At 45.7% G+C, this 124,855-nt stretch overlaps 5 protein-coding genes across 5 annotated transcripts; 3 read left to right on the forward strand and 2 right to left on the reverse strand.

The window, feature by feature from the left end:
• Window positions 1-10,905: 10,905 nt before the first annotated feature.
• znf706 (zinc finger protein 706) lies at window positions 10,906-24,841 on the forward strand. The gene is made up of 3 exons (XM_084192571.1): window positions 10,906-11,008; window positions 23,367-23,515; window positions 24,236-24,841. Exons 2-3 carry the CDS (start codon window positions 23,381-23,383, stop codon window positions 24,335-24,337), a joined length of 237 nt encoding a protein of 78 aa, XP_084048697.1. The 5' UTR covers window positions 10,906-11,008; window positions 23,367-23,380; the 3' UTR covers window positions 24,338-24,841.
• A 36,531-nt stretch (window positions 24,842-61,372) lies between these two features.
• Window positions 61,373-87,879, reverse strand: spag1a (sperm associated antigen 1a; the record flags this gene model as incomplete). Its single annotated transcript, XM_084192570.1, has 8 exons — window positions 61,373-63,789; window positions 64,101-64,238; window positions 75,475-75,601; window positions 76,893-77,034; window positions 78,142-78,278; window positions 78,465-78,617; window positions 79,799-79,898; window positions 87,540-87,879. 8 exons carry the CDS (start codon window positions 87,877-87,879, stop codon window positions 63,784-63,786), a joined length of 1,143 nt encoding a protein of 380 aa, XP_084048696.1. The 3' UTR covers window positions 61,373-63,783.
• Window positions 87,880-95,747: 7,868 nt separating this feature from the next.
• polr2k (RNA polymerase II, I and III subunit K) lies at window positions 95,748-99,262 on the reverse strand. Its single transcript, XM_084192568.1, has 4 exons — window positions 99,187-99,262; window positions 98,549-98,617; window positions 96,886-96,978; window positions 95,748-96,008 (listed from the first exon to the last, which is right to left on the reverse strand). Exons 2-4 carry the CDS (start codon window positions 98,607-98,609, stop codon window positions 95,986-95,988), a joined length of 177 nt encoding a protein of 58 aa, XP_084048694.1. The 5' UTR covers window positions 98,610-98,617; window positions 99,187-99,262; the 3' UTR covers window positions 95,748-95,985.
• LOC311117635 (uncharacterized protein) lies at window positions 97,050-98,534 on the forward strand (the record flags this gene model as incomplete). Its single annotated transcript, XM_084192569.1, has 4 exons — window positions 97,050-97,054; window positions 97,152-97,159; window positions 97,224-97,741; window positions 97,775-98,534. The coding sequence occupies 4 exons, from the start codon at window positions 97,050-97,052 to the stop codon at window positions 98,387-98,389; spliced, it is 1,146 nt and encodes a 381-aa protein (XP_084048695.1). The 3' UTR covers window positions 98,390-98,534.
• An 8,504-nt stretch (window positions 99,263-107,766) lies between the features above and the next one.
• Window positions 107,767-121,476, forward strand: stk3 (serine/threonine kinase 3; the record flags this gene model as incomplete). Its single annotated transcript, XM_084192574.1, has 9 exons — window positions 107,767-107,964; window positions 108,781-108,861; window positions 109,192-109,320; window positions 110,743-110,857; window positions 111,094-111,258; window positions 113,250-113,417; window positions 118,197-118,334; window positions 118,802-118,921; window positions 121,275-121,476. Coding segments are annotated over exons 1-9 (1,141 nt in total), but the record flags the coding sequence as incomplete, so codon positions are not given.
• Between the last annotated feature and the right edge of the window lie 3,379 nt (window positions 121,477-124,855).

Here is a 124,855-nt window from a genome sequence, read left to right on the forward strand (position 1 = left end):
CATGCCCTTTGGCGAACATCAAACGTGTTTGCTTATTTTTTTCTTAAGCAATGGCTTTTTTCTGGCCACTCTTCCGTAAAGCCCAGCTCTGTGGAGTGTACAGCTTAAAGTGGTCCAATGGACAGATACTCCATTCTCCGCTGTGGAGCTTTGCAGCTCCTTCAGGGTTATCTGTGGTCTCTTTGTTGCCTCTCTGATTAACGCCCTCCTTGCCTGGTCCGTGAGTTTTGGTGGGCGGCCCTCTCTTGGTAGGTTTGTTGTGGTGCCATATTCTTTCCATTTTTAAATAATGGATTTAATGGTGCTCCGTGGGATGTTAAAAGTTTCGGATATTTTTTTATAACCCAACCCTGATCTGTACTTCTCCACAACTTTGTCCCTGATCTGTTTGGAGAGCTCCTTGGTCTTCATGGTGCCGCTTGCTTGGTGGTGCCCCTTGCTTAGTGGTGTTGCAGACTCTGGAGCCTTTCAGAACAGGTGTATATATACTGAGATCACGTGACAGATCATGTGACACTTAGATTGCACACAGGTGGACTTTATTTAACTAATTATGTGACTTCTGAAGGTAATTGGTTACACCAGATCTTATTTAGGGGCTTCATAGCAAAGGGGGTGAATACATATGCACTCATCACTTTTCCATTATAATTGTTTTTGTTATTTTTTTCATTTCACTTCACCAATTTGGACTATTTTGTGTATGTCCATTACATGAAATCCAAATAAAAATCCATTTAAATTACAGATTGTAATGCAACAAAATAGGAAAAACACCAAGGGGGATGAATAATTTTGCAAGGCACTGTACATTAAGTTTATGCAAACAGTCAATATTTGCAGTGTTGACCCTTCTTTTTCAAGACCTCTGCAATCCGCCCTGGCATGCTGTCAATTAACTTCTGGGCCACATCCTGAATGATGGCAGACCATTCTTGCATAATCAATGCTTGGAGTTTGTCAGAATTTGTGGGTTTCTGTTTGTCCACCCGTCTCTTGAGGATTGACCACACGTTCTCAATGGGATTAAGGTCTGGGGAGTTTCCTGGCCATGGACCCAAAATGTCGATGTTTTGTTCCCCGAGCCACTTAGTTAACACTTTTGCCTTATGGCAAGGTGCTCCATCATGCTGGAAAAGGCATTATTCGTCACCAAACTGTTCTTGGATGGTTGGGAGAAGTTGCTCTCTGAGGATGTGTTGGTACCATTCTACATTCATGGCTGTGTTCTTAGGCAATATTGTGAGTGAGCCCACTCCCTTGGCTGAGAAGCAACCCCAAACATGAATGGTCTTAGGATGCTTTACTGTTGGCATGACACAGGACTGATGGTAGCGCTCACCTTGTCTTCTCCGGACAAGCTTTTTTCCAGATGCCCCAAACAATCGGAAAGGGGATTCATCAGAGAAAATGACTTTACCCCAGTCCTCAGCAGTCCAATCCCTTTACCTTTTGCCAAATATCAGTCTGTCCCTGATGTTTTTCCTGGAGAGAAGTGGCTTCCTCGCTGCCCTTCTTGACACCAGGCCATCCTCCAAAAGTCTTCCCCTCACTGTGCGTGCAGATGCACTCACACCTGCCTGCTGCCATTCCTGAGCAAGCTCTGCACTGGTGGTGCCCCGATTCCGCAGCTGAATCAACTTTAGGAGACGGTCCTGGCGCTTGCTGGACTTTCTTGGGCGCCTTGAAGCCTTCTTCACAACAATTTACCCTCTCTCCTTGAAGTTCTTGATGATCCGATAAATGGTTGATTTAGGTGCAATCTTACTAGCAGCAATATCCTTGCCTGTGAAGCCCTTTTTGTGCAAAGCAATGATGACGGCACGTGTTTCATTTTTACATTTACAGTCATTTAAAAGACGCTCTTATCCAGAGTGACTTACAGTTAGTGAGTGCATACATTTTCATACTGGCCCCCCGTGGGAAACGAACCCACAACCCTGGCGTTGCAAGCGCCATGCTCTACCAACTGAGCTACAGGGGACTACAGGTACCTTGCAGGTAACCATGGTTAACAGAGGAAGAACAATGATTTCAAGCACCACCCTTCTTTTAAAACTTCCAGTCTGTTATTCTAACTCAATCAGCATGACAGAGTGATCTCCAGCCTTGTCCTTATCAACACTCTCACCTGTGTTAACAAGAGAATCACTCACATGATGTCAGCTGGTCCTTTTGTGGCAGGGCTGAAATGCAGTGGAAATGTTTTTGGGGGATTAAGTTCATTTTCATAGCAAAGAGGGACTTTGCAATTAATTGCAATTCATCTGATCACTCTTCGTAACATTCTGGAGTATATGCAAATTGCTATCATAAAACCTGAGGCAGCAGACTTTGTGAAAATTATTATTTGTGTCATTCTCAAAACTTTTGACCACGACTGTACACACAATACCCCATAACGACAAAGCAAAAACTGTTTTTTAGAAATGTGTGCAAATTTATAAAAATAAAAAAACTGAAATATTACATTTACATAAGTATTCAGACCCTTTACTCAGTACTTTGTTGAAGCAACTTTGGTAGCGATTACAGGCTCAAGTCTTCTTGGGTATGACGCTACAAGCTTGGCACACATGTATTTTCTGAGTTTCTCCCATTCTTCTCTGCAGATCCTTTCAAGCTCGGTCAGGTTGGATGGGGAGCATTGCTGCACAGCTATTTTCATGTCTCTCCAGAGATGTTAGATCAGGTTCAAGTCCGGGCTCTGGCTGGGCCACTCAAAGACATTCAGAGACTTGTCCCAAAGCCACTCCTGTGTTAAGCTCCCTCACGACGCCAGGACAGCGGAGTCACTCACCACCTTCCGGAGACATTTGAAACCCCACCTCTTTAAGGATTACCTGGGATAGGATAAAGTAATCCTTCTACCCCCAAAAAATTGTGAAGTGGTTTTCCCACTGGCTATAGGGTGAATGCACCAATTTGTGAGTCGCTCTGGACTAGAGCGTCTGCTAAATGACGTAAATGTGCCCTTGAGCAAGGCACTTAACCCTAATTGCTCCTGTAAGTCGCTCTGGATAAGAGCGTCTGCTAAATGACTAAAATGTAAATGTAAATGTTATCTTGGCTGTGTGCTTAGGGTCGTTGTCCTGTTGGAAGATGAACCTTCACCCCAGTCTGAGGTCCTGAGTGCTCTGGAGCAGGTTTTCATCAAGGATCTCTCTGTGCTTTGCTCCGTTCATCTTTGCCTCGATCCTGACCAGTCTCCCAGTCCCTGCTGCTGAAAAACATCCCCACAGCATGATGCTGCCACCACCATGCTTCACCATAGGGATGTGACGCTTGGCATTCAGGCCAAAGAGTTCAATCTTGGTTTCATCAGACCAGAGAATCTTCTTTCTCATGGTCTGAGAGTCTTTAGGTGCCTTTTGGCAAACTCCAAGCGGGCTGTCATGTGCTTTTTGATGAGGAGTGACTTCCGTCTGGCCACTCTACCATAAAGGCCAGATTGGTGGAGTGCTGCAGAGATTTTTGTCCTTCTGGAAGGTTCTCCCATCTCCACAGAGGAACTCTAGAGCTCTGTCAGATTGACCATCGGGTTCTTGGTCACCTCACTGACCAAGGCCCTTCTCCACCGATTGCTCAGTTTGGCCGGGCGGCCAGCTCTAGGAAGAGTCTTGGTGGTTCCAAACTTCTTCCATTTGAGAATGATGGAGGCCATTGTGTTCTTGGGGAGCTTCAATGCAGCAGAAATTTTTTGGTAACCTTTCCCAGATCTGTGCCTCGACACAATCCTGTCTCGGAGCTCTACGGACAATTCCTTCAACCTAATGGCTTGGTTTTTGCTCTGACATGCACTGTCAACTGTGGGACCTTATATAGACTGATGTGTGCCTTTCCAAATCATGTCCAATCAATTGAATTTACCACAGGTGGACTCCAATCATGTTGTAGAAACATCTCAAGGATGATCAATGGAAACAGGATGCACCTGAGCTCAATTTCGAGTCTCATAGCAAAGGGCCTGAATACTTATGTAAATAAGGTATTTCTGTTTTTATTTGTAATACATTTGCAAAAATAAAATAAAAAACTGTTTTCACTTTGTCGTTCTGGGGTATTGTGTCATTATGGGGTATTGTGTCATTATGGGGTATTGTGTCATTATGGGGTATTGGGTCATTATGGGGTATTGGGTCATTATGGGGTATTGGGTCATTATGGGGTATTGGGTCATTATGGGGTATTGGGTCATTATGGGGTATTGGGTCATTATGGGGTATTGGGTCGTTATGGGGTATTGGGTCGTTATGGGGTATTGGGTCATTATGGGGTATTGGGTCATTATGGGGTATTGGGTCATTATGGGGTATTGTGTCATTATGGGGTATTGTGTCGTTATGGGGTATTGGGTCGTTATGGGGTATTGGGTCATTATGGGGTATTGGGTCATTATGGGGTATTGGGTCATTATGGGGTATTGGGTCATTATGGGGTATTGGGTCATTATGGGGTATTGGGTCATTATGGGGTATTGTGTGTAGATTGGTGAGACTTTTATTTTATTTTATCAATTTTAGAATAAGGCTGTAACGTAACAAAATGTGGAAAAAGTCAAGGGGTCTGAATACTTTCCGAAGGCACTGTATCTAATTATAGACAAGATGACTAACAAATAGCCTACCAAAACGTCAAAAATTAAAAGCAGAAACATATCTAAATCAGGCAACAAAAAAATCCTGCACCCCCTGTCAGAAATTGTTCTGCCGTCTCTGACTGTAGCCTATAGCGCATTTTCTATATTTGCGGGCTGGGGTTGGGTGCGGGCCTCAGATTTTCACTTTATACATTTATGTCATTTAGCAGACGCTCTTATCCAGAGCGACTTACAGGAGCAATTAGGGTTAAGTGCCTTGCTTAAGGGCACATCGACAGATTTTTCACCTAGTCGGCTCGGGGATTAGAACCAGCGACCTTTCGGTTACTGGCACAACGCTCTTACCCACTAAGCTACCTGCCGCCCGCAACCACCGACTATCACATATAGTCGGTGGTTGCGGGTGTTGGTGAACAAACAGCTGACGCGCGAACCACTACTACCTACCTCAAGAACCATGCAGATGATTGTGGCTATCCTGCCCCCTAGTGGTTAGTTAGTGGTAAATACCATTTGTAACAGCCAGGGGAGAAAGACTGCCTCCACGCATTGAAGATTTCTATTTGAAGGCCGACCGCGGTACTGCAGGCATTGTTTCCGGAAAACCGTATCCCCCATTCTAGTAAATAGGGAAATGGCGGTCTTCGTGGTCAATATTCATGGATATACTATATATCTCTTTTTTTATCGAACACAATCATGGTACCAATAATTGCTTTTCATTCACCTGATGTATGTCCTTGAACCAATTACTGTAAATTCACACACAGATTAAGTTAAAAGGATAATTTAGTTGTTAATGGCAGCCTGCAGTACCGTGGTTGGCCTTCAATTTGAGATACTCAATGAGAGGGGGCAGCACTGAGCTAGCCTGCAACGTCACTTCCTGGAGTAGCTCAAACTGCGCATGCGATGTTTCCAAAACCTCCTCCATGTAGCAAGATGGTGACATGTTGAAATGAAGCTTCCTGATCTTCAAATGCGCCACTGATTATGTTCATAGGAAACAATGGGGTGACATCATCGATGGCTTCCTCACTTTTTTATTTTATTTTTATTTTTACAGTCTATGGCAATAGCATTCAGTTATTATAGATCAGTGATGTAAAACACTGATGTCTATGATACAGACTGATTGCGCTTTTTACACCTTTTTACTGGTGTTCTCTGAGTGCTCACTGGCTAATGGGCCTATGCAAGTTTCCATGCAGAAGGCAAAACTCCACAATGGTCTGCCTGCCTGTTAGGTATTTGGTGTGTCACAGAGCAAGGTAAACTTCCCAATCACCTAGTTTTTGAAAATGGTGTTGTCATATAATTGATGTTATCATTTTCTTAATTGGATTATCTGAATATGGAAGTGATAAAAAATACTTCACATCGGATAAGAGGATGTTATAGGTCTAACTGTAAGTCTCTGGATTGCCTCTCTAACCTGGTGGTCCCTGCACGCACCACCCACGTGGAGTTCCAGGTCTCAGGCAGCCTCTGGAACTGCCGTTCTGCGGCCAACAAGGCAGAGTTCATCTCAGCCTATGCTACCCTCCAGTCCCTCGACTTCTTGGCGCTGACGGAAACATGGATTACCACAGAAAACACTGCTACTCCTACTGCTCTCTCCTCATCTGATCATGTGTTCTCACATACCCCGAGAGCATCTGGTCAGCACGGCGGTGGCACAGGAATCCTCATCTCTCCCAAGTGGACATTCTCTCTTTTTCCCCTGACCCATCTGTCTATCTCCTCATTTGAATCTGTCTCCGCATCACGTGCTCTCACCACTGGTGTCCCCCAGGGCTCAGTTCTAGGCCCTCTCCTATTCTCTCTATACACCAAGTCACTTGGCTCTGTCATATCCTCACATGGTCTCTCCTATCATTGCTACGCAGACGACACACAATTCATTTTCTCCTTTCCCCCTTCTGATAACCAGGTGGCAAATCGCATCTCTGCATGTCTGGCAGACATATCAGTATGGATGACGGATCACCACCTCAAGCTGAATCTCGGCAAGACGGAGCTGCTCTTCCTCCCGGGGAAGGACTGCCTGCTCCATGATCTCACCATCACGGTTGACAACTCCATTGTGTCCTCCTCGCAGAGTGCAAAGAACTTTGGCATGACCCTGGACAACACCCTGTCGTTCTCCGCTAACATCAAAGCGGTGACCCGATCCTGCAGGTTCATGCTCTACAACATTCGCAGAGTACAACCCTACCTTACACAGAAAGCGGCACAGGTCCTAATCCAGGCACTTGTCATCTCCCGTCTGGATTACTGCAACTCGGTGTTGGCTGGGCTCCCTGCCTGTGCCATTAAACCCCTACAACTTATCCAGAATGCCGCAGCCCGTCTGGTGTTCGACCTTTCCAAGTTCTCTCATGTCACCTCGCTCCTCCGCACACTCCACTGGCTTCCAGTTGAGGCTCGCATCTACTACAAGACCATGGTGCTTGCCTACGGAGCTGTGAGGGGAACGGCACCTCCTTACCTTCAGGCTCTGATCAGACCCTACACCCAAACGAGGGCACTACGTTCATCCACCTCTGGCCTGCTAGCTCCCCTACCTCTACGGAAGCACAGTTCCCGCTCAGCCCAGTCAAAGCTATTTGCTGCTCTGGCACCCCAATGGTGGAACAAGCTCCCCCACGACGCCAGGACAGCGGAGTCACTGACCACCTTCCGGAGACACTTGAAACCCCACCTCTTTAAGGATTACCTGGAATAGTATAAAGTAATCCTTCTACCCCCCCCCCCGCCTACCTCCCCCACCCGCCATTAAAATAAATACATAAAAATAAATAAATAAACATTTAAAAAGTGGTTGTCCCACTGGCTATCATAAGGTGAATGCACCAATTTGTAAGTCGCTCTGGATAAGAGCGTCTGCTAAATGATGTAAATGTAAATCCTGGAAAAGAGCAGCCTCCTAAATTCTAATCTAATGCCTCAAGGTCGGTTTGAGTACAGCTCTCTCTGCTCTCTCCTGCCAGCCTTGGAGTACAGCTCTCTCTGCTCTCTCCTGCCAGCCTTGGATTACAGCTCTCTCTGCTCTCTCCTGCCAGCCTGGGAGTACAGCTCTCTCTGCTCTCTCCTGCCAGCCTTGGATTACATCTCTCTCTGCTCTCTCCTGCCAGCCTTGGATTACAGCTCTCTCTGCTCTCTCCTGCCAGCCTTGGATTACAGCTCTCTCTGCTCTCTCCTGCCAGCATTGGATTACAGCTCTCTCTGCTCTCTCCTGACAGCCTGGGAGTACAGCTCTCTCTGCTCTCTCCTGCCAGCCTTGGATTACAGCTCTCTCTGCTCTCTCCTGCCAGCCTTGGATTACAGCTCTCTCTGCTCTCTCCTGCCAGCCTTGGATGACAGCTCTCTCTGCTCTCTCCTGCCAGCCTTGGATTACAGCTCTCTCTGCTCTCTCCTGCCAGCCTTGGATTACAGCTCTCTCTGCTCTCTCCTGCCAGCCTTGGATTACAGCTCTCTCTGCTCTCTCCTGCCAGCCTGGGAGTACAGCTCTCTCTGCTCTCTCCTGCCAGCCTGGGAGTACAGCTCTCTCTGCTCTCTCCTGCCAGCCTTGGATTACAGCTCTCTCTGCTCTCTCCTGCCAGCCTTGGAGTACAGCTCTCTCTGCTCTCTCCTGCCAGCCTTGGATTACAGCTCTCTCTGCTCTCTCCTGCCAGCCTGGGAGTACAGCTCTCTCTGCTCTCTCCTGCCAGCCTTGGAGTACAGCTCTCTCTGCTCTCTCCTGCCAGCCTTGGATTACAGCTCTCTCTGCTCTCTCCTGCCAGCCTGGGAGTACAGCTCTCTCTGCTCTCTCCTGCCAGCCTTGGATTACAGCTCTCTCTGCTCTCTCCTGCCAGCCTTGGATTACAGCTCTCTCTGCTCTCTCCTGCCAGCCTTGGATTACAGCTCTCTCTGCTCTCTCCTGCCAGCCTTGGATTACAGCTCTCTCTGCTCTCTCCTGCCAGCCTTGGATTACAGCTCTCTCCTGCCAGCCTTGGATTACAGCTCTCTCTGCTCTCTCCTGCCAGCCTTGGATTACAGCTCTCTCTGCTCTCTCCTGCCAGCCTTGGATTACAGCTCTCTCTGCTCTCTCCTGCCAGCCTTGGATTACAGCTGTGTCATACACCAACTTGTGCACATAGTGCTTTGGAGTAGGCCTCAAAGACACTAAAGATCAATATTAGTGTTGACACAATAATCATAGTAGGCCACTTATGCTTATTCTAATGTTAGATGGAAAAATATTAAAAATAAAACTATTAATCTATCCCTCCCAAAAATATTTGACGATATCTTCAAATGCAATGTGCAAACCTCACCAGAGAAAGGCAGTGTTGATTCAGTCAGTGATTCATTTGCCACAAAGAGTAATGCGTCAAATATGTTGGCTAGCCAGCTAGCTAGACAAAAACTGAGATTGGAATGACAAGATGTCGGGTACGCCCAAATGATTGTCGGACTTGGAGATGGAGTCAGGGGAACCCATGGAGGTTGGGAAAAAGTGGAACACATTAAGAGTAAATATGGACTGCTGAAGAAGGAAATTGAACATGATGAGAGTGAGTATGAATTAACAGCAGTGGCAGGTGCAGTGAAGACCGCCGAGTTTGAGCCTCGTTCTGATGATGATGAATATATTTTTTGGCCCAGTGGGAGTGAGATTTTTGGAGAGAATTGATCCTTGCCTTCTGGCTGATCCATATGTGGTGTCAGGTTGGGTGGACAAGAGGTTGGGAAGGTTGGGTCAGTGAAAGTCGAATTGTGTTGATTTTTTACGTTTCTGCCGTCCAGAGTGAGCGTGCACTCCGTACCACACAACTGAGGACAACAACTGTGACTTACTTTCCTCTCCGGAGCAGGGCGCCATTGAAAATAGTTATAACTGGAGTGGTGTTAAGTGTTGAGGGCCAACTGAATTTGAAGATTCCCGGTGTCTGTGACGCCCACTGTTTGGTGCGACGCATACCCGGTAGAGAGCGTGGTGAAACAGAGAAGACACTGTCTGTACCACTGAGTTTTGATGCAGAGTTTTTACCAGATAAAGTTAAGATGTGTCAGTTATCCCGTGACAGCTTTTGTCCCGAACCCATTACAGTGTTTTAGGTGTCAAGCTTATAGTCATGTGGCAACAGTGTGTAGGAGGGAGATTCCTAGATTTGAGAAGTGTGAAGGAGGACATGAGACAAAGGAATGTGTAGTATTGTTAGAAAAAGTTGTGTGTGTAAACTGTAGGGGTACCCATGGTGCTGGAGATCAGAGGTGTCCAGTGAGAGAAAGTCAGGTTGAGGTTGCCAGGATCAAAGTAGTACAGAAGGTGTCGTATGCTGAGGCAGTGGAGAGAGTAGTAGAGGAAGATGGGTCCAGGGTGAGGATCCTAAGAGGATCCCTGTGAGTAGGCCAAGGGGATCCCTGTGAGTAGGCCGAGGGGATCCCTGTGAGTAGGCCGAGGTCAATAGAGAGTGATGGGAATAACATGTCAAATCAAATCAAATTTTATTGGTCACATGCGCCGAATACAACAGGTGCAGACATTACAGTGAAATGCTTACTTACAGCCCTTAACCAACAGTGCATTTATTTTAAACAAAAAAAGTAAGAATAAAACAACAACAAAAAAAGTGTTGAGAAAAAAAGAGCAGAAGTAAAATAAAGTGACAGTAGGTAGGCTATATATACAGTAAAATAAAGTGACAGTAGGGAGGCTATATATACAGGGGGGTACCGTTGCAGAGTCAATGTGCGGGGGCACCGGCTAGTTGAGGTAGTTGAGGTAATATGTACATGTGGGTAGAGTTAAAGTGACTATGCATAAATACTTAACAGAGTAGCAGCAGCGTAAAAAGGATGGGGTGGGGGGGCAGTGCAAATAGTCCGGGTAGCCATGATTAGCTGTTCAGGAGTCTTATGGCTTGGGGGTAGAAGCTGTTGAGAAGTCTTTTGGACCTAGATTTGGCACTCCGGTACCGCTTGCCGTGCGGTAGCTTCAGTAAGGTTGGTTTTTTGGCGTTCATGGCCATGGTTGTCAACTGTACCGCAGGAATGGAAGGTAAATCAGAGGATAGATGTTGTGGTGGCAGCTGCAGAGAAGTACTTGGGTGTATGAGATTTTCCTGCAGAAGAGTTACAAGGTGTTTGAACAATAGTGTCCCGTCCTCCCATGCTGCTGGCCTTGTGTAGGATCAGCTAGGGCCAAAGTAGTGGAATAGTGATGAGGTGGTAGGGCAATTTTTTCAATAGCAGGCTGATACACAGCCAATACAGTAGGTGGCGGCATGCAGCTATAACATTTGTTTGTGGACCGCCATAATACCAAAGAAGAAGAAGTAGCTAGCTAGGCTAACTACATCAGCGGTGCTGTGTCACATTTTCGTGAAGCGTTGCCATCCACACTTTTTTGCCAAGACTGAGGTAATGTATAGTATCTTGCTAGTAGCTACATTTATTTGACTATTCTTGTTTTCTTATGATTTATTTAGGGTAATCTAGCATTGGCGTACCTTATCGTATGTAACGGTATGCCTTTATCAACTACAAACCGGAACGTTGCTAGCTAGCCAGTCTGCCATATGGTCAGCTGGAAGCTAGCATGTTTGCTAACAACAGAGCTAGCTAGCATACGACCAACCGCCGTTCAGTCAAAGATAACGTTACTGATAACGTTCTCTCACTGTGGTTTAGTTTTGTGAATCGTCACAGTGCGGTGTATTTGTGGAATCACCCATATCTAGCTAGATAATGTTTATCGGTTAGCTAGCTAACGAACGTTAACTAGCCAAGTTAGTCTGGTTATGTCCGAACTAGCTCTGGTCCGTCGTACAACGACGAGTTGCCTCTGCGCTTTCCGAGTTTGTTTAATGACTGGATATTCAATATACTTTCGTAACTGACAAAAGTACAGATGTTACTTGACAACGTTGTTTTCACTGTGTGCGAAGGGTGTCGTTTCTCCAAAAAAAACTGCTGGATTAGCGTTGTCCACGCGCATGCGTCGAATCGTCCCCACGACCAGTTGTCGTCGACCAATGGACCAGAGCTATATGAATACTCTTTAGCTAGCTAACCACTTAGCTATTTATAGTGGCATTCCATGTAGATATCCTCCTGGATCAGACCGTAACCTAGCTAACTACTCATACTTGTTGTAGCTACTGTGGATGAGTTGACAATGTACACCTGAGCTAACGTTAACAGATCAAGCTCCGGCATATGGTTCCATCAATACATCATTCATATCGCCCTGGCCATATTATGAAATGCAAATTAGGCACTTAATTAGCAAATTAGGCAGTACAGAATACATAATTACAGTAATTTAAGTCCAATACTGTAAGGTAGGGTGGTCATATTAAGACCAATACTGTAAGGTAGGGTGGTCATATTATTTAGATCAATAATACTGTAGGGTGGTCATATTATTTAGATCAATAATACTGTAAGGTAGGGTGGTCATATTATTTAGATCAATAATACTGTAAGGTAGGGTGGTCATTATTTTATTATTTGACAGTTTAGTCATTTAGCAGACGCTCTTATCCAGAGCGACTTAGTTAGTGAGTGCATACATTTTTCATACTGGCCCCCCGTGGGAATCGAACCCACAACCCTGGCGTTAGAAGTGCCATGCTCTACCAACTGAGCTACACGGGGCAATTTTTTATCTAACCTTTATTTAACTAGGCAAGTCAGTTAAGAACAAATTCTTATTTACAATGACGGCCTACACCATATTAAGACAGCTTTATACAGAAGAGTTTGAAACACATTATGAAATTAGAATACAACTTTTTATGCTACTTCAGGAATTATCAACTAGATTCAGCCGCTGACCTTTTTTTTAATTTTTTTCTTTTTTTTCTTGAGCGGATAGTCGGGGGCGGGAACGTAATAACAAATCATTAGTAGATATCAAATTCATCAAGAAGCCAAACGAATAAAATAACATTTCACAAAAACAATCATTTCAAACCTTGCTTACATTTGTATACGGTCACGTGTCTCTCTGTGTGGGAACACTTCGGAACAGATTATTTTGTCCAACAAGGAAAATCATAATTAAAGTAAATATATTTTTTTAAATGCTCAGAACTTAAAGTAAATATATTTTTTTAAATGCTCAGAACTTGGGGGGCCGCCAGTTGGGGAACACTGTTTTTCAAATTCCTTATATTAAGCAAACCAGATGGCACCATTTTCTGTTTTTTTTAATGTATTGATAGCCAGGGGCACACCAACATCATTTACAAATGAAGCACGTGAGTGCTAAGTGCGTGAAAGTGCGTGAATTTGACTATTTTCCTGTCCTGCTAAGTACTTTTAGGTGTCAAGGAAAATGTATGGAGTAAAAAGTACATTATTTTCTTTAGGAATGTAGTGAAGTAAAAGTAGTCAAAAAATATAAATACAAAGGTAAAATACAGATACTTTAGTTTTTTGGGGTATTTTTACTTAAGTACTTTACACCACTGGGAACTTAATAACCCCCCCCCCCCCCCCACACCCCACACACACACACACTCACACGCACCCACCAACACACACCCCCACCAACACACACACACACACACTCTCACACGCACCCACCAACACACACACAGCACCCCCTACCAACACACACACACAGCACCCCCTACCAACACACAGCACCCCCTACCAACACACACACAGCACCCCCTCACCAACACACACACAGCACCCCCTACCAACACACACACAGCACCCCCTACCAACACACACACACAGCACCCCCCACCAACACACACAGCACCCCCTACCAACACACACACACAGCACCCCCCACCAACACACACAGCACCCCCTACCAACACACACACAGCACCCCCTACCAACACACACACAGCACCCCCTCACCAACACACACACAGCACCCCCTACCAACACACACACAGCACCCCCTACCAACACACACAGCACCCCCTACCAACACACACACAGCACCCCCTACCAACACACACAGCACCCCCCCACCAACACACACACACAGCACCCCCTACCAACACACACACAGCTCCCCCTACCAACCTACACAGCACCCCCTCACCAACACACACACAGCACCCCCTACCAACACACACACAGCACCCCCCACCAACACACACAGCACCCCCTACCAACACACACAGCACCCCCTACCAACACACACAGCACCCCCTACCAACACACACACAGCACCCCCCACCAACACACACACAGCACCCCCCACCAACACACACAGCACCCCCTACCAACACACACAGCACCCCCTACCAACACACACAGCACCCCCCACCAACACACACAGCACCCCCTACCAACACACACAGCACCCCCCACCAACACACACACAGCACCCCCTACCAACACACACACAGCACCCCCTACCAACACACACACAGCACCCCCTCACCAACACACACACAGCACCCCCTACCAACACACACACAGCACCCCCTACCAACACACACAGCACCCCCTACCAACACACACACAGCACCCCCTACCAACACACACACAGCACCCCCTCACCAACACACACACAGCACCCCCTACCAACACACACACAGCACCCCCTACCAACACACACACAGCACCCCCTACCAACACACACACAGCACCCCCTACCAACACACACACAGCACCCCCTACCAACACACACACAGCACCCCCTACCAACACACACACAGCACCCCCTACCAACACACACACAGCACCCCCTCACCAACACACACACAGCACCCCCTACCAACACACACACAGCACCCCCTACCAACACACACACAGCACCCCCTACCAACACACACACAGCACCCCCTACCAACACACACACAGCACCCCCTACCAACACACACACAGCACCCCCTACCAACACACACACACAGCACCCCCCACCAACACACACACAGCACCCCCTCACCAACACACACACACAGCACCCCCCACCAACACACACAGCACCCCTTACCAACACACACAGCACCCCCCCACCAAGCTCATGCCTTTCAAGCAACTTTTTTTCAAATCATCATTATAGTCGCATCATGCAGCCTTACAATGTATAAAAAATCTAAACATATAGTCCGTTTGTAGAACTACTAAAGTTACATGAATAACTAACTAATAAATTAAGCATATAGGAGGACCTGTTTCTTTGTTAACCGCTCAACACAGAATAGCCGCATATGTGCACTCCCTCAAATCGTTTGGAGAAAATATCCTTTCTATTTTATTCAGCTTTGTTCAATCGTATTCTTCATACTATAAAATAATGCCATGGAATTCTAAGCTAATCTTGTCTGCTAAATGAACTAGTGTAGCCCACAGCCATATGGCATAGCCAGATCAGGACCTAACATAAGGACAACTCAGAGTATGCTATTCTGTTCTTCTGAAATAGACTACATTTTCTTCATATCATGTTTCTTTAGACCTGTCTAAAATAAATAATGGATTTATTGTGACGGTGTAGGCTATATTACATGGATTAATTAGACTTTATAAAATGCAGATGTTCCAAAGGTCTGCATCAGTGGCTTGTAGGCTGTGTGTGGAAGCCAGGAGATGCTAAATGTGTTTATGTTAATTAACGGTCAATTACCGTGAGACTGACCGTTATTTGCTTGACAATCACCGGCTGACAAAATGTTGTGACCGTCACAGCCCTAGTGACCACCATTTGCCTTATGCAGCGCGACACATCTTCTTCGCGTAGAGTTGATCAGGTGTTGATTGTGGCCTGTGGAATGTTGTCCCACTCCTCTTCAATGGCTGTGAGAAGTTGCTGGATATTGGCGGGAACTGGAACATGCTGTCGTACATGTTGATCCAGAGCATCCCAAACATGCTCAATGGGTTACATGTCTGGTGAGTATGCAGGCCATGGAAGAACTGGGACATTTTCAGCTTCCAGGAATTGTGTACAGAGCCTTGCGACATGGGCCCGTACATTATCATGCTGAAACATGAGGTGATGGCGGCGGATAAATGGCATGACAATGGGCCTCAGGATCTCATCACGGTATCTCTGTGCATTCAAATTTCCATTGCTAAAATGCAATTGTGTTCATTGTCCGTATTTTATGCCTGCCCATACCATAACCCCACCGCCACCATTGGGCAAACTGCTCGCCCACACGACGCCATACCTGGTCCAGTTGAAACCGGGATTCTTCCGTGAAGAGCACATTTCTCCAGTATGCCAGTGGCCATCAAATGTGAGCATTTGCCCACTGAAGTCGGTTACGACGCCGAACTGCAGTCAGGTCAAGACCCTGGTGAGGACAACGAGCACGCAGATGAGCTTCCCTGAGACGGTTTCTGACAGTTTGTGCAGAAATGCTTTGGTTGTGCAAACCCACAGTTTCATCAGCTGTCTGGGTGACTGGTCTCAGACGATCCCACAGGTGAAGAAGTCGGATGTGGAGGTCCTGGGCTGGCATGGTTACATGCGGTTGTGAGGCCGGTTTGACGTACTGCCAAATTCTCTAAAACGACGTTGGAGGCGGCTTTGGTAGAGAAATGAACATTCAGTTCTCTTGCAAGAGCTCTGGTGACCGTCCCATCCGGTGCAGTGTTGTTAGGGTTAAATGTGCAACAATGGCCCACCATTTTATAGACACCGCCCCTTTCTGCCTGCAACATATCTAGAGCCAACCTATTTTCCCAAGTCGTGAGTGAGGTGGCGGATAATTGTTCAGAGATCCCCTTTACTGCATCCCTAGTCTGGCCAATAAATCGTTGTTGGTCGTAATAGATATAATTAATCCACATTTTTGTTTGTCACCCACCAAAAGAACGTTGCAGTAAACCATTCCCCTACTTGTTTCATAGCTTTGTATTCATCCTGTACCCCCCTTGGTATCCCAATCGCATTCATCTAAATAGGGCTATTCTCCTTCTTGTCAAAACTCCTCCTACGTCTGTTTAACCCTTTCCTTGGTTCCTGGTGACTAATTCTAACTAGCTGAACCAGTAGAACCGGGGTGCACGTACCTAGTCACCCTTTTGGTATTCTCTGCCTTTACTGGCACACGCCCACCACACATCGGTTACAGGGGCTGTAAGGTTCAGACTTCTCTCCTGTGCTTTCCGAACCTAAATCACATTACTACTATCTCCAATTGATAATTGGTGATGTCTTTGTTTCTCTTTACCCCCCCATCTGGATGTCCAGTCCCGCCCGGTCTCATATCCCCATCCCCAAGTATGTTTAAGCACTTGAGTGTAGGAACAATCCGCCGTGGGGGGCGAACACAAATATAATGGGATTTTTATAATCCCAAATTGCTTGTTGACATGTACCCCACCCATTGGCTACGTCCCTAACCCTTATTTTGAATCCTACAGTCTGCCCTTCTCTGACTTCTATTTTGTAGGCCACTCGTCCTTGACGGTCAGTATGTCGGGTCGCTTCTCTTCTCTTTGACTTCTTAACAATGGTAAGGGCATAGCACAATTGGTGGTTGATCTTGACATATCAGGACCATTGCCGAGACTCTGATGCAACTCAGGTTACCCATATTCCCCAAAACCGCCAACCCTCTCCTGCCCTTAGTCTTTCTGCTTGGTATCACCCCATACTCACACCCTAAGAACACACTACAGTGGTGATAGTTCGGGGTAGGAGATCTTCGTTAACAGAGGTGATCCCCAGACCCTTTTGGTCAAGTTCTTCTCTCTAACTCTGCGTGTTTTCAGTGGTGCTTGTATGTGTTCCTACCTTTTTGCAGTGGGTAACGTGGACCCAGGTTGCTCTTTCTGCTATTCTAATGGCAAAGGCGGTGACCAATATAACCTGATAGGGCCCTTCCCAACAGGCCTGCTTCCAGTCTTTCTTCTTTAGGGACTGGATCCACACCAGTCACCTGGTTGGATAGAGTGGGTCACCTTCTCCTTTAGTTCACCTGTGGGGCACAAAACCTTTGACATACAGGTGTGGTTAATAAACAACCTTCTCATGTGTTCTGCTAGGGTGCTCTCAGTTTCTATCTCTGCCTGCTCTGGTCCTCTGGTCATTCTGTATGGTCTACCAAATACTTTCTCAAATGGCAATAACCCTTTATCTGGAGTTTTCCTGATCGTCATTAATACTATCGGTAGACATTGTACCCCATTTCTTCCTGCTCTCCTGTGTGTTTTCCTTAACCCCTCTCTAATCATACCGTTCACATTAGTATTTTCTTTCTAGACCGTATCCAAATAAAACAATTTTTAAGTATTTAGTCCTCTCCTCCGTCTAGTTATCTTTAATCCTACCATCTACCATCATCCCCCCTGTTGACACCTGGCTCTGCCCATGTGTCAGTATTACCACCTACCTAAACAATCACTTAGGTAATATTGGTAAATTATCCTTATGCCATATCCCTTCTTTTGAGACTGCCCCTTGCTTCTTTATTGCTCCTCCCACTTCCTTTGTCTATGATGGGGGCTAAATTCAACTTTCATTCAGTTCAGAATCAATAGTAATACCATCAATCAATCCCTTATCTTGTAAAAACACTCATGTTTAGTTTAAACTCTGTTCTACCCCGGCTCTCCCGGGCTTGACCTAAAGACTGATGGTTGGACATGACAGGTCCATACTTAAATCTTTCAAACCTAAACCCCCCCCCCCCCCCCCCTTCTCCTGGAAGAGAGATTGTACATTTTGTTAACATTAAATTACAATCAGTAATCCAAAAATATTAATTACACCCCAAAACATGATGCATATATACCCTGTCCTATCTCACATCAATAATGGTTTGTTTTAATCTAATTCCACATAACTACTCCAGAAGAAGATGACAAACAATCTCTCAAAAGATGAAAACCACTCAAATGTCTGAGTTTACAATGATTATTTTAAATTGATTACCCTTCAGACTTCATCCTCTGTAATTATCACAGTGATTATTCAACCCCTAAATCTGCTCCTTTTGATCCCGTATCAAATGATCCTGGTATCGTTACTAGATCAATCAAATCAAATCAAATCAAATTTTATTGGTCACATGCGCCGAATACAACAGGTGCAGACATTACAGTGAAATGCTTACTTACAGCCCTTAACCAACAGTGCATTTATTTTAAACAAAAAAGTAAGAATAAAACAACAACAAAAAAAGTGTTGAGAAAAAAAGAGCAGAAGTAAAATAAAGTGACAGTAGGGAGGCTATATATACAGTAAAATAAAGTGACAGTAGGGAGGCTATATATACAGGGGGGTACCGTTGCAGAGTCAATGTGCGGGGGCACCGGCTAGTTGAGGTAGTTGAGGTAATATGTACATGTGGGTAGAGTTAAAGTGACTATGCATAAATACTTAACAGAGTAGCAGCAGCGTAAAAAGGATGGGGTGGGGGGGCAGTGCAAATAGTCCGGGTAGCCATGATTAGCTGTTCAGGAGTCTTATGGCTTGGGGGTAGAAGCTGTTGAGAAGTCTTTTGGACCTAGACTTGGCACTCCGGTACCGCTTGCCGTGCGGTAGCAGAGAGAACAGTCTATGACTAGGGTGGCTGGAGTCTTTGACAATTTTGAGGGCCTTCCTCTGACACATAGGAAATATCTGTTTCCCCTGATATTGTTCCTGTCACCCCTCTAAATGTCATATTTTATCCATTCGCACTATAATCAATTACTCAGTGTAAGGAAGCCGTGATATTTTATCCCAGGCATCTATTTTAAAAATGCTTTGTTACGTTGTCTCCTACTCTCCCCTTAACATAATGCTATAGGAGACTTCCATCAATCCTGGAAGACACTATATAATACCACGTTTCATTAAGTTCACTACACCTTCTAATATAAACCTATAACACCTTTCTATTAATTTAAACATCGCAACCTGTTGCATTGTTTTAAAATATAAACCTATTGTTTAATAACTTCATACTTACAAAAAATGTTGATTTAATCCATCATCCTAATAGTTCCCTATATCCCATTGTTCAACGTACCATAAACAGATTAGTTTTTCAGCATAACCCCATTAACTTACTTACTTTGTAAACCCTCTACAATATCTATTATTCTCTATCGCTAACTTTCCATATAACAGTACTTTAACGGATGACAAATTATTGTAAAGTTATAGTCAAAACTAACAAAACATCTATTCACCGATATGCAACTTTAATTACTATGTTATACTATCCGCTATGTGTTGGTAAGACAATTCCTTTCACGTAATGTTATCAATTCATCTAGTAATCTAGGTCAATAGCATCAATGCAAAATATTTGCTTTCTGTCCCTTCCTGGACTCGAACCAAGGATCCTCTACACATATCGACAACATTTACCATCGAAACACCATTACCCATCGCTCCACAAAATCCGCTCTTCTTGCAAAGCACACCAAACAACCATGTCGCACAGCAAGCCACGTCACTACTCCAAACGTCACTAGCTCGCAACCCCAACTAGCCAGTCCTTTCATCCCAAACACTCAACCCCCTATTTACATTTGACATTTGAGTCATTTAGCAGACGCTCTTATCCAGAGCGACTTCCAGTTAGTGAGTGTATACATTTTTCATACCCTATGACTTCTTCTCCACAGTCACCATTGAATATCCCTAACAGCGCTCTCACGTTCCAGCCAACCCCAATGGCTAACATCCGCAGACAAAAACATGGAACCTCTTCTGCGTTCTGCCTTTACCTCTATCGTAGGGTTCAAAAACTAACATAACAACAACAATCATCCTAAATTGCTGTAGTCACGTCATGTTTGGTTCAGTTTATTTATTACGATAGTATGTCCATTATACTTCTCTATTCTCAGTAGTTTTTCAACTCTCACCTCATTCGGCAACACAAACGATCTACCCCCCCCCCCCCCCCCCCCCCCCATCACCAAACCAAATACTCAGTAGTATCCGGTCATGCAACCCATACCAGCATACTAACCCTAACCCCCAGCATACTAACCCTAACCCATACCAGCATACTAACCCTAACCCCCAGCATACTAACCCTAACCCCCAGCATACTAACCCTAACCCATACCAGCATACTAACCCTAACCCATACCAGCATACTAACCCTAACCCCCAGCATACTAACCCTAACCCCCAGCATACTAACCCTAACCCATACCAGCATCCTAACCCATACCAGCATACTAACCCTAACCCATACCAGCATACTAACCCTAACCCATACCAGCATACTAACCCTAACCCCCAGCATACTAACCCTAACCCCCAGCATACTAACCCTAACCCCCAGCATACTAACCCTAACCCATACCAGCAGTTGAATTACACTCATAAATACAGATTTCACTCTATGCCATTTACATTTACGTCATTTAGCAGACGCTCTTATCCAGAGCGACTTACAAATAGGTGCATTCACCCTATAGCCAGTGGGATAACCACTTTACAATATCTTTTTTTTTTTTTTTTTTTTTTAGGGGGGGGGGGGTAGAAGGATTACTTTATCCTATCCCAGGTATTCCTTAAAGAGGTGGGGTCTCATTTGAAATGCCAAATGATAATAACCCATAATAGTTCAATGGAACACTATATTGGCTTTGTACTATATTATACGTCTATAATCACATGACTTATGGTCCGATTATTCATTAAACCTTATCACATGATCCAACAACGGTACAAACTTAGAAAACCCATATTAAGTACATTCCCACCCATGACGTACGTCTACGTTTGGGTGAGCAAGTTAATACATATATAACGATAGAAACTTATATGTACTCACGTCAAATAATCCCTTCGTGGTGTTTTTAACCAATTCTTAATTGACCTAAATCACGTCACCTTTCCTATTCTGCCTCCTGTCTTGGTAGCCTCCCTCTCTCTTCTCTTCTTCTCTTCTCTCCCAATGTGGCCGTCAAATCCTTCCTCTCGTCACCTTTCCTATTCTGCCTCCTGTCTTGGTAGCCTCCCTCTCTCTTCTCTTCTTCTCTTCTCTCCCAATGTGGCCGTCAAATCCTTCCTCTCGTCACCTTTCCTATTCTGCCTCCTGTCTTGGTAGCCTCCCTCTCTCTTCTCTTCTTCTCTTCTCTCCCAATGTGGCGGTCAAATCCTTCCTCTCGTCACCTTTCCTATTCTGCATCCTGTCTTGGTAGCCTCCCTCTCTCTTCTCTTCTTCTCTTCTCTCCCAATGTGGCTGTCAAATCCTTCCTCTCGTCACCTTTCCTATTCTGCCTCCTGTCTTGGTAGCCTCCCTCTCTCTTCTCTTCTTCTCTTCTCTCCCAATGTGGCCGTCAAATCCTTCCTCTCGTCACCTTTCCTATTCTGCCTCCTGTCTTGGTAGCCTCCCTCTCTCTTCTCTTCTTCTCTTCTCTCCCAATGTGGCCGTCAAATCCTTCCTCTCGTCACCTTTCCTATTCTGCCTCCTGTCTTGGTAGCCTCCCTCTCTCTTCTCTTCTCTCCCAATGTGGCCGTCAAATCCTTCCTCTCGTCACCTTTCCTATTCTGCCTCCTGTATTGGTAGCCTCCCTCTCTCTTCTTCTTCTCTCCCAATGTGGCCGTCAAATCCTTCCTCTCCCTTCTGTTCTTTTCTTGCTCAGTCTCTAAGTTTTCTGTTTTCTGACTAGATATAACCTTTCTGCTATTCTCTGTGTATTTTATACCTCCCTTTACTACATTGCTCTGACGTGATGGATAGTTATTATAATTATTCCACTTTTATCCACTCTTTAATAATCAATTTCATCATTTTTTTATATATCTCTATCAACTAACCCATTCGTATTTCTGATTCTTTATTGCCACAAGTTAATCTAGTTCCAACCGGACCAACGTTAGCTACCTCGACCCTTCCCCCTCAGGTCATAAAATCCTCCCAGAATCTCACACTATTCTATGACAAGCAGTGTTTTTTACAAACCCCAAGATATCATTATATCAACCGATTATTCTCAAAATTTTTGATTAATTAATTCCCACGACTTTCATATCACATTCACACAACGCTATTTCCCAACACACAATCAATATTAGTGCCCAAATTCTGAATGTTAATTCTATCAACATTTGACCTTTACCTATGGTTACTTTTACCATAATTCCCTAAATGTACCGAAATACAATATATTGACGTCATATGATCAACCCCGTACACGTGACCTTTTTCTCAAATCAGGATACCCCTATAACTATCTCATACATTAAAGAGTTCTTCTTTCTATTGAGTCTTATTGATAATTCTAGAACATCTCATACGTGCAGGTATTTACCCTCTACGGTTTAATCTCGATAATTCTAGAAAATCTCATACCTTCAGAATTCTTCCTCTTACACATTAGTGTCTATAGTACCAAGTATCCCTTATAGTTTCTGTTGGTAATGGCCTCAACTACCATGAATCATTTCGGACCCACTTTCTCAACGGATCTCACCCGGTGCTGTTTTCCATTTATCCAGAATACTGGCGCATGGTTTTCTCTAAATAAACGTCTAAAAACGGTGTACCTGATGAATCCCCTTCGGATTATCAGCGGATCACTACCCTCACTACAGCAGAAAACATTTCTATTGCAATGTCCAGATATCAATTCCCCCCAAAACCCATGAATAAAAATTACTGACCTTATTCTTGCAGTAAAACTGCACATAGTTGGCAATAGATAGCGCAGCTGGGGTCTCCTTTCCCCCCAGCTGGGGTCTCCTTTCAGCGCAGCTGGGGTCTCCTTTCCCCCCAGCTGGGGTCTCCTTGCCCCCCGCAGCCAAATTGAACGCTCTGTACCATATTGTGAAGTTTTATTGATGATAACCTATTCAGTAACACTCACCCAGCCTGTTGGCTTGTACCTCCAGCTCTAGGACCAGACATGGCACGTGGTCATCAAAAAGTCCAGTCTCAGCAGAAGAATGCCAAGAAGCAAGCCGAGGCCAAGAAGGCCAAAGGACATGACCAGAAGACGGCCGCCAAGGCAGCTTTAGTGCACACCTGCGGTGTCTGCCTGGTGAGTTCCTTATTAAAGAAAAGTGGTTGCTTTTCAATCGGGGACTATGAACCATTTGAAGTTGGGTTGCAGGATCAAGGGGTCGTATTCATTAGTGCTCCCCGTAACAAAACGTAGTACTGTTTTTCAATAGAAAACGTTTTCAGTCCGTTTTCTTCCGTTTGGTGTCTAGTGAATATGACCCTGGTGATCAACAGTAGGCCAGGGAGTGCAGCTGCTCTGTGGTAGCTCTGCTGCTGCTCTGTGGTAGCTCTGCTGCTGCTCTGTGGTAGCTCTGCTGCTGCTCTGTGGTAGCTCTGCTGCTGCTCTGTGGTAGCTCTGCTGCTGCTCTGTGGTAGCTCTGCTGCTGCTCTGTGGTAGCTCTGCTGCTGCTCTGTGGTAGCTCTGCTGCTGCTCTGTGGTAGCTCTGCTGCTGCTCTGTGGTAGCTCTGCTGCTGCTCTGTGGTAGCTCTGCTGCTGCTCTGTGGTAGCTCTGCTGCTGCTCTGTGGTAGCTCTGCTGCTGCTCTGTGGTAGCTCTGTTCAAACAGTTTCCTAAATACAGCAGCTATTGTTTTCCAACCAGATTTCTCAATCATGCTTCATTTGTTATGGTTTGTTACTTAACACAATTGTTGTGGTGGTATTTCACCCTTTTTTCTGTTAAAATAGCAACATAATCCTATGAAATAAATTGAATGCAAATGATTGACGACCCTGTCCTGTGCATTGCCTCTACACAGTCACAGATGCCGGACCCCAAAACCTTCAAGCAGCATTTTGAGAGTAAACACCCCAAGTCCCCCATGCCCCCAGAGCTGGTCGATGTAGACTCTGGCATCTGAACCGGACTCCCACTGAAGATCCCAGCTATGGTCCTTGTTTAAGGCAAACTGTCAATGCAGAAAACAAACCTCTCTCTCTCTCTCATCCACACCTTCATACAGAAAACAAACCCCTCTCATTAAATACCTAATGTCTCTTTGTTGGTCTCTTTCATCCTAGTTTTCAGTTTGTCCCTGTGGAAACCTAGAAATGTATTTTAGTTTATAAATCAATGTTGGGTAGAATCGAGCAGATTTACAATCCCAGTTGTGAAAGATTGAGATTGTAGATAATCCCTAATCTGGTGTTCTTTAGGTTTGTTACATTCTTCTCTTCTATCTCTAATCGATGCTTTGTTTTTGGCTGATCAAACCGATAATTCTTGACAGCGAAGTTCCAAGCTGAAACATGTTGTGACTTGTTTTCTAATTAACATCAAACTCCTCAACATAATTTGTACGCTTGGAAAACGCATTCATGCCCCAATGATGTAATATAACATTCAATAAAGTTGGCTTTGTTTATTATCTGCTTCATCCTGTGGCGGAGCTCTATTATGGAAACTGTTCTGTAACTTTCTCTTGGTCAAACACAATCTGGGTTTGTTTTCTCCACTAGGTGGCGTCATGTTCAGTTTAACATTCAGTATACCAGTACAGGACTGTTGGCTCTTTTGATGATGAAAAAGAAGCAGATTTAATTTACGGTCCATGTAGACATTTACTGGAAAGAATACTGACCCATACATACATGAACATACTGGGCCTTAATGCTGTTCTGTCTTGTATGTCCTTCCAGGCATCTAACTTCAGTTGCTCTAGTACATGATTTCAGTTAGAGTGCTGAGAATCAGTTTCCCACCATTCATTTGACATTAATCAGACAGGGCTTTTATTAGAGTAGAAGGATACTAGTCAGGGCTTTTATTAGAGTAGAAGATTACTAGACAGGGCTTTTATTAGCGTAGAAGGATACTAGACAGGGCTTTTATTAGTGTAGAACATTACTAGACAGGGCTTTTATTAGCGTAGAAGGATACTAGACAGGGCTTTTATTAGAGTAGAAGGATACTAGTCAGGGCTTTTATTAGAGTAGAAGATTACTAGACAGGGCTTTTATTAGCGTAGAAGGATACTAGACAGGGCTTTTATTAGTGTAGAACATTACTAGACAGGGCTTTTATTAGAGTAGAAGATTACTAGACAGGGCTTTTATTAGTGTAGAAGGATACTAGACAGGGCTTTTATTAGCGTAGAAGGATACTAGACAGGGCTTTTATTAGCGTAGAAGGATACTAGACAGGGCTTTTATTAGCGTAGAAGGATACTAGACAGGGCTTTTATTAGCGTAGAAGGATACTAGACAGGGCTTTTATTAGCGTAGAAGGATACTAGACAGGGCTTTTATTAGCGTAGAAGGATACTAGACAGGGCTTTTATTAGCGTAGAAGGATACTAGACAGGGCTTTTATTAGCGTAGAAGGATACTAGACAGGGCTTTATTAGCGTAGAAGGATACTAGACAGGGCTTTTATTAGCGTAGAAGGATACTAGACAGGGCTTTTATTAGCGTAGAAGGATACTAGACAGGGCTTTTATTAGCGTAGAAGGATACTAGACAGGGCTTTTATTAGCGTAGAAGGATACTAGACAGGGCTTTTATTAGCGTAGAAGGATACTAGACAGGGCTTTTATTAGCGTAGAAGGATACTAGACAGGGCTTTTATTAGCGTAGAAGGATACTAGACAGGGCTTTTATTAGCGTAGAAGGATACTAGACAGGACTTTTATTAGCGTAGAAGGATACTAGAGATGGGTTTTATTAAGAGTATACTGTACAAAAATATAAATGCAACATTCAACAATTTCAAAGATTTTACTGAGTTAAAGTTCATATGAGGAAATCAGTCAATTGAAATATATTAATTAGGCCCTAATCTATGGATTTCACATGACTGGGAATACAGATATGCATCTGGCTGGTCTGTTCCTCTTGTATCCTCTCCTGGTAACAAGCTGGCTGGTCTGTTCCTCTTGTATCCTCTCCAGGTAACAAGCTGGCTGGTCTGTTCCTCTTGTATCCTCTCCTGGTAACAAGCTGGCTGGTCTGTTCCTCTTGTATCCTCTCCTGGTAACAAGCTGGCTGGTCTGTTCCTCTTGTATCCTCTCCAGGTAACAAGCTGGCTGGTCTGTTCCTCTTGTATCCTCTCCTGGTAACAAGCTGGCTGGTCTGTTCCTCTTGTATCCTCTCCTGGTAACAAGCTGGCTGGTCTGTTCCTCTTGTATCCTCTCCAGGTAACAAGCTGGCTGGTCTGTTCCTCTTGTATCCTCTCCTGGTAACAAGCTGGCTGGTCTGTTCCTCTTGTATCCTCTCCTGGTAACAAGCTGGCTGGTCTGTTCCTCTTGTATCCTCTCCTGGTAACAAGCTGGCTGGTCTGTTCCTCTTGTATCCTCTCCTGGTAACAAGCTGGCTGGTCTGTTCCTCTTGTATCCTCTCCTGGTAACAAGCTGGCTGGTCTGTTCCTCTTGTATCCTCTCCTGGTAACAAGCTGGCTGGTCTGTTCCTCTTGTATCCTCTCCTGGTAACAAGCTGGCTGGTCTGTTCCCCAGGGGATGACTCGGACCAGTGGAATTGTTGAGTTTGTCTGTCTCCTCTCCTCTGTCACAATCCTTCCCACTGCTTCTGTCTCCTCTCCTCTGTCACAAACCTTCCCACTGCTTCTGTCTCCTCCTCTGTCACAATCCTTCCCACTGCTTCTGTCTCCTCCTCTGTCACAATCCTTCCCACTGCTTCTGTCTCCTCCTCTGTCACAATCCTTCCCACTGCTTCTGTTTCCTCCTCTGTCACAATCCTTCCCACTGCTTCTGTCTCCTCCTCTGTCACAATCCTTCCCACTGCTTCTGTCTCCTCCTCTGTCACAATCCTTCCCACTGCTTCTGTCTCCTCCTCTGTCACAATCCTTCCCACTGCTTCTGTCTCCTCCTCTGTCACAATCCTTCCCACTGCTTCTGTCTCCTCCTCTGTCACAATCCTTCCCACTGCTTCTGTCTCCTCCTCTGTCACAATCCTTCCCACTGCTTCTGTCTCCTCTGTCACAATCCTTCCCACTGCTTCTGTCTCCTCCTCTGTCACAAACCTTCCCACTCCCTCCTTCCTTCCTGCCAGCCATTCACTTAACGCTTCCTCCTTTAAACCTTGTACATTAATAACGAAATAAGCTCATTCACAGAAAATGAGACAATGTGAGACTGCACAAACACGTACACACACACACACACAGTGCACACACACACACAGTGCCTTCAGAAAGTATTCGCACCCCATGACTTTTTCCAGGTTTTGTTGTTAGCCTGAATTTAAAATTGATTAAACTGAGATTGTGTCACGGGCCTACACACAATACCCTTAATGTCAAAGGGAATTATGTTCTTAGACATTTTTACAAATTAATTAAAAATGAAAAGCTGAAATGTCTTGAGTCAAGTATTCATATTCAAGCCCTTTGTTATGGCAAGCTAAATAAGTTCAGGAGTAAACATGTGCATAAGTTGCATGGACTCACTCTGTGTGCAATAATAGTGTTTTACATGATTTTTGTATGACTACCTCATCTTTTTTTATGACTAACTCATCTCTGTACCCAACACATACAGTACAATTATACTGTATATAAGGTCCCTCAGTCGAGCAGTGAATTTCAAACACAGATTCAACCACAAAGACCAGGGAGATTTTCCAATGCCTTGCAAAGAAGGGCACCTATTGGTAAAAATCCCAAATAAAGCAGACATTGAATATCCCTTTGAGCAGGGCCAGTCCTGGCTGTTCTGCCACCCTAGGTAAGACAAAACAATTGCTGCCCCTACAAGAATAGTTCCAGTAAGCAAAGTTAAGTTGAAAAGACGTCTAAAATACGTATTTTTCCAGACGTTGAAGGTATTCAAATTAGGTTCTGAGTGAAAGGTGAAAATACGTATTTTCCGGACGTTGAAAATACGTATTATCCGGACGTTGAAATCAGGTTCATTTTCGGTTCTGAATGAAAGTTGAAAATATTTAATTTATAGACATCTATGTTTGGCCCAAATCAAGTCTATGATTGGTTCAGACCGGACAAAAAAACTACGTCCATGGACGTGGAAATCAAGGCCGGTCCGGAATGCACCAAAAAAACTAGTCCGGACAGGGCCAAGAAAAGACGTCCAAAAGGCGTCAGCGTTGGTCCGTGCTTACTGAGCTATAGCCTACAGCAGGGATGGGCAACTCCAGTCCTCAGGGGCCGGAGTGGTGTCACACTATTCCCCCATCCCTAATCAAAACACAGCTAAGAAAACAAATTGCATTCTAAACTGAAGATCATGATTAGTTGATTATTGGTGTCACCAATCAGGCCCAGAGGACTGGAGTTGCCCATCCCTGGCCTACAGTGTCACCTGAAATGTAATTTTAGGAATGCCCACCTACAGTGGGGAGAACAAGTATTTGATACATTGCTGATTTTGCAGGTTTTCCTACTTACAAAGCATGTAGAGGTCTGTAATTTTTATCATAGGTACACTTCAACTGTGAGAGACGGAATCTAAAACAAAAATCCAGAAAATCACATTGTATGATTTTTAAGCAATTAATTTGCATTTTATTGCATGACATAAGTATTTGATCACCTACCAACCAGTAAGAATTCCGGCTCTCACAGATCTGTTAGTTTTTCTTTAAGAAGCCTTCCTGTTCTCCACTCATTACCTGTATTAACTTCACCTGTTTGAACTCGTTACCTGTATAAAAGACACCTGTCCACACACTCAATCAAACAGACTCCAACCTCTCCACAATGGCCAAGACCAGAGAGCTGTGTAAGGACATCAGGGATAAAATTGTAGACCTGCACAAGGCTGGGATGGGCTACAGGACAATAGGCAAGCAGCTTGGTGAGAAGGCAACAACTGTTGGCGCAATTATTAGAAAATGGAAGAAGTTCAAGATGACGGTCAATCACCCTCGGTCTGGGGCTCCATGCAAGATCTCACCTCATGGGGCATCAATGATCATGAGGAAGGTGAGGGATCAGCCCAGAACTACACGGCAGGACCTGGTCAATGACCTGAAGAGAGCTGGGACCACAGTCTCAAAGAAAACCATTAGTAACACACTACGCCATCATGGATTAAAATCCTGCAGCGCACGCAAGGTCCCCCTGCTCAAGCCAGCGCATGTCCAGGCCCGTCTGAAGTTTGCCAATGACCATCTGGATGATCCAGAGGAGGAATGGGAGAAGGTCATGTGGTCTGATGAGACAAAAATAGAGCTTTTTGGTCAAAACTCCACTTGCTGTGTTTGGAGGAAGAAGAAGGATGAGTACAACCCCAAGATCACCATCCCAACCATGAAGCATGGAGGTGGAAACATCATTCTTTGGGGATGCTTTTCTGCAAAGGGGACAGGACGACTGCACCGTATTGAGGGGAGGATGGATGGGGCCATGTATCGCGAGATCTTCCCTCAGTAAGAGCATTGAAGATGGGTCGTGGCTGGGTCTTCCAGCATGACAATGACCCGAAACACACAGCCAGGGCAACTAAGGAGTGGCTCCGTAAGAAGCATCTCAAGGTCCTGGAGTGGCCTAGCCAGTCTCCAGACCTGAACCCAATAGAAAATCTTTGGAGGGAGCTGAAAGTCCATATTGCCCAGCGACAGCCCCGAAACCTGAAGGATCTGGAGAAGGTCTGTATGGAGGAGTGGGCCAAAATCCCTGCTGCAGTGTGTGCAAACCTGGTCAAGACCTACAGGAAACGTATGATCTCTGTAATTGCAAACAAAGGTTTCTGTACCAAATATTAAGCTGCTTTTCTGATGTATCAAATACTTATGTCATGCAATAAAATGCAAATGAATTACTTAAAAATCATACAATGTGATTTTCTGGATTTTTGTTTTAGATTCCGTCTCTCACAGTTGAAGTGTACCTATGATAAAAATTATAGACCTCTACATGCTTTGTAAGTAGGAAAACCTGCAAAATTGGCAGTGTATCAAATACTTGTTCTCCCCACTGTATGTGGCATACTGTTTGTAAAACACACAAAAAAAATATGTCCGGCGTCGGTCCATGCTTACTGGGGTGTAGCCTACCATGTCTGCCCCCAATGGAATGTTATGAATGCCCATCCATGTGGTAGGCCCACCGTTTGTAAAACAGGATGTTACATTGGCTTTATTAGTCCTGATTCCTGTGACTAATCAATTTGGCTATTTAAGCTCTGAATCTCAGCTACCCAACTTCATCAGGAGGAGTTATCCTGAGCCTGTCAGCTACCCAACTTCATCAGGAGGAGTTATCCTGAGCCTGTCAGCTACCCAACTTCATCAGGAGGAGTTATCCTGAGCCTGTCAGCTACCCAACTTCATCAGGAGGAGTTATCCTGAGCCTGTCAGCTACCCAACTTCATCAGGAGGAGTTATCCTGAGCCTGTCAGCTACCCAACTTCATCAGGAGGAGTTATCCTGAGTTATCCTGAGTTATCCTGAGTTATCCTGAGCCTATTTACCTTGTGTTTACACAGTGGGAAATGCAGCAGTATTTTATTTTTCATCATGATCAGCTCGTCTGACGGATACAAACTTGAAATTTTGCCCACGGGATGAAACTCCTGGACAGCAGTTGTGAGTAGCATGATTGTCCATTCCATGTTGTCCATTTTATTTTGACATTTACTGTTTTTAGGATATGCTGTTTAACATGTAAGCGCATTTTTTATTTGATTGGGCGCCATTTAGGTTAGAATATTTCATCGAAGAAACCTGCATGATGTAGCGTAAAAGGTTTCCGTCCCATTAAATTGTCGTACACTTTATCTCCAGCCTTTAGGCTACAGAAAAGGCCACATACTCTTTCTACCATATCCTATATCTGCTACATGATTTACAGTGCATTCGGAAAGTATTGAGACCCCTTTTTCCACATTTTGTCACATTACAGACTACAATACAGTTTCTAAAATGGATTCAATTGTTTTTTTCCCCTCATCAATCTACACACAATACCCCATAATGACAGCAAAATCAGGTTTAAACATTTTAGCAAATGTGTATATATAAAAAAAAAAAAATATCAATGTACTGAGTAAAGGGTCTGAATACTTATGTAAATAAGGTATTTCTGTTGTAAGTTTTTTTTTTTTTTGCATATATTTCTAAACCTGTTTTCGCTTTGTTATTATGGGGTATTGTGTGTAGATTGAGTATTTTTATTTATTTAATCCATTTTAGAATAAGGCTGTAAAGTAACAATGTGGAAAAAGTCAAGGGGTCTGAATACTTACCAAATGTACTGTATGTTGGTGGAGGGCAGCGATGCGTCTCTCCAACAGCACCCTGGAGAGGCGAGCTGTGAATGGACAAGCTAAATATTTTGTGACCCTGCCTTTGACAAAGTGGGCACTGCTTATCATAGGGCGGCATCAGCGCTCACCTAAAAAAACATATATGCCACTGGTTGAGAGAAATTGTAATTGCTTTGGGGCAGAATTCTGTGAGGTTTTATGCGTTGTTGGGGGTGTGTCTGTCAGTTTAGCTCAGAAAATGCCGCCCTTGTCAGTCTGCCGCCAAAGGCAGTCGCCTAATCCTGCCTAATGAGCAGGCCGGCCCTGCCTTTGAGCATGGTGAAGTTATTAATTACATTTTGGATGGTGTATCAATACACCCAGTCACTACAAAGATACAGGCGTCCTTCCTAACTCAGTTGCCGGAGAGGAAGGAAACCGCTCAGGGATTTCACCATGAGGCCAATGGTGACTTTAAAACAGTTACAGAGTTTAATGGCTGTGATGGAAAACTGGGGATGGATTAACATTGTAGTTAGTGGGGGGGGGGGGAAGCCTTTACAGAATAAAACATATTCCAAAACATGCATCCTGTTTGCAATAAGGCACTAAAGTAAAACTGCAAAAAATGTGTTAAAGAAATTAACTTTGTCCTGAATACAAAGCATTTTGTTTGGGGCAAACACAACATATCACTGAGTACAACGCTTCATATTAGTGGTATGATTATCATCGGCAAGGACTAGGGAGATGTGTTAGGATAAAAATAAACGGAATAGAGCTAAGCTCAGGCAACATCCTAGAGGAAAACCTGGTCCAGTCTGCTTTCCAACAGACACTGGGAGATGAATTCGCCTTTCAGCAGGACAATAACCTAAAACACAAGGCCAAATCTACACTGGACTTGCGTACCAAGACGACATGGAATGTTCCGGAGTGGCCGAGCTAGTTTTGACTTAAATCGGCTTGAAAAATTGTTTCTAGCAATGATCAACAACCTACTTGACAGAGCTTGAATAATTTTTTAAAGAATAATATGGAAATATTGAACAATCCAGGTGTGCAAAACTCTTAGACTTCCCCAGAAAGACTCACAGCTGTAATCGCTGCCAAAGGTGATTCTAACATGTATTGACTCATGGGTGTGAATACTTATGTAAATTAGATATTTCTGTATTTCATTTTCAATAAATGTACAAAAATGTCTAAAGACATGTTTTCACTTTGTCATTACGGGGTACTGTGTGTAGATGGGTGGGGGGGAAAACACTAGTTATTCCATGTTGAGTTTAGGCTGGAACACAACCTAATGTGGAATAAGTCAAGGGGTATGAATACTTTCTGAAGACACTGTATTTGTGTGACTGCACTGATGGAGCAGTGTTGCCATGGGTTGGTTAGGGTTATACATTGTAGCGACCCTGGTTTATAACAGTGCAGTCTGTTTGGAATCCATACTGCCCCCAACTGTGTCTGGCAACATGTCACAACTCAAGTTTGTCCTCAACTGCCCCATCGTGTATTGCATTAAATAATCTAAAGGGTCAGTTGCCAAATGGCTGACAACTGAATGGCGGTCCAAACATGGAGTAGTGTAATAATTCTTCAATCTCATTCTGCAATAACGTGGGGGGAGAAACCCAGTGGATGTGACGTCATCCCTCCCTGCTACCGGAGCTTTTCATTGGGGGAGAAACTCAGTGGATGTGACGTCATCCCTCCCTGCTACCGGAGCTTTTCATTGGGGGAGAAACCCAGTGGATGTGACGTCATCCCTCCCTGCTACCGGAGCTTTTCATTGGGGGAGAAACCCAGTGGATGTGACGTCATCCCTCCCTGCTACCAGAGCTTTTCATTGGGGGAGAAACCCAGTGGATGTGATGTCATCCCTCCCTGCTACCGGAGCTTTTCATTGGGGGAGAAACCCAGTGGATGTGACGTCATCCCTCCCTGCTACCGGAGCTTTTCATTGGGGGAGAAACCCAGTGGATGTGACGTCATCCCTCCCTGCTACCGGAGCTTTTCATTGGGGGAGAAACCCAGTGGATGTGACGTCATCCCTCCCTGCTACCGGAGCTTTTCATTGGGGGAGAAACCCAGTGGATGTGATGTCATCCCTCCCTGCTACCAGAGCTTTTCATTGGGGGAGAAACCCAGTGGATGTGACGTCATCCCTCCCTGCTACCGGAGCTTTTCATTGGGGGAGAAACCCAGTGGATGTGACGTCATCCCTCCCTGCTACCAGAGCTTTTCATTGGGGGAGAAACCCAGTGGATGTGACGTCATCCCTCCCTGCTACCAGAGCTTTTCATTGGGGGAGAAACCCAGTGGATGTGACGTCATCCCTCCCTGCTACCGGAGCTTTTCATTGGGGGAGAAAGTCAGTGGATGTGACGTCATCCCTCCCTGCTACCGGAGCTTTTCATTGGGGGAGAAAGTCAGTGGATGTGACGTCATCCCTCCCTGCTACCGGAGCTTTTCATTGGGGGAGAAAGTCAGTGGATGTGACGTCATCCCTCCCTGCTACCAGAGCTTTTCATTGGAGGAGAAACCCAGTGGATGTGACGTCATCCCTCCCTGCTACCGGAGCTTTTCATTGGGGGAGAAAGTCAGTGGATGTGACATCATCCCTTCCTGCCTTGGCCCTGCTACCGGAGCTTTTCATTGGGGGAGAAACCCAGTGGATGTGACGTCATCCCTCCCTGCTACCGGAGCTTTTCATTGGGGGAGAAACCCAGTGGATGTGACGTCATCCCTCCCTGCTACCAGAGCTTTTCATTGGGGGAGAAACCCAGTGGATGTGACGTCATCCCTCCCTGCTACCAGAGCTTTTCATTGGGGGAGAAACCCAGTGGATGTGACCGACTGATGGGGCGACTAGTCAGCTGTGTCGCCAGAGCAAGAACATTTTACTCCTCACTCAGGTTGGGAACTGCTGAGATTTTTTGAATAATTGATTTATAGTCTGATCACGCATTCAGATGATTTGAATGGCGCTGTACTTGCTATGCGCGAAATACGATCGCCAGCCGCGCCTTATTTAGAAAGAAAGCAAATGGATAAAGCGGCTTCGCTGTTCTTTTTGTCTCACGCACAGAATGAACTGTGCATGTAGCTACAGCTAATATAATACAGTATTTGGATACACGGTGCTTCCATGTTACGTTGCATCAGAATGATATGATTAGCTAACTAAAATATCTGTAATAAATCCAATGTCTATTCTACTGCCTGTTTTCGGGAAAATGTAGGTATTTGCACACTGTACGATTTTAGCCGTCTTATGCCATGATCTTACCGTCCTAGAACACATTTCAATGTCCTGGTCAAATAAGCCTACACGAGTTTGGCCCCGATTTAGCTGTCCCAAACACGTTTTTTTTTGTTGGATCGTTTAATGTTTTTTAACGTTTTTATTTCAAAAACTTCTCATTTACAACTGCGACCTGGCCAAGATAAAGCAAAGCAGTGTGAAAACAACAACACAGAGTTACATATGGGGTAAACAAAACATACAGTCAAAAATACAACAGAAAATATATATACAGTGTGTGCAAATGTAGCAAGTTATAGAGGTAAGGCAATAAATATGACGTAGTGCAAAATAATTACAATTAGTATTAACACTGGATTGATAGATGTGCAGAAGATGATGTGCAAATAGAGATACTGGGGTGCAAATGAGCAAAATAAATAACAATATAGGGATGAGGTAGTTGGGTGGGCTAATTACAGATGGGCTGTGTACAGGTGCAGTGATCGGTAAGGTGCTCTGACAACTGATGCTTAAAGTTATTGAGGGAGATAAGAGTCTCCAGCTTCAGAGATTTTTGCAGTTCGTTCCAGTCATTGGCAGCGGAGAACTGGAAGGAATTGCGGCCAAAGGAGGTGTTGGCTTTGGGGATGTGAGCTGGTCAGAGTCACAATCTTAGAACTACGAATCCCGTCTTTGAGCAGTCCCAGACGTCCCGATATTTTCAAAAATGCTCGATTTTATCCGCACAATATCGGCAATGCTCTTGTAGTGTGAGATATGCAACGACATGATTTCATAACTGTGATCAGCAATAGCCAATGAGAGCTCTCCAGAGATGAAGCCAGTGAGATGATGACGTTGTATCGCGTCACCCAGAATGTGGACTCGAGCAGGAGCGATGACTACTATACTGAACAGTCCCACCTCCTCTCCCCTCCCCTCCTCTCATACCCAGTCCCACCTCCCCTCACCTCCCCTCCTCTCATACCCAGTCCCACCTCCCCTCACCTCCCCTCCTCTCATACCCAGTCCCACCTCCCCTCCCCTCCCCTCCTCTCATACCCAGTCCCACCTCCCCTCCCCTCCATTCATACCCAGTCCCACATAGCACGAGAGAAAGAGAGATCGACAGCGAAGGAGAGGGGTGCTCTGACTCACAGCTGATATAAACGCAACAATTTCAACGATTTTACTGAGTTACAGTTCATATAAGGAAACCAGTCAATTGAAATAAATTTGGTAGGCCCTAATCTATGGATATTACTTGACTGGGCAGGGGCACAGCCAATCAGAATACGTTTCCCCCCACAAAAGGGCTTTATTACAGACATAAATACTCCTCAGTTTCATCAGCTGTCCGGGTGGCTGGTCTCAGACGATCCCACAGGTGAAGAAGCCGGATGTAGAGGTCCTGGGCTGGCGTGGTTACACTTGGTCTGCGGTTGTGAGGCTGGTTGGACGTACTGCCAAATTCTCTAGCACGACTTTATGGTAGAGAAATTAACAATCAATTCTCTGGCAATAGCTCTGGTGGACTTTCCTGCAGTCAGCATGCCAATTGCACGCTCCCTCAACTTGTGGCATTGTGTTGTGTGACAAAACTGCACATTTTAGAGTGACCTTTTATTGTCCCCAGCACAAGGTGCACCTGTGTAATGATCATGCTGTTTAATCAGCTTCTTGATATGCCACACCTGTCAGGTGGATGTAAACAAATTTGTGCACAACATTTGAGAGAAATAAGCTTTATGTGTGTATGGAACATTTCTGGGATCTTTTATTTTTGCTCATGAAACATGGGACCAACACTTTACTTGTTGCGTTTATATGTTTGTTCAGTGTATTTGCAATGGGAAGTAATAGCTAGCTTTGTTAATTTCATTTTGGAAATGAAATGGTTGTGCTTTTGATTGTTCTGATTTCATGGGGCCTAATGGAGTGAATGGGCTGCTTATTCTGTAACATTATTTGATGCTGTGTGTGACTGCTGTCTCATGTCTATCAATCAGCCCTGTCTATGCTGTCTATCAGCCCTGTCTCCTGTCTATCAGCCCTGTCTCCTGTCTATCAGCCCTGTCTCCTGTCTATCAGCCCTGTCTCCTGTCTATCAGCCCTGTCTGTGCTGTCTATCAGCCCTGTCTGTGCTGTCTATCAGCCCTGTCTCCGGTCTATCAGCCCTGTCTCCTGTCTATCAGCCCTGTCTCCTGTCTATCAGCCCTGTCTCCTGTCTATCAGCCCTGTCTCCTGTCTATCAGCCCTGTCTCCTGTCTATCAGCCCTGTCTGTGCTGTCTATCAGCCCTGTCTGTGCTGTCTATCAGCCCTGTGTCCTGTCTATCAGCCCTGTCTCCTGTCTATCAGCCCTGTCTCCTGTCTATCAGCCCTGTCTCCTGTCTATCAGCCCTGTATGTGCTGTCTATCAGCCCTGTGTCCTGTCTATCAACCCTGTCTCCTGTCTATCAGCCCTGTCTCCTGTCTATCAGCCCTGTCTCCTGTCTATCAGCCCTGTCTGTGCTGTCTATCAGCCCTGTGTCCTGTCTATCAGCCCTGTGTCCTGTCTATCAGCCCTGTCTCCTGTCTATCAGCCCTGTCTCCTGTCTATCAGCCCTGTCTCCTGTCTATCAGCCCTGTCTGTGATGTCTCCTGTCTATCAGCCCTGTCTCCTGTCTATCAGCCCTGTCTCCTGTCTATCAGCGCTGTCTCCTGTCTATCAGCCCTGTCTGTGATGTCTCCTGTCTATCAGCCCTGTCTCCTGTCTATCAGCCCTGTCTCCTGTCTATCAGCCCTGTCTCCTGTCTATCAGCCCTGTCTCCTGTCTATCAGCCCTGTCTCCTGTTTATCAGCCCTGTCTCCTGTCAATCAGCCCTGTCTCCTGTCTATCAGCCCTGTCTCCTGTCTATCAGCCCTGTCTCCTGTCTATCAGCCCTGTCTGTGATGTCTCCTGTCTATCAGCCCTGTCTGTACTGTCTCCTATCAATCAGCCCTGTCTGTGCTGTCTCCTGTCTATCAGCCCTGTCTCCTGTCTATCAGCCCTGCTATCAGCCCTGTCTGTGATGTCTCCTGTCTATCAGCCCTGTCTGTGATGTCTCCTGTCTATCAGCCCTGTCTGTGATGTCTCCTGTCTATCAGCCCTGTCTGTGCTGTCTCCTGTCTATCAGCCCTGTCTGTGCTGTCTCCTGTCTATCAGCCCTGTCTCCTGTCTATCAGCCCTGTCTCCTGTCTATCAGCCTTGTCTCCTGTCTATCAGCCCTGTCTCCTGTCTATCAGCCCTGTCTGTGCTGTCTCCTGTCAATCAGCCCTGTCTGTGCTGTCTCCTGTCTATCAGCCCTGTCTCCTGTCTATCAGCCCTGTCTCCTGTCTATCCGCCCTGTCTGTACTGTCTCCTATCAATCAGCCCTGTCTGTGCTGTCTCCTGTCTATCAGCCCTGTCTGTGCTGTCTATCAGCCCTGTCTCCTGTCTATCAGCCCTGTCTGTGATGTCTCCTGTCTATCAGCCCTGTCTCCTGTCTATCAGCCCTGTCTCCTGTCTATTAGCCCTGTCTCCTGTCTATCAGCCCTGTCTCCTGTCTATCAGCCCTGTCTCCTGTCTATCAGCCCTGTCTGTGCTGTCTCCTGTCTATCAGCCCTGTCTCCAGTCTATCAGCCCTGTCTCTTGTCTATCAGCCCTGTCTGTGCTGTCTCCTGTCTATCAGCCCTGTCTCCTGTCTATCAGCCCTGTCTCCTGTCTATCAGCCCTGTCTCCTGTCTATCAGCCCTGTCTGTGATGTCTCCTGTCTATCAGCCCTGTCTCCTGTCTATCAGCCCTGTCTGTACTGTCTCCTATCAATCAGCCCTGTCTGTGCTGTCTCCTGTCTATCAGCCCTGTCTCCTGTCTATCAGCCCTGTCTCCTGTCTTTCAGCCCTGTCTCCTGTCTATCAGCCCTATTATCAGCCCTGTCTGTGATGTCTCCAGTCTATCAGCCCTGTCTGTGATGTCTCCTGTCTATCAGCCCTGTCTGTGCTGACTCCTGTCTATCAGCCCTGTCTGTGCTGTCTCCTGTCTATCAGCCCTGTCTCCTGTCTATCAGCCCTGTCTCCTGTCTATTAGCCCTGTCTCCTGTCTATCAGCCCTGTCTCCTGTCTATCAGCCCTGTCTCCTGTCTATCAGCACTGTCTCCTGTCTATCAGCCCTGTCTGTGCTGTCTCCTGTCTATCAGCCCTGTCTCCTGTCTATCAGCCCTGTCTCCTGTCTATTAGCCTTGTCTCCTGTCTATCAGCCCTGTCTCCTGTCTATCAGCCCTGTCTCCTGTCTATCAGCCCTGTCTCCTGTCTATCAGCCCTGTCTCCTGTCTATCAGGCCTGTCTGTGATGTCTCCTGTCTGTGCTGTCTCCTATTTATCAGCCCTGTCTATCAGCCCTGTCTCCTGTCAATCAGCCCTGTCTCCTGTCTATCAGCCCTGTCTCCTGTCTATCAGCCCTGTCTCCTGTCTATTAGCCCTGTCTCTCAGCCCTGTCTCCTGTCTATCAGCCCTGTCTCCTGTCTATCAGCCCTGTCTCCTGTTTATCAGCCCTGTCTGTGCTGTCTCCTGTCTATCAGCCCTGTCTCCTGTCTATCAGCCCTGTCTCCTGTCTATCAGCCCTGTTTCCTGTCTATCAGCCCTGTCTCCTGTCTATCAGCCCTGTCTGTGCTGTCTCCTGTCTATCAGCCCTGTCTCCTGTCTATCAGCCCTGTCTGTGCTGTCTCCTGTCTATCAGTCCTGTCTCCTGTCTATCAGCCCTGTCTGTGATGTCTCCTGTCTGTGCTGTCTCCTATTTATCAGCCCTGTCTATCAGCCCTGTCTCCTGTCAATCAGCCCTGTCTCCTGTCTATCAGCCCTGTCTCCTGTCTATCAGCCCTGTCTCCTGTCTATTAGCCCTGTCTCCTGTCTATCAACCCTGTCTCCTGTCTATCAGCCCTGTCTCCTGTTTATCAGCCCTGTCTCCTGTCTATCAGTCCTGTCTGTGATGTCTCCTGTCTATCAGCCCTGTCTCCTGTCTATTAGCCCTGTCTCCTGTCTATCAGCCCTGTCTCCTGTCTATCAGCCCTGTCTCCTGTCTATCAGCCCTGTCTCCTGTTTATCAGCCCTGTCTGTGCTGTCTCCTGTCTATCAGCCCTGTCTCCTGTCTATCAACCCTGTCTCCTGTCTATCAGCCCTGTCTCCTGTTTATCAGCCCTGTCTCCTGTCTATCAGCCCTGTCTGTGATGTCTCCTGTCTATCAGCCCTGTCTCCTGTCTATCAGCCCTGTCTCCTGTCTATTAGCCTTGTCTCCTGTCTATCAGCCCTGTCTCCTGTCTATCAGCCCTGTCTCCTGTCTATCAGCCCTGTCTCCTGTTTATCAGCCCTGTCTGTGCTGTCTCCTGTCTATCAGCCCTGTCTCCTGTCTATCAACCCTGTCTCCTGTCTATCAGCCCTGTCTCCTGTTTATCAGCCCTGTCTCCTGTCTATCAGTCCTGTCTCCTGTCTATCAGCCCTGTCCCCTGTCTATCAGCCCTGTCTCCTGTCTATCAGCCCTGTCTCCTGTCTATCAGCCCTGTCTCCTGTCTATCAGCCCTGTCTCCTGTCTATCAGCCCTGTCTCCTGTCTATTAGCCCTGTCTCCTGTCTATCAGCCCTGTCTCCTGTCTATCAGCCCTGTCTCCTGTCTATCAGCCCTGTCTGTGATGTCTCCTGTCTATCAGCCCTGTCTCCTGTCTATCAGCCCTGTCTCCTGTCTATTAGCCTTGTCTCCTGTCTATCAGCCCTGTCTCCTGTCTATCAGCCCTGTCTCCTGTCTATCAGCCCTGTCTCCTGTCTATCAGCCCTGTCTCCTGTCTATTAGCCCTGTCTCCTGTCTATCAGCCCTGTCTCCTGTCTATCAGCCCTGTCTCCTGTCTATCAGCCCTGTCTGTGATGTCTCCTGTCTGTGCTGTCTCCTATTTATCAGCCCTGTCTATCAGCCCTCTCTCCTGTCAATTTGCCCTGTCTCCTGTCAATCAGCCCTGTCTCCTGTCTATCAGCCCTGTATCCTGTCTATCAGCCCTGTCTCCTGTCTATCAGCCCTGTCTCCTGTCTATCAGTCCTGTCTCCTGTCTATCAGCCCTGTCTGTGATGTCTCCTGTCTATCAGCCCTGTCTCCTGTCTATCAGCCCTGTCTCCTGTCTATTAGCCTTGTCTCCTGTCTATCAGCCCTGTCTCCTGTCTATCAGCCCTGTCTCCTGTCTATCAGCCCTGTCTCCTGTCTATCAGCCCTGTCTGTGATGTCTCCTGTCTATCAGCCCTGTATCCTGTCTATCAGCCCTGTCTCCTGTCTATCAGCCCTGTCTGTGATGTCTCCTGTCTATCAGCCCTGTCTCCTGTCTATCAGCCCTGTCTCCTGTCTATTAGCCTTGTCTCCTGTCTATCAGCCCTGTCTCCTGTCTATCAGCCCTGTCTCCTGTCTATCAGCCCTGTCTCCTGTCTATCAGCCCTGTCTCCTGTCTATCAGCCCTGTCTGTGATGTCTCCTGTCTGTGCTGTCTCCTATTTATCAGCCCTGTCTATCAGCCCTGTATCCTGTCTATCAGCCCTGTCTCCTGTCTATCAGCCCTGTCTCCTGTCTATCAGCCCTGTCTCCTGTCTATCAGCCCTGTCTCCTGTTTATCAGCCCTGTCTGTGCTGTCTCCTGTCTATCAGCCCTGTCTCCTGTCTATCAGCCCTGTCTCCTGTCTATCAGCCCTGTCTGTGCTGTCTCCTGTCTATCAGCCCTGTCTCCTGTCTATCAGCCCTGTCTCCTGTTTATCAGCCCTGTCTCCTGTCTATCAGCCCTGTCTCCTGTCTATCAGCCCTGTCTCATGTCTATCAGCCCTGTCTCCTGTCTATCAGCCCTGTCTGTGCTGTCTCCTGTCTATCAGCCCTGTCTCCTGTCTATCAGCCCTCTATGTGCTGTCTCCTGTCTATTAGCCCTGTCTTCTGTCTATCAGCCCTGTCTCCTGTCTATCAGCCCTGTCTATCAGCCCTGTCTCCTGTCTATCAGCCCTGTCTCCTGTCTATCAGCCCTGTCTCCTGTCTATTAGCCCTGTCTCCTGTCTATCAGCCCTGTCTCCTGTCTATCAGCCCTGTCTCCTGTCTACTAGCCCTGTCTCCTGTCTATCAGCCCTGTCTCCTGTGTATCAGCCCTGTTTCCTGTCTATCAGCCCTGTCTCCTGTCTATCAGCCCTGTCTGTGATGTCTCCTGTCTATCAGCCCTGTCTCCTGTCTATCAGCCCTGTCTCCTGTCTATTAGCCCTGTCTCCTGTCTATCAGCCCTGTCTCCTGTCTATCAGCCCTGTCTCCTGTCTATCAGCCCTGTCTCCTGTCTATCAGCCCTGTCTGTTATGTCTCCTGTCTGTGCTGTCTCCTGTTTATCAGCCCTGTCTCCTGTCTATCAGCCCTGTCTCCTGTCTATCAGCCCTGTCTCCTGTCTCCTGTCTATTAGCCCTGTCTCCTGTCTATCAGCCCTGTCTCCTGTCTATCAGCCCTGTCTGTGCCGTCTCCTGTCTATCAGCCCTGTCTCCTGTCTATCAGCCCTGTCTCCTGTCAATCAGCCCTGTCTCCTGTCTATCAGCCCTGTCTCCTGTCTATCAGCCCTGTCTGTGTATTTGACCAAAACTCCTTCAGCGCCATGGAGTGCGCAGGTATTATGGTCCTTTCAGCACCACAAGCCTGTCACTGTTGTTGCTATTGGTGATAGTGGGGTTAGGCTATCATAGGTTGTGTATTCGATGCTGTGTGTCATGTTGTGTCCTTGCCGGTTCTGTCTCTGTGTGTGAGGCAGCCCAAAGTGCGGCCTGTTTGATTAATGTCATCAAAAAGCATTGCTCCTCCTTCACTAGAACGGTCCAACTACAGAAGGTATAATATCGGGCGCATTAAGTGATGCTATGTTTTCTGTTATTTTCGTGACTTTTTAGTTTGATGCAACGTATTGGAAGATTTATGGTCCTTCTGAAGGCCTAGGTCCTATTGTTCGCCACTGGGTTAAATGGAAACTGAAATCTGGACACTGACTGTAGGTCTATAACCTCACATAGCCTTAATAATAACTCCTGCAGAATTAAGCATTTCTTCCAAATGATACACCAAATGTACATTTTGACTCGAGAACAGGAGTGGAGAAATATGTATTTATTTCAGCATCTTGAGAGAATGTGAATGTGTGGTTAGTTATATACAGTCTGTAGAGCTGCTTTCTTTATCAACATCATAAAAGCTGATAGTATTTAAACTACATAAAATATGCAGCCAAACTGAAATATTATCAGAAACATGTTGGGTCGTTTCACAGCTTGCTATTTCCTTACAACTGGTCAAACTAATGTCGTGGACATTTTGCACAGAATATATTTGTTATATTGTTTGTTATTGTTACTGCATTTCCCCCCAGATTAAACGTCTTTGCTCTGTGAAAGAATCAGAGATGACCGAGAACTTTACCGATATCAACTAGATTGACTCTTTCATTCTATCGATTTATGGCATTTTTCTGGTGAGCAAGGGTTTATTTAGTCTTCTATGGCAACATATAATGACAGAAGAGAAGCTGCATGTACAGTGGGGGAAAAAAGTATTTAGTCAGCCACCAATTGTGCAAGTTCTCCCACTTAAAAAGATGAGAGGTCTGTAATTTTCATCATAGGTTCACGTCAACTATGACAGACAAAATGAGAATTTTTTTCTCCAGAAAATCACATTGTAGGATTTTTAATGAATTTATTTGCAAATTATGGTGGAAAATAAGTATTTGGTCAATAACAAAAGTTTCTCAATACTTTGTTATATACCCTTTGTTGGCAATGACACAGGTCAAACGTTTTCTGTAAGTCTTTACAAGGTTTTCACACACTGTTGCTGGTATTTTGGCCCATTCCTCCATGCAGATCTCCTCTAGAGCAGTGATGTTTTGGGGCTGTCGCTGGGCAACACAGACTTTCAACTCCCTCCAAAGATTTTCTATGGGGTTGAGATCTGGAGACTGGCTAGGCCACTCCAGGACCTTGAAATGCTTCTTACGAAGCCACTCCTTCGTTACCCGGGTGGTGTGTTTAGGATCATTGTCATGCTGAAAGACCCAGCCACGTTTCATCTTCAATGCCCTTGCTGATGAAAGGAGGTTTTCACTCAAAATCTCACGATACATGGCCCCATTCATTCTTTCCTTTACACGGTCCTGGTCCCTTTGCAGAAAAACAGCCCCAAAGCATGATGTTTCCACCCCCATGCTTCACAGTAGGTATGGTGTTCTTTGGATGCAACTCAGCATTCTTTGTCCTCCAAACACGACGAGTTGAGTTTTTACCAAAAAGTTATATTTTGGTTTCATCTGACCATATGACATTCTCCCAATCCTCTTCTGGATCATCCAAATGCACTCTAGCAAACTTCAGACGGGCCTGGACATGTACTGGCTTAAGCAGGGGGACACGTCTGGCACTGCAGGATTTGAGTCCCTGGCGGCGTAGTGTGTTACTGATGGTAGGCTTTGTTACTTTGGTCCCAGCTCTCTGCAGGTCATTCACTAGGTCCCCCCGTGTGGTTCTGGGATTTTTGCTCACCGTTCTTGTGATAATTTTGACCCCATGGGGTGAGATCTTGCGTGGAGCCCCAGATCGAGGGAGATTATCAGTGGTCTTGTATGTCTTCCATTTCCTAATAATTGCTCCCACAATTGATTTCTTAAAACCAAGCTGCTTACCTATTGCAGATTCAGTCTTCCCAGCCTGGTGCAGGTCTACAATTTTGTTTCTGGTGTCCTTTGACAGCTCTTTGGTCTTGGCCATAGTGGAGTTTGGAGTGTGACTGTTTGAGGTTGTGGACAGGTGTCTTTTATACTGATAAGTTCAAACAGGTGCCATTAATACAGGTAACGAGTGGAGGACAGAGGAGCCTCTTAAAGAAGAAGTTACAGGTCTGTGAGAGCCAGAAATCTTGCTTGTTTGTAGGTGACCAAATACTTATTTTCCACCATAATTTGCAAATAAATTCATAAAAAATCCTACAATGTGATTTTCCTCAATTTGTCTGTCATAGTTGACGTGTACCTATGATGAAAATTACAGGCCTCTCTCATCTTTTCAAGTGGGAGAACTTGCACAATTGGTGGCTGAGGAGTACACCACATCAGTCACTGGCTTCATCAATAAGTGCATCGATGATGTCGTCCCCACAGTGACCGTACGTACATTCCCCAACCAGAAGCCATGGATTACAGGAAACATCCGCACTGAGCTAGGGTAGAGCTGCCGCTTTCAAGGAGCGGGACTCTAACCCGGACACTTATAAGAAATCCCGCTATGCCCTCCGACGAACCATCAAACAGGTAAAGAGTCAATACAGGACTAAGATTGAATCGTACTACACTGGCTCTGACACTCGTCGGATGTGGCAGGGCTTGAAAACTATTACAGACTACAAAGGGAAGCACTGCCGCGAGCTGCCCAGTGACACGAGCCTACCAGACGAGATAAACCACTTCTATGCTCGCTTCGAGGCAAGCAACACTGAAGCATGCATGAGACCACCAGCTGTTCCGGATGACTATGTGATCACGCTCTCCGTAGCCGATGTGAGTAAGACTTTTAAGAAGGTCAACATTCACAAGGCCGCAGGGCCAGACGGATTACCAGGACGTGTACTCCGAGCATGTGCTGACCAACTGGCAAGTGTCTTCACTGACATTTTCAACATGTCCCTGACTGAGTCTGTAATACCAACATGTTTCAAGCAGACCACCATAGTCCCCGTGCCCAAGGACTCTAAGATAACCTGCCTAAATTACTACCGACCCGTAGCACTGACGTCTGTAGCCATGAAGTGCTTTGAAAGGCTGGTCATGGCTCACATCAACAGCATTATCCCAGAAACCCTAGACCCACTCCAATTTGCATACCGCCCCAACAGATCCACAGATGATGCAATCTCTATTGCACTCCACACTGCCCTTTCCCACCTGGACAAGAGGAACACTTACGTGAGAATGTTATTCATTGACTATAGCTCAGCATTCAACACCATAGTGCCCTCAAAGCTCATCACTAAGCTAAGGATCCTGGGACTAAACACCTCCCTCTGCAACTGGATCCTGGACTTCCTGACGGGCCGCCCCCAGGTGGTAAGGGTAGGTAACAACACATCTGCCACGCTGATCCTCAACACGGGGGCCCCTCAGGGGTGCGTGCTCAGTCCCCTCCTGTACTCCCTGTTCACCCATGACTGCATGGCCAGGCACGACTCCAACACCATCATTAAGTTTGCTGACGACACAACAGTGGTAGGCCTGATCTCCGACAACAATGAGACAGCCTATAGGGAGGAGGGAGGAGGTCAGAGACCTGGCCATGTGGTGCAACCTCTCCCTCAACGTGACCAAGACAAAGGAGATGATTGTGGACTACAGGAAAAAAAAGAGGACTGAGCACGCCCCCATTCTCATCGACGGGGCTGTAGTGGAACAAGTTGAGAGCTTCAAGTTCCTTGGTGTCCACATCACCAACAAACTATCATGGTCCAAACACACCAAGACAGTCGTGAAGAGGGCACGACAAAGCCTATTCCCCCTCAGGAGACTGAAAAGATTCGGCATGGGTCCTCAGATCCTCAAAAAATTCTACAGCTGCACCATCGAGAGCATCCTGACTGGTTGCATCACCGCCTGGTATGGCAACTGCTTGGCCTCCGACCGCAAGGCACTACAGAGGGTAGTGCGTACGGCCCAGTACATCACTGGGGCCAAGCTTCCTGCCATCCAGGACCTCTATACCAGGCGGTGTCAGAGGAAGGCCCTCAAAATTGTCAAAGACTCCAGCCACCCTAGTCATAGACTGTTCTCTCTGCTACCGCACGGCAAGCGGTACCGGAGTGCCAAGTCTAGGTCCAAAAGACTTCTCAACAGCTTCTACCCCCAAGCCATAAGACTCCTGAACAGCTAATCATGGCTACCCGGACTATTTGCACTGCCCCCCCACACCATCCTTTTACGCTGCTGCTACTCTGTTAATTATTTATGCATAGTCACTTTAACTCTACCCACATGTACATATTACTTCAACTACCTCAACTAGCCGGTGCCCCCGCACATTGACTCTGCACCGGTACCCCCCTGTATATAGCCTACCTACTGTTATTTTATTTTACTTTTGCTCTTTTTTTCTCAACACTTTTTTGTTGTTGTTGTTTTATATATAAATGCACTGTTGGTTAAGGGCTGTAAGTAAGCATTTCACTGTAATGTCTGCACCTGTTGTATTCGGCGCATGTGGCCAATAAAATTTGATTTGATTTGACTAAATACTTTTTTTCCCCACTGTATCTAATTATAGACAGCTGACTAACGAATCGAGAGCTTGGGACTAGAAGGTTCTATCTGCAAAGAGATGATTCTGAGATAATTGGCTTTAAAGTTCCGAACCCTCATTGGTTTCAATGGTGTCAGCAATTTTTATCTTGTAGTCTTTTGAACTTAACATGAATGGGGGTATTTAGAGTACTATATAGGTAGAGAACGTTGAACAGAACAAGGCTATGTTAACTCAATTTTGACAAAAATGCAGATGGAACCTTATAGTCCCAAGCTCTCGAAATAGCCTGCGAAAATGTCGGAAATTATAATCAGAAACACATTTAAATTAGGCAAAAGAAAATTCTGCACTCCCTGTCCAAAAATTGTTCCACCATCTCTGACTGTAGCCTACAGCGCGTTTTCTATATAATGCGGGTTAGGGTCGGGTGTGGGCCTCAGATTTTCACTTTATCACATATAGTCGGGTGGTTGCGGGCGGGTGCGGGTGAACAAACAGCTGACTGACCCCACATCAGCATGGTGTGTTGGACACATTCACAGCTGCCCACTTTCTCTTTGAAAGTAGAAAACGGGTTATTTGGATCCTGGATGCTGATTGGACGTTCCAAGCTGTGCTGTATTGGCCATCACAGAAACACCTATGCCTGCTAGAAGTTCCATCTGAATATTATCACTGCGCCTCCATACGAATCGCATGTTCATGTTGCTGTATTTATCTCAACTCACACATTATTTCCCTTTGCTTCCAGCCTAGAATTTAGTTTGGTACAGCGGGGGTTAATTTAAGCCTTGATGTCTGCCTGTCCGACCTCAGAAACAATGAGCTCAGTAGTACCATTGAGAGTGAATGGTGCCCAGACGAGACCAGCTATTGCTTCGGGCAAAAAAACGTAATTTACCTGTGACTGTATTCATGATACAGCACTGCCTCTTACCTGTGACTGTATTCATGATACATCACTGCCTCTTACCTGTGACTGTATTCATGATACAGCACTTCCTCTTACCTGTGACTGTATTCATGATACAGCACTTCCTCTTACCTGTGACTGTATTCATGATACAGCACTTCCTCTTACCTGTGACTGTATTCATGATACAGCACTGCCTCTTACCTGTGACTGTATTCATGATACAGCACTTCCTCTTACCTGTGACTGTATTCATGATACATCACTGCCTCTTACCTGTGACTGTATTCATGATACAGCGCTGCCTCTTACCTGTGACTGTATTCATGATACATCACTGCCTCTTACCTGTGACTGTATTCATGATACAGCACTTCCTCTTACCTGTGACTGTATTCATGATACATCACTGCCTCTTACCTGTGACTGTATTCATGATACAGCGCTGCCTCTTACCTGTGACTGTATTCATGATACAGCACTTCCTCTTACCTGTGACTGTATTCATGATACATCACTGCCTCTTACCTGTGACTGTATTCATGATACATCACTGCCTCTTACCTGTGACTGTATTCATGATACAACGCTGCCTCTTACCTGTGACTGTATTCATGATACATCACTGCCTCTTACCTGTGACTGTATTCATGATACAGCACTGCCTCTTACCTGTGACTGTATTCATGATACAGCACTTCCTCTTACCTGTGACTGTATTCATGATGCAGCGCTGCCTCTTACCTGTGACTGTATTCATGATGCAGCGCTGCCTCTTACCTGTGACTGTATTCATGATACAGTACTTCCTCTTACCTGTGACTGTATTCATAATACATCACTGCCACTTACCTGTGCGATGCAGGTGTTTGCCGCATGAACAAAAGAACAGCAGCAGACCCTGTTGAGAGCAGTGGGGGAGGAGAGCTTGACATAGGCTAAATTTGCGACAGGAAAAAATATTACAATTAGCGAGGTAACAGGGGCAGAATCGAAAGCGATAAGACTGCTACCCATGTCTCTGACCATAGGACCAGTAACAATACCCGGATCATTTTACATGGCGACGTGTGTGGAACCAATTTTGGGGTTGGATAATCTATGCAAAATGAATGGATTCTAAAAGGTAAGAAGTTAAAGTTGGCACGGCCAAACACTCTCTGCAAACTCAGAAAACCTTGGGGTTTTTTAATCTCGTGAGACACTTTATTCTGTCTTATTCGGAAATAGCTTTATAGAATTGACGAAAGGGAGGAGGGGTCACAGAAATTAGAGTGGAGTTAATATTGTGAGTAATTGTTTGTGGAGTTAAAGAAACAATTGTAATTGTAGAGTTTAAAAAAGCAATTCTGTCAAGCACCAGCACCGGGGTTACCAAACCTACAGCACCAGCACTGGGGTTACCAAACCTAAAGCACCAGCACTGGGGTTACCAAACCTAAAGCACCAGCACTGGGGTTACCAAACCTAAAGCACCAGCACTGGGGTTACCAAACCTAAAGCACCAGCACTGGGGTTACCAAACCTAAAGCACCAGCACTGGGGTTACCAAACCTAAAGCACCAGCACTGGGGTTACCAAACCTAAAGCACCAGCACTGGGGTTACCAAACCTAAAGCACCAGCACTGGGGTTACCAAACCTAAAGCACCAGCACTGGGGTTACCAAACCTACAGCACCAGCACTGGGGTTACCAAACCTACAGCACCAGCACTGGGGTTACCAAACCTACAGCACCAGCACTGGGGTTACCAAACCTAAAGCACCAGCACTGGGGTTACCAAACCTAAAGCACCAGCACTGGGGTTACCAAACCTAAAGCACCAGCACTGGGGTTCCCAAACCTAAAGCACCAGCACTGGGGTTACCAAACCTAAAGCCCCAGCACTGGGGTTACCAAACCTAAAGCACCAGCACTGGGGTTACCAAACCTACAGCACCAGCACTGGGGTTACCAAACCTAAAGCACCAGCACTGGGGTTACCAAACCTAAAGCCCCAGCACTGGGGTTACCAAACCTAAAATTACCTTTTTTAAATTGTGTTCATGACTAAGAAGAGCATTGTAGTGCGGTGGTTACGCAAGATCATGGGGAAAAGAGAGACCAGTCATGTACTGGAGTAAATTGACTTGGTGGCGAGAGGAATGCTGCCGTGTCTGAGGGCAGTACAGGCTACAGAACTGGTTTTGCATACTTCTATTTTTTGGGGCCCATTGTAATCGATCTGTCTCGATTCAGTGCATATTAATCTTAAAATAGTAGACATTAATGAGTGTGAAGCAAATAGGGAATATCCAACAGAGATTGGTAATATAAACGTTGGGATGGATTAAAACACGAGGAGGGAGGACAGTGGACTCCCGGTGAACAGAATTAATCATGTTTTGTTTTGTTTGTAATTAAACCTTTTGTGTTGCTGATTAAGATCTAGCATAGTGAATACTAACATCTACATTTTCTCCTCTAGGAGAGGATGGGGTGTCCCTATCTCTCCCTTTGAAATGTTTCCCCAGGCTGTTGTCTTGGGAGAGCAGTTAGTGAAATTCTGCAGTTTTATAAAGGTACCTGGATCTGGCCATAAAGGGAGCTCCCAATTAAGGCCATTTGTTTGTTTTTGCCCTACAGTGAGGGAAAAAAGTATTTGATCCCCTGCTGATTTTGTACGTTTGCCCACTGACAAAGACATGATCAGTCTATAATTTTAATGGTAGGTTTATTTGAACAGTGAGAGACAGAATAACAACAAAATCCAGAAAAAACGCATGTAAAAAATGTTATAAATTGATTTGCATTTTAATGAGGGAAATAAGTATTTGACCCCTCTGCAAAACATGACTTAGTACTTGGTGGCAAAACCCTTGTTGGCAATCAGAGGTCAGACGTTTCTTGTAGTTGGCCACCAGGTTTGCACACATCTCAGGAGGGATTTTGTACCACTCCTCTTTGCAGGTCTTCTCCAAGTCATTAAGGTTTCGAGGCTGACATTTGGCAACTCGAACCTTCAGCTCCCTTCACAGATTTTCTATGGGATTAAGGTCTGGAGACTGGCTAGGCCACTCCAGGACCTTAATGTGCTTCTTCTTGAGCCACTCCTTTGTTGCCTTGGCCGTGTGTTTTGGGTCATTGTCATGCTGGAATACCCATCCACGACCCATTTTCAATGCCCTGGCTGAGGGAAGGAGGTTCTCACCCAAGATTTGACGGTACATGGCCCCGTCCATCGTCCCTTTGATACGGTGAAGTTGTCCTGTCCCCTTAGCAGAAAAACACCCCCAAAGCATAATGTTTCCACCTCCATGTTTGACAGTGGGGATGGTGTTCTTGGGGTCATAGGCAGCATTCCTCCTCCTCCAAACACGTTGAGTTGAGTTGATGCCAAAGAGCTCGATTTTGGTCTCATCTGACCACAACACTTTCACCCAGTTCTCCTCTGAATCATTCAGATGTTCATTGGCAAACTTCAGACGGGCATGTATATGTGCTTTCTTGAGCAGGGGGACCTTGCGGGCGCTGAAGGATTTCAGTCCTTCACGGCAAACTGTTTTACCAATTGTTTTCTTGGTGACTATGGTCCCAGCTGCCTTGAGATCAATGACAAGATCTTCCGGTGTAGTTCTGGGCTGATTCCTCACCGTTCTCATGATCATTGCAACTCCACAAGGTGAGATCTTGCATGGAGCCCCAGGCCGAGGGAGATTGACAGTTATTTTGTGTTTCTTCCATTTGCGAATTATTGCACCAACTGTTGTCACCTTCTCACCAAGCTGCTTGGCGATGGTCTTGTAGCCCATTCCAGCCATGTGTAGGTCTACAATCTTGTCCCTGACATCCTTGGAGAGCTCTTTAGTCTTGGCCATGGTGGAGAGTTTGGAATCTGATTGATTCATTGCTTCTGTGGACAGGTGTCTTTTATACAGGTAACAAACTGAGATTAGGAGCACTCCCTTTAAGAGTGTGCTCCTAATCTCAGCTCGTTACCTGTATAAAAGACACCTGGGAGCCAGAAATCTTTCTGATTGAGAGGGGGTCAAATACTTATTTCCCTCATTAAAATGCAAATCAATTTATAACATTTTTGACATGCGTTTTTCTGGATTTTTTTGTTGTTATTCTGTCACTCACTGTTCAAATAAACCTACCATTAAAATTATAGACTGATCATTTGTTTGTCAGTGGGCAAACGTACAAAATCAGCAGGGGATCAAATACTTTTTTCCCTCACTGAAGGTTTTACCACACACACAACCCACCTGTTATGAATATTTGTTAGTGGTGTTAATACCGTGTCTAATTTAATTATGTGGGGTCTTTTTATTTGTTTTTTGTAGGTTCTTCACAGGTTAGAAAGGATGCACCTTAAAGGGAACACAAATGAAATGTTCTGAAGTATCTATTGTCCGAATTGTGGTTGTACACATGTAAGTTCTCCTGATAAGAAATGTACTGAAAAAACCAATATAAAATGGGTACACAGAATGTTTGAGATGTCTTTAAATAAGTTGAAGTACAGGGAACGAAAAGGGAAAGAACAGACTCACTTAATGGTGTTGACTGACCTCTGACCTCTAACCTCTGACCTCTGTTCTGACTTCCTGGTGAGGCCTGATCACCCTCGCCAGAAAGGCTAGAGACATTGGGTGAGATTTAAGTATAATATGAAGACGTGTACTGCTTTTGTTTTGTTTTTGTCTTTGCTTCAATACATATCTCACCAGATTGGGTCTGCTGTATGGTTGGGATGTCTCCCTAATGGTTAGCTCTCTAACTCCCTGACCCTGTAACAGATTGGGTCTGCTGTATGGTTGGGATGTCTCCCTAAGGGTTAGCTCCCTAACTCCCTGACCCTGTAACAGATTGGGTCTCCCTGACCCTGTAACAGATTGGGTCTCCCTGACCCTGTAACTCTGCGGCGAGGTCACCAATATGAAAAGGGAGTATAAGCCAATTTGCTAGCAGTGCCTTAGACCACTGCGCCACTCAGGAGACACAATTTCCTGAATAAGAAGTTACCTAAACTGTTGTTCTGGTCTGTCCTCTCTCGAGGTTATGGCGATAGTGACCCCAGATGGTATCTAGATGCATGGAAGCGATAATTCGACCGAGAACAGTGGGAGCCTCACCCACTCTATCCAGCTGAATTAATGGCGACAATAGCGTTTACTATGGCACTGTCCTTCACCACTTCAGGAGTGCGGCATAAGTCCTGAGACCGTCCACGTGAAGTGACCATGGAAAGAGATCAAAACTCCTCTCATGCTGCTGGTGGTCGTAAAATGGACAAGACAGAATGGACCGTAAAGGGTGGTGGCGGCTCAGGTGAGGCTTTTGTCTGCTTGAGGAAATCAGATTATTCCCTAGATATTGAAATCGGGACATTATCAAGGGCCGTCCACTTTGACAGGCATTAGTTGTGTGCCATTGGGAGGATGAACTGTAACGCTATCTGAAGAAGAAAATGAAGAGACGTCAGAAGAATGAGTGCCGGGAAGTAGGGGGGTGGTCAACTGTGCCCATAATTGATTTAAGGTTGTACATATTATAGAAAGAATTAAGCTCAGGGCTAAAATGGAGTTATACTGTAGTAAATATTACAGAAATAATCCAGTTTAGGGCTAAGATGTAGTTATACCGAAGTAAATATTACAGAAAGAATCAGGCTTAGGGCTAAGTGGAGTTATACTGGAGTAAATTGTACAAAAATAATTAAACTAAAATTGAGTTATACTGGAATATTTATTACAGAAAGAATCAAGCTTCAAGCTAAGATGGAGGTATACTGAGTAAATATTACAGAAATGTTCAAGCTTAGGGCTAAAATGGAGTTATACTGGAGTAAATATTACAGAAAGAATCAAGCTAAAATGGAGTTATACTGGATTAAATATTACAGAAAGAATCAAGCTAAAATGGAGTTATACTGGATTAAATATAACAAAAAGAATCAAGCTAAATTGGCGCTATACTGGAGTAAATATTACAGAACGACTCAAACTTGGATCTAAGATGGAGTTATACTGGAGTAAATATTACAGAAAGAATCAAGCTAAGATGACGTTCCACTAGAGTAAATATTACAGAAAGACTCAAACTTGGATCTAAGATGTTGTTAGACAGGAGTAAATATTACATAACAAATCAAACTCATGGCTAAAGTGAAGTTATGCTGGAGTAAATATTACAGAAAGAATCAAGCTTAGAGCTAAAATGAAGTTATACTGGAGTAAATATTACAGAAAAATCACGCTAAAATTGAATTATATTGCAGTAAATATTACAGAAAGAATGAAGCTAAGATGGAGCTATACTGGAGTAAATATTACAGTAAGTATCAAGCTTAAAGCTAAGATGGATTTATAATGGAATACATTTTACATGAAGAATCAAACTAAGGTCGAGTTATACTGGAGTGAATATTACAGAAAGAATCAAACTTGGAGCTAAGATGGAGTTAAACTGGAGGATGCCAATTTGGGACGCAGTCAAAGAAATGTAGAAAAAGCATAATGTCTGTAAGTGTTGGGGTTGGTGTCGCTGCAGATGCTAACCATCCTAGTGAAGATACGCTAGTGTTGGGGTTGGTGTCGCTGCAGATGCTAACCATCCTAGTGAAGAGACGCTAGTGTTGGGGTTGGTGTCGCTGCAGATGCTAACCATACTAGTGAAGAGACGCTAGTGTTGGGGTTGGTGTCGCTGCAGATGCTAACCATCCTAGTGAAGAGACGCTAGTGTTGGGGTTGGTGTCGCTGCAGATGCTAACCATCCTAGTGAAGAGACGCTAGTGTTGGGGTTGGTGTCGCTGCAGATGCTAACCATCCTAGTGAAGAGACGCTAGTGTTGGGGTTGGTGTCGCTGCAGATGCTAACCATCCTAGTGAAGAGACGCTAGTGTTGGGGTTGGTGTCGCTGCAGATGCTAACCATCCTAGTGAAGAGACGCTAGTGTTGGGGTTGGTGTCGCTGCAGATGCTAACCATCCTAGTGAAGAGACGCTAGTGTTGGGGTTGGTGTCGCTGCAGATGCTAACCATCCTAGTGAAGAGACGCTAGTGTTGGGGTTGGTGTCGCTGCAGATGCTAACCATCCTAGTGAAGAGACACTAGTGTTGGGGTTGGTGTCGCTGCAGATGCTAACCATCCTAGTGGAGAGACGCTAGTGTTGGGGTTGGTGTCGCTGCAGATGCTAACCATCCTAGTGAAGAGACACTAGTGTTGGGGTTGGTGTCGCTGCAGATGCTAACCATCCTAGTGAAGAGATGCTAATGGACACACCAACCTGGTAACCACCTAGCCGACCAAAGACAGAACAGCACTCAGGCTACTGTGGTTGAACCCTCATCACTCCTGAGGACCCTTGATGAGGTGTAGTGTTGCTATGCAGAGCAGTTCATCACTCCTGAGGACCCTTGATGAGGTGTAGTGTTGCTATGCAGAGCAGTTCATCACTCCTGATGACCCTTGATGAGGTGTAGTGTTGCTATGCAGAGCAGTTCATCACTCCTGATGACCCTTGATGAGGTGTAGTGTTGCTATGCAGAGCAGGTCATCACTCCTGATGACCCTTGATGAGGTGTAGTGTTGCTATGCAGAGCAGTTCATCACTCCTGATGACCCTTGATGAGGTGTAGTGTTGCTATGCAGAGCAGTTCATCACTCCTGAGGACCCTTGATGAGGTGTGTAGTGTTGCTATGCAGAGCAGACAAAGGCTATGTCCCAAATGGTACCCTATTCCCTAGATAATGTAGTGTACTACACTACTTTTGAAGTGCACTACATCGGGAATAGGGTGCCATTTAGGACACACAGAGGATGGTGGCTCAACCATTCTGCCAAGGGGTCCATGATCATGATCTTAACTAATGAGAAACATTCACATATAGCTTAGTGGTTCTGTTAAAGAACAGCTGGACTGTTCCCTTTCACTTCATGTAACTAACTATTTTAAGGTATTTACAGTCAAGTGGTTCAACGTCAAGAATGGCTATGGTTTCATCAACAGGAATGAGACAAGAGTAGACGTCTTCAGAGAGGAGGGAAAAGCTTAGTCTTAGTACATGTTAAATGAAACAGTTCCGTTAGGATCGAGGCTACGTTCACGCACCTGCGATGCTCAGAGTGCATGGATGGATGTTCTAAACTAATGGTTGACCCCTGAGCTGTTCATGGTTGACCCCTGAGCTGTTCATGGTTGACCCCTGAGCTGTTCATGGTTGACCTCTGAGCTGTTCATGGTTGACCCCTGAGCTGTTCATTTATCTGCTGTTGTGGTGCTGCTCAACTATCAGTCTGGATTGTCCCTCACCACCTTCCGGAGACACTTGAAACCCCACCTCTTTAAGGCATACCTGGGATAGGATAAAGTCATCCTTCTACCCCCCCCCCTTACCCCACCCCCCCAAAAAAAGATATATATTGTAAAGTGGTTATCCCACTGGCTATCATAAGGTGAATGCACCAATTTGCAAGTCGCTCTGGATAAGAGTGTCTGCTAAATGACGAAAATGTAAATGACTGATAACACGCCACAAGCTGCTGTTTGTCCGTTTGTTTTGACCCCCCTTTTTCCACTTCCTGTGATTCTGTATGATGTTTAGAAGACTAGTGGCAGGCCTGATGTTTAGAAGACTAGTGGCAGGCCTGATGTTTAGAAGACTAGTGGCAGGCCTGATGTTTAGAAGACTAGTGGCAGGCCTGATGTTTAGAAGACTAGTGGCAGGCCTGGTGTTTAGAAGACTAGTGGCAGGCCTGATGTTTAGAAGACTAGTGGCAGGCCTGATGTTTAGAAGACTAGTGGCAGGCCTGATGTTTAGAAGACTAGTGGCAGGCCTGATGTGTAGAAGACTAGTGGCAGGCCTGATGTTTAGAAGACTAGTGGCAGGCCTGATGTTTAGAAGACTAGTGGCAGGCCTGATGTTTAGAAGACTAGTGGCAGGCCTGATGTTTAGAAGACTAGTGGCAGGCCTGATGTTTAGAAGACTAGTGGCAGGCCTGATGTTTAGAAGACTAGTGGCAGGCCTGGTGTTTAGAAGACTAGTGGCAGGCCTGATGTGTAGAAGACTAGTGGCAGGCCTGATGTTTAGAAGACTAGTGGCAGGCCTGGTGTTTAGAAGACTAGTGGCAGGCCTGATGTTTAGAAGACTAGTGGCAGGCCTGGTGTTTAGAAGACTAGTGGCAGGCCTGATGTTTAGAAGACTAGTGGCAGGCCTGATGTTTAGAAGACTAGTGGCAGGCCTAATGTTTAGAAGACTAGTGGCAGGCCTGATGTTTAGAAGACTAGTGGCAGGCCTGATGTTTAGAAGACTAGTGGCAGGCCTGGTGTTTAGAAGACTAGTGGCATGCCTGGTGTTTAGAAGACTAGTGGCAGGCCTGATGTTTAGAAGACTAGTGGCAGGCCTGGTGTTTAGAAGACTAGTGGCAGGCCTGATGTTTAGAAGACTAGTGGCAGGCCTGATGTTTAGAAGACTAGTGGCAGGCCTGATGTTTAGAAGACTAATGGCAGGCCTGATGTTTAGAAGACTAGTGGCAGGCCTGATGTTTAGAAGACTAGTGGCAGGCCTGATGTTTAGAAGACTAGTGGCAGGCCTGATGTTTAGAAGACTAGTGGCAGGCCTGGTGTTTAGAAGACTAGTGGCAGGCCTGATGTTTAGAAGACTAGTGGCAGGCCTGATGTTTAGAAGACTAGTGGCAGGCCTGATGTTTAGAAGACTAGTGGCAGGCCTGATGTTTAGAAGACTAGTGGCAGGCCTGGTGTTTAGAAGACTAGTGGCAGGCCTGATGTTTAGAAGACTAGTGGCAGGCCTGATGTTTAGAAGACTAGTGGCAGGCCTGGTGTTTAGAAGACTAGTGGCAGGCCTGATGTTTAGAAGACTAGTGGCAGGCCTGATGTGTAGAAGACTAGTGGCAGGCCTGATGTTTAGAAGACTAGTGGCAGGCCTGATGTTTAGAAGACTAGTGGCAGGCCTGGTGTTTAGAAGACTAGTGGCAGGCCTGGTGTTTAGAAGACTAGTGGCAGGCCTGGTGTTTAGAAGACTAGTGGCAGGCCTGATGTTTAGAAGACTAGTGGCAGGCCTGATGTGTAGAAGACTAGTGGCAGGCCTGATGTTTAGAAGACTAGTGGCAGGCCTGATGTTTAGAAGACTAGTGGCAGGCCTGATGTTTAGAAGACTAGTGGCAGGCCTGATGTTTAGAAGACTAGTGGCAGGCCTGATGTTTAGAAGACTAGTGGCAGGCCTGATGTTTAGAAGACTAGTGGCAGGCCTGGTGTTTAGAAGACTAGTGGCAGGCCTGATGTTTAGAAGACTAGTGGCAGGCCTGATGTTTAGAAGACTAGTGGCAGGCCTGATGTTTAGAAGACTAGTGGCAGGCCTGATGTTTAGAAGACTAGTGGCAGGCCTGGTGTTTAGAAGACTAGTGGCAGGCCTGATGTTTAGAAGACTAATGGCAGGCCTGATGTTTAGAAGACTAGTGGCAGGCCTGGTGTTTAGAAGACTAGTGGCAGGCCTGATGTTTAGAAGACTAGTGGCAGGCCTGATGTTTAGAAGACTAGTGGCAGGCCTGATGTTTAGAAGACTAGTGGCAGGCCTGATGTTTAGAAGACTAGTGGCAGGCCTGATGTTTAGAAGACTAGTGGCAGGCCTGGTGTTTAGAAGACTAGTGGCAGGCCTGATGTTTAGAAGACTAGTGGCAGGCCTGATGTTTAGAAGACTAGTGGCAGGCCTGGTGTTTAGAAGACTAGTGGCAGGCCTGATGTGTAGAAGACTAGTGGCAGGCCTGATGTTTAGAAGACTAGTGGCAGGCCTGATGTTTAGAAGACTAGTGGCAGGCCTGGTGTTTAGAAGACTAGTGGCAGGCCTGATGTTTAGAAGACTAGTGGCAGGCCTGATGTTTAGAAGACTAGTGGCAGGCCTGATGTTTAGAAGACTAGTGGCAGGCCTGATGTTTAGAAGACTAGTGGCAGGCCTGGTGTTTAGAAGACTAGTGGCAGGCCTGATGTTTAGAAGACTAGTGGCAGGCCTGATGTTTAGAAGACTAGTGGCAGGCCTGGTGTTTAGAAGACTAGTGGCAGGCCTGATGTTTAGAAGACTAGTGGCAGGCCTGATGTTTAGAAGACTAGTGGCAGGCCTGATGTTTAGAAGACTAGTGGCAGGCCTGATGTTTAGAAGACTAGTGGCAGGCCTGGTGTTTAGAAGACTAGTGGCAGGCCTGGTGTTTAGAAGACTAGTGGCAGGCCTGATGTTTAGAAGACTAGTGGCAGGCCTGATGTGTAGAAGACTAGTGGCAGGCCTGATGTTTAGAAGACTAGTGACAGGCCTGGTGTTTAGAAGACTAGTGGCAGGCCTGATGTGTAGAAGACTAGTGGCAGGCCTGATGTTTAGAAGACTAGTGACAGGCCTGATGTTTAGAAGACTAATGGCAGGCCTGATGTTTAGAAGACTAGTGGCAGGCCTGATGTTTAGAAGACTAGTGGCAGGCCTGATGTTTAGAAGACTAGTGGCAGGCCTGATGTTTAGAAGACTAGTGGCAGGCCTGATGTTTAGAAGACTAGTGGCAGGCCTGATGTTTAGAAGACTAGTGGCAGGCCTGATGTTTAGAAGACTAGTGGCAGGCCTGATGTTTAGAAGACTAGTGGCAGGCCTGATGTTTAGAAGACTAGTGGCAGGCCTGATGTTTAGAAGACTAGTGGCAGGCCTGATGTTTAGAAGACTAGTGGCAGGCCTGATGTTTAGAAGACTAGTGGCAGGCCTGATGTTTAGAAGACTAGTGGCAGGCCTGATGTTTAGAAGACTAGTGGCAGGCCTGATGTTTAGAAGACTAGTGGCAGGCCTGATGTTTAGAAGACTAGTGGCAGGCCTGATGTTTAGAAGACTAGTGGCAGGCCTGATGTTTAGAAGACTAGTGGCAGGCCTGATGTTTAGAAGACTAGTGGCAGGCCTGATGTTTAGAAGACTAGTGGCAGGCCTGATGTTTAGAAGACTAGTGGCAGGCCTGATGTTTAGAAGACTAGTGGCAGGCCTGATGTTTAGAAGACTAATGGCAGGCCTGATGTTTAGAAGACTAGTGGCAGGCCTGGTGTTTAGAAGACTAGTGGCAGGCCTGATGTTTAGAAGACTAGTGGCAGGCCTGATGTTTAGAAGACTAGTGGCAGGCCTGATGTTTAGAAGACTAGTGGCAGGCCTGATGTTTAGAAGACTAGTGGCAGGCCTGATGTTTAGAAGACTAGTGGCAGGCCTGATGTTTAGAAGACTAGTGACAGGCCTGGTGTTTAGAAGACTAGTGGCAGGCCTGATGTGTAGAAGACTAGTGGCAGGCCTGATGTTTAGAAGACTAGTGGCAGGCCTGATGTTTAGAAGACTAGTGGCAGGCCTGGTGTTTAGAAGACTAGTGGCAGGCCTGGTGTTTAGAAGACTAGTGGCAGGCCTGATGTTTAGAAGACTAGTGGCAGGCCTGATGTGTAGAAGACTAGTGGCAGGCCTGATGTTTAGAAGACTAGTGGCAGGCCTGATGTTTAGAAGACTAGTGGCAGGCCTGATGTTTAGAAGACTAGTGGCAGGCCTGATGTTTAGAAGACTAGTGGCAGGCCTGATGTTTAGAAGACTAGTGGCAGGCCTGGTGTTTAGAAGACTAGTGGCAGGCTTGATGTTTAGAAGACTAGTGGCAGGCCTGATGTTTAGAAGACTAGTGGCAGGCCTGATGTGTAGAAGACTAGTGGCAGTTCCTTTTTTCATAATATGTGTGTAAATGTATATTTCACAAAAATAAAACCATGAATCCAGTTCTAAGTGGACAATGAATATTTCCTTTTTCAGTTGTACGTTGGTAGCCTGGTCCCAGATCTGGTTGGGCTCTTCAGTTGTACGTTGGTAGCCTGGTCCGAGATCTGGTTGGGCTCTTCAGTTGTACGTTGGTAGCCTGGTCCCAGATCTGGTTGGGCTCTTGCCAACTCCATCGCTCATTGTCAAACCAAACTGTTTGCCATGACAATGAGTGACAAGGAATGTGCTTGATAGCTCAGACAGACTGGCACTCAGGCTAGTACTTTGTTGCTGAACATACAAAATGGATTTGTCATCAGGACAACTAAAATACTGAGAGTCATCAAGTAAGTTGCTGCATATGAACAGTCCTACTGACTGCATGAGGTCAACTCTAGACATCTTTCAGAATTAACACAATGTATACAAGACAAAGCAGAACTGTTTAATCATGAGCAACCACCTCAGTGGGTTCTATGTTCTAAATAGACCAATCTGTGGTAAAAGCAGCGCATTCACAACACATTCAACACACGGAGCTTGTTATTAATCAGTTTTAGACACTAACTGAAATACCTCTTAACTCAACAGATAACTATCTGAAGGAGGTTGATCTCTTCTAACTCAACAAATAACTATCTGAAGGAGGTTGATCTCTTCTAACTCAACAAATAACTATCTGAAGGAGGTTGATCTCTTCTAACTCAACAGATAACTATCTGAAGGAGGTTTGGGGATTTTATAAAGCAGTAGAGCAACATCTGAAGGACGATAACCCTAACATCTGATACCCCTAACCCAACATCTGAAGGATGATAACCCTAACATCTGAAGGACGATAACCCTAACATCTGAAGGACGATAACCCTAACCCAACATCTGAAGGACGATAACCCTAACCCAACATCTGAAGGACGATAACCCTAACATCTGAAGGACGATAACCCTAACCCAACATCTGAAGGACGATAACCCTAACATCTGAAGGACGATAACCCTAACCCAACATCTGAAGGATGATAACTCTAACATCTGAAGGATGATAACCCTAACATCTGAAGGACGATAACCCTAACCCAACATCTGAAGGATGATAACCCTAACATCTGAAGGATGATAACCCTAACCCAACATCTGAAGGATGATAACCCTAACATCTGAAGGATGATAACCCTAACATCTGAAGGATGATAACCCTAACCCAACATCTGAAGGATGATAACACTAATATCTGAAGGATGATAACCCTAACCCAACATCTGAAGGATGATAACACTAATATCTGAAGGATGATAACCCTAACATCTGAAGGACGATAACCCTAACCCAACATCTGAAGGATGATAACCCTAACCCAACATCTGAAGGATGATAACCCTAACATCTGAAGGATGATAACCCTAACCCAACATCTGAAGGATGATAACCCTAACATCTGAAGGATGATAACACTAACATCTGAAGGATGATAACCCTAACCCAACATCTGAAGGATGATAACCCTAACCCAACATCTGAAGGATGATAACCCTAACATCTGAAGGATGATAACCCTAACCCAACATCTGAAGGATGATAACCCTAACCCAACATCTGAAGGATGATAACCCTAACCCACCATATGAAGGATGATAACCCTAACATCTGAAGGATGATAACCCTAACCCAACATCTGAAGGATGATAACCCTAACCCACCATCTGAAGAATGATAACCCTAACCCACCATATGAAGGATGATAACCCTAACATCTGAAGGATGATAACCCTAACCCAACATCTGAAGGATGATAACCCTAACCCACCATATGAAGGATGATAACCCTAACCCACCATCTGAAGGATGATAACCCTAACCGCAACCCAACATCTGAAAACTATCAGATCAGTGTTTGACTATTATACACATTTACCTAGCTCTGGTCCAGGCTGTTACAATTCCTCTAAGGCCATGGACCAGAGCTAACATTGACCATCCAAGACTGAACCTGAGATTAAGGGCATACAGTACATGATTTCCACAGTTGTCCATCTGTCATTATGCATTAACTAGCCAACAGTGCCCCCTTATGGTTCAAAAGGTACATACATGACTGTCAATACAGTGGCAACAGATTTTTTGGTTTCCTCATGTAAAATACTCTGCAGTGTATCAAAGCAGCAGTGTATTACATATATACAAGGATGTTATTTCTCTGAGGTTCAGATTACACTTCCCAAATATATGGTTCAACTTGAATCTCAATAAGGCACACCACATCTCTCCCACATTGTGTTCCAGTGTGCTTCTAGAGCTTCTGTCGATCGCCTCTCCAATCTGTAATAACGTCTGTAATCTGCTGTTAGTGGGAAGAAATCAAATACTTCTGCAAGAAAACTAGTCACTTGTAGCTTTTAAGTATTTGTCAGTGTTCCAAATGGCACTCTATCCCCTATATAGTGCACTACATTTGATTATAGCCCAATGGGCCCTGGTCTAATGGAGTGCCCTTTATAGGGAATAGGGTTCCATTTGGAACTTATTCTTTCTCTACAGTGTGTTGCTGCAGGGAGTCTGAGCATGCCGAGGTAAAGAATGCACTAACTATAAGTGGCTCTGGATGAGAGCGTCTACTAAATGACTCAAATGGAAATGTAAGAAGCTGCATTGCATCTAAAGTCTCTTTAGAGTCTCCAGAATGGAAATGAAGGATGCAGCTGCCTGCCGTGAATTACTGAACAACGCTCCGCCGTCGTCGCCACGATGCTTTAATGATGCTCTTTGAAGGCAGATGGTGTCAGAACCTGCCAGAGCCCAACATCCAGCATAGTTCACCTTCGTGAGTTGAGGCCTGAACAGCTTCCCTGTGGCCACTGCCAGGTCTCCATCAGTCTCTCTCTTCATCAGGCTCCTATACAGTCTTCTGTGGCAGTCGCATCTCTGACATCAAACCTGAGGTGGAATAGAGTTCAGTCGCATTTCTGACATCAAACCTGAGGTGGAATAAAGAGTTGGGTACCTACCCTGGGTGTGTATTGGGTACCTACCCTGGGTGTGTATTGGGTACCTACCCTGGGTGTGTATTGGGTACCTACCCTGGGTGTGTATTGGGTACCTACCCTGGGTGTGTGTTGGGTACCTACCCTGGGTGTGTATTGGGTACCTACCCTGGGTGTGTATTGGGTACCTACCCTGGGTGTGTATTGGGTACCTACCCTGGGTGTGTATTGGGTACCTACCCTGGGTGTGTATTGGGTACCTACCCTGGGTGTGTGTTGGGCTCCGTCCATGAGGCTCTGTCTGAGCAGCCCCGTCACAGTCTCCAGCTCCTGTTCAGCCTCCTGGACGTTAGGATCCAGCTGTAAAACCTCCTGGAGGTCACTGCTGGAAGACAGGTAGTCCTGGGAGAGGGGGGAGAGGGGGAGAAGAGAGTGAGGATGGAGAAAGAGTGAGAGAAGGAGGGGGAGATAGAATGTCAAAAAGAGGTTCAAAGTCAATGGTAAGCCTCCTGAGTGGCGCAGTGGTCTAAGGCACTGCATCGCAGTGCTAGCTGTGCCACTAGAGATCCTGGTTCGAATCCAGGCTCTGTTGCAGCCGGCCGCGACCGGGAGACTCATGGGCGGCGCACAATTGGCCCAGCGTCGTCCAGGGTAGGGGAGGGAATGGCCGGCAGGGATGTAGCTCAGTTGATAGAGCATGGCATTTGCAACGCCAGGGTTGTGGGTTCGATTCCCACGGGGGGCCAGTATAAAAAAATATATATAATAATAAAAAATAATAATAATAATGTATTCACTAACTGTAAGTCGCTCTGGATAAGAGCGTCTGCTAAATGACTAAAATGTAAATGTAAAAATGTATTTGGTATTTTATTAGGATCCCCATTAGCTGTTGCAAAAGCAGCTGCTACTCTTCCTGGGGTCCACATGAAACATGACATAATACAGAACATTAATAGACAAGAACAGCTCAAGGACAAAACTACATACATTTAAAAACAGCACACATAGCCTACACATCAATACATACACACAAACTATCTAGGTCAAATAGGGGAGAGGCGTTGTGCCGTGAGGTGTTGCTTTATTCGTTTTTGAAACCAGGTTTTCTGTTCATTTGAGCAATAGGAGAGGGAACGGAGTTCCATGCAATAATGGCTCTATATACTGTAATACTGTACGCGTTCTTGAATTTGTTCTGGATTTGGGGACTGTGAAAAGACCCCTGGTGGCATGTCTGATGGGGTAAGTGTGTGTCAGAGCTGTGTGTAAGTTGACTATGCAAACCATTTGGAATGTTCAACACATTGACTGCATCACTTCTTCTTTTTATAAGAAACAGTCTTTCCTCAACTCGTAGCCAAGAGAGACTGCCATGCATAGTATTAATATTAGCCCTCTGATTACAATGAAGAGCAAGACGTGCCACTCTCATCTGGGCCAGCTGCAGCTTAACTAGGTCTTTCTTTGCAGCACTTGACCACATGACTGGACAACAATACAAAACAAAATGGTGCATCTCTTCTATCCTCAAGGGTGATGGTGTCCATTGGTTTTCCTTGTTCTTCACACAAAAACATGGGCAAAAAAACAATTGTTTTCTGAGTTAAAACAGAAATATCAGCAACGTGAAAATGGCTCCTTTTTAGTTTGTTGCATATAAACAAAAAAACTACTTGATATTTTGATTTTCACAAGTAGGTGGAGTTACATGTGGGTGGGGTTACATGTGGGTGGAGTTACACGTGGGTGGGGTTACATGTGGGTGGGGTTACATGTGGGTGGGGTTACATGTGGGTGGGGTTACATGTGGGTGGGGTTACATGTGGGTGGGGTTACAACTAACTTCATTCTATTCATCTACTATCTATTAAGTCATCTATTCATATCTATTAAGTCATCTATTAATATCTATTAATGCCAGTGGTTTAAAGTACTTCAGAAAAAAAACCTACCTCTTTAAGGAATACCTGGAATAGTATAAAGGAATGTAGGACCAGGACCCAGTGGTGTAAAGTACTTCAGTAAAAATACTTTAAAGTACTACTTAAGTCGATATTTTGGGGTATCTTTACCTTTACTATTTATATTGTGGATAACTTTTATTTTTACTCCACTAGATTCCTAAATAAAATAAAATGTACTTTTAACTCCCTGACACCCAAAGGTAATTTAGAATGCTGAGGCAGGACAGCAATATGGTCTGATTCACTCACCAAGCAATTAGCAGGCTGTCATCCCTACTGCCTCTGATCTGGTGGACTCACTAAACAAATACTGCGTTGGAGTGTGTCCCTGTCTGTACGTAAAACCATTTTAAACAAGAAAATCATGCCGTCTGGTTTGCTTAATATAAGGAATTAGATGTCTAGAATTTACTAGAATTTACTTTTACTCATGAATAACAATTTAGTACTTTTTCCATTACTGTACTTAAGCTAATTTAAAACCAGATACTTTGACTTTTACTCAAGTAATATTTTACTAGGTGATTTTCACTTTGACTTGAGTAATTTTCTATTAAGGTATTGTAGTGTATTAGGATTATGTCTTTGTTAATGTTTTTAAGTGGAACTGAAAGGAGGTTTATTTTAGTGTCAGAGGGAATGGTTTTAATGTGACACCCCGGATAGGACAGAGAAGTCTGTGTGTTGTAGACAGGGGATTGGACAGTAGAGGGAGCCACCCATATCTCGGGGAGATTATATATACTGGGGAAAAACGAAGAAGAGGTTAGAGCAGACATTACAATTCGAGGACACTGCTCTCCGGGTATCATGACATCTGTAACTCATGCTGAAAGCTTGTGATATGAATAAACTTATGATCAAGGTTCAGTATGAGCGGACTCCTTTGTTACAGCAATGACTAGCAACATTTTACTCGACACAACAGTATCTTTACTTTTACTGAAGTATGATAATTTAGCACCTTTTCCACCACTGATTAATGCCAAGATAAAGTGATACTCTCCATTTCTATTTTAGATGACCCACCCAGAGGGTAACAGAGGAAGCAAGGATTTGACAGCTAGTAAAAATGTTAGACAGTGCCTGAATGAGTGAGTGAATGAATGAGTGAGTAGCCATGATACCCAGGCCCTGTCCAGGATTGATGGGTGGTGACATGGTGAGAGTCCCACCTTACCCTCTGATAGGCTTGGTGGAATTTTGGCCGTATTGCTTCCACCGGTCCAATACTCTCAGATCTCCACAAGAGTCTAGGGGCTAGTGTCTAGTGTCTAGGGACTAGGGACTAGGGGGTAGGGGCTAGGGGTTGAGTCTGGACAGGGCCTGGGTATCACAGCTACTCACTCTACAGTCTACAAATGTCACTAGCTGTGAAATCCTTGTTTGTTCATTCCTCTACTCCCTCCCAAAGCACGTTGGAAAAGCATTCCAGGTGAAGCTGGTTGAGAGAATGCCAAGAGTGTGCAAAATAGTAAAAATAAAGAAAAACCCTTGAATGAGTAGGTGTTCTAAAACTTTGGACCGGTGGTGTAGTAATATGTAATTGTTGTGTTATTTGTTCACTTATGTTCCCTTTATCTAATGTTAGGTTTTGGTTGAAGATCTGATAACATTCAGTATCACAAATATGCAAAAGTAGACAAAATTAGAAAGGGGGCAAATACTTTTTCATAGCACTGTATAGTTCCATAATAAAATACATGGACACAACAATTCCCCTCCTTAGTGCTGAAATAGCAGCTGATTGTGCTGATTACATGGACAGAGTCATCCTAGATCAGCAATGCTTCTCCGAGACACTGAGACACTGTGAATACAGGTCTAGATTATCCCTAAATGAGTGAGTACGTGGAAGGGGGCGGGGAGAGGAGTGTACTGCAGGTGTGTGAGTGAGTACGTGGAAGGGGGCGGGGAGAGGAGTGTACTACAGGTGTGTGAGTGAGTACGTGGAAGGGGGCGGGGAGAGGAGTGTACTACAGGTGTGTGAGTACGTGGCAGACGGGGGAAGGGGAAGGGGAGAGGAGTGTACTGCAGGTGTGTGAGTGAGTACGTGGAAGGGGTCGGGGAGAGGAGTGTACTGCAGGTGTATGAGTGAGTACGTGGCAGACGGGGAAGGGGGCGGGGAGAGGAGTGTACTGCAGGTGTATGAGTGAGTACGTGGCAGACGGGGAAGGGGGCGGGGAGAGGAGTGTACTGCAGGTGTGTGAGTGAGTACGTGGCAGACGGGGGAAGGGGGCGGGGAGAGGAGTGTACTGCAGGTGTGTGAGTGAGTACATGGCAGACGGGGGAAGGGGAAGGGGGCGGGGAGAGGAGTGTACTGCAGGTGTGTGAGTACGTGGCAGACGGGGGAAGGGGAAGGGGAGAGGAGTGTACTGCAGGTGTGTGAGTGAGTACGTGGCAGACGGGGGAAGGGGGCGGGGAGAGGAGTGTACTGCAGGTGTGTGAGTACGTGGCAGACGGGGGAAGGGGAAGGGGGCGGGGAGAGGAGTGTACTGCAGGTGTGTGAGTACATGGCAGACGGGGGAAGGGGGCGGGGAGAGGAGTGTACTGCAGGTGTGTGAGTGAGTACGTGGCAGACGGGGGAAGGGGAAGGGGGCGGGGAGAGGAGTGTACTGCAGGTGTGTGAGTACGTGGCAGACGGGGGAAGGGGAAGGGGAGAGGAGTGTACTGCAGGTGTGTGAGTGAGTACGTGGCAGACGGGGGAAGGGGAAGGGGAGAGGAGTGTACTGCAGGTGTGTGAGTGAGTACGTGGCAGACGGGGGAAGGGGGCGGGGAGAGGAGTGGAGTGCAGGTGTGTGAGTACGTGGCAGACGGGGGAAGGGGAAGGGGGCGGGGAGAGGAGTGTACTGCAGGTGTGTGAGTACATGGCAGACGGGGGAAGGGGGCGGGGAGAGGAGTGTACTGCAGGTGTGTGAGTACGTGGCAGACGGGGGAAGGGGGCGGGGAGAGGAGTGTACTGCAGGTGTGTGAGTACGTGGCAGACGGGGGAAGGGGAAGGGGGCGGGGAGAGGAGTGTACTGCAGGTGTGTGAGTACGTGGCAGACGGGGGAAGGGGGCGGGGAGAGGAGTGTACTGCAGGTGTGTGAGTGAGTACGTGGCAGACGGGGGAAGGGGGCGGGGAGAGGAGTGTACTGCAGGTGTGTGAGTACGTGGCAGACGGGGGAAGGGGAAGGGGGCGGGGAGAGGAGTGTACTGCAGGTGTGTGAGTACATGGCAGACGGAGGAAGGGGGCGGGGAGAGGAGTGTACTGCAGGTGTGTGAGTGAGTACGTGGCAGACGGGGGAAGGGGGCGGGGAGAGGAGTGTACTGCAGGTGTGTGAGTACGTGGCAGACGGGGGAAGGGGAAGGGGGCGGGGAGAGGAGTGTACTGCAGGTGTGTGAGTACATGGCAGACGGGGGAAGGGGAAGGGGGCGGGGAGAAGAGTGTACTGCAGGTGTGTGAGTGAGTACGTGGCAGACGGGGGAAGGGGGCGGGGAGAGGAGTGTACTGCAGGTGTGTGAGTACGTGGCAGACGGGGGAAGGGGAAGGGGGCGGGGAGAGGAGTGTACTGCAGGTGTGTGAGTACGTGGCAGACGGGGGAAGGGGAAGGGGGCGGGGAGAGGAGTGTACTGCAGGTGTGTGAGTACGTGGCAGACGGGGGAAGGGGAAGGGGGCGGGGAGAGGAGTGTACTGCAGGTGTGTGAGTACATGGCAGACGGGGGAAGGGGGCGGGGAGAGGAGTGTACTGCAGGTGTGTGAGTACATGGCAGACGGGGGAAGGGGAAGGGGGCGGGGAGAGGAGTGTACTGCAGGTGTGTGAGTGAGTACGTGGCAGACGGGGGAAGGGGGCGGGGAGAGGAGTGCACTGCAGGTGTGTGAGTACATGGCAGACGGGGGAAGGGGAAGGGGGCGGGGAGAGGAGTGTACTGCAGGTGTGTGAGTACGTGGCAGACGGGGGAAGGGGAAGGGGAGAGGAGTGTACTGCAGGTGTGTGAGTGAGTACGTGGCAGACGGGGGAAGGGGGCGGGGAGAGGAGTGTACTGCAGGTGTGTGAGTGAGTACATGGCAGACGGGGGAAGGGGAAGGGGGCGGGGAGAGGAGTGTACTGCAGGTGTGTGAGTACGTGGCAGACGGGGGAAGGGGAAGGGGAGAGGAGTGTACTGCAGGTGTGTGAGTGAGTACATGGCAGACGGGGGAAGGGGAAGGGGGCGGGGAGAGGAGTGTACTGCAGGTGTGTGAGTACATGGCAGACGGGGGAAGGGGGCGGGGAGAGGAGTGTACTGCAGGTGTGTGAGTGAGTACGTGGCAGACGGGGGAAGGGGGCGGGGAGAGGAGTGTACTGCAGGTGTGTGAGTGAGTACGTGGCAGACGGGGGAAGGGGAAGGGGGCGGGGAGAGGAGTGTACTGCAGGTGTGTGAGTACGTGGCAGACGGGGGAAGGGGGCGGGGAGAGGAGTGTACTGCAGGTGTGTGAGTGAGTACGTGGCAGACGGGGGAAGGGGAAGGGGGCGGGGAGAGGAGTGTACTGCAGGTGTGTGAGTGAGTACATGGCAGACGGGGGAAGGGGAAGGGGGCGGGGAGAGGAGTGTACTGCAGGTGTGTGAGTGAGTACGTGGCAGACGGGGGAAGGGGAAGGGGAGAGGAGTGTACTGCAGGTGTGTGAGTGAGTACGTGGCAGACGGGGGAAGGGGGCGGGGAGAGGAGTGTACTGCAGGTGTGTGAGTGAGTACATGGCAGACGGGGGAAGGGGAAGGGGGCGGGGAGAGGAGTGTACTGCAGGTGTGTGAGTGAGTACATGGCAGACGGGGGAAGGGGAAGGGGAGAGGAGTGTACTGCAGGTGTGTGAGTACGTGGCAGACGGGGGAAGGGGAAGGGGAGAGGAGTGTACTACAGGTGTGTGAGTACGTGGCAGACGGGGGAAGGGGAAGGGGAGAGGAGTGTACTGCAGGTGTGTGAGTGAGTACGTGGCAGACGGGGGAAGGGGGCGGGGAGAGGAGTGTACTGCAGGTGTGTGAGTACGTGGCAGACGGGGGAAGGGGAAGGGGAGAGGAGTGTACTGCAGGTGTGTGAGTACGTGGCAGACGGGGGAAGGGGAAGGGGAGAGGAGTGTACTGCAGGTGTGTGAGTACGTGGCAGACGGGGGAAGGGGGCGGGGAGAGGAGTGTACTGCAGGTGTGTGAGTGAGTACATGGCAGACGGGGGAAGGGGAAGGGGAGAGGAGTGTACTGCAGGTGTGTGAGTGAGTACATGGCAGACGGGGGAAGGGGAAGGGGAGAGGAGTGTACTGCAGGTGTGTGAGTGAGTACGTGGCAGACGGGGGAAGGGGAAGGGGGCGGGGAGAGGAGTGTACTGCAGGTGTGTGAGTACGTGGCAGACGGGGGAAGGGGAAGGGGGCGGGGAGAGGAGTGTACTGCAGGTGTGTGAGTACGTGGCAGACGGGGGAAGGGGGCGGGGAGAGGAGTGTACTGCAGGTGTGTGAGTGAGTACGTGGCAGACGGGGGAAGGGGAAGGGGGCGGGGAGAGGAGTGTACTGCAGGTGTGTGAGTGAGTACATGGCAGACGGGGGAAGGGGAAGGGGAGAGGAGTGTACTGCAGGTGTGTGAGTGAGTACGTGGCAGACGGGGTAAGGGGAAGGGGAGAGGAGTGTACTGCAGGTGTGTGAGTGAGTACATGGCAGACGGGGGAAGGGGAGAGGAGTGTACTGCAGGTGTGTGAGTGAGTACGTGGCAGACGGGGGAAGGGGGCGGGGAGAGGAGTGTACTACAGGTGTGTGAGTGAGTACGTGGAAGGGGGCGGGGAGAGGAGTGTACTGCAGGTGTGTGAGTACGTGGCAGACGGGGGAAGGGGGCGGGGAGAGGAGTGTACTACAGGTGTGTGAGTGAGTACGTGGAAGGGGGCGGGGAGAGGAGTGTACTGCAGGTGTGTGAGTACGTGGCAGACGGGGGAAGGGGGCGGGGAGAGGAGTGTACTGCAGGGGTGTGAGTGAGTACATGGCAGACGGGGGAAGGGGAAGGGGGCGGGGAGAGGAGTGTACTGCAGGTGTGTGAGTACGTGGCAGACGGGGGAAGGGGAAGGGGAGAGGAGTGTACTGCAGGTGTGTGAGTACGTGGCAGACGGGGGAAGGGGAAGGGGAGAGGAGTGTACTGCAGGTGTGTGAGTGAGTACGTGGAAGGGGGCGGGGAGAGGAGTGTACTGCAGGTGTGTGAGTACGTGGCAGACGGGGGAAGGGGAAGGGGAGAGGAGTGTACTGCAGGTGTGTGAGTACGTGGCAGACGGGGGAAGGGGAAGGGGAGAGGAGTGTACTACAGGTGTGTGAGTACGTGGCAGACGGGGGAAGGGGAAGGGGAGAGGAGTGTACTACAGGTGTGTGAGTGAGTACGTGGCAGACGGGGGAAGGGGGCGGGGAGAGGAGTGTACTGCAGGTGTGTGAGTACGTGGCAGACGGGGGAAGGGGAAGGGGAGAGGAGTGTACTGCAGGTGTGTGAGTGCGTGGCAGACGGGGGAAGGGGAAGGGGAGAGGAGTGTACTGCAGGTGTGTGAGTACGTGGCAGACGGGGGAAGGGGGCGGGGAGAGGAGTGTACTGCAGGTGTGTGAGTACGTGGCAGACGGGGGAAGGGGAAGGGGAGAGGAGTGTACTGCAGGTGTGTGAGTGAGTACGTGGCAGACGGGGGAAGGGGAAGGGGAGAGGAGTGTACTGCAGGTGTGTGAGTGAGTACGTGGCAGACGGGGGAAGGGGGCGGGGAGAGGAGTGTACTGCAGGTGTGTGAGTGAGTACATGGCAGACGGGGGAAGGGGAAGGGGAGAGGAGTGTACTGCAGGTGTGTGAGTGAGTACGTGGCAGACGGGGGAAGGGGGCGGGGAGAGGAGTGTACTACAGGTGTGTGAGTGAGTACGTGGAAGGGGGCGGGGAGAGGAGTGTACTGCAGGTGTGTGAGTACGTGGCAGACGGGGGAAGGGGAAGGGGAGAGGAGTGTACTGCAGGTGTGTGAGTGAGTACGTGGCAGACGGGGGAAGGGGAAGGGGAGAGGAGTGTACTGCAGGTGTGTGAGTGAGTACGTGGCAGACGGGGGAAGGGGAAGGGGAGAGGAGTGTACTGCAGGTGTGTGAGTGAGTACGTGGCAGACGGGGGAAGGGGAAGGGGAGAGGAGTGTACTGCAGGTGTGTGAGTGAGTACGTGGCAGACGGGGGAAGGGGAAGGGGAGAGGAGTGTACTGCAGGTGTGTGAGTGAGTACATGGCAGACGGGGGAAGGGGAAGGGGGCGGGGAGAGGAGTGTACTGCAGGTGTGTGAGTGAGTACGTGGCAGACGGGGGAAGGGGAAGGGGAGAGGAGTGTACTGCAGGTGTGTGAGTGAGTACGTGGCAGACGGGGGAAGGGGAAGGGGAGAGGAGTGTACTGCAGGGGTGTGAGTACATGGCAGACGGGGGAAGGGGGCGGGGAGAGGAGTGTACTGCAGGTGTGTGAGTGAGTACGTGGCAGACGGGGGAAGGGGAAGGGGAGAGGAGTGTACTGCAGGTGTGTGAGTGAGTACGTGGCAGACGGGGGAAGGGGAAGGGGAGAGGAGTGTACTGCAGGGGTGTGAGTACATGGCAGACGGGGGAAGGGGGCGGGGAGAGGAGTGTACTGCAGGTGTGTGAGTGAGTACGTGGCAGACGGGGGAAGGGGGCGGGGAGAGGAGTGTACTGCAGGGGTGTGAGTACATGGCAGACGGGGGAAGGGGGCGGGGAGAGGAGTGTACTGCAGGTGTGTGAGTGAGTACGTGGCAGACGGGGGAAGGGGAAGGGGAGAGGAGTGTACTGCAGGTGTGTGAGTGAGTACGTGGAAGGGGGCGGGGAGAGGAGTGTACTGCAGGTGTGTGAGTGAGTACGTGGCAGACGGGGGAAGGGGAAGGGGAGAGGAGTGTACTGCAGGGGTGTGAGTGAGTACGTGGCAGACGGGGGAAGGGGAAGGGGAGAGGAGTGTACTGCAGGGGTGTGAGTGAGTACGTGGCAGACGGGGGAAGGGGGCGGGGAGAGGAGTGTACTGCAGGGGTGTGAGTGAGTACGTGGCAGACGGGGGAAGGGGAAGGGGAGAGGAGTGTACTGCAGGGGTGTGAGTGAGTACGTGGCAGACGGGGGAAGGGGGCGGGGAGAGGAGTGTACTGCAGGGGTGTGAGTGAGTACGTGGCAGACGGGGGAAGGGGGCGGGGAGAGGAGTGTACTGCAGGTGTGTGAGTGAGTACGTGGAAGGGGGCGGGGAGAGGAGTGTACTGCAGGGGTGTGAGTACATGGCAGACGGGGGAAGGGGGCGGGGAGAGGAGTGTACTGCAGGTGTGTGAGTGAGTACGTGGCAGACGGGGGAAGGGGAAGGGGAGAGGAGTGTACTGCAGGTGTGTGAGTGAGTACGTGGAAGGGGGCGGGGAGAGGAGTGTACTGCAGGTGTGTGAGTGAGTACGTGGCAGACGGGGGAAGGGGAAGGGGAGAGGAGTGTACTGCAGGGGTGTGAGTGAGTACGTGGCAGACGGGGGAAGGGGAAGGGGAGAGGAGTGTACTGCAGGGGTGTGAGTGAGTACGTGGCAGACGGGGGAAGGGGGCGGGGAGAGGAGTGTACTGCAGGGGTGTGAGTGAGTACGTGGCAGACGGGGGAAGGGGAAGGGGAGAGGAGTGTACTGCAGGGGTGTGAGTGAGTACGTGGCAGACGGGGGAAGGGGGCGGGGAGAGGAGTGTACTGCAGGGGTGTGAGTGAGTACGTGGCAGACGGGGGAAGGGGGCGGGGAGAGGAGTGTACTGCAGGTGTGTGAGTGAGTACGTGGAAGGGGGCGGGGAGAGGAGTGTACTGCAGGTGTGTGAGTGGTGTCCTGGCCAGTCAGACGTTTGGCCCTTCATCTGAATCTCTCACCCTGCTCTCTATCTCTTCACTGTCACTCTGTTGAATGATGTCATTCTCTGACCCCTCCTCTCCTCCTTCCCTGAGCCCATGCCCTCAACAGACAGACCAGCATCACCACATGCCCTCAACAGACAGAACAGCATCACCACATGCCCTCAACAGACAGACCAGCATCACCACATGCCCTCAACAGACAGAACAGCATCACCACATGCCCTCAACAGACAGAACAGCATCACCACATGCCCTCAACAGACAGAACAGCATCACCACATGCCCTCAACAGACAGAACAGCATCACCAGCAGTACCTCTCCTTCTGAAATCACACCTCTTCAGAAATGATATAGTCTATGATGCTCAGATTACTAATGGTTAACTAGGGTATATCAGTTACCTAACCATTTACAGTAACAGCAATTTATTAATAGGTAAATACACACTATCATTGTTGTGACTATCTTATAATCTGAAATCTAAAATACAAATTGAGAAATATCACTTTATCTTGACATGAATAGATGAATAAATAGCTATTAATTGATTACTTAATAGATAGTACATGAAGTTAGAAGGGTGAACTCCTATTTTGAAGGGACAGGAAGTGTTGGTTGTGCATTTGGCCAATGACACCCCACCCACATGTAACCCCACCCACATGTAACCCCACCCACATGTAACCCCACCCACTCTGCAAAAAAACGAGATAACAAAAAAACAAGCCATTTTTCTGTTTTTGGAAAACACAAACACAGCGTTCATTGGTTTTCCTTGTTCCAACATGCGATGAACCATCTAGGACTTTGAATAATAGATAACCACCTGTAAGCCTTTAAACGCCAGCGCCCGTCTATAGAAGGCCTTCTTATTGGTTGGTTCCAGCTTGAGGGCGGAGTCACAGTCCTGTCTGGCCTCTTCAAAACAGCCCAGTCTCAGGTAACAGATAGCTCTGGAGGCGAAGGCTAGAGGTTAGGGACTGATACTGGGCTTGAAAGTGGTAATGTGTTATGGTGATTTGGGTACAGTACACTGATAAAGAACTGTGCTTACAATCATATAAAAATACATAAAATAAATGCCACTAGCATTTTACTTCCCCTACTAGCACGGACTTTACTGAGGAAAGATTGACTTACTATGACTGAGATATGTGGTTATGATGAATTCACTAACTGTAAGTGGCTCTGGATAAAAGCATCTGCTAAATAACTCAAATGTAAATCTAGTCTATAAGCACTTACTATCATCTACTGTAAGTATTAACTTAGGTTTGATCTAAAGCGGGAACACTCGTCAGGTTAGGGTTAGTATGCTAGCAGGGTTAGGGTTAGCATGCTAGCAGGGTTAGGGTTAGCATGCTAGCAGGGTTAGGGTTAGTATGCTAGCAGGGTTAGGGTTAGCATGCTAGCAGGGTTAGGGTTAGTATGCTAGCAGGTTTAGGGTTAGTATGCTAGCAGGGCTAGGGTTAGTATGCTAGCAGGGTTAGGGTTAGTATGCTAGCAGGGTTAGGGTTAGCATGCTAGCAGGGTTAGGGTTAGTATGCTAGCAGGGTTAGGGTTAGTATGCTAGCAGGGTTAGGGTTAGTATGCTAGCAGGGCTAGGGTTAGTATGCTAGCAGGGTTAGGGTTAGCATGCTAGCAGGGTTAGCATGCTAGCAGGGTTAGGGTTAGTATGCTAGCAGGGCTAGGGTTAGTATGCTAGGAGGGCTAGGGTTAGTATGCTAGCAGGGTTAGGGTTAGTATGCTAGCAGGGCTAGGGTTAGTATGCTAGCAGGGCTAGGGTTAGTATGCTAGCAGGGCTAGGGTTAGTATGCTAGCAGGGTTAGGGTTAGTATGCTAGCAGGGTTAGGGTTAGTATGCTAGCAGGGTTAGGGTTAGTATGCTAGCAGGGTTAGGGTTAGTGTTAGGGGTCACCTGTTGGTAAAGCAGGAACACTCGTCAGGTTAGGGTTAGGTTAGCATGCTAGCAGGGTTAGGGTTAGCATGCTAGCAGGGTTAGGGTTAGTATGCTAGCAAGGTTAGGGTTAGCATGCTAGCAAGGTTAGGGTTAGCATGCTAGCAAGGCTAGGGTTAGTATGCTAGCAGGGTTAGGGTTAGCATGCTAGCAGGGTTAGGGTTAGCATGCTAGCAGGGTTAGGGTTAGCATGCTAGCAGGGTTAGGGTTAGTATGCTAGCAGGGCTAGGGTTAGCATGCTAGCAGGGTTAGGGTTAGTATGCTAGCAAGGTTAGTGTTAGGGGTCACCTGTTGGTAAAGCAGGAACACTCGTCAGGTTTGATCTTAAGGCATTCACTGTACTTCTCTATACCGTCACGGAACTGGCTTTTCCTCACATGGTCATTTCCTTCTGTTTTGAGAGAGGCGAAGCGGGCCTCTGCTTTTTTAGCTGCGGAGAGAGAGAAGCGGTTATCAGTAGTGATGCAAGAGGAAATCTGCAGACTCAGAGCAACATGATTTGTTTTCTAACTAATCAAACTACTTCTAGCTGACTGTAAATATAAAAACCTTTCCTATAATGAGCAACAGCTGTTTGGTTGAGCTGTGACTTGATAAACTATTTCTAACCCACACCACAACATTCAGCCAGTCAACTCAACAGAGATTTATTTCCATATTCAACACACTGGGTAGTCTGGACAGAGAAGTCTCTGATTATTGTTCTCCCTCATGGAATGCTGGTCTCACATGACAGACGCTGATTTTTTCATCTTCATCTATTTATCACTAATCTGCATGGACAATCTCCATTCTGCCTCTGGACAGTGGGTAAAAACTAACGGTCGGTCTGGGGTGAGATAATCAACAGATGTTGTCATGCTGAAGCCTGAAGGGAGCCAGCAGCAGCCATGACCCCCACACTGTGACTGGCCGACCCGTCGGTATCAGGTTACACTCTACATAACTACCACACTGTGACTGGCTGACCCGTCGGTATCAGGTTACACTCTACAGTCTACATCATTAATTGATTCCCCTTGAGACACATCATCAGGAATACTTCCACTACTTAACCTATCATTCACTCAGATTCCCTGTGACACACATATCTCTGCATGTTGCAGCTATTAGATCAAGAGCACAACTTCAGCTGCTTGGATGGATTTGGTGAACTACGCTCATGTGATGAGTAATCCTTTCCTCAGACCTGAAGACTTGTGTATTGCCTAGGCTTTAGCTCAGTGGACTAAAGCTGTCTTGAATTGGACAACCCAGGTTCAATACCCGGTCATTAGATCATGATGAAACATGTTCAAACTGTTTGATATCTGCTAAGTCTGAGCTAGTGGACAGAAAGTAGTGTTCCATATCTGATCACTTCACGGTAAGGCTAGCCAGTAACCAGGAAGTGATGTGGCTAGCCAGTAACCAGGAAGTGATGTGGCTAGCCAGTAACCAGGAAGTGATGTGGCTAGCCAGTAACCAGGAAGTGATGTGGCTAGCCAGTAACCAGGAAGTGATGTGGCTAGCCAGTAAACAGGAAGTGACCTCTGACCTTCTCTAGCCTGGACCAGCTCAGCGCTGGGGTCTTTCTGCCTGTGGTGCTGCTGAGCTGACAGTGGGACTAGAGGGATCTCCGGAAGCTTCTGTCTCCAGTCAGGACCGTCCTGCTCTATAAGCTGCTTGGTGATCCTGAAGGAAAACACACTCAGGTCACACAGTTCAGTTCACATCCTAAGATAAACCCTGACACTATCTTGACATGAGCAGAGACAACTGCAAGTTCATTTTCTGTAAGACACTATCATGGTTGTATGGCCAATGAGCTATTCATAAACAATGTCCTCTGATTGGGGCTGCTTTAAATCCCTGGTTTACCTGTGGACACTGTCATGTGCCGCCTGCACCCCGATGTCTATCTGCAGAACCGTCTTAAAATCCACATAGGCCTGTCGGTAACGTTCCATTGACTCATAGGCCGTGGCCCTGCGGAGGAGGGGCTTCAGGGAGAAGGGCTTCAGCTCCAATGCCCTGGGGTTAATAGGATCAGAGAGAGAGAAGGGGGGGGGGGGGGGGGAGAGAGAGAGGGGGGGCAAGAGAGAGAGAGGGGGGGGGCAAGAGAGAGAGAGAGGGGGGGGAGAGGGAGAGAGAGGGGGGGCAAGAGAGAGAGAGGGGGGGGGCAAGAGAGAGAGAGAGAGAGGGAGAGGGAGGACAGAGAGAGGATCACAACCCTCACTTTGCGTTTGGTCACGTTGTGTTCCAGATTTTGGGACAAGACTTCTCCTCAGTCCTGACACACTCTAGGCTGCAGCAGATGATGTCTGCCATTTAGAAACACGTGAGAGAGTGTGAGATGGTGTGTGTGCGTGCATTCGTGTTTGTGGATGGAAACCTAAACAGAGGCAGACAGTCTGTGAATGAATATGTTTGTAGTGCCACTAACATGTGTTAAGCACTACTACAACAACCACATGATGAGCATTAATGAGTCTAATACAGACTCTCTCAGACAGCCTGATACTCTCCTGCTGCCATTAACATGTTTACTGAGCCCACGGAGAGGTGGGATGTGTTTCAAATGGCACCCTATTCCCTATATAGTGCACTACTTTAGACCAGAGAATGGCACCCTATTCCCTATATAGTGCACTACTTTAGACCAGAGAATGGCACCCTATTCCCTATATAGTGCACTACTTTAGACCAGAGAATGGCACCCTATTCCCTATATAGTGCACTACTTTAGACCAGAGAATGGCACCCTATTCCCTATATAGTGCACTACTTTAGACCAGAGAATGGCACCCTATTCCCTATATAGTGCACTACTTTAGACCAGAGAATGGAACCCTATTCCCTATATAGTGCACTACTTTAGACCAGAGAATGGCACCCTATTCCCGATATAGTGCACTACTTTAGACCAGAGAATGGCACCCTATTCCCTATATAGTGCACTACTTTAGACCAGAGAATGGCACCCTATTCCCTATATAGTGCACTACTTTAGACAAGAGAATGGCACCCTATTCCCTATATAGTGCACTACTTTAGACCAGAGAATGGCACCCTATTCCCTATATAGTGCACTACTTTAGACCAGAGAATGGCACCCTATTCCCTATATAGTGCACATATCGGGAATAGGGTGCCATTTGGGACGTAGTGTAGAAGAGTATTGGCCTGTTGAAGGGATAGCAAGGCCTCCTCACCTGGTACAGTCCTGGATACACTCCATGTTGTTCCCATCCTTCAGGTAGCAAGCAGCTCTGTTAGAGTAGAGAATACACAGATCCTCTCCACTCTCTATACCTTTAACAACAAACAGTTCTGTTAGATTAGAGAATACACAGATCCTCTCCACTCTCTATACCTTTAACAACAAACAGTTCTGTTAGATAATACACAGATCCTCTCCACTCTCTATACCTTTAACAACAAACAGTTCTGTTAGATTAGAGAATACACAGATCCTCTCCACTCTCTATACCTTTAACAACAAACAGTTCTGTTAGATTAGAGAATACACAGATCCTCTCTACTCTCTATACCTTTAACAACAAACAGTTCTGTTAGAGAATACACAGATCCTCTCCACTCTCTATCCCTTTAACAACAAACAGTTCTGTTAGATTAGAGAATACACAGATCCTCTCCACTCTCTATACCTTTAACAACAAACAGTTCTGTTAGATAATACACAGATCCTCTCCACTCTCTATCCCTTTAACAACAAACAGTTCTGTTAGATTAGAGAATACACAGATCCTCTCCACTCTCTATACCTTTAACAACAAACAGTTATGTTAGATTAGAGAATACACAGATCCTCTCCACTCTCTATACCTTTAACAACAAACAGTTATGTTAGAGAATACACAGATCCTCTCCACTCTCTATACCTTTAACAACAAACAGTTCTGTTAGATTAGAGAATAAACAGATCCTCTCCACTCTCTATACCTTTAACAACAAACAGTTCTGTTAGATTAGAGAATACACAGATCCTCTCTACTCTCTATCCCTTTAACAACAAACAGTTCTGTTAGATTAGAGAATACACAGATCCTCTCCACTCTCTATACCTTTAACAACAAACAGTTCTGTTAGATTAGAGAATACACAGATCCTCTCCACTCTCTATACCTTTAACAACAAACAGTTATGTTAGAGAATACACAGATCCTCTCCACTCTCTATACCTTTAACAACAAACAGTTCTGTTAGATTAGAGAATAAACAGATCCTCTCCACTCTCTATACCTTTAACAACAAACAGTTCTGTTAGATTAGAGAATACACAGATCCTCTCCACTCTCTATCCCTTTAACAACAAACAGTTCTGTTAGATAATACACAGATCCTCTCCACTCTCTATCCCTTTAACAACAAACAGTTCTGTTAGATTAGAGAATACACAGATCCTCTCTACTCTCTATACCTTTAACAACAAACAGTTCTGTTAGATAATACACAGATCCTCTCCACTCTCTATACCTTTAACAACAAACAGTTCTGTTAGATTAGAGAATACACAGATCCTCTCCACTCTCTATCCCTTTAACAACAAACAGTTCTGTTAGATAATACACAGATCTTCTCCACTCTCTATCCCTTTAACAACAAACAGTTCTGTTAGATTAGAGAATACACAGATCCTCTCTACTCTCTATACCTTTAACAACAAACAGTTCTGTTAGATAATACACAGATCCTCTCCACTCTCTATACCTTTAACAACAAACAGTTCTGTTAGAGAATACACAGATCCTCTCCACTCTCTATACCTTTAACAACAAACAGTTCTGTTAGATTAGAGAATACACAGATCCTCTCTACTCTCTATACCTTTAACAACAAACAGTTCTGTTAGATAATACACAGATCCTCTCCACTCTCTATACCTTTAACAACAAACAGTTCTGTTAGATTAGAGAATACACAGATCCTCTCCACTCTCTATACCTTTAACAACAAACAGTTCTGTTAGATTAGAGAATACACAGATCCTCTCCACTCTCTATACCTTTAACAACAAACAGTTCTGTTAGATTAGAGAATACACAGATCCTCTCTACTCTCTATACCTTTAACAACAAACAGTTCTGTTAGAGAATACACAGATCCTCTCCACTCTCTATCCCTTTAACAACAAACAGTTCTGTTAGATTAGAGAATACACAGATCCTCTCTACTCTCTATACCTTTAACAACAAACAGTTCTGTTAGATTAGAGAATACACAGATCCTCTCCACTCTCTATCCCTTTAACAACAAACAGTTCTGTTAGATTAGAGAATACACAGATCCTCTCCACTCTCTATACCTTTAACAACAAACAGTTCTGTTAGATTAGAGAATACACAGATCCTCTCCACTCTCTATCCCTTTAACAACAAACAGTTCTGTTAGATAATACACAGATCCTCTCCACTCTCTATCCCTTTAACAACAAACAGTTCTGTTAGATTAGAGAATACACAGATCCTCTCTACTCTCTATACCTTTAACAACAAACAGTTCTGTTAGATAATACACAGATCCTCTCCACTCTCTATACCTTTAACAACAAACAGTTCTGTTAGATTAGAGAATACACAGATCCTCTCCACTCTCTATCCCTTTAACAACAAACAGTTCTGTTAGATAATACACAGATCTTCTCCACTCTCTATCCCTTTAACAACAAACAGTTCTGTTAGATTAGAGAATACACAGATCCTCTCTACTCTCTATACCTTTAACAACAAACAGTTCTGTTAGATAATACACAGATCCTCTCCACTCTCTATACCTTTAACAACAAACAGTTCTGTTAGAGAATACACAGATCCTCTCCACTCTCTATACCTTTAACAACAAACAGTTCTGTTAGATTAGAGAATACACAGATCCTCTCTACTCTCTATACCTTTAACAACAAACAGTTCTGTTAGATAATACACAGATCCTCTCCACTCTCTATACCTTTAACAACAAACAGTTCTGTTAGATTAGAGAATACACAGATCCTCTCCACTCTCTATACCTTTAACAACAAACAGTTCTGTTAGATTAGAGAATACACAGATCCTCTCCACTCTCTATACCTTTAACAACAAACAGTTCTGTTAGATTAGAGAATACACAGATCCTCTCTACTCTCTATACCTTTAACAACAAACAGTTCTGTTAGAGAATACACAGATCCTCTCCACTCTCTATCCCTTTAACAACAAACAGTTCTGTTAGATTAGAGAATACACAGATCCTCTCCACTCTCTATACCTTTAACAACAAACAGTTCTGTTAGAGAATACACAGATCCTCTCCACTCTCTATACCTTTAACAACAAACAGTTCTGTTAGATTAGAGAATACACAGATCCTCTCTACTCTCTATACCTTTAACAACAAACAGTTCTGTTAGAGAATACACAGATCCTCTCCACTCTCTATCCCTTTAACAACAAACAGTTCTGTTAGATTAGAGAATACACAGATCCTCTCTACTCTCTATCCCTTTAACAACAAACAGTTCTGTTAGATTAGAGAATACACAGATCCTCTCCACTCTCTATCCCTTTAACAACAAACAGTTCTGTTAGATTAGAGAATACACAGATCCTCTCCACTCTCTATCCCTTTAACAACAAACAGTTCTGTTAGAGAATACACAGATCCTCTCCACTCTCTATCCCTTTAACAACAAACAGTTCTGTTAGATTAGAGAATACACAGATCCTCTCCACTCTCTATACCTTTAACAACAAACAGTTCTGTTAGATTAGAGAATACACAGATCCTCTCCACTCTCTATACCTTTAACAACAAACAGTTCTGTTAGAGAATACACAGATCCTCTCCACTCTCTATCCCTTTAACAACAAACAGTTCTGTTAGATTAGAGAATACACAGATCCTCTCCACTCTCTATACCTTTAACAACAAACAGTTCTGTTAGATTAGAGAATACACAGATCCTCTCCACTCTCTATACCTTTAACAACAAACAGTTCTGTTAGAGAATACACAGATCCTCTCCACTCTCTATCCCTTTAACAACAAACAGTTCTGTTAGAGAATACACAGATCCTCTCCACTCTCTATCCCTTTAACAACAAACAGTTCTGTTAGAGAATACACAGATCCTCTCCACTCTCTATACCTTTAACAACAAGCAGTTATGTTAGAGAATACACAGATCCTCTCCACACCTTTAACAACAAACACAGCTTGTATTTCAAAGTCATTGAAATAAAAATATAATTTAAAAGCAGTGAAAAGAGCAGATAGCATTTTGTCCATACTCTGCTCAGATCTCAGTCCAACGTGTTAATAGGATAGACTACTCTGTGGTGTTGAGTGGGTAGCATACCCACTGTACAGTTTGCATGGTCAATCCATTTACAAGGAAAAGCTTTAACACTGCTCTTTCTCCAAGGAGCTCAATCTGCAGCATCAGCACTTGTGAACAATCATTCCACAGTAGTGATGGATTCCTGTCAATCTGGATAATGTTGTTGGCTGCTGTGTTTGGCCTGCTACCAGCCTCTATTTGTGTTGCCACTCATGAGCTTTCATGAGAAAGATGAGGTTGGATGTTTTGGAAATTAAACTAAATCCAATTTGCAGGAGTGTAATCTTAATGCCTACGCAGCATGAGACTGGCACTAGCCCTGCCTCCAGGCTCACACGTACTACCATGGCTGCCAACTAAACCATTGCTCTATAACAGCAACAGGGATTGGCTGATGAGGGCTCTTGGATGACTGTCATGAAGCCCAATGACAACATAGAGGCCTGTGTGCCAGGAAATGGACCCTGTAGAAACTAGGAACGAGTGACACAATGTGAACCTGGGTCTAATACCCCTTTAGTACATCACACCCAGCAGCTGGGAGGAACATGATCTTTCTGTCTCCGTCCTCATGACTACCTTCATTGTTATTATTCAACTACCCACAATATCACTAACAGTGAGCCTCTTAGGCCTAACAGAAAAACATCTAGTGAGGCCTGTGTCCTGTTAAAACATCTAGTGAGGCCTGTGTCCTGTTAAAACATCTAGTGAGGCCTGTGTCCTGTTAAAACATCTAGTGAGGCCTGTGTCCTGTTAAAACATCTAGTGAGGCCTGTGTCCTGTTAAAACATCTAGTGAGGCCTGTGTCCTGTTAAAACATCTAGTGAGGCCTGTGTCCTGTTAAAACATCTAGTGAGGCCTGTGTACTGTTAAAACATCTAGTGAGGCCTGTGTACTGTTAAAACATCTAGTGAGGCCTGTGTCCTGTTAAAACATCTAGTGAGGCCTGTGTCCTGTTAAAACATCTAGTGAGGCCTGTGTCCTGTTAAAACATCTAGTGAGGCCTGTAACCTGTTAAAACATCTAGTGAGGCCTGTGTACTGTTAAAACATCTAGTGAGGCCTGTGTCCTGTTAAAACATCTAGTGAGGCCTGTGTCCTGTTAAAACATCTAGTGAGGCCTGTGTACTGTTAAAACATCTAGTGAGGCCTGTGTACTGTTAAAACATCTAGTGAGGCCTGTGTCCTGTTAAAACATCTAGTGAGGCCTGTGTCCTGTTAAAACATCTAGTGAGGCCTGTGTCCTGTTAAAACATCTAGTGAGGCCTGTGTCCTGTTAAAACATCTAGTGAGGCCTGTGTCCTGTTAAAACATCTAGTGAGGCCTGTGTCCTGTTAAAACATCTAGTGAGGCCTGTGTCCTGTTAAAACATCTAGTGAGGCCTGTGTCCTGTTAAAACATCTAGTGAGGCCTGTGTCCTGTTAAAACATCTAGTGAGGCCTGTGTCCTGTTAAAACATCTAGTGAGGCCTGTGTCCTGTTAAAACATCTAGTGAGGCCTGTGTCCTGTTAAAACATCTAGTGAGGCCTGTGTCCTGTTAAAACATCTAGTGAGGCCTGTGTCCTGTTAAAACATCTAGTGAGGCCTGTGTCCTGTTAAAACATCTAGTGAGGCCTGTGTCCTGTTAAAACATCTAGTGAGGCCTGTGTCCTGTTAAAACATCTAGTGAGGCCTGTGTCCTGTTAAAACATCTAGTGAGGCCTGTGTACTGTTAAAACATCTAGTGAGGCCTGTGTCCTGTTAAAACATCTAGTGAGGCCTGTGTCCTGTTAAAACATCTAGTGAGGCCTGTGTCCTGTTAAAACATCTAGTGAGGCCTGTGTCCTGTTAAAACATCTAGTGAGGCCTGTGTCCTGTTAAAACATCTAGTGAGGCCTGTGTCCTGTTAAAACATCTAGTGAGGCCTGTGTCCTGTTAAAACATCTAGTGAGGCCTGTGTCCTGTTAAAACATCTAGTGAGGCCTGTGTCCTGTTAAAACATCTAGTGAGGCCTGTGTCCTGTTAAAACATCTAGTGAGGCCTGTGTCCTGTTAAAACATCTAGTGAGGCCTGTGTCCTGTTGTCAGAGGTCTGACTGACTGATTAAAGGGAACTTGCACTAACCCACTTGCCTACACTGCTGGAACCTCATGTAATATTGAGTTCAGGGCCGGTTCCAGGTAATATTGAGTTCAGGGCCGGTTCCAGGTAATATTGAGTTCAGGGCCGGTTCCAGGTAATATTGAGTTCAGGGCCGGTTCTAGGTAATATTGAGTTCAGGGCCGGTTCTAGGTAATATTGAGTTCAGGGCCGGTTCCAGGTAATATTGAGTTCAGGGCCGGTTCCAGGTAATATTGAGTTCAGGGCCGGTTCTAGGTAATATTGAGTTCAGGGCCGGTTCTAGGTAATATTGAGTTCAGGGCCGGTTCTAGGTAATATTGAGTTCAGGGCCGGTTCCAGGTAATATTGAGTTCAGGGCCGGTTCTAGGTAATATTGAGTTCAGGGCCGGTTCTAGGTAATATTGAGTTCAGGGCCGGTTCCAGGTAATATTGAGTTCAGGGCCGGTTCTAGGCATAAAGCGATATAAGCGGTCACTTAGTGCCCCTGGAGGAACTCAGTCGGGGTCTCAACTTACTGAGAGTTAGAATAGTAGAAAACACATCAAGGTGCAATTTAGAAATGTGGTTCTGTCTTGTTATGTCAGTCACTGACAGTCACTCAATTAGCCATCAGCTAACACATTTTAGCCAGTTATCTAAACTTGTAGTAATTATGGCCGAATACCGAACGGGCACGCAGGGCACGTGTCCAGGGGCCCTGACCTCCAGGGGCCCTGACCTCCAGGGGCCCTGACCTCCAGGGGCCCTGACCTCCAGGGGCTCTGACCTCCAGGGGCCCTGACCTCCAGGGGCCCTGACCTCCAGGGGCTCTGACCTCCAGGGGCCCTGACCTCCAGGGGCCCTGACCTCCAGGGGCCCTGACCTCCAGTCATTATAAATGGGTGGAATTGCATAAAATGTGTTGTAAAATTGCAACTTTTTCTCTCCGCCCCATGGCAAAATGTGTAGAATAAGAATTGCAGAAAACGTGCTTTAACGGTCCAATGCAGCAGTTTTTATCTCAATATCAAATAATTTATAGTAACATTTAAGTACCTTACTGGGATTGTTTTCAATTAAAAGGGTAAAAGATCAACTAAAATAGTTTCTTAGCAAAGAGCAGTTTCTCAATCAAGAATTTTGCTAGAACTGTCCGGGAGTGGTCTGAGTGGCGATGGGAAAACTGAAAACTAGCTGTTATTGGCAGAGAGGTTTGGAACTCTCTTTTTTATTGGTCTATTAACTAATTTACTGCATAGTGATGTCACCATGGAAGGCCAAAACTCCATTCCACCAAAACAGGCTGAAATTTCAGGCTTTTCAAACAGCGCTTACACAAGGTGTGGGGCCCCCCCAACCAAATCTCGCTTAGGGCCCCCAAAAGGCTAGAGCTGGCCCTGATTGAGTTGACACTGCTGCCTGCTGAGATGAAACAGACATCAAAGACATGTATGAGGTCATGAACTCGGAGACTAAACCCCATCCTGAGACATCTAACTCTGTAACAAGCCATTGCTATTGATAGTACTCCACCTGCGTCACAGCAGCCATCGATGGCCGCAGAGTATTTCTCCACAGCATCTGAAAACTGTCCATTTTTGAAGAGGTGGTTACCCTCGTTCTTGAGCCGGCCCAGGTGGGGCGGCAGGGTTCCAGCGGGGGCGTCCAGATAGCTGGTGTCTGGTGGGATGTCCTTACTCTGGTTCCTGTCCCCCTGGGTGGCTCCGTTGGCCACCGACCCCTTCTCTGGGGGACCCTTCCCTGCCCTGGGCTTCTCCGTACTCCCGGCCCTGCTTCTCCTCCTGAATCCTGGGGTGGCCTGGTCCGTTTTAGCCCCCCCGGTTCCAGAGGGCTTATCCTGTGCATTCCCCATTATTATCTCTGCACGCTGCAGTGCCAAAGCTCTCCTCCCCCTAGAGCAGCAGGCTAGTCTAAGCTGGATGGAAGATCTTGTGTCAGGACACGCCCCTACTGGTGGAGTCAGCAGTGACATCACAGAAGGGGGCGGTGTTGTTGCATTGCAGTGCTGCGAGAGGAGAGGAGTTTCATGAGGCCTCTGCATGAATGAGGGAGAACAGGCACTTGGCAGGAAAGAGAAGCCAGTTATGTTGCCAGCAGTTAGGTGATGTCAGAGAAGAATGAGGATCTACCTCTGGGGACATTTTAGGCCTGGAACAGAGCACTCTAGACCTGGAACAGAGCACTCTAGACCTGGAACAGAACACTCTAGACCTGGAACAGAGCACTCTAGACCTGGAACAGAACACTCTAGACCTGGAACAGAGCACTCTAGACCTGGAACAGAACACTCTAGACCTGGAACAGAGCACTCTAGACCTGGAACAGAACACTCTAGACCTGGAACAGAAGACTCTAGACCTGGAACAGAACACTCTAGGCTGGAACAGAGCACTCTAGGCCTGGAACAGAGCACTCTAGGCCTGGAACAGAAGACTCTAGGCCTGGGACAGAACACTCTAGACCTGGAACAGAACACTCTAGACCTGGAACAGAACACTCTAGACCTGGAACAGAAGACTCTAGACCTGGAACAGAAGACTCTAGACCTGGAACAGAACACTCTAGACCTGGAACAGAACACTCTAGACCTGGAACAGAACACTCTAGACCTGGAACAGAAGACTATAGACCTGGAACAGAACACTCTAGACCTGGAACAGAACACTCTAGACCTGGAACAGAATACTCTAGACCTGGAACAGAAGACTCTAGACCTGGAACAGAAGACTCTAGACCTGGAACAGAAGACTCTAGGCCTGGAACAGAAGACTCTAGACCTGGAACAGAAGACTATAGACCTGGAACAGAAGACTCTAGACCTGGAACAGAAGACTATAGACCTGGAACAGAAGAATCTAGACCTGGAACAGAACACTCTGATATCGCTCCAGCATCTCTTTAGGGTGTTGAAATAATTAGCATCTTTATAGATGTGTAAGGTTATACTCCTAGAGTAGGTATCTCCTAACTTACTTTGGACTCCTACTCCTTGGGGACAAACAGACAACATACCCCTTCAGTCACTACAAGAAACATGACACTATTCTACATCCACCCTCATCAAGGTCCTGTAATGGAGATGTCTTGACCAGTAGAAAACATGACACTATTCTACATCCACCCTCATCAAGGTCCTGTAATGGAGATGTCTTGACCAGTAGAAAACATGACCCTATTCTACATCCACCCTCATCAAGGTCCTGTAATGGAGATGTCTTGACCAGTAGAAAACATGACACTATTCTACATCCACCCTCATCAAGGTCCTGTAATGGAGATGTCTTGACCAGTAGAAAACATGACACTATTCTACATCCACCCTCATCAAGGTCCTGTAATGGAGATGTCTTGACCAGTAGAAAACATGACCCTATTCTACATCCACCCTCATCAAGGTCCTGTAATGGAGATGTCTTGACCAGTAGAAAACATGACACTATTCTACATCCACCCTCATCAAGGTCCTGTAATGGAGATGTCTTGACCAGTAGAAAACATGACACTATTCTACATCCACCCTCATCAAGGTCCTGTAATGGAGATGTCTTGACCAGTAGAAAACATGACCCTATTCTACATCCACCCTCATCAAGGTCCTGTAATGGAGATGTCTTGACCAGTAGAAAACATGCATGTATTACTGAGGAACTAACTCTACTATAAGTAAGGCACAGTAAGATTGTCGTTTTTTTTTAAACAATACAAAACATACACATAGAAAAGACTACATACATGCACAAAAACCATCAGACATCACTCCTGCCCAGACCCACCTGTTCTCACCCCTATCTCCAGTGCCTGCACTATTCTCAAATGGTACCATTTTGTTCCTCTCCGTTGCCCACGCTCTTTTAATATTTAGATAATGAAGGATACGATTTTTTCAATGACTTAACGATGGAGCATTGGTTGATTTCCAGTTAAGTATACGTTTTTTCAAGATAATTGACAATAAGATTATTGTCCAACCCATCAGGTATCTCACTGCACCCTCATATGACGTCTTGAAATATGCAGACAGACGGATTAAAAGTAAATTTACAGTGCCTTCGGAAAGTATTCAGACCCCTTGACTTTTTCCACATTTTGTTACGTTACAGCCTTATTCTAAAATGGATATAAATACAAATCCTCAGCAATCTACACACAATACCCCGAAATGTTTGCAAAAATATATAAAAAAAGAACGGAAATACCTTATTTACATACAGTACCAGTCAAAAGTTTGGACACACCTACTCATTCAAGGGTTTTTCTTTATTTTTACTATTTTCTACATTGTAGAATAATAGTGAAGACATCAAAACTATGACATAACACATATGGAATCATGTAGTAACCAAAAAAGTGTTCAACAAATCAAAATATATTTTATATTTGAGATTCTTCAAAGTAGCCGCCCTTTGCCTTGATGACAGTTTTGCACACTCTTGGCATTCTCTCAACCAGCTTCACCTGGAATGCTTTTCCAACAGTCTTGAAGGAGTTCCCACATATACTGAGCACTTGTTGGCTGCTTTTCCTTCACTCTGCCTCTGACTCATCCCATCTCAATTTGGTTGAGGTCGGGGGATTGTGGAGGCCAGGTCATCTGATGCAGCACTCCATCACTCTCCTTCTTGGTAAAATAGCCCTTACACAGCCTGGAGGTGTGTTGGGTCATTGTCCTGTTGAAAAACAAATGATAGTCCCACTAAGCCCAAACCAGATGGGATGGCGTATCGCTGCAGAATGCTGTGGTAGCCATGCTGGTTAAGTGTGCCTTGAATTCCAAATAAATCACAGACAGTGTCACCAGCAAAGCACCCCAACACCAACTCCTCCCCTGCTTATAACATTCCCAAAAGGCATGAATTATGGAGTCATTAGTAGTTTTACACTTCAGACATGACTCTGCTGTTGTGTTGTAGAATTTGTGAATTATGTCTCTTGTATAATAAATTATATACATTAGCTTATATTGGATTAAGTGGACATTTTCGTTAACTGTAATTTCATTAGTTCCGTTCCATCATTCCCTCCATCTTGTGCCAATATCAGTTATTTTAAGTCTTTGTTTAATAGTTTATATTTATTTCTAAGAGGTTGTCAGTTGGATAGGCTCTCTGCAAGGGTTTGTATATCTTCCCTATCATATGAACATAATTTTCTGACTCAAATAAGATTCCCTCAAGATTGCTCTGATGTTGCATGTATTTGAAAATACTGTATCTACATTGCTCAGTCCAAAATTGCTTTTTAATTCTGTCATGGAAATAAATGTACAGTATTTCCTGTTACCAAGTCATTTACAGTTTCTATGCCTTTAGTGTTCCATGTGGACCAATCTATCAGTGAATTCTGAAAAGCTATTCAAGGATTGTTCCATAATGGTTCTTGTAGAATACGTTTCATTTTCTTCCATATTGTTATAGTGTTCTTAACTATGAAGTTGTTAATGTTCTTAGCTTTATCCTTTGAAAATAGACACGTCAAAAGATTCAGGGGATGAGCATGCACATCTTTAATATGTACCCATTGTTCCTCTTTAGTGCTTTTAACTATATGTGGCAAGTAAAAGCCTTGGGTAGTAAGTTGATACAATTCCAAGTCTGGAAGGTTAAAACCCCCCTCAGACTCAGGAAGGTTAAAACCCCCCTCAGACTCAGGAAGGTTAAAACCCCCCTCAGACTCAGGAAGGTTAAAACCCCCCTCAGACTCAGGAAGGTTAAAACCCCCCTCAGACTCAGGAAGGTTAAAACCCCCCTCAGACTCATGAAGGTTAAAACCCCCCTCAGACTCAGGAAGGTTAAAACCCCCCTCAGACTCAGGAAGGTTAAAACCCCCCTCAGACTCAGGAAGGTTAAACCCCCCTCAGACTCAGGAAGGTTAAAACCCCCCTCAGACTCAGGAAGGTTAAAACCCCCCTCAGACTCAGGAAGGTTAAAACGTTCCTTCTTATTCTATGAGTTTTATTTGCCCATATAAAGTCTATTATGGCCGAGTATACTTCTATAAAGAATGTCTTCGGTGGGGTAATTGGTAATACCTAGAATAAATATTACAACTTTGGGAGCCATGCCATTCTGAAGAGGTTTATTCTGCCAGTAAGATTTATGGGAAGATTGTTCCATTTAATTATATCTGCTTTCATGTTGTTGAGTAATGGGATAAAGTTATCTTTATATGTTTGTTGTCACATATTAAGCATCCTAAGTAATTCATATTTTTGTGGACCACTTAAAGCACAGGTGTCAAATTAATTCCATGGAGGGCCGAGTTTCCACTCCTCCCTTGTACTTGATTGATGAATTAAGGTCACTAATTAGTAAGGAACTCCCCTCACCTGGTTGTCTAGCTCTTAGTGAGGAACTCCCCTCACCTGGTTGTCTAGGTCTTAGTAAGGAACTCCCCTCACCTGGTTGTCTAGGTCTTAGTAAGGAACTCCCCTCACCTGGTTGTCTAGGTCTTAGTAAGGAACTCCCCTCACCTGGTTGTCTAGGTCTTAGTAAGGAACTCCCCTCACCTGGTTGTCTAGCTCTTAGTGAGGAACTCCCCACATCTGGTTGTCTAGGTCTTAGTAAGGAACTCCCCTCACCTGGTTGTCTAGGTCTTAGTGAGGAACTCCCCTCACCTGGTTGTCTAGGTCTTAGTAAGGAACTCCCCTCACCTGGTTGTCGAGGTCTTAATTGAAAGGAAAAAACAAAAACCAGCAGACACTAGGCCCTCTATGGAATGAGTTTGACTTAAAGGACACCCCTTCCCTGTACCCCTGATTTAAAGGACACCCCTTCCCTGTACCCCTGATTTAAAGGATTGCTGTAGATCACGAGTTTTTCTTTTCCATTATTTACATTTTTTCCACGTTAATTTTATATCCTGAGATTTTAGAGCATTCTGAGAATATTTTTAGCAAGGTGGGCATTGAGTTTTCAATATTGGTCAGGTACAGTGAGGGAAAAAAGTATTTGATCCCCTGCTGATTTTGTACGTTTGCCCACTGACAAAGACATGATCAGTCTATAATTTTAATAGTAGGTTTATTTGAACAGTGAGAGACAGAATAACAACAACAAAATCCAGAAAACCGCATGTCAAAAATGTTATAAATTGATTTGCATTTTAATGAGGGAAATAAGTATGACTCCTCTGCAAAACATGACTTAGTACTTGGTGGCAAAACCCTTGTTGGCAATCAGAGGTCAGACGTTTCTTGTAGTTGGCCACCAGGTTTGCACACATCTCAGGAGGGATTTTGTCCCACTCTTCTTTGCAGATCTTCTCCAAGTCATTAAGGTTTTGAGGCGGACGTCTGGCAACTCGAACCTTCAGCTCCCTCCACAGATTTTCTATGGGATTAAGGTCTGGAGACTGGCTAGGCCACTCCAGGACCTTAATGTGCTTCTTCTTGTGCCACTCCTTTGTTGCCTTGGCTGTGTGTTTTGGGTCATTGTCATGCTGGAATACCCATCCACGACCCATTTTCAGGAGGTTCTCACCCAAGATTTGACGGTACATTTACATTTTACATTTTAGTAATTTAGCAGACGCTCTTATCCAGAGCGACTTACAGTTAGTGAGTGCATTCATTATTATTTTTTATATATTTTTTTCATACTGGCCCCCCGTGGGAATCGAACCCACAACCCTGGTGTTGCAAACGCCATGCTCTACCAACTGAGCTACATCCCTGCCGGCCATTCCCTCCCCTACCCTGGACGACGCTGGGCCAATTGTGCGCCGTCGCATGGGTCTCATGGCCCCGTCCATCGTCCTTTGATGCGGTGAAGTTGTCCTGTCCCCTTAGCAGAAAAACACCCCCAAAGCATAATGTTTCCACCTCCATGTTTGACAGTGGGGATGGTGTTCTTGGGGTCATAGGCAGCATTCCTCCCCCTCCAAACACGGCGAGTTGAGTTGATGCCAAAGAGCTTGATTTTGGTCTCATCTGACCACAACACTTTCACCCAGTTCTCCTCTGAATCATTCAGATGTTCATTGGCAAACTTCAGACGGCCCTGTATATGTGCTTTCTTGAGCAGGGGGACCTTGCGGGCGCTGCAGGATTTCAGTCCTTCACGGCGTAGTGTGTTACCAATTGTTTTCTTGGTGACTATGGTCCCAGCTGCCTTGAGATCATTGACAAGATCCTCCCGTGTAGTTCTGGGCTGATTCCTCACCGTTCTCATGATCATTGCAACTCCACAAGGTGAGATCTTGCATGGAGCCCCAGGCCGAGGGAGATTGACAGTTCTTTTGTGTTTCTTCCATTTGCGAATAATCGCACCAACTGTTGTCACCTTCTCACCAAGCTGCTTGGCGATGGTCTTGTAGCCCATTACAGCCTTGTGTAGGTCTACAATCTTGTCCCTGACATCCTTGGAGAGCTCTTTGGTCTTGGCCATGGTGGAGAGTTTGGAATCTGATTGATTGATTGATTGTTTCTGTGGACAGGTGTCTTTTATACAGGTAACAAGCTGAGATTAGGAGCACTCCCTTTAAGAGTGTGCTCCTAATCTCAGCTCGTTACCTGTATAAAAGACACCTGGGAGCCAGAAATCTTTCTGATTGAGAGGGGGTCAAATACTTATTTCCCTAATTAAAATGCAAATCAATTTATAACATTTTTGACATGCGTTTTTCTGGATTTTTTTGTTGTTATTCTGTCTCTCACTGTTCAAATAAACCTACCGTTAAAATTATAGACTGATCATGTCTTTGTCAGTGGGCAAACGTACAAAATCAGCAGGGGATCAAATACTTTTTTCCCCTCACTGTATATCAGGAGATCTGCAAATAAGTTTTGTTTACATTCATGTTTATCAATACTGATACCTGTTACGTTTGGGTCCTGTCTAATTCTTTCTGCAAGTGGTTCAATTGCCAGTGCAAACAGGAGGGGAGAGAGGACATCCCTGTCTTGTCCCCCTTTCGAAAGCAATTTCATCAGATAATGTATTATTTGTGTATATTTTTGCTTTAGGACATTTATAGAATATGTTTTATTAAATGTATTACTTCAGATGGAAAGTTGAAGGCTTCCAAAGTTTTGAAAAGAAAAGGCCATTCAAGATAGCCGAAAGGCTTTTCGGCATCAACAGCCATTATTGATAAATCTAGATCTTGTTTTTTAGCGTATTGTATTAAACTGAAACATGTTCTTGTATTTGTTTGTGTCCATTTTTAATAAACCCTGTTTGATTGATATTGATCAAGTCTGTTGAGACTTTTGCCATTGTATTGCTTATAAGCTTTGTAATTATTAAATGTATGGGTCTGTAATCAGCAGGGGACTCTCCAGATTTTAACATAACTGAAATAACTGTTTGATACATGGAACTAGGAAGTACTGAACTAAGTGACGTGTGTTGTCATTTGTGTAAATAGAGGGGCAACTTTGTCCTAAAATCTTGAATAGAATTCTATGGGAAAGCTTCCATTCATGGTGCTTTTCTCTGTGTGAATGTTTTAACAATGTCTAATATTTATTTTTGGGTGATCTCTATTTTTAGTGATTATTTTTTGTCTGCTGATAATTGCTTCAGAGTTGTTGAGTCTAAGAAGGCTATAGGATCAGGCCAACTGTTGTTTAAATCTGTTATATAGATTTTCATACACGTTTTTAAAATAGTCGTTAATCGTGTTGTTGTTTCTAATTAACACATTTGCATCTTTATCTTTTAAAATTATAAAAGATTGTTCACTGTTTCTTTTCTTGATGTGCAAAAACCACAAGTTCAATCAATCAGAATGTATTTTATACACCATATCTATCATTGATTACAGTTGCAGAAACATAGTCAACCACCAGGGCGCCCATCCTGGCACCGCTTCCCAAGCCAAGGCACCCATCCTGGCACCGCTTCCCAAGCCTGTGGCATTTCCTAGAAATAATATGGAGTGTTGGTGACTTGGTGCAACACTGTGACACACTAAAAACTAACAGAACAAAAATGAGTTAATGTTGTCGTCGTCCACTTCACCGCGCGTCAAACACGACCACTGGAGTCTGGGAGTCGAGGAATATCAACAAAATATTATTTCAAAACAGATACGGAAAGCAGCATTTTTCATATAGTAAGTAGCCTTGTGCGAGCCGTACCAGCTCATATGAGCAGGTGCATATCTCCTGTTTTTGTAGCGTGAGGCAGCTTGATGTACAAATACACCCCCTGGACGCTAGTCTATCGCAGGGCAATTTTCTACAATGTATACTAATGATTCACTAATACAGAGAGGTTTCAAAGCATCAATTTAAAATCTGTGAACATCTGCATATATTTAAAAGCAGTGTTTCCTCTGGAACAGCAGTGGGAGGGGAAAAGGTTGTGGAGGAGGGGGTCCCTCCTAGAATTTTTATGTGAAAGGACAGAAACCTCAGTTCTGGTGACTTTTTAAAAGGACATTACTCCGAAATGACTGAAAATAAAAGCCTGCTAACACCATCTAAAATAGAATTTCCACCACCAGAAATGAGCCCAATAACACATTGGTAAAATTATTTGTTCAAATTATTTTTACATATTGGGCTATGTATATTTGTTTTCGAGATTGGAAGAATTGTTGTGCATTGACTCCTTCCCTATGGCACTCATAACTTGAATGCGCCACAAGAGAATATTCTCTCATAGAACACACAACAAGCCGACTAGGTAAATAGACAAACTATTCTACTATGGGCTTGTCTGATTTTTCTATTAATTACTAGTTTTGTTTGCAGAGGAAAAGTAAATGTGGACTGTTCTAGCATCTTCAAAGTGTGCCTCAGCAGAAATATATTTTCATGTTCCATCTTTTTTTTGCTTGGCGGCAATGATTTTGCTGTGGCGCAGCGCCTCAGCAGAAATAAGTGCAGCAGAAACACTGTTTAAAAGGATACATCTCTTCGTTCTCTTCTTGTACATGATTCTGTATCCACACTCTCTGCATCTGATTGGATCACGAGCCTTAATTTCATTTTCAGTGTGGCATTCTGTTTGGAGAAAAACATTTCAGCAGCTACTACATTACAGACATACTACCAATCATTCTGTAAGGTAGGAGATGCAGTAGTATATCAATCATTCTGTAAGGTAGGAGCTGCAGTATATCAATCATTCTGTAAGGTAGGAGATGCAGTAGTATATCAATCATTCTGTAAGGTAGGAGATGCAGTATATCAATCATTCTGTAAGGTAGGAGATGCAGTAGTATATCAATCATTATGTAAGGTATGAGCTGCAGTATATCAATCATTCTGTAAGGTAGGAGCTGCAGTAATATATCAATCATTCTGTCAGGTAGGATATGCAGTAGTATATCAATCATTCTGTAAGGTAGGAGATGCAGTAGTATACCAATCATTATGTAAGGTAGGAGATGCAGTAGTATATCAATCATTATGTAAGGTAGGAGATGCAGTATATCAATCATTCTGTAAGGTAGGAGATGCAGTAGTATATCAATCATTCTGTCAGGTAGGATATGCAGTAGTATATCAATCATTCTGTAAGGTAGGAGATGCAGTATATCAATCATTCTGTAAGGTAGGAGCTGCAGTAGTATACCAATCATTATGTAAGGTAGGAGATGCAGTAGTATATCAATCATTATGTAAGGTAGGAGATGCAGTAGTATATCAATCATTATGTAAGGTAGGAGATGCAGTATATCAATCATTCTGTAAGGTAGGAGATGCAGTATATCAATCATTCTGTAAGGTAGGAGATGCAGTAGTATATCAATCATTCTGTAAGGTAGGATATGCAGTATATCAATCATTCTGTAAGGTAGGAGATGCAGTAGTATACCAATCATTCTGTAAGGTAGGAGATGCAGTAGTATACCAATCATTCTGTAAGGTAGGAGATGCAGTAGTATATCAATCATTATGTAAGGTAGGAGATGCAGTAGTATATCAATCATTCTGTAAGGTAGGAGATGCAGTAGTATATCAATCATTCTGTCAGGTAGGATATGCAGTAGTATATCAATCATTCTGTAAGGTAGGAGATGCAGTATATCAATCATTCTGTAAGGTAGGAGCTGCAGTAGTATACCAATCATTATGTAAGGTAGGAGCTGCAGTAGTATATCAATCATTCTGTAAGGTAGGAGATGCAGTATATCAATCATTCTGTAAGGTAGGAGCTGCAGTAGTATACCAATCATTATGTAAGGTAGGAGCTGCAGTAGTATATCAATCATTCTGTAAGGTAGGAGATGCAGTATATCAATCATTCTGTAAGGTAGGAGCTGCAGTAGTATATCAATCATTATGTAAGGTAGGAGCTGCAGTATATCAATCATTCTGTAAGGTAGGAGATGCAGTAGTATATCAATCATTCTGTAAGGTAGGAGCTGCAGTATATCAATCATGTAGATACATGTGTAGATATGGGTGAATAAAACAAGGGTAGACAACTGAAGGGGCATGTTATGAAAATTCACTGTAACAGTCTTAGTTACAGTACATAGACAAACCATGGATTTTAGAAAAATAGCACCCCATGTACAGTCTAATAGCATGTATAACATTACAGTCTCATAACATCAGACATTACCCCCACATATGTAGATCATAGGCTGTTGCTTGGGAGGTTGCACGTCTTTTTGAGCATCCATGCTTGAATCTGGAGAAAAATCAGAGGAAACATTGTCAGTACCGTTTGAGAGTGTATTTGTATTTATTTATTATGCCAAGGCAGCAGCAACTCATCCTGGAGTCCAGCCAAATTAAGACAGTTATACAATTTAAAAAACATTACAATAGATTTCACAACACAATAAGTGTGTGCCCTCAGACCACCAACGTTACTCTACTACCACATAAACCATTGTGTACATGTGTGTATAGTGCGTATGTTATCGTGAACGTGTGTATGCATGTGACCAATTTCTGTGAAATAGCCGAAACAGCATCGCTTATAAATGAGATTGTAATGACTAGCTAACATATAACATGTTTGCTAAGTGAGCCAAAAGCATAATTATCTCACAGCAATTTAGCCAAATATTATGATAACTAACCCCTTTTATCTGTGGTTTAGCCTTAGCTAGCTAGCCTGCTAGCGGTCTACGGATGTTTTCCTGGCTATAGTTAGCAGGCTAACATCAAAATAATAACTGAGAAATATCAATGAATATATCGCGTGTTTAAACTCAATTCAATATGAAATAATTCGTCATTTAGGTAACCCACCGGTTTAGAAAGTTGTTAAATATGTTTATTTGTTTCTCTCATGCAAGCGTGCAGCACTGGACGTCGCAACAACGTGATTCGTGATTGGTTCCTAATCCTCAATTGTAATTGGTCCATCATGCTTGGCTAGTGCAGCTTTATTCAATTTATTTTATCAGTTTGATGTCAAATTAAATAGAACAATCGGTCCATAGATTCTTTCTATGTTTGTCTCTAGCTATATTTTGTTGTATTTTTTTTCTCCAGGGACAGGATGATTTTACGTTCATAGCTCCAGGACAGCAGAGGGCACTGAACACACCAATGAGCCAGATATGTTACCGGATGTATAAATGTGAAGCATCCGTTTGATGTTTCCACTCACTACCAAATATGGTGATGAGAGGAAGCCCAGTGGCCGGCAGAGGGAGAAGATGGAACGAGATTCATTTTGGCCGTCATTCTACAAATGTTCTCAATAAAGTTTTCTGTTCCCAAAACTAAAATATGTTACAAACAGAGTGGACTAAGTATTGTAGACTTTACCCTTTGTCAAAGTTTAAAACAAAAATGCGTTGTTTAGGCGTGCAAGGGCGAATTGAGTTATTGCGCAAGCGCACTTCACAGAGAGTAGGCGTGCCCTAACGGAAATATTCTAATATATGCTAAAACAGGCCAATAGCTTGTTCTGCCCACTATGACTCATTTGTTCTCATTGGAAACGACAGGCTGTGGTGTATCTTGGGTTAGTTAGAATATAGTTATTTGATACTGCAAAACAATGACTTAGTTATAAAATGTGTTAGTTATAAAAAAATAATATTGAGGATGCCTTATTGGCTATTCCAATAAGAGGGGAGATGGTAGACGAAAGATAGTTCCTTGGCTGACTGAGGCATGTAATAAGGCCATCGGGATAATGCTTTTAAACGGAAGAATCATTTGACATTTGATAGCATGATAGTCTTTCAGAGAAAGAGAGCGTTGGCTAGGAAAGTCATTAAGAATGCAAAGAAAGGTTAATGGCGGGAATTGTGTTCTTCTATAGGAAGGGAAACTCCACTGGGGGAATGTGTGGAACATGTTAAAGAGGATGATGGGGAAAGGAACAGTACAGATACATACCGCTCCCGAGTGGCGCAGCGGTCTAAGGCACTGCATCTCAGTGCTTGAGGCGTCACTACAGACCCTGGTTTGATTCCAGGCTGTATCACAACCGGCCGTGATTGGGAGTCCCATAGGGCGGCGCACAATTGGCCCAGCGTCGTCCGGGTTTGGCCGGTGTAGGCCGTCATTGTAAAAAAGAATTTGTTCTTAACTGACTTGCCTTAGACCACTGCGCCACTCGGGAGTTCATGAGGAATGCTTTTCCAACAGTCTTGAAGGAGTTCCCACATATGCTGAGCACTTGTTGGCTGCTTTTCCTTCACTCTGCCGTCCTACTCATCCCAAACCATCTCAATTTAGTTGAGGTCGGGGGATTGTGGAGGCCAGGTCATCTGATGCAGCACTCCATCACTGTCCTTCTTGGTAAAATAGCCCTTACACAGCCTGGAGGTGTGTTGGGTCATTGTCCTGTTGAAAAACAAATGATAGTCCCTGTCAGGACTTCCTCTGAAGCTGCCTCCTCTCCTGGTTCGGGCTTCGGCGCTCGTCGTCACCGGCCTTCTAGCCACTGCTGCTCCTCATCTCATCATTCCATTTGTTTTGTCTTGTTTATTACACACACCTGGTTCATATCCCCTCATCATTACCTGTATAAGTGTTCCCTCTGCCCCCATGTCTTTGTGTGTGATTATTTTCATGTGGAGGTGATGATGGCTTGGTGGAGCTTTATGTATTGTATCTCCAGGATATTCACCCGTGTGCTTTGTTTTCTCCAGTGCACCGTTTTACCGCACTGGAGTGTTTTACGCATTGCTGCGTACCGCTGTCTAACCGAATAAACCATTTATTCTGTGATTTACCCTCCTGCGCCTGACTCTGTCCAAATCACCCGCTACAAATCAAATCAAATCAAATTTTATTGGCCACATGCGCCGAATACAACAGGTGCAGACATTACAGTGAAATGCTTACTTACAGCCCTTAACCAACAGTGCATTTATTTTAAATAAAAAAGTTAAATAAAATAACAGTAGGGAGGCTATATATACAGGGGGGTACCGGTGCAGAGTGCACAATGTGCGGGGGCACCGGCTAGTTGAGGTAGTTGAAGTAATATGTACATGTGGGTAGAGTTAAAGTGACTATGCTTAAATAATTAACAGAGTAGCAGCAGCGTAAAAAAATGGGGTGGGGGGGGCAGTGCAAATAGTCCGGGTAGCCATGATTAGCTGTTCAGGAGTCTTATGGCTTGGGGGTAGAAGCTGTTGAGAAGTCTTTTGGACCTAGACTTGGCACTCCGGTTCCGCTTGCCGTGCGGTAGCAGAGAGAACAGTCTATGACTAGGGTGGCTGGAGTCTTTGACAATTTTGAGGTCCTTCCTCTGACACCGCCTGATATAGAGGTCCTGGATGGCAGGAAGCTTGGCCCCAGTGATGTACTGGGCCGTACGCACTACCCTCTGTAGTGCCTTGCGGTCGGAGGCCAAGCAGTTGCCATACCAGGCGGTGATGCAACCAGTCAGGATGCTCTCGATGGTGCAGCTGTAGAATTTTTTGAGGATCTGAGGACCCATGCCGAATCTTTTCAGTCTCCTGAGGGGGAATAGGCTTTGTCGTGCGCTCTTCACGACTGTCTTGGTGTGTTTGGACCATGATAGTTTGTTGGTGATGTGGACACCAAGGAACTTGAAGCTCTCAACCTGTTCCACTACAGCCCCGTCGATGAGAATGGGGCCGTGCTCAGTCCTCTTTTTTTTCCTGTAGTCCACAATCATCTCCTTTGTCTTGGTCACGTTGAGGGAGAGGTTGTTATCCTGGCACCACACGGCCAGGTCTCTGACCTCCTCCCTATAGGCTGTCTCATCGTTGTCGGTGATCAGGCCTACCACTGTTGTGTCGTCTGCAAACTTAATGATGGTGTTGGAGTCGTGCCTGGCCATGCAGTCATGGGTGAACAGGGAGTACAGGAAGGGACTGAGCACGCACTCCTGAGGGGCCCCCGTGTTGAGGATCAGCGTGGCAGATGTGTTGTTACCTACCCTTACCACCTGGGGGCGGCCCGTCAGGAAGTCCAGGATCCAGTTGCAGAGGGAGGTGTTTAGTCCCAGGATCCTTAGCTTAGTGATGAGCTTTGAGGGCACTATGGTGTTGAATGCTGAGCTGTAGTCAATGAATAGCATTCTCACGTAGGTGTTCCTCTTGTCCAGGTGGGAAAGGGCAGTGTGGAGTGCAATAGAGATTGCATCATCTGTGGATCTGTTGGGGCGGTATGCAAATTGGAGTGGGTCTAGGGTTTCTGGGATAATGGTGTTGATGTGAGCCATGACCAGCCTTTCAAAGCACTTCATGGCTTCAGACGTCAGTGCCACGGGTCGGTAGTCATTTAGGCAGGTTATCTTAGTGTCCTTGGGCACGGGGACTATGGTGGTCTGCTTGAAACATGTTGGTATTACAGACTCAGTCAGGGACATGTTGAAAATGTCAGTGAAGACACTTGCCAGTTGGTCAGCACATGCTCGGAGTACACGTCCTGGTAATCCGTCTGGCCCTGCGGCCTTGTGAATGTTGACCTGCTTAAAAGTCTTACTCACATCGGCTACGGAGAGCGTGATCACACAGTCATCCGGAACAGCTGGTGCTCTCATGCCTACAGCCACATGTTGTTCGCTAACAAAAAGATTAAGGAAGATGTCAGTGTTCAATTACTTGGAGAACGAATGGAAAGGGTAACAGAATGTACATTTTTGGGGCTTTGGTTTGATGAAAAGCTGGAGACATATTACATGTATTGAGACTAAATGGAAGAAAGTTAGACCCTGGTTTGATTCCAGGCTGTATCACAACCGCCCGTGATTGGGAGTCCCATAGGGCGGCGCACAATTGGCCCAGCGTCGTCCGGGTTTGGCTGGTGTAGGCCGTCATTGTAAAAAAGAATTTGTTCTTAACTGACTTGCCTAGTAAAATAAAAAAAATACCGATGTTATGGCTGTTTCAAACAAAGAAAAAGCAGACGCTCTAGGAAAAGCTTTTTTGCAGCAGTGCATAAAGTTGACAATCTAAGTGATGAATGTAAAAGATGTGAGGAAGAAAAGCTAAAAATGCATGAAGATGTACAACGTTACTGTAAGAAGTGTGATTCTGGAGAGTCACTGGATGCTGAATTCATCATGTTTTAAATAACGAGGGATTTGGAGGGGTGTGTTTGCACTGCTCCAGGTGAGGATCGATTATGCTACATTATGTTTAAACATCTGCCTGCAGAAGTTTTGGAAAAGATTTTGAGTTTATTTAACAAAATATGGAGGACAGGAATGCTACCATTAGGATGGAAACGTGCTGTGGTGTTGCCTTTTGTGAAGCCTGGTAAAGATCCATCCAGTCCTGCTAGTTATAGACCTGTTGCACTTACACTACCAGTCAAAAGTTTGGACACACCTACTCATTCAAGGGTTTTCTTTATTTTTACTATGTTCTACATTGTAGAATAATAGTGAAGACATCAAAACTATGAAATAACACATATGGAATCATGTAGTAACCAAAAAGTATTACATCTTATGAGGACAATAGTTGGGCCTGATTGGGGGGTAGATAGGCCTTCAGGTCTTTACTGAATATTTTTCGTACTTTGATGAGATGGTCCATAGATTATGGGTGCTTTGTATATGGTTCTGCAGCTTTTACATCGCTGTTGCACCTTGATTGGATGCAAGCGAGGGCACTCAGGATGGGCGATGGTGCATTTACAATTACACCAGTTGAGGCTTTACAAGTAGACACTGGGGAAATGCAGCTATCCCTTTACAAGTAGACACTGGGGAAATGCAGCTATCCCTTTACAAGTAGACACTGGGGAAATGCAGCTATCCCTTTACAAGTAGACACTGGGGAAATGCAGCTATCCCTTTACAAGTAGACACTGGGGAAATGCAGCTATCCATTTACAAGTAGACACTGGGGAAATGCAGCTATCCCTTAGAGTTAAGCTAGCCCTGGCATTCTGGGAAGACTGAAGGGTAGTACGGTAGATCATCCTACACTGACAGTATTGGAAGACTGCTGGGAATATGAACGATATCGAAAGAGCGGTTTTGGGCCAGAGATTGGAAAGGGGTTGATGAGTATGGACTCAGGGATCTTGTTATAGGGCCGTCTGTGGCAATAGGAAATGTGTCACCATGGTTTTATACAAGACCACATGTTGACCTTAGCCTGATAGAAGAAAATAAACAGTGGTGTGAAGAAGATCATGTAGGAACAATAGTGGATCAATATATTACTAGTCCGTTTTATTCTTGTCTTGCGGTGTATACAGATGGTGCCAAGGATCTCATGAATGGGAAGACAGGAGCGGGTGGATTTATTCCTGAGATCCATGTTAATCTATGCAAGAGACTAACAAATTATTTATCTGTATATTCAGCAGAAATTGTTGTGATGGATAATGGAGGTGCAACTAAGAGGAGTAGTAATATGTTGGGACTGCATCCGTTTTGTGTAGTTTAAGATCTGGAAAGTCAGAAAGTGAGGATTTATGGTTAGAAATAATGATGCTGTTGTTGTTGGGGTTACAAAGATTACAAATAAATGGTATTGAAATCCAGTTCTGTTGGATTCCGGCTCATACAGGAGTTAATGGACATGATATAGTAGATTTAATAGCAAAAAGAGCAGTGAAAAGTAATATTGTGGTTAGATTGCTGGCAGAGACAATGAGATGACAGTAGTAAGGGCATATATGTTTATAGTACAAGGAAATCTGTACGGGAGATAGTGTCATATAATGGGAACAGAGGGGAGGAGGTTATGTTTTGTAGGATGATATCAGGGCATACGGAATTGAAAGGGAAACATGGTAGAGGAAATGGTTGAACGTGTATTATTTTGTGAACTGTATGGTGTAGAAAGGGAGAGGTTGTTTGGCAGGGTCAGAGGTCGGACGGGAATTGGGAGGGGGTGGTATTTTGGGTGGGGGTGATGGGAGTAGTGAGGTTTGTAGGGAATTATTTTATTTTATTAGAAATTCAGGGTTAGTTTAGAGAATATACTGGTATAGATGGGTCGTGACAACAATGAGTAAACGGGGAGGAGAAGGTTAGAGGAATAGGTGGGATACCCGATCTGTAATAGACTATGGCAGTATAGCGTATGGTTCGGCAGCCCGGACCTCACTGGAAAGGCTAGATGTCATACAGGGGCAAGGACTCAGAATATGTAGTGGGGCGTTTCGGACGTCCCCAGTGGCTGCATTACAGGTGGAGATGGGGGACATGCCATTGCAGATTAGGAGACAGCAGCTGGCAATGAATTACTGGGTCAACCTACAGGGACATGGGGTGTCTCATCCTGAGAAAGGGATTTTACAGGCATGCTGGGAACATGAGTGAAGACAGAACACAAGCTTTGGGTGGGTGGGTAATACCCAGGCGAAGGAGATGGGACTGTATGGAAGGGAGTTTAGTCCAACGGTAGTTATTCCTGTAAATCCACCCTGGCTACTCCCGCCTCCAGTAGTTTATCTAGAAGTGTTGGAGAGACTACAGAAAGATAGGGAGGGGGTTGATCCATCTGATTTCTTTAAGAGACGTCTGGAAACTGTGTATCAGGATTATGTGGCCATTTACACAGATGGTTCAAAAGATCCAAGGACAGGATGTACTGGGTCAGCATTTGTAGTGCAGGAATGTGGGGTGGAAGTCAGGAAACGTATTACAGATCATCTGGCTGTATATACGGCGGAGCTGATGGCCATACTGTTGGCCTTGCAGTGGGCGGAGCTGATGGCCATACTGTTGGCCTTGCAGTGGGTGGAGCTGATGGCCATACTGTTGGCCTTGCAGTGGGTGGAGCTGATGGCCATACTGTTGGCCTTGCAGTGGGTGGAGCTGATGGCCATACTGTTGGCCTTGCAGTGGGTGGAGCTGATGGCCATACTGTTGGCCTTGCAGTGGGTGGAGCTGATGGCCATACTGTTGGCCTTGCAGTGGGTGGAGCTGATGGCCATACTGTTGGCCTTGCAGTGGGTGGAGCTGGTGGCCATACTGTTGGCCTTGCAGTGGGTGGAGCTGATGGCCATACTGTTGGCCTTGCAGTGGGCGGAGCTGATGGCCATACTGTTGGCCTTGCAGTGGGTGGAGCTGATGGCCATACTGTTGGCCTTGCAGTGGGTGGAGCTGATGGCCATACTGTTGGCCTTGCAGTGGGTGGAGCTGATGGCCATACTGTTGGCCTTGCAGTGGGTGGAGCTGATGGCCATACTGTTGGCCTTGCAGTGGGTGGAGCTGATGGCCATACTGTTGGCCTTGCAGTGGGTGGAGCTGATGGCCATACTGTTGGCCTTGCAGTGGGTGGAGCTGATGGCCATACTGTTGGCCTTGCAGTGGGTGGAGCTGATGGCCATACTGTTGGCCTTGCAGTGGGTGGAGCTGATGGCCATACTGTTGGCCTTGCAGTGGGTGGAGCTGATGGCCATACTGTTGGCCTTGTAGTGGGTGGAGCTGATGGCCATACTGTTGGCCTTGCAGTGGGTGGAGCTGATGGCCATACTGTTGGCCTTGTAGTGGGTGGAGCTGATGGCCATACTGTTGGCCTTGCAGTGGGTGGAGCTGATGGCCATACTGTTGGCCTTGTAGTGGGTGGAGGAAGTCAAACCAGACAGAGTAGTTATTTGTTCTGATTCATGTGCAGTGTTAATGAGTCTCCAGTCCTTTAGCTCACATAGCAGACAAGACCTGCTTTATGAGGTGCTACAAACCCATGGCAGGATTAAACAGATGGGTATTCAGATAAGATTTACTTGGGTCCCAGCCCATGTGGGGGTGGAGGGGAACGAGGCAGTAGATTAACATATATACAGTGATGGTGAAGATATGGCAGGAGCAGTGGAGTAGAGATAATAAGGGAAGGCATTTATTTCAAGTACAGAGGAAAGTCGGGGAGGGGAGGACGGCAGGAAGGGACAGAAGAGAGGAGGCTATTTTTACAAGATTAAGGGTGGGACACAGCCAGTTGAATAAGACATTAAACATGATAGGAAAGCATCCATCAGGAAAGTGTGATTATTGTCAGGAAATAGAGACTGTGGAGCATGTATTGCTACAGTGTGGGCAGTATCAGAGGGAAAGAGAGAGGATGAGATCTAGTATGAGGGAGAAGGGGATACAGGAAATTAGTTTAAAGAGTATATTGAGTAGAACGTCATTAGATATAGTCTCAAGTATTGTGTTATATTTTTTTAAGAGAAACGGGGCTGGCAGATTGGATTTAGTTTATCCCTGTCTCTTGCCCACACTCCAGTACGGTAGGTGGCGGTAATGCACCATAACGTTGGATGCCAACCGCCGATAAACCCCACTGAAGAAGAAGAAGAATCACCGCCGATAAACCCCACTGAAGAAGAAGAAGAATCGGTCGTGACCAGCCTGACACTCCAGTCCAGTCCAGTAGGTGGCGGTGTATCCGCCAGTCAGTTGGTTGCGATTCGGGAATAAAACTTAAAGAAGAAGAATCTTTGACGATACAGCTGGCCCTCTTGCCTGAAAACAACGACAACAGAAAATGAAAATATCCGAATATTAGTTTGAATTTGTTATATTTCAGAGAATATTAGTTTGCATTTGTTATATTTCAGAGTTTGTAAACTCCAGGGAGATTATCTGAAGTTGTAAACCATGGAGCCGACAGCGCCCAAAAGGTATGTGGACGTTGGCTTGGAAAGTAGAAGCTAGCTAGCTAAATGAAGTAGCCTTGACAGCTGTAGCAAATATCGTTATATCTGTGGCTGTAGCTACATTAACCAGCTAGCCACGTTAGCAAGTTTGCTAACAATATTTGTAATTTCTTATAAGCTAGCTAGCTAGAGTGTTAGCTTCACCACTTTGACTTGTAGTTATCTAACTAGACATTTTCTAATTACCTTCATTTAGCCAACGGCTAGCTAGCTACCGTTAGCTAGCTAGTTGTCTAGCTAGACAGAAACGGTCTAACATTAACGTTAGCTGAAAATTATGCGTTCTTGTAATCTTTACATTTTGCCTGAAAAGCTAGCTAGCTACTTTGGCATAAATTACATTAAAATCCATGTAGATCCAGTTCCACAATCCCAGTCATGGTGTTGATTTAATAGAAATTGAATGAATAGAAAGCGCTTGAACCATCTAACCCTGGCAATTTGACTGGGAAACTAACGGGGACTCTCGCAGTGGCTGCCTGGTATTGTGATGCAATCATTTCCATACTCATTTGAAATGTTCTATCAACTGATGCTGGATCGCCATGGTAATGTAGAATGTTAATTCAAATGATGCTAACTGATGTAGCTCATGGAATGTATTTTTTGTTGACTCAACAAATCACAGCGCAGATTAAAGGGTACACTTCCTGTTTTTACTTCCAGGCATGGGTACACTCAATGGCTGCCAGTCCACCCATTATGCCATCATTGATTTGAATGGGGATGGCTGTTCTAATCAATCTATTTCTATGGTTCATGCTCTAACTGTTTCCACAGCAAGCTGAAGAAACTGAGTGAAGACAGTCTCACAAAACAACCAGAGGAGGTCTTTGATGTTCTGGAGAAACTTGGTGAAGGGTGAGAATATTCATTCATCTTCTGACAGCATTATAACCTGAATAACACTTATAATGAAAGTAAAGCGATGTTCATGTAAATTGACATTATAATAATGACTAGATTACTTATGCAACAGCTGATGGAACCACTAATATGTATCTTAAGATATTGTTGAGGAATTTCACTAACAAACTATCTTATGAACTTTGTATTTTTTTCTTAAGAAGTTTAAGTTTTTATAATAATAATAATAATAATAATTTTTGCATAAGAAGTGTTTTGTGAATCTGGGCCCTGGTCTTTGGTACTCAGTGCATCATTTCCACTGTCTTTCTCTATCTCCTCCAGGTCCTATGGCAGTGTGTTTAAAGCCATCCATAAGGAGTCGGGCCAGGTGGTGGCTATCAAACAGGTGCCTGTTGAGTCAGACCTCCAGGAGATCATCAAGGAGATATCCATCATGCAGCAGTGTGACAGGTACTCTGTATGTATGAGAGACTTTCATCAGGCAGAGCTAGAATGGCTCCAGAGGCTGTGAGACTCTCTGGGCCAGACTTTCATCAGGCAGAGCTAGCATGTCTCCAGAGGCTGTGAGACTCTCTGGGCCAGACTTTCATCAGGCAGAGCTAGCATGTCTCCAGAGGCTGTGAGACTCTCTGGGCCAGACTTTCATCAGGGAGAGCTAGCATGTCTCCAGAGGCTGTGAGACTCTCTGGGCCAGACTTTCATCAGGCAGAGCTAGCATGTCTCCAGAGGCTGTGAGACTCTCTGGGCCAGACTTTCATCAGGCAGAGCTAGCATGTCTCCAGAGGCTGTGAGACTCTCTGGGCCAGACTTTCATCAGGCAGAGCTAGCATGTCTCCAGAGGCTGTGAGACTCTCTGGGCCAGACTTTCATCAGGCAGAGCTAGCAGGTCTCCAGAGGCTGTGAGACTCTCTGGGCCAGACTTTCATCAGGCAGAGCTAGCATGTCTCCAGAGGCTGTGAGACTCTCTGGGCCAGACTTTCATCAGGCAGAGCTAGCATGTCTCCAGAGGCTGTGAGACTCTCTGGGCCAGACTTTCATCAGGCAGAGCTAGCATGTCTCCAGAGGCTGTGAGACTCTCTGGGCCAGACTTTCATCAGGCAGAGCTAGCAGGTCTCCAGAGGCTGTGAGACTCTCTGGGCCAGACTTTCATCAGGCAGAGCTAGCATGTCTCCAGAGGCTGTGAGACTCTCTGGGCCAGACTTTCATCAGGCAGAGCTAGCATGTCTCCAGAGGCTGTGAGACTCTCTGGGCCAGACTTTCATCAGGCAGAGCTAGAATGGCTCCAGAGGCTGTGAGACTCTCTGGGCCAGACTTTCATCAGGCAGAGCTAGAATGGCTCCAGAGGCTGTGAGACTCTCTGGGCCAGACTTTCATCAGGCAGAGCTAGCATGTCTCCAGAGGCTGTGAGACTCTCTGGGCCAGACTTTCATCAGGCAGAGCTAGCATGTCTCCAGAGGCTGTGAGACTCTCTGGGCCAGACTTTCATCAGGCAGAGCTAGCATGTCTCCAGAGGCTGTGAGACTCTCTGGGCCAGACTTTCATCAGGCAGAGCTAGCATGTCTCCAGAGGCTGTGAGATTCTCTGGGCCAGACTTTCATCAGGCAGAGCTAGCATGTCTCCAGAGGCTGTGAGACTCTCTGGGCCAGACTTTCATCAGGCAGAGCTAGCATGTCTCCAGAGGCTGTGAGACTCTCTGGGCCAGACTTTCATCAGGCAGAGCTAGCAGGTCTCCAGAGGCTGTGGGAGGAGAATAGTCTCCTCCTCCGTAATCCCGTGACTATCTTCAATATACTGCATCCAGTACCACACTCTGTTTGCACACCTAAGTTCACCAACATGTGTTTGTTCACTGCCTTTTATTCCCATGTCCAGTCCCTATGTGGTGAAGTACTATGGCAGCTACTTTAAGAACACAGACCTGTGGATAGTGATGGAGTACTGTGGAGCCGGCTCTGTTTCAGACATCATCAGACTACGCAACAAGACGGTCAGTATATTGTCTCAGTGTGGGAATGAAGATTACCTTTGGTGCTTCAGTAACCTTTTACCATTACATTTTACATTTGAGTCATTTAGCAGACGCTCTTATCCAGAGCGACTTACAGTTAGTGAGTGCATACATTTTCCATACTGCTCATTCATTCATTGCTCATGTTTTGAATGTGTATTCATAGACTACTGAATTATCAGAATGAATCATTTCTATAATCTCCTCTTGTATAGCTCACAGAGGATGAGATAGCCACCATCCTCAAGTCCACATTGAAAGGTCTGGAGTATCTGCATTTCATGAGGAAGATCCACAGAGACATCAAGGCAGGCAACATTCTCCTCAACACAGACGGCCATGCCAAGCTGGCTGACTTTGGAGTAGCGGGACAACTCACGGTATGTCTGCCTGTCTGCCTGCCTGTCTGCCTGCCTGCCTGTCTGTCTGCCTGTCTGCCTGCCTGCCTGCCTGTCTGCCTGTCTGTCTTCAACTCTCTCGCTGAAGTGAATTCTGACTGTCTGACGATGTAATCTGGTGTCAGTTTTATCAGGAGATCTTATTACCTTGACTCAGTTTATATATAGATTATCTTGACTTTATTGTAGTGATTGTAGCAGTGAATCAGTTTATATATACAGTGGGGGAAAAAAGTATTTAGTCAGCCACCAGTTGTGCAAGTTCTCCCACTTAAAAAGATGAGAGAGGCCTGTAATTTTCATCATAGGTACACGTCAACTATGACAGACAAATTGAGGGAAAAAAATCCAGAAAATCACATTGTAGGATTTTTAATGAATTTATTTGCAAATTATGGTGGAAAATAAGTATTTGGTCACCTACAAACAAGCAAGATTTCTGGCTCTCACAGACCTGTAACTTCTTCTTTAGGAGGCTCCTCTGTCCTCCACTCGTTACCTGTATTAATGGCACCTGTTTGAACTTGTTATCAGTATAAAAGACACCTGTCCACAACCTCAAACAGTCACACTCCAAACTCCACTATGGCCAAGACCAAAGAGCTGTCAAAGGACACCAGAAACAAAATTGTACACCTGCACCAGGCTGGGAAGACTGAATCTGCAATAGGGAAGCAGCTTGGTTTGAAGAAATCAACTGTGGGAGCAATTATTAGGAAATGGAAGACATACAAAACCACTGATAATCTCCCTCGATCTGGGGCTCCACGCAAGATCTCACCCCGTGGGGTCAAAATGATCACAAGAACGGTGAGCAAAAATCCCAGAACCACACGGGGGGACCTAGTGAATGACCTGCAGAGAGCTGTGACCAAAGTAACAAAGCCTACCATCAGTAACACACTACGCCGCCAGGGACTCAAATCCTGCAGTGCCAGACGTGTCCCCCTGCTTAAGCCAGTACATGTCCAGGCCCATCTGAAGTTTGCTAGAGTGCATTTGGATGATCCAGAAGAGGATTGGGAGAATGTCAGATGAAACCAAAATAGAACTTTTTGGTAAAAACTCAACTCGTCGTGTTTGGAGGACAAAGAATGCTGAGTTGCATCCAAAGAACACCATACCTACTGTGAAGCATGGGGGTGGAAACATCATGCTTTGGGGCTGTTTTTCTGCAAAGGGACCAGGACGACTGATCCATGTAAAGGAAAGAATGAATGGGGCCATGTATTGTGAGATTCTGAGTGAAAACCTCCTTCCATCAGCAAGGGCATTGAAGATGAAACGTGGCTGGGTCTTTCAGCACGACAATGATCCCAAACACACCACCCGGGCAACGAAGGAGTGGCTTCGTAAGAAGCATTTCAAGGTCCTGGAGTGGCCTAGCCAGTCTCCAGATCTCAACCCCATAGAAAATCTTTGGAGGGAGTTGAAAGTCCGTGTTGCCCAGCGACAGCCCCAAAACATCACTGCTCTAGAGGAGATCTGCATGGAGGAATGGGCCAAAATACCAGCAACAGTGTGTGAAAACCTTGTGAAGACTTACAGAAAACGTTTGACCTGTGTCATTGCCAACAAAGGGTATATAACAAAGTATTGAGAAACTTTTGTTATTGACCAAATACTTATTTTCCACCATAATTTGCAAATCAATTCATTAAAAATCCTACAATGTGATTTTCTGGATTTTTTTCTCTCATTTTGTCTGTCATAGTTGACGTGTACCTATGATGAAAATTACAGGCCTCTCTCATCTTTTTAAATGGGAGAACTTGCACAATTGGTGGCTGACTAAATACTTTTTATCCCCACTGTAGATTATATCTTGACTTTATTGTAGTGATTGTAGCAGTGAATCAGTTTATATATATATATATATAGATATATAGATATATAGATATATAGATATAGATAGATATATATATATATATATATAGATATAGATTTTATAATATTCTTATTATTCTGTCTAGGACACGATGGCAAAGCGGAACACGGTGATCGGGACTCCGTTCTGGATGGCTCCAGAGGTCATCCAGGAGATAGGATATAACTGTGTGGCAGACATCTGGTCCCTGGGCATCACCTCTATAGAGATGGCTGAGGGAAAACCTCCCTACGCTGATATACATCCCATGAGGGTGAGTCTGGGCAGGACAGATCAGGGAGGTTAGTCTACATGTTGGTTATAATTCACCTAGCTAATGACTCTACCTAGCTAATGACTCTACCTAGCTAATGACTCTACCTAGCTAATGACTCTACCTAGCTAATGACTATACCTAGCTAATGACTCTACCTAGCTAATGACTCTACCTAGCTAATGACTCTACCTAGCTAATGACTCTACCTAGCTAATGACTCTACCTAGCTAATGACTCTACCTAGCTAATGACTCTACCTAGCTAATGACTATACCTAGCTAATGACTCTACCTAGCTAATGACTCTACCTAGCTAATGACTCTACCTAGCTAATGACTCTACCTAGCTAATGACTCTACCTAGCTAATGACTCTACCTAGCTAATGACTCTACCTAGCTAATGACTCTACCTAGCTAATGACTCTACCTAGCTAATGACTATACCTAGCTAATGACTATACCTAGCTAATGACTCTACCTAGCTAATGACTCTACCTAGCTAATGACTCTACCTAGCTAATGACTCTACCTAGCTAATGACTCTACCTAGCTAATGACTCTACCTAGCTAATGACTCTACCTAGCTAATGACTCTACCTAGCTAATGACTCTACCTAGCTAATGACTCTACCTAGCTAATGACTCTACCTAGCTAATGACTCTACCTAGCTAATGACTCTACCTAGCTAATGACTCTACCTAGCTAATGACTCTACCTAGCTAATGACTCTACCTAGCTAATGACTCTACCTAGCTAATGACTATACCTAGCTAATGACTACCTAGCTAATGACTCTACCTAGCTAATGACTCTACCTAGCTAATGACTATACCTAGCTAATGACTCTACCTAGCTAATGACTCTACCTAGCTAATGACTCTACCTAGCTAATGACTCTACCTAGCTAATGACTCTACCTAGCTAATGACTATACCTAGCTAATGACTATACCTAGCTAATGACTCTACCTAGCTAATGACTCTACCTAGCTAATGACTCTACCTAGCTAATGACTCTACCTAGCTAATGACTCTACCTAGCTAATGACTCTACCTAGCTAATGACTCTACCTAGCTAATGACTCTACCTAGCTAATGACTCTACCTAGCTAATGACTCTACCTAGCTAATGACTCTACCTAGCTAATGACTCTACCTAGCTAATGACTCTACCTAGCTAATGACTCTACCTAGCTAATGGCTATACCTAGCTAATGACTCTACCTAGCTAATGACTCTACCTAGCTAATGACTCTACCTGAAAAATTGAAATCTGGAATACTCCACAAACACCTGGATGTCTCAGAACCAAAGGTTTTGGTAAAATCCAAAAATCGAAATCTAATATTATTTGTCATATGCTTCGTAGACAACAGGTGGAAACTAACAGTGAACTGCTGACTGACGGGTCCTTTTTCAACAATGCAGAGTTAGAGAAAAAATAAAAATATATAAATAATGACACGAGGAATAGATACAGCATGAATAACAATAACGAGTAAAAATAACATGGCTGTATACAGGAAGTACCAGGTAATAACATGGCTGTATACAGGAAGTACCAGGTAATAACATGGCTGTATACAGGAAGTACCAAGTAATAACATGGCTGTATACAGGAAGTACCAGGTAATAACATGGCTGTATACAGGAAGTACCAGGTAATAACATGGCTGTATACAGGAAGTACCAGGTAATAACATGGCTGTATACAGGAAGTACCAGGTAATAACATGGCTGTATACAGGAAGTACCAGGTAATAACATGGCTGTATACAGGAAGTACCAGGTAATAACATGGCTGTATACAGGAAGTACCAGGTAATAACATGGCTGTATACAGGAAGTACCAGGTAATAACATGGCTGTATACAGGAAGTACCAGGTAATAATATGGCTGTATACAGGAAGTACCAGGTAATAACATGGCTGTATACAGGAAGTACCAGGTAATAACATGGCTGTATACAGGAAGTACCAGGTAATAACATGGCTGTATACAGGAAGTACCAGGTAATAACATGGCTGTATACAGGAAGTACCAGGTAATAACATGGCTGTATACAGGAAGTACCAGGTAATAACATGGCTGTATACAGGAAGTACCAGGTAATAACATGGCTGTATACAGGGAGTATCAGTACCGAGTCGATGTGCAGGGGTACGAGGTAATTGAGGGAGATATGTACATATAGGTGGGGATAAAGTGACTAGGCCACATGATAGACAGTAGCAGCAGCGTATGTGATGACTGTGTGAGGCGTCAGTATGCATGTGTGTGCATGTTGTGTGTGTGGACGTATGTTGTGTGTGTTGGGGTGTCAGTGTAAGTACGTGTGGGTGGAGTCCAGTGTGTGTGTGGGTGGAGTCCAGTGTGTGTGGGTGGAGTCAGTGCAAGAGAGTAAGTGGATGAAAGGCTAAATGCAGGTAGGGTAGTTAGGAGGGTTAGGGTAGTTAGGAGGGTTAGGGTAGTTAGGAGGGTTAGGGTAGTTAGGAGGGTTAGGGTAGTTAGGAGGGTTAGGGTAGTTAGGGTTAGGGTAGTTAGGAGGGTTAGGGTAGTTAGGAGGGTTAGGGTAGTTAGGAGGGTTAGGGTAGTTAGGAGGGTTAGGGTAGTTAGGGTTAGGGTAGTTAGGAGGGTTAGGGTAGTTAGGGTTAGGGTAGTTAGGGTTAGGGTAGTTAGGAGGGTTAGGGTAGTTAGGGTTAGGGTAGTTAGGAGGGTTAGGGTAGTTAGGGTTAGGGTAGTTAGGAGGGTTAGGGTAGTTAGGGTTAGGGTAGTTAGGAGGGTTAGGGTAGTTAGGAGGGTTAGGGTAGTTAGGAGGGTTAGGGTAGTTAGGAGGGTTAGGGTAGTTAGGAGGGTTAGGGTAGTTAGGAGGGTTAGGGTAGTTAGGAGGGTTAGGGTAGTTAGGAGGGTTAGGGTAGTTAGGAGGGTTAGGGTAGTTAGGAGGGTTAGGGTAGTTAGGAGGGTTAGGGTAGTTAGGGTTAGGGTAGTTAGGAGGGTTAGCGTAGTTAGGAGGGTTAGGGTAGTTAGGGTTAGGGTAGTTAGGAGGGTTAGGGTAGTTAGGAGGGTTAGGGTAGTTAGGAGGGTTAGGGTAGTTAGGAGGGTTAGGGTAGTTAGGAGGGTTAGGGTAGTTAGGAGGGTTAGGGTAGTTAGGAGGGTTAGGGTAGTTAGGGTTAGGGTAGTTAGGGTTAGGGTAGTTAGGAGGGTTAGGGTAGTTAGGAGGGTTAGGGTAGTTAGGAGGGTTAGGGTAGTTAGGAGGGTTAGGGTAGTTAGGAGGGTTAGGGTAGTTAGGAGGGTTAGGGTAGTTAGGAGGGTTAGGGTAGTTAGGAGGGTTAGGGTAGTTAGGAGGGTTAGGGTAGTTAGGAGGGTTAGGGTAGTTAGGAGGGTTAGGGTAGTTAGGAGGGTTAGGGTAGTTAGGAGGGTTAGGGTAGTTAGGAGGGTTAGGGTAGTTAGGAGGGTTAGGAGGGTTAGGGTAGTTAGGGTTAGGGTAGTTAGGAGGGTTAGGGTAGTTAGGGTTAGGGTAGTTAGGAGGGTTAGGGTTAGGGTAGTTAGGAGGGTTAGGGTAGTTAGGGTTAGGGTAGTTAGGAGGGTTAGGGTAGTTAGGGTTAGGGTAGTTAGGGTTAGGGTAGTTAGGAGGGTTAGGGTAGTTAGGGTTAGGGTAGTTAGGAGGGTTAGGGTTAGGGTAGTTAGGAGGGTTAGCGTAGTTAGGGTAGTTAGGAGGGTTAGGGTGGTTAGGGTAGTTAGGGTTAGGGTGGTTAGGGTTAGGGTAGTTAGGGTTAGGGTAGTTAGGAGGGTTAGGGTAGTTAGGATTAGGGTGGTTAGGGTAGTTAGGGTGGTTAGGGTAGTTAGGGTTAGGGTGGTTAGGGTAGTTAGGGTAGTTAGGGTTAGGGTGGTTAGGGTAGTTAGGGGTAGGGTAGTTAGGAGGGTTAGGGTAGTTAGGGTTAGGGTGGTTAGGGTAGTTAGGGTGGTTAGGGTAGTTAGGGTTAGGGTGGTTAGGGTGGGTAGGGTAGTTAGGAGGGTTAGGGTAGTTAGGGTTAGGGTGGTTAGGGTTAGGGTAGTTAGGGTATTTAGGCTTAGGGTAGTTAGGGTTAGGGTGGTTAGGGTAGTTAGGGTTAGGGTGGTTAGGGTAGTTAGGGGTAGGGTAGTTAGGGTTAGGGTTGTTAGGGTTAGGTTAGGGTGGTTAGGGTAGGGTTAGGGTAGTCCTGGTAGCCATTTCATTAGCTATTTAACAGTCTTGTTTAGCAGTCTTTTGGCATAGGGGTAGAAGCTGTTCAGGGTCCTGTTGATTCCAGACTTCCAGTGCAGCGGTACCGCTTGCCGTGCGGTAGCACACAGAACAGTTTATGACTTGGGTGGCTGGAGTCTTTGACCATTTTTGGACCTTCCACTGACACCGCCTGGTATAGAGGTCCTGGATGGCTGGGAGCTCGGCCCCAGTGATGTACTGGGCCGTACTCACCACCCTCTGTAGCGCCTTGCGGTTGGCTGCCTTGCGGTTGGCTGCCTTACGGTTGGCTGCCTTGCAGTTGCCATACCAAGCAGTCAGTAGACATTCATTAGGGTTTCCAGAGGTCTTCATACCATTCATTAGGGTTTCCAGAGGTCTTCATACCATTCATTAGGGTTTCCAGAGGTCTTCCATCCCATTCATTAGGGTTTCCAGAGGTCTTCATCCCATTCATTAGGGTTTCCAGAGGTCTTCATCCCATTCATTAGGGTTTCCAGAGGTCTTCATGCTACCTGCTTCACCAGGTGTTCTCTCTCTCTCTCTCTATCAGGCTATTTTCATGATCCCAACCAACCCACCTCCTACGTTCAGGAAGCCTGAGCTGTGGACAGACGACTTCACACACTTTGTAAAGAAATGTCTGGTGAAGAACCCAGAACAGAGAGCTACAGCCACACTGCTACTACAGGTGAGAGGCAGACAGGCAGACAGACAGGCAGACAGACAGGCAGACAGGCAGACAGGCAGACAGACAGACAGACAGACAGACAGACAACTACAGGTGGGACAGACAGACAGACGACTACTACAGGTGAGAGACAGACGGACATACAGACAGACAGACGACTACTACAGGTGAGAGACAGACGGACGGACAGACAGACAGACGACTACTACAGGTGGCAGACAGACAGACAGGCAGACAGACAGACAGACAGACGACTACTACAGGTGGGACAGACAGACAGACAGGCAGACAGACTCCTGTATATTCGTATAAAAACACAGTCTGTCATCTTGTCCAGCTCATCTTCTCGTAGCACCTTGCCATTTGACTGTCTGTGATGTCACTTCGTCTACCAACATATAAAACCACTGTCAGGCATGTGGAGCTTCATCAACTGACTGACTTCCTCCTCTCCATCTCTCCTGTAGCATCCGTTCATCACGGCAGCCAAGCCAGTCACCATCCTGAGAGACCTGATCACTGAGTCCATGGAGATGAAGGCTAAGAGACAGCAGGAGCAGCAGAGAGAGCTGGAGGAGGAGGACTCTGTACGTATAGTCTAGTCTGGGATCTATGGACACAGCCATTAAAGCAGCTGGGTGCAGACATATACACCAAGCTGCCTTAATGGCTCGTCTTCTAGGTGCATTATGGTCCTGATGATAGTCACTACTACAAGTAGGGATTGGTTGATGCTCAGCGTTAAATTGAAATATTCCTACCACCACATCTAAGCCAATATGACACCAATGAAACTTCTCTTATTAATAGTTAGCTAACGTCAGTCAGCTGAACAGGCAAAGAAAGGTATCTTCATTTGGTCATGGAAGGTTTACACTAACGACTGCAGCCATTAGCTAGAGCCAGACGACAACAGCTGACCTCGGCACTTGCTTCACATAGAAGCTACAGGTAACTGCCAAAATAAAGGAAACACCAACATAGTGTCTTAACAGGGCGTTGGGCCAGAACAGGGCGTTGGGCCAGAACAGGGCGTTGGGCCAGAACAGGGCGTTGGGCCAGAACAGGGCGTTGGGCCACCATGGGCCAGAACAGGGCATTGGGCCACCATGAGCCAGAACAGGGCGTTGGGCCAGAACAGGGCGTTGGGCCAGAACAGGGCGTTGGGCCAGAACAGGGCGTTGGGCCAGAACAGGGCGTTGGGCCACCATGGGCCAGAACAGGGCGTTGGGCCACCATGAGCCAGAACAGGGCGTTGGGCCAGAACAGGGCGTTGGGCCAGAACAGGGCGTTGGGCCACCATGGGCCAGAACAGGGCGTTGGGCCACCATGAGCCAGAACAGGGCGTTGGGCCAGAACAGGGCGTTGGGCCAGAACAGGGCGTTGGGCCAGAACAGGGCGTTGGGCCACCATGAGTCAGAACAGGGCGTTGGGCCAGAACAGGGCGTTGGGCCACCATGAGCCAGAACAGGGCATTGGGCCACCATGAGCCAGAACAGGACGTTGGGCCACCATGGCCCAGAACAGGGCGTTGGGCCAGAACAGGGCGTTGGGCCACCATGGCCCAGAACAGGGCGTTGGGCCAGAACAGGGCGTTGGGCCACCATGAGCCAGAACCGGGCGTTGGGCCAGAACAGGGCGTTGGGCCAGAACAGGGCGTTGGGCCACCATGGCCCAGAACAGGGTGTTGGGCCAGAACAGGGCGTTGGCCCAGAACAGGGCGTTGGGCCACCATGAGCCAGAACCGGGCGTTGGGCCAGAACAGGGCGTTGGGCCAGAACAGGGCGTTGGGCCAGAACAGGGCGTTGGGCCACCATGAGCCAGAACCGGGCGTTGGGCCACCATGAGCCAGAACCGGGCATTGGGCCACCACGAGCCAGAACTCCTTCAGTGCTCCATGGCACAGATTCTACAAGTGTCTGGAACTCAAATTTTTTTACATTTACATTTGAGTCATTTAGCCGACACTCTTATCCAGAGCCACTTACAGTTAGTGAGTCATTTAGCAGACGCTCTTATCCAGAGCCACTTCCAGTTATTGAGTCATTTAGCAGACGCTCTTATCCAGAGCCACTTCCAGTTATTGAGTCATTTAGCAGACGCTCTTATCCAGAGCCACTTCCAGTTAGTGAGTCATTTAGCAGACGCTCTTATCCAGAGCCACTTCCAGTTATTGAGTCATTTAGCAGACGCTCTTATCCAGAGCCACTTACAGTTAGTGAGTCATTTAGCAGACGCTCTTATCCAGAGCCACTTACAGTTAGTGAGTCATTTAGCAGACGCTCTTATCCAGAGCCACTTCCAGTTAGTGAGTCATTTAGCAGACGCTCTTATCCAGAGCCACTTACAGTTAGTGAGTCATTTAGCAGACGCTCTTATCCAGAGCCACTTACAGTTAGTGAGTCATTTAGCAGACGCTCTTATCCAGAGCCACTTACAGTTAGTGAGTCATTTAGCAGACGCTCTTATCCAGAGCCACTTCCAGTTAGTGAGTCATTTAGCAGACGCTCTTATCCAGAGCCACTTCCAGTTAGTGAGTCATTTAGCAGACGCTCTTATCCAGAGCCACTTACAGTTAGTGAGTCATTTAGCAGACGCTCTAATCCAGAGCCACTTCCAGTTAGTGAGTGCATACATTATTTTTTTATTTTCCCCCGTGGGAATCGAACCCACAACCCTGGCGTTGCAAAAGCCATGCTCTACCAACTGAGCTACATCCCTGGGCCAGCACACACTTGATATATTTGCAGTTGATACTTAGAACGTAACATTTTATTTCCCAGGTAACATGACCTTATACACAACTCAGGGCTGGGCCTGCCCTTTCTGCAGTTAGAGGGTATTTGTATGAATGAATCCTAGTACCTTACTGTCCCACTGCTGATGTAAAAAGGGCTTTATAATAAGTTTGATTGACCTGACTGTCCTCTCTGCCTCCAGGAAGAGGAGGTGGAGGTGGACTCCCACACCATGGTGAAGTCTGGATCAGAGGGGGCTGGCACCATGAGAGCTGCCAGCACCATGAGCGACGGAGCTCAGACCATGATAGAGCACGGCAGCACCATGTTAGAGGCAGACCTGGGAACTATGGTCATCAACAGTGATGATGAGGAGGAGGACAACGATGAAGGCTCCATGAGGAGTGAGTAGAGCTTGTCAGGATGGTACCGTAGGCTGTAACATATGATTTAGTATATTCTGTGATCATTTAGTTATATTCATTATAGTGAGCTGTTCAGCCTGGTACCGTAGGCTATAGTTGACATTATCATTTAGTTATATTCATTATAGTGAGCTGTTCAGCCTGGTACCGTAGGCTATAGTTGACATTATCATTTAGTTATATTCATTATCGTGAGCTGTTCAGCCTGGTACCGTAGGCTATAGTTGACATTATCATTTAGTTATATTCATTATCGTGAGCTGTTCAGCCTGGTACCGTAGGCTATAGTTGACATTATCATTTAGTTATATTCATTATAGTGAGCTGTTCAGCCTGGTACCGTAGGCTATAGTTGACATTATCATTTAGTTATATTAATTATAGTGAGCTGTTCAGCCTGGTACCGTAGGCTATAGTTGACATTATCATTTAGTTATATTCATTATCGTGAGCTGTTCAGCCTGGTACCGTAGGCTATAGTTGACATTATCATTTAGTTATATTCATTATAGTGAGCTGTTCAGCCTGGTACCGTAGGCTATAGTTGACATTATCATTTAGTTATATTCATTATAGTGAGCTGTTCAGCCTGGTACCGTAGGCTATAGTTGACATTATCATTTAGTTATATTCATTATAGTGAGCTGTTCAGCCTGGTACCGTAGGCTATAGTTGACATTATCATTTAGTTATATTCATTATCGTGAGCTGTTCAGCCTGGTACCGTAGGCTATAGTTGACATTATCATTTAGTTATATTCATTATCGTGAGCTGTTCAGCCTGGTACCGTAGGCTATAGTTGACATTATCATTTAGTTATATTCATTATAGTGAGCTGTTCAGCCTGGTACCGTAGGCTATAGTTGACATTATCATTTAGTTATATTCATTATAGTGAGCTGTTCAGCCTGGTACCGTAGGCTATAGTTGACATTATCATTTAGTTATATTCATTATAGTGAGCTGTTCAGCCTTGTACCGTAGGCTATAGTTGACATTATCATTTAGTTATATTCATTATAGTGAGCTGTTCAGCCTGGTACCGTAGGCTATAGTTGACATTATCATTTAGTTATATTCATTATAGTGAGCTGTTCAGCCTGGTACCGTAGGCTATAGTTGACATTATCATTTAGTTATATTCATTATAGTGAGCTGTTCAGCCTGGTACCGTAGGCTATAGTTGACATTATCATTTAGTTATATTCATTATAGTGAGCTGTTCAGCCTGGTACCGTAGGCTATAGTTGACATTATCATTTAGTTATATTCATTATAGTGAGCTGTTCAGCCTGGTACCGTAGGCTATAGTTGACATTATCATTTAGTTATATTCATTATCGTGAGCTGTTCAGCCTGGTACCGTAGGCTATAGTTGACATTATCATTTAGTTATATTCATTATAGTGAGCTGTTCAGCCTGGTACCGTAGGCTATAGTTGACATTATCATTTAGTTATATTCATTATAGTGAGCTGTTCAGCCTGGTACCGTAGGCTATAGTTGACATTATCATTTAGTTATATTCATTATAGTGAGCTGTTCAGCCTGGTACCGTAGGCTATAGTTGACATTATCATTTAGTTATATTCATTATCGTGAGCTGTTCAGCCTGGTACCGTAGGCTATAGTTGACATTATCATTTAGTTATATTCATTATCGTGAGCTGTTCAGCCTGGTACCGTAGGCTATAGTTGACATTATCATTTAGTTATATTCATTATAGTGAGCTGTTCAGCCTGGTACCGTAGGCTATAGTTGACATTATCATTTAGTTATATTCATTATAGTGAGCTGTTCAGCCTGGTACCGTAGGCTATAGTTGACATTATCATTTAGTTATATTCATTATAGTGAGCTGTTCAGCCTGGTACCGTAGGCTATAGTTGACATTATCATTTAGTTATATTCATTATAGTGAGCTGTTCAGCCTGGTACCGTAGGCTATAGTTGACATTATCATTTAGTTATATTCATTATAGTGAGCTGTTCAGCCTGGTACCGTAGGCTATAGTTGACATTATCATTTAGTTATATTCATTATAGTGAGCTGTTCAGCCTGGTACCGTAGGCTATAGTTGACATTATCATTTAGTTATATTCATTATAGTGAGCTGTTCAGCCTGGTACCGTAGGCTATAGTTGACATTATCATTTAGTTATATTCATTATAGTGAGCTGTTCAGCCTGGTACCGTAGGCTATAGTTGACATTATCATTTAGTTATATTCATTATAGTGAGCTGTTCAGCCTGGTACCGTAGGCTATAGTTGACATTATCATTTAGTTATATTCATTATAGTGAGCTGTTCAGCCTGGTACCGTAGGCTATAGTTGACATTATCATTTAGTTATATTCATTATCGTGAGCTGTTCAGCCTGGTACCGTAGGCTATAGTTGACATTAATCATTTAGTTATATTCATTATAGTGAGCTGTTCAGCCTGGTACCGTAGGCTATAGTTGACATTATCATTTAGTTATATTCATTATAGTGAGCTGTTCAGCCTGGTACCGTAGGCTATAGTTGACATTATCATTTAGTTATATTCATTATCGTGAGCTGTTCAGCCTGGTACCGTAGGCTATAGTTGACATTATCATTTAGTTATATTCATTATCGTGAGCTGTTCAGCCTGGTACCGTAGGCTATAGTTGACATTATCATTTAGTTATATTCATTATAGTGAGCTGTTCAGCCTGGTACCGTAGGCTATAGTTGACATTATCATTTAGTTATATTCATTATAGTGAGCTGTTCAGCCTGGTACCGTAGGCTATAGTTGACATTATCATTTAGTTATATTCATTATAGTGAGCTGTTCAGCCTGGTACCGTAGGCTATAGTTGACATTATCATTTAGTTATATTCATTATAGTGAGCTGTTCAGCCTGGTACCGTAGGCTATAGTTGACATTATCATTTAGTTATATTCATTATAGTGAGCTGTTCAGCCTGGTACCGTAGGCTATAGTTGACATTATCATTTAGTTATATTCATTATAGTGAGCTGTTCAGCCTGGTACCGTAGGCTATAGTTGACATTATCATTTAGTTATATTCATTATAGTGAGCTGTTCAGCCTGGTACCGTAGGCTATAGGTTGACATTATCATTTAGTTATATTCATTATAGTGAGCTGTTCAGACCTGGTACCGTAGGCTATAGTTGACATTATCATTTAGTTATATTCATTATAGTGAGCTGTTCAGCCTGGTACCGTAGGCTATAGTTGACATTATCATTTAGTTATATTCATTATAGTGAGCTGTTCAGCCTGGTACCGTAGGCTATAGTTGACATTATCATTTAGTTATATTCATTATAGTGAGCTGTTCAGCCTGGTACCGTAGGA

The sequence above is a fragment of the Coregonus lavaretus genome, assembly GCF_964263955.1.
Source record: "Coregonus lavaretus genome assembly, contig: HAP1_SCAFFOLD_307, whole genome shotgun sequence".
Lineage (NCBI taxonomy): Eukaryota > Metazoa > Chordata > Actinopteri > Salmoniformes > Salmonidae > Coregonus > Coregonus lavaretus.

What these genes read in the sequence shown, in the direction of transcription:
- polr2k (XM_084192568.1), bottom strand. Translation starts at nt 98,609, where the DNA reads ATGGATGCTCAAAAAGACGTGCAACCTCCCAAGCAACAGCCTATGATC. An exon ending in TATGATCTACATATGTGGGG is followed by an intron (nt 96,979 to 98,548) that starts GTAATGTCTGAT and finishes TTCTCCAAACAG; the next exon opens with AATGCCACACTGAAAATGAA. An exon ending in CAAGAAGAGAACGAAGAGAT is followed by an intron (nt 96,009 to 96,885) that starts GTATCCTTTTAA and finishes CCCAGACTCCAG; the next exon opens with TGGTCGTGTTTGACGCGCGG.
- znf706 (XM_084192571.1), top strand. Translation starts at nt 23,381, where the DNA reads ATGGCACGTGGTCATCAAAAAGTCCAGTCTCAGCAGAAGAATGCCAAG. An exon ending in ACACCTGCGGTGTCTGCCTG is followed by an intron (nt 23,516 to 24,235) that starts GTGAGTTCCTTA and finishes GCCTCTACACAG; the next exon opens with TCACAGATGCCGGACCCCAA.